The sequence below is a fragment of the Hippopotamus amphibius genome, chromosome 4 (assembly GCF_030028045.1).
Source record: "Hippopotamus amphibius kiboko isolate mHipAmp2 chromosome 4, mHipAmp2.hap2, whole genome shotgun sequence".
Classification (NCBI taxonomy): Eukaryota; Metazoa; Chordata; class Mammalia; order Artiodactyla; family Hippopotamidae; genus Hippopotamus; species Hippopotamus amphibius.
Window position 1 is genome coordinate 23,322,536 of NC_080189.1, and position 121,896 is coordinate 23,444,431.

Below are 121,896 nucleotides of genomic sequence, written 5' to 3' on the forward strand. Positions count from 1 at the left end.
AAATGTCAGGCTAGAAGGAATGTCCGGGGTTATCTGTCTGCCTGCTTCATCAACTGTTTTTCTTTTTTCAATTAGTATGTCTTTATATTCTCATTCTTAAACAGTGAGCATAAAGCAGTCATAAATAGAATAAAAAAGGTAAAGTCCCATTGGCACATTGGTACAGCCACTTTGGAAGTTAACCTTACCTTGTCCAGTTGGGCATGTCCATATCCTGTGGCCCAGCAATCCCACTCCTAGGTATGTACCCAGAGAAACTCATGTGCTTGCATGAGAGATGTGTGCGAGGATACTCGTGGCAGCATTGTTGGCAGGAGTGCAAAACTGGCAACCACGCAAAGGCCACCCAAAATAGAATACCTCTGTAAATGGTGGTATAGTCCCAAGATTGCTTGGGATTTCCCTGGTGGTGCAGAGGTTAAGAATCTGCGTGCCAATGCAGGAGACATGGGTTTGATCCCTGGTCCAGGAAGATCTCACATGCCATGGATCAACTAAGCCCATGTGCCACAACTACTGAGCCCTTGTGCCACAACTACTGAGCCTGCCCTCTAGAGCCCACAAGCCACAACTCTTGAAGCCCTCATGCCTAGAGCCCGTGCTCCACAGCAAGAGAAGCCACCACAATAAGAAGCCCATGCACTGTAAAAAAGAGAAGCCCCCACTCATCACAACTAGAGAAAGCCCACGCGCAGCAACGAAGATCCAATGCAACCAAAAAAAATAAAAATATGACTGTACATCAGTGAAATGAATGAATGAATGCACTCATCAGCATGGGTGAACCTTACAACACTATTGAGTGATAAAAGCTAGTCTGAAAATACAGCATGATTCCAATTATAAAAAGTTCAAAAATAACCAAGTAATGTTTAAGCATACATACATATGTGCGAAACTAAAGAAAGTGAAGGGGAGAGGTTCCCACTGGGTGGAGGAAAGGAGTACAAAGGCATTGGGGGTGTACCCTTCATCAAATGAGGTGGAAAGTGCATTGGTGGTCATTTTGTAAATTTGTTCTTTAAGGAACTTCTGCTTCTGGGAAGATGGAGTAGGCAAACTTTTCCCTATCCTCCCACAACTATAAATAAAAGGCCTGGACATTAAGTAAAGAGAAACACACGAAGACTTTGAAAGGTGGAGGGAAGAAGCCCAGCCGGGTAAGGATATCAGGCCTCAAAGAAGGACGCGCTGGTGTGCTCCCTGGGTGTTCTGTTGCCTCCTGTATCCCAGAGGTGGGCCTGAAGGAGCCAGCAATAGAACTGTGAATATGCACAGACCAAAAAAGCCCCAGCAAACCCTGCTCTCCCTAGCCAAAAGACCAGGAAAGGGACAGCCTAGCAAGACAGAAAACATGCTAGATAATAACCTCTACTCCAGTGCAGTGCTGCAGAAAAAAACTGACACTCTCACAGTTTGCAGGGGGAGAATGTTCCAGGTTCTTTTGGCTACAAGAGACAGAGATTCTTTTGAGAGAGAGGAAAGGTGGGGTGCTGCTGAAGGAGGAACCCAGGAGAAAGCGGACAAGGCCAGAAACTGACGGAGCCCTCTTTTTTTTCTCCTAAATCTTGTGGCATCCCTGTGTCTTGGCCAGCCTGCTCTTTCGTGCCCCACCCCCAGCCCAGTGCCCCCCCCCCCCACCTTTGCACAGTCCCAGCTTGAACATGACGGCCACTGACTCTTCCGCTCCATGGCTGCTCCACATGACGGCGATTCTTGGGGCAGTCTTCGTGTCTCAGCTTCTGTCCCTGTCGCTAACTGCCTCAGTCCCTCAATTTTCCAATTTCCAATCTCCAACAAAGAAATCAGAGTGGCCCAGTTCACCTTTCTGAGGCAGCTGCTGGTCACAGGTTGCTGGGCAGCCTATGCACTGCCGTCCTTGCTTCAGTATCCGGCTCCGGCCCAATTAATTGTGGGCACCGATAGCAGAGTCTTATCCAAACTATGGCTCCTTAGAAAACTCTAATTCGGAAAGATACATGCACCCCAATGTTCATAGCAGCTCTATTCACAATAGCTGTGACATGGAAGCAACCTAAATATTCATCGACAGATGAATGGATAAAGAAGATGTGGTATATATATGTATGTATGTGTATATGTATATGCATATATATACATATATATGCAAATAATGCCATTTGCAGCACCATGGATGGACCTAGAGATTATCACACTAAGTGAAGTAAGTTAGAAAGAAAAAGACAAATATCATATGATATCACTTATATTTGGAATCTAAAATAGGACACAAATAAACTTATGTACAAAACAGAAAGAGACTCACAGACATAGAAAACAAACATATGGTTACCAAAGGGGAAGAGGGGGGAGGGATCAATTAGGAGTTTTGGGATAGCAGATACGAATTATTAGATGTAGAATGGATAAACAACAAGGTCCTACTGTACAGCACAGGGAACTATATTCAATATCCGGTAATAAACCATAATGAAAAATAACATGAAAAAGAACATACATATAAAACTGAATCACTTTGTTGTACGCAAGAAACTAACACAACTTTGTTAATCAACTACACTTCAATTAAAAAAAAAGAATGAAGTAAGTCTCCTGCAATGCCTGCGAGAGTAGGCGCCTTCCCAGACCCACATGGGGAGTATACTAAGTGTAGCGGTAAACAAGTAAACACATCAATTATAGTAGACTGTGGTTAGTGCCAACCAATGAGCCAAGGTCTAGGTGAACCGAGGCCTGAGAGTCAGGGAAAGCTTTGCAGAGGAAAGATCATCTGAAGGAGGAGCAGATGTTTTCTGGAGAAATATAGAAAGGGGGGCATTCCAGGCCGAGGAATGTATGGGCAGATGGAAGTTGTCGTCAAAGGTCATGGCCTGTTCAGAGCATGAAGACAAATGCAGGGAGACTGGAGCAGAAATGGGAGGGAGGCTGAGAAGATAGGCGGGATCAGACTGCAAATGACTCTGCATGTACCCTGAGCTAGGGAGCTGGGGCTTTATCTCATAGGCAGTGGGAGCCCGCCTATGTTTAAGCTGGGAGGTAACATGATCCATTGTTTTCTGAAATCGGGCTCCATGTTGCTCATAGGATCACCACTTCCTGCCATGGTTGGGCTCTGCTACAGTATCAGGGCTACTGCCCTGGGCTCTTTATCCCATGGGGGAATGGTCTTTCTTTTGGGGTAAGGGTCTTCTGTTCCCCCACTCCCAAACCCACCAGAAATATCTACACGTTTCCAATTGTGAATGGGGTTCTAGTAGACATCCAGGAATTTCATGGGATTTTGACCCAAGGGATGGGCACTCCATCTTTAGGAAGAGAGTAAGCTCAGTAGCACTGTAAAGGTTAGATTCGAGGAGAGCGTGGAAGAAGAGGGGTCAGTTAGGCAGCCGCTCCAATCCATAGGTAAGGAAGACCCGACCCAGGCTAGCGGGAGAGGGGGCGCAGCGTGAGAGACATTCTCCGGGTGGGATCCCTGGCACTTGATAACTGCTGGGGTGAGGGTGAGGCAGAGAGAAGAGGCATCTAACCTGGGCGAGTGGGAAGAGAGGGGTGCCAGAACACACACAGGGGACCCTGGAGAAGGAGCAGGCTTGGGAGGAAGATGTTGGATGAGGTTTTGAGCATGTTGTCCAGAGATTGCCAACAGGCAGTGAGAAATATGGACCCGGAGCTCAAGAGAAAAGTCTTCGCCTTCACACCCCCTCCCCACTTCAATCTATTCTACGTGTTCAGCAAAGATGTTAGGTCATCTCTTCCATCAACATAACCACGGTGGGTTTTGACGTCCTTCAGATCCTTCACTCAAGCTGATGACTGGGCCTGGAACTGTGGTCTCTGCCCAGGCGGGATTGTGATTCTGTACCTTATGTTTCAAAATCTGCCCCCACCTTTGAGTCTTTTCTGTTCAGTCAGCTCATAGCACTTCCTCTTATCCTTCCAAATTGCCCGAGTGCCTCTCCTTTCTGTGACCCTTTCCTTAGTAACAACAGTCCTGCAGCCTGAGTGAGGAGCCCGGAGGATGTCTCTCTCAGCCCTCGGGAGAAAGGAAAGGAAGGAGCAGGTGTAGAGGGCAGCAGTGGAGCAGCCGGGCTCTAATTTACTCTCTCTCTAAGCTGGTCTTGAGATCTGCGTGTAGGTTCCCTTGCCTCCCTTAAGCCCATGGTGGGGATATCTCTGATGCCTGGGCAGAAGTTCCACCTTGAAAAACTGTACTCTACACCTCTCCAACACACACACGCACACACACACACGCACACACACGCGCGCACACACACACACACCGGACGGGACCTGGAAGGAGGTTATAGCAGCTCTTAGGTCAGGTTCTCCAGTCAAGTTTGGGAGATGGAAATGAGTATGGCTCTCACCCCACTCAGTCTAACTATTGTCTCCACTTCTGTTGCTTCTACCTTTGGTGCCTCCCCGTGGCAGAGAGATACACCACCACCCAGCCACCTCCCTGTCCCCCCCCCCTTTCCATGCCTTCTCTAAGCTTCTTCCAGTCCTAGCAATCCATCCCTCACAACTGAGGTGTCTGGATGTCTTAGTCAGTTCAGGTTGCTATAACAAGATACCACAGACTGGGTGGCTTAAACAACATTCATTTTTCACAGTTGTGGAGGCTGGGAAGTCCAAGATCAAGGCACTGGCAGATTAGGTGTCCGGTAAGGGTCCTCTTCCTGATCACCTTCTTGCTGTGTCCTCACATGATGGGGAGAGAACGCTCTGGTCTCTTTCTCTTCTTATAAGGGCACTAACCCATCAGGGAGGCTTTACCCTTATGACCTCATCTAAATCTAGTTACCACCCAAAGGTCCCACCTCCAAATACCATCACATGGGGGGCTACGTCTGCAACATGGATTTGGGGTGGACACAAACACTCAGCTCCTAGTACTCAGGCTCTCAGGTTGAGCGTGGGAGAACAGCAGGGTTGCAAATGCTTGTACTCTAATATTTTCGACCCTGTCACATTCTACTTCAGAATTTTATCTCTGCCCGTGTTCCTAAAACCATATGATCGGCCTTCCTTTGATTTGTCATCACTAGAGTGGAAACTCCTTGAACACAGGTCATATGTCTAAATTAAATACATTTTAAGAGCCTCCTGGTACACTGTCATCCCTCTGTGGGAATCCCGATACCTAAGTGGGTGGAAATCTGGGTCATGGCCTTGCTTGTCTTGTGAGGCAGGGGTGCTCTGCAGCGAGGAGATGGAGGCTCACAGCAGCTCTCCCACTCACCATATGTGGTGGGCAAGCCACTTGCTCTCCTCTAAGAAGTTAGAATAAAGAACACCGGTCCTGCCTTTTTTTTTTTTTTTACAGGATTCCTGTGAAAATTAAATATGGAAACACTTGTAAAAGCCCTCTGTAAAGTGCGGAAAATCCTATACAACGTGAGATGTTGTGATTATTACCTGGGGCACTGGAAAGGCCAGAGTTCTGCAGATAGATAAAGGGGCTTCTAAATAGATACGATTGTATTGCCACCCTGTGTGCCAGCTCCCAACTCTGTCCAGGATGTCTGTTTGCCTATTTTCTCAGCTTGCTAGTGATCCAAAGCTGTAGCAGCTTGACTAGTGTTTGGCTGGAGCGTAAGAGAGACAGAGACAGAGCGATGGGGAGAATGAGGGACGGAAGCAGAGATAAATGGGCGGACCTCACCTGGCTTCAGGGCTGGGGTTTTCCAGGGTGGAAAAGTCCAGAGGACTTTCTAACCCTTCTTCATTCAACAACGAGTGACTGTCAGGGTTTGGGTCTGAGTTCACAGAGAGAGAGAGAGCTCATAGTGAACTTTGAGATACTCAAATGGGAGCAGTCCTGAGGTCACCTGACCTACCTGCAGACTCTGGAATATGGGAGATGTGGAACCTCCCTTCTCTCTCCTCCTTCCCTGTACGCCAGCCACATTAAACTATCAGGAGCTCATCTAATATGCTGTGCTCTTTAGCTTTTCACACCGCTGTCTCCCTCTTGCCCCTCCCCACTTTTAAATATATATATTTTTAGTTTTTTAAATTAATTTTTATTGGAGTATAGTTGATTTAAAATACTGTGTTAGTTTCTGCTGTACAGCAAAGGGAATCAGTTATACATGTACATTTATCCACTCTTTTTTAGATTCTTTTCCCATATAGGTCATTACAAACTATTGAGTAGAGTTCCCTGTGCTATACAGTAGGTCCCCATTAGTTACCTATTTTATTTACAGTAGTGTGTATATGTCAATCCCAATCTTCAATTTATCCCTCCCCCCTCCTGCCCTTTAATTGTGCTTCTTCTTCCCTGAATACCTCTTCCCATGCCCCAAATCCTGCCTTGACCTGGCTCGCTTATCTGTTCTTAGGTTTCTGTTAAAGGGTCGTCTCCTTCAGGAAGCCCTCCCTGAATTCCTCACTTTGGGATAGGTGTCCAGACTAAGCATCCCCTATACGTAGCGGGTATGAACTGTTCAACAACAACGGGGGTACCAGTTATGTTACTTAAAACACATTCTTGACATTAACTAGAACCACCTCAAGCCCACCTCAAGCCTACCTAGATTGGAGAGAAGTTCGATACCAATTGTTCCAGAGATGTAGTCTACTCCCTTGGATCATCAGTCAACCCTGGAGTACATAGAAGGGGTCCCCCTGGCTCCCCATCCTCCAGTAGGAAGAGGCCCTGGTTGGCTCTGCTGCTTCAGGCCCCGTTCCCAACCACCTCTCTTGTCATTGCTGTCCCGTGGATCCTGCAGCCTTTTGGCCCAGCTCCCTGCTCAGCGCTTAAGGTTTTCCCCCATGGAGGCTGGCTCCACAGCATCTCCACCCCTCCCCTAGGCTCCAAGAGCTCTCCCAACCCAGTTCTTCTTCCCAGACCTTGAGACTCTCCTGGGGGCTGGCTGCTGGCCCCTTCCTATCCCCTGAACCTCCCACCCCTTCCTTAGATAATAAAATCTAACTTCACTGATAAGCGATTACACAAATGACCCTCACCACACCCTGTTATCACCTTCTGGACGTAAAGATTTCTCAGGAATCTGGACTTCCTAGGTGGTGCAGTGGTTAAGAATCTGCCTGCCAATGCAGGGGACACAGGTTCGATCCCTGCCCTGTGATATCCACAGCAGTAAGCAAGATCCCACATGCGCCGCAGAGCATCACAGCTATTAAGCCTGCACTCTAGAGCCCGTGAGCCACAACTATTGAGCACATGTGCCACAACTACTGAAGCCCACTCACCTAGAACCTGTGCTCTGCAACAAGAGAAGCCCCTGCAATGAGGAGCCCGCACACCACAATGAAGAGTAGCTCACCACAACTAGAGAAAGCCTGTGTGCAGCAACAAAGACCCAACACAGCCAATAAATAAATAAATAAATAAGTAAATTTATTAAAAAAAAAAAAAGATTTCTCAGGAATCTGAATGGAGGCTGCTTACCATCCTGAAAAGGGGAAAATGTCTTCCATTCCCTCCTAGGGCATCCACAGCAGCAAAAGCTGATTCTTAATAGATTGCTCTGCTTCATATGTTGCACATTTACATCTCATCCTAACCAAAAAAAGAAAAGAAAGAAAAAAAGAGAAAAGAAGGTTCACCTGTACTGTAATTATGTATGTTTCAGTCTCCCGAATAAATAGCTTTAGAACTGTCTTGAGGACAGATACCCTATACTACAAATCTTTGTATTCCCAAGATGAGTGCTTTAAAAATGTTGGATGAATAGACAAACTGCCTGTGGAATTCAGAACTCAGTACAATATTGTACGTACCAGCCATGTTACAGCACTTAAATACCAAGGCCTGCTTGGCATTCTCTTTTACCAACGGAGAACTCCTGCTTTTCAGAGCGTGATAGCAGCTTGTCTTCTTGACTGGGGACAAGTTTGTATGAGGCAGGATGCCTGTATTGGAATTTTCTATCATATGTGGCCAAGTCTTTGCCAACTTGTGAACATCCGTTCCATGGTCAGTCAATAGACTTGACCTTCCTGATTCCAGGCAGTTAAGAGCCAAGATGTTAATAATTTAGCAAATACAGACCTGAGAACATTTTCACCAGAGGAAAGCATTGAAAGACCATTCACGTGCTTGGGCAGGTTTTTTGTTTGTTCATTTGTTTGTGTAAGTTGAGGGGGTGGGGGCAGGGATTGTTTTGTTTTTGTTGTGTTGTGTTTTGTTTTGGGCTTGCTCCATCAAAACCTTGGCTTCAGGGTGTTCATAAAACTGACCAAATAATAGGCACCTGAATCAGCACTGCCCCAGAAACCACAGCGCCGTGGGATGAAATGTTTCCACCTGTGCTGAAAATGAACATTGGCCCAAATGACCACGGCAAGTAGGCTTATTCCATTCCAGAAGGCATGCAGCCAAAGGAGGGCCCCTTGGCACACTCTTCTTAGCACTTGTGATTTGAGATCTCCTTCCCTTTCCCTAGAAACAGAGAAGGACTCGGAAAGACACTAAGTTATCTCAATAACAGACAAATTGTTATCCCTCAGTGAGAGAAATTTAATTCCAGTGATCTGTGTGTGGGAGCTCAAGGGATACCAATCAAAACCCAGCGGGGGTTGAGAGGGAGGTATCTAATAACCAACAAACATTTATTTCTCCAAAACAAGTCGTACCAAACACGTTGATAGATTCTTTGCTTTTTTCTCTGACTTAATTACTGATCTGGTAGATGGCTGGAATGCAGAGGGAAGCAAACCCTATAATCAGACTATTGGAACTACTCCCCTCTCGATGCTAAAGCAGCCACGCTCAGGTTAGACGTGAGGTTGTCCCACCAGGATGACTTGGACGGGGGAGAGGAGGAGCACCAGCAGGGGCTAGTGGAGGCCTCCCCACGGGAGGGGCAACGTGGGAAACCAGTGCACAGTGGGGACACTGTGTATCCGCCACACACAGAATCCAATGGGGAGGGCACAGAGCAGAACAGGGAAATGGGAAGAGGATGGGAAGTAATATTGGTAGATTGAATGCCTCTCTGCTGCAGGAATCCCCAAGGGCTTCCCCAGATGGCAAAGAAGTCTGGGAGAAAAATTCTCCACATAAACCTGGGCAATGGGGGACATCCCTGGTGGTCCAGTGGTTAAGAAACTGCCTTCCAATGCAGGGGACTCGGGATCCCTGGTCGGGAAACTAAGATCCCCCATGCAGCTAAGCCTGCACGCTGCAACTACTGATCCCTCGAGCCACAACTAGAGAGAAGCCCGCACACTGCAACGAAAAGCCCGTGCACCTCAATGAAAGATCCCATGCAACTAAGACCTGACGCAGCTGAAAATAAACAAATATTAAAAAAGAAAGAAAGAGTGTTAAGAGGCAATGAAAATGGAAAATGTGAGTTGTCACTCACAGCAGGATACAGTAGAAAGAGCACTGGACAATAGTCACAGATTCACTAAAAAAGAAAACAAACAGACGTGGACAATGGCCACCTGAGATAGAACTGGAGAAAGGGGTCTGGGGAAATAAAAAAGGAAGTAAAAGACTCTGTCTAAGCATCAATTAACAAATCATTATTGAGCACTTGATTATATGCACCAGTGACTCTGCTGGGCGCCAGGAATGTATTGTAAGAGGAATGCATTATATTGTAAGAGTACTAGAAGCTCCATGTGAGAGAGATGGGCATCAGTTAATTAATTCCACAAAGACAGTCATGAACTTTGAGATTCCACAAACATTCTAGTCTCCTGGTCCTGGCCGGGGCCTTGCCTTGGTCGCACCAGCTGTATTCTCCAGCTACGGCCAAAGACAGATTCAGCTCAAATACAACATTCTGTAGATCTCAGAGGACATCTCCTCCCTTCCCTCAGTGTCCCAGAGAGGCAAACTGTTAATGAACAAAGTTAAGTGCATTTGGGATGGAAGGGGGTGTCATTTATTTAAATATTATTGCCAGTGGCTGTCCAATTTCTGAAAATCAAGAATCTTACAAAGTTTTGCCCAGGAGTTCCACTTTATTTGAAATACAACCTAAGAAATTCTTAAAAATTAATTGTATGCACTAGCATGCAGTGTTAATTACAACAACAAAAAGGGATACAAGTACCCATGAACCTATCAACAAACACATCCTTAGGACAGAATACTTTGCAACAGCTGAAAGCAATAGGAGCAGGTACTCATGATCTAGTAAGTGAAAAAAAAGTTGATACAAACTCATATATACAAGGTACTTCAACTATGTAAAAATACGTGAACATAGAAACAAAAAGATGCCAAATATTGAGGAGGTTTGCTCTGGGAAGTGAGATTACGGATGACTTGCTGTTTTTTCACATGTTCTAAGCGTTCCTCACTGGGAAGGAATCACTTTTAAAATCAGAAAAGGGCTATCACACATGCAAAAAGAATCATTTCAGGCCTAGAAGCAGCTGTGACTGAGTTTTGAATTCTAAGTTTTTCTTCCATTTTCCGGCTGGCTCCCTCTTCTCTTTGTTTGCATTTGAGGAACTAAGGGCCTGCAAGGTAGGGGTGGGCTCTTGCTTCAGTAAGTTTTGAGGGGCCTCCTGGCACCCCTCGAAAATACCCAATCCCCAAGCCTTGGCTGCCCTCACAGGGAGGAGAGCAGGTGACTCCACACACCACAAGGGCGGGGCAGGTAGCTCTGCAACTGGTGGGGGAGGGGTGAAGGGGAGGGCAGTGAGGTGGGGCAATGAAGTGTCTGGAGTGGGAGAAGCAGAGGCAGCTCTGGGGACTTTGCCTGGCACCTTCCCTGCGCTAAAGACAGGCATTCCCAACAGCTACTGACTGTGCTTCTTTTCCTCCCTTTCAAGGTGGGGAAGGAATATTTGCGAATTTGGGGTAACCTAGAAATCAGGAATGGAACAAGGGAAATATTAAGGATGATAGATAAATCCTGGCTGAGTCTGGGCTGGATGAAGTATTGTATCCAACTGGTAACCACTGGTAACCGGGTAACCAGCCTCGTTAATAGGAAGAGGCCAGGCGGGTGGTTCTGAGAACTTTAGAGTATTTGAGAAGCTCCCGGGTAAGGGATGCAGGAGGTTTATCCCCTGTTTATGCACTGGTGGAAAATCCTGGGCGAGGAGACAGTTCAAACAATGTAGCACATACTGGGATCCTTCCACAGTGCAAGAGTGTTTCCTGTCTTTCATCAGTGCCAGCGAATACCAGAAAGTTTCCTTTTCAGGAGTTCAAAATTCAAGCAGCCCAGGGACAACAGGGCTGCAAACAAAGGCACAGCCAACAACTGAGGGGAGGAGGAGGAAGGTGAGGACTGAGGCCTCCTGGGGAAACTAGGATAATCTATTTAGAGGTGGGAGGAAAAGGAAACTGGCCTCAGGGGACCAGAAAGTCAACCCCTGACTTCAAGGGAGGCAGAGCCACATTCTCCATGTCACTTACACTTCAAGGAGATGCAAATAATCAAGGAAAGGAACAAAGATCTCTTAGGGGCTGGAGTGGAAAGGCCTGAGGGGGAAACTCTGGACACCCTGCATGTCCTCTCGTTCTCCCTTGTCATCCTTTTTCAAATGATCTCTCTACGTAGATAAATCGGGTTTATTTTCCCAGAAGGGACCACAAGAAGACACAAGTTGTCTTCATTTTGTGTCACTGAGTCTCTGATTCACTCAACAAATATTCTTGTGACCGTCTTCTTACATCAGTAATTCCCAAACATTTTGAATTAGCAGGCCACTTGAGGAAAGGCAAAATAGCCCTTATTAAAGCGTGATTTATCTCAGTGCTTGCCAGACTTTTTCACGTCATGGTAAACTGTAATATTTATATGACATGAAGGGTAAGTTGATTGTGTAAGGCTGGAAGCTGTCAGTAGGCGCCAGCTGCTCCAGGGCTATGGGGGTTCCTCGCCTCCACACACCTCCACACACCTGTAACCCACATCTCAGCACGCTATTGGGACCTCCAATCTGACACTTGGAGCCTAGACACTAAAAAAGAAAAAAAAAATCCCTAGAATTAATAAATGGAAGGCATCTCTGTCAGCAACACAACAATGACCTAGACTATATGTCTTAAGCATTGTGAGCACATTTTAAATTTATGCCCAAAGCAAAACAGGACATTTTAATATGATGCTGAAGTCTCTGTCTGCTTACTATGCCTGGACTTTACTGGGAGAGCCCCAGTGGTCCCTAGATGTCTAGATAACCTGGGGGGAGTAGGAGGGCTCATTATCATTACCGTAATATAGCAATATCCTTTCCAACCACCACAGGTTCTGAACCAAATGAGAACAAGGCTTAGGAATGAGAAAAGCTGAGATGAAAACATAGCTTTATTTCTGGTAAAGCTGGACTGGAAAAATGTGGCTGGTACTTACATCCAAACAGGCTTCCTATTTTGTTTCACCCAGATTTAAATTTACCCACACAGTCTTCAGCGAAGCAGCTGGATTACTGCAGGGCAAACACCCCTATCCTTCCTGCCAAGACTGACTGCTTACCCCATGGAGTGCGGGAGGTCTTGAGAATTCAAGTTATTTTTCCAGTACCATTCCCTCCCAGAGAAGCCAGCAGCGGTTTCTATTTAATGGGGCAAGGTAGGAATGCAGGGTGATGAAAACAGCCTAAAAAGCTTTTGAGGGTTTATAAACCCTTTACCCTCAAGTAAATGCAGAGTTTGACTTGGCTTCCTGGAAAACAGAGCTTGAGGCAAAGCCTAAGGGTTAACATTTCAGTGGAGAGGTTACAAGCCCAGAGAAGCAAGAGTGAGGGAAAGAGGTGAGGCCAGGAAGGAGGGGAAGTTGTGCATTATCAAGCTGGCTACTGCCTCACAAGAAAATTCACAGAACTGCTCACTCCCTCACTTGGGATGTCTCCAGGGATTGGAAGAGTCAGCCGGGGAGAAAGAAACAAAGCCAGCAACTGCCAGCCCCTCCCAGTCTTCTCTCCCTATTCGGTCAGAGTTTACCCCCTGGGTGATAACTCCCCATGTCTGGGTCGTGTGAGCCCCTCTGAGTAGCTGCTGGGAAGCCAGAGGTTCCTGGAGGCCAGCTGGGTTGGACTTGGATGCCGTGCCCTGCCTCCCTCGGGGCGGGTGAGGTCACACCTGACAGGACAGCACAAGGACAGCAGCTGTGACTGCAGGGCCACAGAATGAAGCCAGCACCTCTCTAGCTGGGAGGCAGGGCAAGCCGAGGCAAGAAGAGACTGAAGAAAAGCTGGGGCGTAGCCAATCTAGGAAGGTGTAGACACTGGGTCCAGACAGTAACTCAGGGAAAAACTGTCTTTGATTCTGAATTTGCTCAGGCCCCTGATGATCTGGGCAGTCAGATGTCTTCTGACTGCAACTTTGGCAAACACTTGTTGAAAAAAAGGATGTGCTCTCTGCTCATGATGATATGATGCAACTGTCTGCAAAAGCCCAGAGGCCTTGTGAATTTGAGCTGGGCCTGCAACCACACAGACGCCTGGACCGCTGGTTCAGCTGCTGACCTGGCAGCCAAAAACACTGAAGCAGCGTCAGTTTTAACTTATCTATTGCAAGCTATATGTGGTTTTATTATATATATGTAATTCACATACTTTAAAATTAATTCTTTTAAAGTATACAGCTCAGCGGTTTTAGATCATTCACAAAATTGTGCAACCAGCAGCACAGTTAATTTTAGAACATTATCATTCCCCCAAAAAGAAATCCCATACCCATTAGCAGTCACTTTCCACTGCCCATTGCCCCCAGGAAATCACTAATTGACTTTCTCTGTGAATTTGCCTATCCTGTAGGTTTCATATGAATGGAATCATACAATATGTGGCCTGTTGTGACTGGCTTCTTTCATTCAGCCTGTTTTCAATGCTCATCCATGTCATGGAATGTATCAGAACTCCAGTCCTTTTTATGGCTGATTCATAGTCCATTGTATGGATATATCACATTTATTTTTCCACTCATCAGTGAATGGACATTTAGGTTGTTTACACTTGTTGGCTACTGTGAATAACGCTGCTGTGAACGTGCATATACAAATTTTTTGTGTTTTAATTTCTCTTGGGTACATACCTAAAAAGGGAATTGCTGGGTTATATATTAACTACATGTTTAACTTTTTGAGGAACTGCCAGACTGTTTTCCAAGGGGTTGCACCATTTTACTTTCCCACCGGCAATCTCTGAGGCTTCTAATTTCTACATATCCTCACCAACACTTATTGCCTGTCTTTTTTATTATAGCCATCCACGTGAGTGAGAAGTGATACCTCACCATGATTTTGATTTGCATTTCCCTAATGACAAGTAATGTTGAGCATCTTTTCATGTGCTGAGGGGCCATGGAGAAATTTCTGTTCGAATCCTTTTCCCATTTTTTGCTGCACACGTGAAACGAACACAACATTGTTAATCAACTATACTCCACTATAAAGTAAGAAGTTAAACAAACCCTTTTCCCATTTTTTAATTGGGTTATTTGTCTATGTATTGTTAAATTATAAGAATCTTTATGTATTCTGGATAGTGTTTATGTTAGATACATGTTTGCAAACACTTTCTCCACTCTCTGGGTTGTCCTTTTGCTTTCTTTACATGTCCTTTGAAGTACAAAACTTTTAAATTAAAACAATATGTTGACGCATATATTTTTATTACTTTATGTATGCATATATCAATGTGTACTATTTAAAACTGTTATAATTCACATAACATTATAGTCACTTCAGATGCACAACATAGTGACTCGATATACGTATATATTTCGAAATGTTCACTTTAACCAAGAAGAATGTGACTGAATCAAAGCTACCATGGTAGAGTTTGGTAATATCTGCCCCCTGCCCCCCCACTATTGCAAGCCCAATCAGCTGAGGGCACATTTCCTGGACCCTTTGCATGTGACCACTGGAGAAAGGCCACGGCTGCCAGAGCGCCCTGGGAAAAACCAAACTACCTCTCAAGACTTTGGGAGAAAGTCAGAGGAGGGAATTTTAGGAAGGAAAAGGAACCAGGAGTCCCATTTTCTCACTTTTTTATTTTTCTTTGCTCAACTAAGCAAATTCATACATCTCACTTTCCCCTAATACGACTTCATTTCTCCTCCTGCATAGCAAAAGAGACTTGGCTGGCATTGAGAGAAATAAGAAAAAAATTGGTTAAGTCTTTTCAGACTTAACCAAAATATTTGAAAGGTCCTGATTCAATGTAAAGTATCCTAAGTATAACCTTCCTGGTAGTAGGCAGTTTCCCCCTGCAGTCTATTGGAGGCAAGCAGATGAGTTCCCCAGGTGCCCTCTGATTGCTGGGATTGGAATTCAGAACCCCAGATTTTGAGGCCATCTGCCTCAGGCCCAGAGCCTTCCTCTTCCTTCCCAGAGAGCCAGATCGAGGCGCTGGGTGTGGAAGCCTTAACTTCACACATTCTGCCTTTTTGAAGTGCAAATGTCTGTTTTAGACACAGAAAATACAAAGAGAAATAAGATAATTCCTACTCACAGGGCAGTAGGGAAGCTGCTCCAGAAACAAGTAGCCACTCCAACCATGTGACATCCACAAAATAGAAGTGCTGGGTACACATGGGACCTGGCAAGCCTGCCTGTGACTCCAGTAGGTGGCCTCAGATGGGCAGCTGTGCCTGTCCTTGTAGGGGACCTGGGCCTGCCACAGCCCCACAAGCTGAAGGAAAGGCTAGGCCCACATTTGGTGAGACAAAATGGGGAGTTTGCCCTGGAGAGGCCAAAGTAGGACATTTAGTGAAAAGAAAAGTCGTGGCTCTTCAAGGAGAGGCAAGAACGGAGGATGGGAGAAGATGGGAGGGGAGGGAAGAAGATGTTTGCTCAACATTTGTTCCTACTGTGACTCGGAGCAACGAGGAAGAATAGGACTTTTTTTTTTTTATAATACCTTTATTGAGCTATAATTCACATATCATACAATCCACTCCGAGTGTACAATTCAATGCTTTTTAGTATATTCACAGAGTTGTGCAACCATCACCATAATTTTAGCACATTTTCATCACCTTGAAAAGACACCTACACCCCTTAGTAGTCACCCTGCCCCGCCATTCTTCCTATTCCCCCAGCCCTAGGCAACTACCAATCTATTTTCTGTCTCTATACATAGTTCTATTCTGGACATTTGATATAAAAGAAATCATACAATGTAGTCTTTTGTGACTGGCTTATTTCTCTTTGCATAATATTTTCAAGGCTCAACCAGGGCGAATCAGTATTTCATTTCTCTTCATTGCTGAATAATATCCCATTGTATGGTTATACCACATTTTATTTATCCATTCATCAGTTGATGGACATTTGGGTTGTTTCCACTTGGCATTATGAATAATGGTGCTTATAAACATTCCTCTACAAGTTTTTACATGGAAGAGTGGGACTTTTCAGTTAGTCCTTATCAATTAGTTATTAATTACCTCTTCTGTATATAGCACAGTGACAGGTGTAAGGGTGAAGTGAAGGATGTAGGAGGGCCAAGACCCAAAGAACTATAAATATTAATGTAATTCCCCAATAGTCCTCTGACTAAAGAGATATAAAATCAAAATACATTATGTGAATCTTCAATGGATTCTAGCTCAAAAAAAAAAAAAAAAAAGCCATCGAGGGGACAGTTAAGAACATCTGATTATCGACTGGCTCACTTTCTTTTATGTGATGATATGGTTATAAAGGAAAATGTCCTTATTTGTAGGGTATGCATGGTGAAGAAGTATGTGGAGTTGTAGCGGCATGGTGTCTGAAGGTTATTTTCAAAAAGTTTAGCAAAAAAAAAAAAAAAGGTACACACACGCACATGTCTACGTGCAAATAAAATAAATATGGCAAAATGTTAACAGTTGTTAAATCTGGATGGTGGGTATTTGGGTGGTCATTGTACTATTTTCTCAAATTTTCAGCCTTTTGAACATTTCCAAGATAAAAATCTAAAAAAATTACAAAGCAAAAAAATGAAAGCAAGGTAAGGAGATAAAAGTAAGGGGTGTATCTTTTAAAACAAGGTGGTCAGGGAAGGCCTTTTTGAAGACAGGACATTTGAATAAATGCAGGAAGAAGGGTGTTGGCTATGAGTACCCAGGGGAAGGGCATTCCAAGAAGAGGGAACAGCCAGCTCAGAGGCCCTGAAGTGGAAACAGGCTTGTGTGTCCCTGGATGCAAGCACTGAGAGAGGCTGAGGGGATGTAAGAGAGGCAGGAAATGAGGTTGAAAAGGTAGCCTAAATCCAGATAATACAGCATCACAGAATTAAGATTTTAGTGTAAGTTTAGGGATGACCTACTAAAGGACCATGAGTGGGGAGTTACTTGGGTCAAATTATATTTTAATCATCCCTCTGGCTCCCGGGTGGAGCATAGGCTGTGAGGTGAGGGTGGGGGTCATAGTGGGTGAGAGTGGAAGCAGAGGGACTTCCCTGGTGGCACAGTGGATAAGAATCTGCTTGTCAATACAGGGGACGCGGGTTCAATCCCTGGGCTGGGAGGATCCCATGTGCCACGGAGCAGCTGGGCCTCTGCACCACAACTGCTGAGCCTATGCTCTAGAGCGCGCGAGCCACAACTACTGAGCCAGAGTGCTGCAACTACTAGAGCCCATGCTCCACAGCAAGAGAAACCACTGCAATGAGAAGCCCATGCACCACAATGAGAAAGAGTAGCCCCAGCTCGCCACAACTAGAGAAAGCCAGTGCGTAGTAACAAAGACACAAAGCAGCCGATCAATAAATAAAAATAATTTAAAAAAAAAGGAAGCAGAGAGGTCGATACATAGGATTTATTGCAGAGAGTATTGTGTTGCAGATTAGGTGATGGCACAGGGAGAAGGGCTTAGTTTTGGCAAATGTGTCCCAGAAGGGGAGTTCTCACAGAGTTTGTTTATGGACTGGGCGTGGGAATGAGGGCAAAAAGCAGTCAAGGGAGACTCCAAGGACAGTCTGAGCATCTGGCCAAGTGGTGGTGCTATATACTGAGATGAGGAACTCTGGAGGGGAGGCACAGATTTTTCTTTTCAGAGGAACATTAGTTTGGTTTAGAATGGCCTAGACGTCTTTGTGGTCATGGAGGAGGTGAAACCGGGGTTGGGCCTTCAAAATAAGAAGTTCATCAGTGTCAACAAATTAAGATTTTCATGTGAGTTAACAAAGGGTGTGACACAGCAGATTTGAATCCGGAAGCTGCCATTTTCTGGCTCTGTGACCTTGGACAAATTACTTAACTTCTTTGAACCTGAGGTTCTTCACCTGTAAAATAGGTAAAACAACATCTGTCCCGTCAGGTTTCCGGCTTTAACACACCTTGGCACAGTGCCTGGCACAGAGTAAGTGCTCAACCTATAAGATTTCCTGCTACCCCGTAGAGACCATTAGGAAGAATTAACTTTGTGAGCATCCAAAGGACTGCTTTAAGCTGTTTACCTTTTGTTGCCTTTTCAGCTAGAGTTATCCTTTCTTCCTTTTAGCCATATGATATTTGAGCACTTACTGTGTACCACGTGCAGTTCTAGGCATTGGATGTACTGCAGTGAGTGAAAGAGACAAAACCCCTGCCTGCATAGAGCTTACGTTTTGGTGGATGGAGAAGACAAACACAGCTAAGTAATATATAGTATGTAATATATGAGATGGTGGTAAGTCCTAGGGAGAGAAGCAAAACAGGGAAGGGGAAGAGGAGGTGCTGGGGTGGAGCTGGGGCTGCAGTTTTAAATAGGGTGCCCAGAGAAGGCTCTACTGAGAAGCTGACATTTCTGCAATGATGTAAAGGAGAGAAGGGAAGAATGTTTTTAATCTAAGTGAAGAATGTTTCAGACTGAGAGTGGCAAGTGCAAAGGCCTTGGGGCAGGAGCATACTTGGTGTATCTGAGGAACAGCTAGAAGGCCAATGTGGCTAGAAAGCTGTGAGTGGGGGAAGAGGGTAGGGGCAGCTCCTATAGGACCTGGGAAGCCTGCAATGGTTTGGGCTTTAACATAGAGTGAAATGGGAGTCCTTGGAGGGTTTTGAACAGTGAGGATCTAATTTATGATTTAAAAGGATCACTGGTTTCTATCTGAGTGAATTCAGGGTTAAAGAGAGGAGACCTGTTGTGAAGCAATTGTACATAGCAGCGGTCCCCAACCTTTTTGGCACCAGGGACTGGTTTCATGGAAGAAAATTTTTCCACAACTGGCAAAATAAGAGTTCCAAATAGAGGTGCTAGCCCCGATGAATAATGTAGGTGTGAATAATTTCCAACCTCGCTCTCTCCTTGAGCCTTGGCATTAGGGTGTGTGTGTGTGTGTGTGTGTGTGTGTGTGTGTGTGTGTGTGTGTGTAAGGGGGACATGACAATATCTTATCCACGACTAGATCTTTAGAGATTGCAACATCTCTCCTCCTATTTGATCTAGGCAAGGGTAATGCTATCATCCCATTTCACAGATGAGTAAACTGGGACACAAAGATTAGGTTACTTGCCCAAGTTACATCAATAACAGGTAGCAGATCTGGGACTATAAGGGGGCACCTGTCTCCAAGCTCCACACTCTCATTGGTGGGGGGTGGGGGTTTAGTGCTTCACCAGGCGGCCTGCGGTCAGAGGGAGCAAGCAAAGAACCCCATGGGAACAATAGCAGTGCAGGAGATGCAGTCTTTCCATCTTTGCTGCTGCTGGCTGTTCCTGAGCCCCACTGACTATTTCTGTGGGGACAGATTGTAACACGGTTACATGGAGATGACCTGAAATGAGTTTTAAGCTTTTATTTCCTGGCAGCAAGGAAACTGCTGATATTACTGCCCACTTGAAGGGTCTGGACCTGTGATCTCAGATACCAAGAGCTCCGGATTTAAAATGAACCTAGTTCTCAACAGAAATGGTCAAACAGAATCAGGAGCCCTTACCTGGGGGGCTTTCACGTTTGGCAGGGACCGTGATAAATTCACTTTAGTCTTAGAGCCATTGGGTTAATCGAGACCGTCAGCGATAGAGACGCTTCTGGGCTGGGCTCTTCCACTCATTCCACCAAATGATGGGTTTCATCTTACTCCCTCTTAGCGTCTTGCTCAAAGCAATATGTTCTCTGCAAACTTGTTTTCTTGCCTCTGAAAAGCTGCTCCTGAGATCGGAGGCTCCACTGGTCAAGCTTGGCCCTGCCCTGGGGAGAGATAAACAGGCCCGAATACATTTCCCTGGTTGCAACACTGGCAAGTCAAGCAGGGCTGGACAGCAGTTGCCTCGCAGCGCCCCTGGTCGTCCCTGATAAGGAGGAACGTGGCTCATACCCCGGAATGCCGCGCATGCGCACATGTAAACAGACGCTCCCAGGCCCCGGTGTTGTTTGAGAGTAAATTATTGACATTCTGAATGGCTGAAACATTGCGGGGGAAGGTGAGCACAAACTTCCTCTGCTCAGGAGGAGCTCCAGGTCCATAAGCCCAAAATAAGTCACACCAAGGTTGTCATTTGGCACCGCTATGGAGCTACATTTTGAACCTACCTGGTCAAGGGCAGGTTCAGAGTCTTATGAAACTCTGGAAAGAGGAAAGAAGGCGGACGGAGTCAGAATAGGAGAGGTGGATTTATGAAGGCGCAGATGGCAAAATGCCCAGAGAGGAAGGTGTCTGGTAAAAATGTGAACATACCTTCACCACAAAGATTGACCCTAAAATGTCTTCCAAAAATACCCCAGATGGGAATTCCCTGGTGGTCCAGTGGTTAGGACTCTGCACTTCCACTGCAGGGGGCACAGATTTGATCACTGATTGGGAAACTAAGATCCCGCATGCCCTGTGGCATGGCCCCCCAAAATTAAAAAGTGAATAAAATTAAATTAAAAATACCAAAAATAAAGGTGAATGCTCTTCTTAAATGACATGCAGTGTATAAGGAGTGGGCAAATGGGGGATTAGTATTAATAATACCACCAGGAATATCATCACATCTTATAATCAACACTTCACATTGCCTTTATGCAAAGCCATTTATAGTTTACAAGGGGCTTTCACATCTATCTTTTCCATTTATTCCATCAACCCACTCAGGTGGGTAGGGCATTATGAGCCACATTTTATAGATGAGAAAACTGAGGCTCAGAGAGGATATAAGCAATTAACTGAGGCATAAATAAGAGCTGGGAGGTGCAGGTTTGTCCTAAGGAACCCAGAGCTAAGATACTTACTATCTTAGTAAGTAAAAGGAAGGGTGAGTCCTTTTCAGTGACTGCTCAGAGGCTAAATCGCCATTGCATGCTTAAGTAGAGCAGCCCAACCTTCTCCAGTGTGGTCCAGAACAAGTCTCTCTAACTAAACACTCCTCTGATGATTTTTGCTTAGTACTTAGATCACAGCAGCATAACATCTGTGAAGATTAAAGCGTCAGGGAAAATTTCTAGATCCACCCTAGGTCCTTCTTTTCTCAAGGGTCCCATCCTTGAGTAGCTCTTTCTGTTCTGGAAAAAATACCTTCCGTTCCTCTAATCTTGCTACCTTGCTCTCAGGTGGGGAGGAAATGTCCTTATATGCATAGGACATTATGGAAGTACAGGACCCACCTAGAGATGTCAGGCAGGTGTTTTGAAAGTGCCGATGCCTATTGGAAACTTCCAGCAGTGGTTCTCAAACTTTGGCCTGCATCAGAATTATCTGGGGAGCTTGTTAAAGACTTGAGTGTCCGAGGCCCACCCCAGACCTTCTGAATCAGAATCTCCAGGGGTGGGGCCTGGACATTTGTGAGCTTAACAAGCTTCCCAAGTGAGTCTGAAGTACAACCAAAGCTTGGGAATCACAGAGTCACTAAGGTGAAGGTGGTGGGGAGCCGTGCTGGGAGCGGGGGAGCAACAACAGGAGCCTGGAGAGCCTAGAGGAGACAGAGTCACAGTCATGAACAATTCCCTGCTCTGTCCTTATCTCCCTTTAACAAAGTGGTCAAATAGAGGGGATTAGAAATCTCTTTACTCAGAAACGTGCTCCTTCTGATAGAACTGCTACGTGCTGTAGGAAAGAGCAATGCACTCCTTTAGAAGCTGTTAAAATAGCCAGTATTTTTCAGAAAGAATAGAGGTTATCAGGGGCTGCGGAGAGTGAGAAATGAGTAAGAAATTATTGTTTAATGGGTACTGAATTTCTGTTTGGGATGATGAAAAAGTTCTGGAAATGGATAGTAGTGATGGTTGCAGAACATTGTGAATGTATTTAATACCACCGAACTGTACACCTTAAAATGGTTAAAAATGGCAAATTTTGTGTTATGTATACTTAACACACACACACACACACACACACACACACACTAGCTGGTCTTTTGAGGGATGGAATGATAGGAGCAAACAACGTTCAATTTAAGCCAATTGCTGCTGCCCCAGGTTCATGTGTGCGGGCATGTGTGTGTGTGCTTGTGTATAGGAGGTTACATAAGAGGACCCAACTCACAGCAGTTTGACAAAATACAAGTGTATTCATGGGAACGAGGGAATAGATAATTTTGAAAATAGGTGGCAGTGAAAATGTGATATAAATAAACACAGGAGCTGCCTAGAACACTTTTTCCTGCCCCCTTTGCCTGATTGACTCCTGGGTTCCATATCACTGCTTTTGGAGTGCCTTGTAGAGCAGTGTCTCTCAAACTTTACTGCACAAAGGAATCACCTGGGGATCTTGTTAAACTGCAAAATCTAATTCAGTAGTTCTGAGGTGAAGCTCTAGTGTGCATTTTTAACAAGTTCCCTGGTGATACTGACACTCTACATCTGGACCACATTGGGAAGGCTGTGTAAATTTAAAGTCTTTCTTAGTTCACCATATCCTCACATCCAGTAGGGCGATTATCACACAGTAGGTGCTTGATAAATATTTACTGAATGAATGATGACGTCTATAGGGTTGATATAGGAGTTTGGAAGGCAGAACAAACTTTGTCCTGAACAACAGCATATTTGGGGTGTTTCTGCTTCTTTCACTCATTTATTTTGTGAAATCACCTCATACTGTGTAGAATAAGGATGTTAGTACTGAATTATTTCCGGCTTAGCCACCTTGCTGCCTCAATTCTAATCTTTGAAAAGGTGGACCCTATACACATGGAAGATAATAAACCCTGATTTGCAAGCTCTGGGGAAGCCTTGCTATAGTCTATAATCGATGCAAACACATTCTCTCCATTCGAGGAGAGAGCAGAGTGCAGGGAACCTGCTGGTGTAGGAATTTCTAGATTTTGGTGCCTGTCTGGGTTAATCGCCACCTTGGCTTCCTCAAACCAAATAAACAGACTTTTAAACAGTGTATGTGGGAAGGAGGTTCATTACCCTAAAACACATGAATATAATAATACTGCAATTATTTAACCATTATCGTTTATGATGATGATAACGACACTGGCAGTTGAGCGATTAAGTGTGTGGGGGAGTTGGGGGAGGGGGCAGAGACCTGGGCGGGCAGGAGAAAGAGGAACTACAACTCCCAGAATCCCTCGAGAAACCTCACGCCGCGGCGGCGGCCCATCCCTTTCGCCAGCTGGGCCCGCCCCCTCCGATGACGTCACAGAGGTGACGTCACGGCGCCCAGAGCGAGGCTGGGGTAGAAAGGCCGACTGAGCTGGAGTCGTCCGCTTGTCGTGGAGGCTGCTAGGGAGCCGGCGAGAGGGTGAGCGGGCGAGCGAGCTACAGCAGGCAGGAGGGAGCGTCGTGCGGCGCAGAGGAGCGCCGGGTCCGGGCCGCGGAGACCCACAGCCGGAGAGGGGCAGCCCGAGCCGGGCGCCGCGGGGTCCCCACCCCCACTCGGCCGGACAGTGCCCGGTGTTCCCCCGTGCGGGGGGCGGCGGCGGCGGCTGACGGGACCGGACAGGACCGCGGGGGTGTTGCCAGCTCCACCGAGGAGCCGGCGCGGCCGCGGGCTCCTCAGAGCCGGGGCCTGGGGCCCGTGACAGACGGGCCGCGGAAGGGAGAGAGGCGGCGGCGGCGCAGGCGACGGGGAGGCAGCGGCGACACCATGTCATCTCCTAGTCCGGGAAAGAGGCGGATGGACACGGACGTGGTCAAGCTGTATCCTTCGCGGAGGGGGAATTCGGGCTGTACGTGGGAGGCGATGTGGGGGTGCTCGGGGCACCGCGTGAAACCTAAGCACGGGCCCAGGGGCACTCCAGGCCACTGTCCGAGGCTCCCTCCCTCCTCTCCCTCCCTCCGTGCCTACGGAGGCTCCTTGGCACCTCCCTGGAGCCGAGAGCCTTCTCAGCTCCCCCTTTATCTGCAGCACCCCGAAATGTGCGTTGTTCCACGCTCTTTCCGCACCCCCAGTACCCGTGACTTTTCTCCACGACGTTTGGACTCCCAAGTGGGCTTTTTTTTTTTTTTTTTTTCAGGACCAGCCACTGCTCTTCACCGAGCCCACCACCTTTTTCCCGTTTGCTCGCTCTGGATTTAGGGACTCGAGATAGAAATTCCCAAGAGCGAAGCCTTTCTCGTTTTCTTGAGATGCCTCCATTCCCTCCACTCACAATGCTTCTTGAACTGGGGTAACTCAAGTGACCTCCTTTATCCCTAATTCCTTTCTATATTAGGAAGAGAGTCGTCTGCTCATTGCCCCCTCTTGTAATAAAGAGCTCTGAGTGTTTTAAACCAGAGACCCCTATTAAGCTTTCTGGTCCTGAAAAGAACCCCACTGTTTTTCTTCCTACCGACAAAGCCTATCCCACCCATAGTTGTGTGTGGTGAGGACCCCCAGTTCCTCCAGCAAGCCACCCTCCATGTTGTGGCTATGACAGCTGAGGGGGAAGGAGAGAAAGAGGATCTCCTTGACCAAATAGCCCTTGTACTAGCCACTTAAGCAAACTGTATGAGAATAAGGTTCTTTGGGAGTAATTGCCCCGATCTTGCCAAGTGACACCCTTAATTTTTCTCCTCCCCCTTTCCCCAACTTTATGTGCTTTGAAGGTAGCAGTGGGAAAGCTATAACTGATAAGAGCCCTTCAGGCAGTGGTTTTGGTTGGAGTCCAGACTGATTATTTCATGACCAGCTAGAGAAATTCGCGAAGGTTCCTGTGACAAATCGAGACATTTTTTGAGGGGTAATTTAGAGAGTGGGGGGAGAGAGGAAATGAGCCCAGTGTTCTGAACAACTAATCCCTGGGGAGAGGGGGAACCGGGGGTTGGGGAGTGGTAGTGTGTGAAACGCAGTTAAAAAGTCCTGTCTCCTGCTTCAGTTTCTCCCTCACCCCCATCCCCCCACCATTTCCCCCTGTTGCAAGGTTTTGTTTATATAACTCAAGTTGTTTGGCTAGATTCTTCAGGTGAATTCCTTCTTTATTCCTTTTGTTGTTACTGTTTTTGATTGGATGTTTTACCTGTTTGTAGAGATCAGTGATTATTGTTAAAATACTCACTTATGGAATTCGCTGAAGTTTTTAAAAAGTAGTTTTTACATTTGGTTTGGAAGTGGGGGATGGGAGGGAAGTTGCCTGGGCAAGTGATTCCCCCCCTCCCCCATAATCGTCTCAGGAATAAGGTGTTTTTCTCCTCACTCAAGAAAACTTGATTAGAAATTAGGAACAGTAGATAAACTTCTAAGTTTTAGATTTGAAGTTTAGAATTTTGGGGAGGTGGGAGTGGGGATTAGAGGAGCAAGTAATAAAATATGTATTATGTACCAAATATATGTCTAGGCACAAGTGAAATTGACTCGTTATGAGCTGTTTGTGGCCGTGATTGAATTTTGTAAATGTGTGAATGATACCAGTAATGTTGGCTTTTCATAAGGTGGCAGGAAAACTTGTAACTATGGCTGTGTGTACATTTTACACAAAGCAGTATCGGGTTTTATTTTTGTTTAGAAACTAGGAAATGACATGGTGGCAGAATCTGAGTTATTTTTATCTTGACTTGAGACTGTCACACCTAATGCAAATTTCTACCTAATGTTTAATTGGGATGGGGGTGGGAGAGAGAATTCCAGCTGTCTTTGATCAATGTCAGATTCTCAAATTATATACTTACATATTTTTTAGAAGACTGAGGATAAAGGGTGAGGCCTAACTTGACCTGATGCCTTTTCCATACAGTGCCTTTTGTTCATTTAGTAGTTGTGGCATCTAGAATGATTACCGTATTTAGGAGTCAGGGTGTTGGGGGGGGGGCGTGGAGAGGGAGAGGAAAACAGACAAAGAACAGCAGGGTGTCTTTCTTTTTTTTCTTTCCCTAAGTGGCTTATTTCATAGCTTATTTTTAGTGAAAGATGAAGAAAGGCATAGATGCATTGGCCTTCTGTTCTTTCCCCACCTTCCTCCTTCCTGACAAAAGAAAGCAGAGGCGCTTTAAAATCGTAGACGTCTGAGATAGGAGGACAACAGTCTCAGGATTTAAAAGCCAGAGGTTATCTTTGTTTCGTGTTTATTTTCTGGGCTAAGTTAAATTTTTTATATTTCCTTTTGTGTGTGCATGTGTGCTGTGGGGGTGAGAAATTTTGTGGCCTCCTTTCTCTGTTGAATTCACATTAGTAGGCCCAAACGGAGATAACAATTTTTGAGCAAGGTACATTTACCACAAAATTTAAGCAACACACTACTGAAATGAATACAATTGTGTGAAAGGGCCGAAGGTTGAAAATGAAAGATGGTGTAGAGGAAGTAGGAAAGATCTGAAGGAATGTACTTGCTTTTTGCCCCTCAGTGCCCCTTGATTTCTTTGGTGTAGAGGCAGATAGCTGGTTTCATTGCAATCTCCTGTTTCAGCCCATTTTTGGATGTCTCCTGAGTGTAATTATGCCACCACGATTTACAGCCTGGCAGGGAACCTGTATAGTAGGAAAGTAGTGATGTGGGGGGTAGGGAGAGAAGAGGATGTGTAACTAATTGGCCACTGCCTTCCACCACCTCCTTAGGTTCTTTTGGAGACACCGTATCTGGTTGTTGTTCGGAGTCGGTGATATTTCTTTTGTGACGGGTTGGTAGGAGGAGAGCTGACTTCCAAGTTATGGAGGGAGTGAGTGTTTTGCACGATGCACTTAATAATCTGCTGGGCGATTATGTTCTGAAACTCTGACTCATTCATTGTTTCTCTTCTGATCCTTTGCTGAGGGTTGTGCAAACCTCTCCAGGAGCCTAGAAACTGATGTACATGACTTGGGCCCTGTAGGAATGTGTCCCCATCAAAAAACTTGCAGTGAGCCCGAATCCTGTGGAGTGGTGGTTGAATAGTGTTGCCATTTGCTTGCAAAGTGAGGTGGATTGGTGATAACTGTGCTGTTCCCAGACTGGCAAGCTTTGAGGTTTCCATCTCGAACCCGGGTGATTATTTAGATTGTCTGAGAACTGGGACTCTGGTGACCTTAAAGCGTGATTTGCCCTAAAGGAATATCGGTTTAAGTTCTCCTGGGTGGAGGAAAAAACAGCTCAGATTACACGGGTTTCCTTGTTGGTGGGGGTTACTCGTCTCACCCTGTTGCACAGCCTGGTGATCCTTTTATCTGTGAACCAGTGGCCCCAGCTGAAGGCTGGAGCTGCTTGTTTTGGAAAAGCGTTTGCAGGCAAAAGGCCGCAGGCACAGCTCCTCACCGCTCATTGGCTGCTCTGTTACTACCCGGAAAAGGAGGAGGGGCGGAGCTACCAAACAGCTGATGGAGTGTGTGACCAGAGTGTGTTTATATACAAAAGAAGTAGGGGCTGGGGAGGGCTTGTGAGTGGTGTTTCAGGAGTAAGTGTATTTTCAAGGGGTAAAAAGAGGAGAGGAAAACCTGACCTGTTTAGAGTACAAGAAATGTTCAAGGTTAAATCAGAAAAGTGGATCTGTTAATAATGGGGACTTGGCATACACTGTATTTGTTACCAGTGTGAGATTTTGGAACTTATTTTTATAATACCAAGAATTTTCAGAGTCCTTTTTTCAGCGGGGGTGTGGTAACTTAAAACCGGATAGCTACCAATTTAAATGTATTTAACTGACTCCTGCAGGGTTTCAAAAGTATGGTAGAAAGATAAGCTTCCCCTACAGAAGCTTTAAGGGTAATGGTCAGAAAAGGGCAGTGTCTTATACTAAATTCATTAACAGCGTTAGTGAATCTTACAGAATACTGGTTGTCTGCCTTAGGGTTTCAGAAGCTTTCAGTAACAAGTGCATCCCCTCAGACGTTTCCATACCCTCTTTGTGCCTGGCTTGGGGCTAGATGCTGGGAGTTTAGTAGTGAAAAATTTGGTGTGTGCTTAGGAAACTAGTTAAACAATTTTTGAAAAAATCAAAGTACGTACTATGGTACTGTGTTTATAGCAGGTGAGCACTGTATGTATCGCCTTGTTTTTTTGAATAACTTGTATATACTTTCAGAATTGACTTCAAGGAATAGAAAGTTTAAAGTGAATTTTATGTGATGGGCTGTATGGGGATCTGTACTTCTGTTATTTAAAAAATCCATGTTAAAAACTGAAACAAAAGCAAACATTAAAAAGTGTAGCCATTTGTCTTTGACTTTAGCTTTGGTATTTTGCTGTTAATCAGTAGTTATTCTGTCCTTAAGTTATTAGTCTTTGTTGCTCTTTAATTTGTGCTCAAAATGTAGACAATTCTGTTATCTTTTAACTAGCTCCAGTGTCAATTGGGAACCTGTGGTTTGCCTTTTCTTTCCTGTGGTCTCTGTTTTAGTGAGATGATGAGATGGAAGGTGGAACAGTTTTATGGTCTTCAAGCTAAAGGTTAAAGCTTTGGTAACTCCCAGTGTTCTAATTTGTCTTCTCTGCCTAGATTTTGGTGACAAATATAACATACTGGTGCTTATTTTGGTTAGGCAGGAACCTACATGAGTAAGCATTCACAGCTTCAGAACATCGGATTCCTGCAGTGCAGTTCTAGTAAATTACACACAAGCCTAAAAATTCAGCTTTTAGGGGAAAACAATCTTTGTAGATGTGACCCATAAAAATCCCTTACTGTGTGTGTGTGTGTTAGAAGCACCTGGATTTGTTGGTTTTCTAGTATTGTGCAATTTCTCCAACACCTTGACCTGCATGTTATATCTATATATTATATGTGTACATAATTATATATATAATTTAGTATCTTATTTCAGTCTTACCAGATTTGATGGTCCCAAGAATCATTGGATTTTAGGCATGCAATTCAGACCTGCAGAAGTGCTTACAGTGTAATAGCTTTTTTAACTGTAGACTTATAGTGTACATTTTAATAAAATATTTTAATGAAAAACTTAATTGGATTATACAAGTAGTAAGATAATTGAAGAAAATATAGGTTACAAAAAGGGAAAGAAAACAGTCATCAATAATCCTATCCTTTTAAATGGTGGTTCGCAACTTTAGTGTGATCTTAATTACCTGGAGGGTTTGTTAAAAGGGGTTGTTGGGTCCCACCCCTGGAATTGTCTAATTCAGCAGGTATAGAGTGGGGCCTAAGAATGTGCATTTCTGACAAGTTCCCAGATGATGCTGATGCTGTTTGTCCAGGGACCACAGCTTAAGAACCATTGTCCTCAAATGTTAACATTATGCAGGATATATTATTGTCAACCTGTTGATCATATTGTATGTGCCTTGTTTTTGCTTAGTATTTTTGCAACTATTTTTCCCATTTAAAATATCAGATATAATACATAGCTCATGTAATATGCCATTCCATGCCTGTGCCATTGATTTAATTCTTTGCCATTTTTCTGTGGTAAATAAGATTGAAATTAAGATCTTATGCATGAGGCTCTTCTTGCATTTTGGGATTACTTCTGTTTTCCAGAAATGGGATTCTAGATCAAAGAAGGTAAATGTTTGAATTAAACTATTTAATTAAGAATCTTGGGGCCCCACACTCTGGGGGTTCTCACTTTGTTCTGTTGTGTTTTAGTTGGTGTCATTTCAACATTGAAGCAGTCAGCCTGGCATAGTGATGAAAGATGAGTTCTGACCTCTGTTTAAACTTTCATTTTTTGTGTGATAATAGTGGTTCTTAAGTTAGGGATTCTTCTGTACTTCTCAAAGTGCTTACTGTGAGTTGGTAGGTTAAACATAATACATTTATGAGCAGATAGATCTGACTGGCAAGAGCTATAGAATTAGTTTTGGTGACTTGATTTTGGTTTTTCTTTGGTTTTTGTCTTGTTTTTTTGCTTTTGCCTTTTATTGAGGTATAATGGACATAAAATAACTGTCCATATTTAAAGTGGTAAATTTGGTAAGTTTTGACATAAGTATCACCCATGAAGCCTATCACCACAATCAAGATAGTGAACATATTCATTTTCTCTAAGTTTCTCTTGCCCCTAGGTAGTCTTTCCCTCCCTGCCTAATTGATCTGATTTTTGTCACTGTAGATTATTTTGCATTTTCTAGAATTTCATATAAATGGAATCATACAGTGTACTCTTTGTGTGTGAATTCTTTCATCATATTTTTAGATTCACCCATGTTGTACCATGTAGTTATAGTTCTTTTCTTTTTTACTGCTGAGTATTATTTCATCATACGGCTGTACCACAGTTTATGCATTTACCTCTGTGGACATTTGGGTTATTTTCCATTTGTGGCTGTTATAAATAAAGCTGCTATGGACATATGCTTTCTTTTCCTTTGGGTAAATATATAGGAGTGGAATAGCTGGATCATGTGATAGGTGTAGGTTTAACTTTTTAACTGGATCATGTGATAGGTTTAGGTTTAACTTTTTAACAGGTAGCTTGAATTTAACTTTCACTGATGATGGTCTCTATTTCATACACAATTAGGTTGTGACATTGAATTCCTGTTTCAATTCTGTGTTTTAAAGGAATCCCATTAAATAATATGATGCTAAGCACCAATTTCTAACCTAACTTTGTCAAAGCTAGTTTTGTGGATGCTCTGCCCTTTCCCCTATTCAAAATTAGTGGATTAAATTTTCATTGTGAAATATTTTTGTTTTGTGGCCCTTCGAAATTGTACGTCAAGAATTATGGTCACTTTTATTTTTGCATTTGCTAGTAAGACTAATACTTTTGTGAAAAGGTAAGCACACTTTTTGTTGATGGTACCCTTTTCTTGCTTTTTGTCAAGTATTAATAAGAATTTTTTGAACATTAGTTTTACTTAGCACCTCCATTTGCATTTACAGCAGTTTACAAATATTTACATAGGGCTCTGTTAAGGTCTGAATAGTATCTTCAATTCTCATGTGGACTAAACTCAGGTAAAAGGAACCAACAGCAACTCAGTGGCAGAACTGGAAACAAATACTAAGAGGGCATCTCTTAATATGTTTTCCTGGAATCTTTTTTTAAAGTTAATATTTAACAAAATGGTGAGGCTTTTTGTTTTGCTTTTTTACTTTTTGACATCCTGTGTAAGTTATTTGATAAGTTAATTATTAGACATTGCCATAATGAAAAATTAAGACACTGTTTTGTAATAGTTGTTACTATCATATTCTTATAAATTACAAACATTTGAATTTATGTATAGGAGTCTACATGCATATTGCTTAAAAAGTTAACATCTTATTACTGACAGCTGGAATTTTTAGCTTGGGTAACAAGAAAATAGACAACCTGTTTCATGTTGTAGTCAATGACAGTTTATTTGGTGTGTAGACTTTGGTTCAGTCCTCAAACACGAGGATGGTGCTCTGAGCATGTATACTGGAGTGTATTATTTCCAGATTGCCACAGTGTAATTTAAGCGCAATGTGAAAATCTTTGAAAACACAGAGAAGTCACTGTGTACTTTTGAGAGGCTGTTGTTACCTTAGTGATTCTCAGGTGGGGTATGAGAAGAATTGTTATACTTTTATGGGGGTGCTAAGGTTATTATAGTTTCTTCTCTGTACTTCATCAGATGCTTGGGAGAGGTGGCTGGTTGTTTGCAGACTGGTGCTCATGGTGGCACCTGCCCATTCCTGGCAGAACCCAAATCCTCAAGAGCCAGGTGGTAGAAAGCCCCACGGGGCAGTTACCTGCACGTGAAGGATGGAGGATCCTTTCCGCCTTCCCCTGATTTTTAGGTGTCTAGGGCATTGGGTAGATAGTTTGAATAGGTGCTACTGATCTTTTGACCTGGCTCTGCAGAGAAGTCAGGGAGGAGTAGGAAATCCATGTGGAGTGGAGAGACTTGGCTGGACTTTGTCATCATCATGAGGACAGGCATGGCTGGTGGGTCTGTCTTTGGGCTCACAAAAGGTACCTGGGCTGTAGCACTTGGAGGAACCATATTTAAGGATTATTTAATTGATAGGGAATGGAATCTTTACGTCTTTTGTTCAACTTCGTAGTTTCTAACTTTTAAACCACTTTTAAGGAGGCGTTATGTATCAAAGTAAGAAATATTCCCTACATGTGAAATTGTTATTAATGTTGTAAATTATGCATTTTCTTTTTAGTATTAGGCAAAATGTTTCTTTTTTTCATGTATTATGTTTTTATCATGCACACTTTTCAAGGTTTCTTGGATTATAAAACCTTAGTTGATGTAATATAAATAGAAAATTAGATACAGTGTGTGCCTGGTTCATGTTACTTCAGAAGCAATTGGGTTACTACTCAGTTTAGTGAATATAGTTGTTTTGTTCAAATGATCCAGGATAACTTTTGGTCATCTGAATATTACTTTTTAATCAGTTGACTTTCTATTGTGTAGACAGTTTGGAAAGGTTGATTAATTCAAAAATTTGCGTAAACATTTCCATTATAGTGTCTTTCTGTAGAACGTTGATTTAATTAGAATTGTGTTCATAAGACATCACCAGGTGTAATATAGTTAGGTATATTGTTTTATGGTTTTATAGATTGCTGAATGTTTAATACCCTTTTGCTGATCTGTTTAAATCTGTATATAAATTAGTAAGTCTCCTTGGCAACAAAGCTTGAAACTAGATCAGACTTTTTGTTTCACTCCAAAGGAAAGAAACTGGGTTGGCTTTTTTTCATTAACAAATGCTCACCTTCAAGGTCCCACAATTGGGAATTGGTACTTGGTCAGATCACTAATCCAAACTAAGGCTCCTACAATGAGATCATCTCACGATGATTTCTTGGACATTTTGCATCTTTATTACAAATTATATTTACATTGAAATGGGTGAACACAGGGGGGAAATGCATTTTAAATGCGTGTGGCATTTTCTGACAAGAGTTTTAACTGTTTATCTTAATTTGGTGGCTGATCTTAATGTTGCTTTAGAGTATATTTAAGTAAGTAAATTAAAATGTAGAACATAATATTTGATCACAGAATTACTGATTTTGACAATACAATTTTGATGTTACTGGCATCTGTTGATTTTACCAACGAATTCACTCATTTTAACAGAGCCACCATCTTGATGATAATAAGAAAAAAAAAAACTTCTGCATTTTACCTTTCTATTCACTTGTATCCTTAGAGATTAAAAAAAACAACAAAAAATACTTTTAAGACAGGTTTGTTTTATGAGTGGAAGAGGGAGAGAATGTAGACCTTTGAGTGTGTTCTTTAGTCTCATTATCTGGATTGCTGCCCATTTCTCCTGATAGTAAAGAAGGGCCACTCTTGAATGCTGTCTTTGATTATCAGATGACATATATTGAGTCATTCACCTTCCTGGGAATAACTTGCTTTGCTTTTTCTACTGGCTGTTGGGTTAGAATAGTTATTACATACCAGATTCTATCTGTCTGTGAGTAATTAATGTGGCTTTTCCTTTGAGATTTAGCTAAGAGTTTTATAACATGTCAACAGTGATATATCAGGAAGACTATTGGTGGCTCATAAAGACTAATTTGTTTTCATATATCTCAGTCTATATGTCTGTTTTCTATTAGTGTGTGCCTAGCTTATATTTTTCTAATTTTGAGAAATCAAACAGTTAAAAATTACTGGCAGGAAAGTACACAAAAAAACCTTTGGAGAGAGGTATTTCCTTAATTAAAAGGTAGTAGTGAAGTCAGGTTCTTTTTTCTAGAAGTTTGAAAATCAGAGTATACTTGGCCTATATCACTTTGTGCAGTTTGGCAATTATTGATCAAACTTGAACTTACTTATGCTAAAAATGTAGTTTACAACTTTGATATCCATTCTCTGAATATAGAAATAGGCTGTGCCTTAAATTTGCCTTAACTCTGTTCAGTGAAGCAAGACATGATGGAACTTGGCACCTGAATCTTGCGTTCTTAAATTTTAAAGATCCTCATCTCTCATTGCCTCTGAAGAATTTGGTTTTTCTAAGCTGGATTTATACAATCTGGCCAGTGTTTCTGAGATTCAGGAGCTGCTAACTGACTGTATTTAAGTCCTCAAGGTGGGAAGACTAGAGGTCTCTCTCACCCAGCATCCTACTGTTCCGTTCAGGCAAGGTAAATGGGAGTAGTCCCCTGTCCCATGGGAGCTTGTTCCTGGGGTTAAGTTTTAGCCCCTTTGCACCTTTTTCTTTTCTTTTCTTCCCTTTTCTTTTCTCTTCTTTTCTTTTTTGCCACGCTGAGCAGCATGCAGGACCTTAGTTGCCCAACCGGGGATCTGACTGGTGCCCCTCTGCCGTGGAAATGTGGAGTCCTAACCATTGGACCGCCAGGAAACTCCCTGCTTTGCATCTTGTAATTCAAAGAATGTCTAACGAAATAACCACATCTACTTGTGCTTATTCTCCATTTTGGGGGCGTGATCTGCTATATATGCTCAAGCCTTTGAATTGGATTATCTTAGTTGACAGAGATACATGTCTTATCTTTCTATTTGCTTAATGAGAAATATTTAGAAATCCTGTTTTTTATAGAATCAAAAATTAGTGTATGATTTATGCTTTTAAATTGGGGCTTATTACTCATTTGAAAGAATTGGGTAAAACATAATGATTTTAGTCTATCAGTTCTGACTGTTCTATTCCTTAAATGTCATTCTTATAGTGTTTTGTCAGCTCTGATGAAGTTCTGATGACATTTTATTATTTGAAGTTAAATTTTAGTAGGTATTACACTTTAATAGATTTTTAGCATGTTTTTCTACTTGGAGAAAACCTGAAATGCAGATAATAGCATTACAAAGCAATGGTTGCTTTTTGAATATAAGGGCTCCTTGAGTTGAAATTAATAATTATATTCTTTTTAGGCAATATCATTTGTGGCCTTAAGTAACAGTTTGAGAAATACTAATGCTTGCCTGTATTGCTTCAGATTAGGAGAGTAAACTCTGGTAACTTTGTTTTTATTATTGATAGAAAAAAATAGAAGCCAAATTTGAAATAAGGAGTCTGTTTTTCATCTGTGACTTACAAAATCAGTTTTGCTACTTAGTAGCCACATTTGTTATGTGAAAAATAGAATTAAAGCAGTATAGCCTAATGCCTCAGTTAATCCTATTTATGAATGTGTCATAAAGAAAAAATAAAAATGACTTTAATAGGTTTTAGTATAAATGTTCTGTTATCTATTTACAACAGTAGATTAGATGGCGTTGTATTTGGTATTCATGAGATGTCTGAATTGTATATGCCCTGTTAATAATTTTAAAATAAAGTAAGCCTTGTAAAAGTTCCTGATTTATGGAAACTTTTATCAGGATAGAATGGCAGCATGCTGTTCCTTTCAAAATTTTATGTATTTAATTACCTAAATTATATTTGTGTTTTAGAAGGTAAACTTAGGGAATGTGAGTATAATTGAGTAAAAGAATATGCCCAGAACCAGAATAAGATCCCATCAGAGTTTGAAACAGTTTGGTATTTAAGCATCTAAATACTTTTTACCTATGTCCTTTTTTTTTTTCTAGATCGTATTTTAAATTTTGACACAGAGATGTTTCTGTTGTAATGCCACAAAATGCATTACTAAAATATCTTGCATTCTGCAAAATCATGAAGTGGAAATAATAGTGCTTATAGATAACTTTATGTCTTTTAATATGCTCCAGATATTTAAAATATATCTTTTGAAGAAAACTTAGTAGCCTACATTTTTATTGATACTTAAACTGAGTGTCTCTAGTGGATCAGTTTTGCTTTGTGTTACGGTAATTTAAATTATTCGTCTCAAGACAGCCAAACATGTACTTTAGATGCTTAGTTTCTTAAAAGTTGGGATGATTTTTATAACAGAAGGCTTGGGATGTAAGCTGCCCTTCTTACTTTTTACTGTTTTTGCCTTAGTGTTTTGGTAGCTTTTTACTTTTTTTAGATAAACTTTTAATTTTAGATTTGCAGAGCGGTTGCAAAGATGATACAGAGAGTTCTTGTACCCCACCCAGTTCTGGTCACCCCTGTTATTTATACTACTGAGACACGTGCTTCAAAACTAAGAAACCAACGTTGGTATGTTACTGTAAACTAAACTCCAGGCTTTATTCAGGTTTCACCAGTTTTTCCATGAATGTGCTTTTTTCTCTTCCAGGCTTCCGTGTAGGATCCAACACATTAGTTAGTGGTCCTGTCTCCTTAGCCTTTTCTAGTCTGTGACAGTGTCTCACTCTTTCCTTGTTTTGTGTGACCTTGACAGTTTTAGCTACTGGTTGGGTATTTTTTGAAATGTTCAATTTCAGTGTATCTGATTTTTCTCCCCTCATGATTAGACTTCATAATAATGAGGTATTAAAATTTAGCTAAACACATTGTGGGTTTTGGAAAGAAGACTGCGGAGGGGAAGTTCCTTTCTTATCACAAGTGGGGTGTGTGGGGGGTACCTATGTCCTCATGACGTCACTGGTGATGTTAACTTCGATCCACTTGCCTTAGGTGGCACTTGCCAAGTTTTTCCACTGTGAAGTTACTATTTTTCCCTTTTGTATTCTCCTTTGTAAGCTAGTCACTAAGTGTAGTTGACACTCAAGGGGGCCAGAGGAGTTAGGCTCCACCTTCTGGAGGGAGTAATTGTTTTTTTACTTTTGATCATAATGTAATAGTGCATTAATCTTAGTTATTGGCGGGTGTTGTATGGAACTTACACTTGATTTTGAATGAAGTGCAAATTGGTACTGCCTTTTTTAAAATAAAATGGGATGTAAATATATGAGGTTGTGGTCTAGGAGCACACAGATTTGATGGGTTTGTTTATTTGGCAATTTGCATGGCAAATTTAACTTTCAACATTTGGCTGCTTTTAGATCTACAATAACGTGAAAATGAAGATAAACTTAGGATGAGTTGCAAAAATGTTAGGTAAAAACCTTATAACTCAAGGATTTCTGTCATCTTGAAGAGTTTTAGATCGGAAAGAAAACTTGGGCTTGGAGTAGTGATAAAATGCCATTATATTCTGTATATCTTCTTGTTATTAGCTAGTTATATAGTTAACTTATAAGAGAGAGGAGTATATTATTAGTTGTGAATTCTAGCAAAGGGTCATTATTTTGGCCCGTAGAAACATTTTATTCGATCTTAAAGGAGTGTATTTTTCACCATTTTGATATCTGGTTGTTTTTTGTTTGTTTTTTGCAGTTCTATTTGTAGTTTCAGTGAAAACCTTGACATGATTGTAGTTGGTGGTTTTAATCAAAAATTCAATTACTATGGGAAGATTAACTGTATAGAACTTCACTTTTTCTTCAGAATTTTCTGAGCAATTGAAGCTTACTCCTTTAAATGAGAAAACTTGTTTAGTTTGAGTTTTTGGTCTATTTTTATTTGGGCTGATTTTTTTTTTCTGCTGTTTTCTTCTTCTCCCTAACACTAACTGATTTTCATATGATGACAGTCTTAAAGTATATACAATACATTGTTTTCTTGAGCAGAGTATATTTATAGTTGCGGTTATTTGGTAAGTGACCTCTGAAAAAGTAGTAGTGAAATATTAAAATTTGGCCAAACCCATTTGGTTTCTAGGCTAAAAAGTTAAGTATTTATCTCTCAGGGATTCCTTGAAAATAGTAAGGAAGAAAGGTAGAAATTGATTGTTAATGGCAAGTGTCTTACTAGTGGTAGTAAATTCTTTAAGACTGTAGAGAACAGTTCAGAATTTATGAATAGTTCAGTATTTATCAACTCATGGGGACACCTGGGTTTTTGTGTATTAAGCCAGAAGTGTTTGTAACCAGCAGTTGTTTGGTTTAGTAACCCTGGTGGTGCATTTTTAGACCTTTGACCTTAAATAATGGGAGCACCTGGATGTCATGTTGGCGCAAAGAGTCAATAGTGTGGCACTTAGTGCCATCTTACTGGCCCGATGACTCTGAGCAGATATTCAGCTGGTTCTTTTCTACCCCTGTTTCATTCATTTGTTCACTTTCTTCACTTTCTTAAGTTTGAGTGCCCTGGAAGGCTTTTTTTTGTTTGTTTTTAAATTAAGACTTTAAGAGCAGTTTTAGGTTCACAGCAAAATTGAAGGGAAGGTACAAAGATTTCCTATATCCTCTTGCCCCACTCAAGAACAACCTGCCCCATTATAAATAACCCCCACCAGAGTATGGTGTTTGTTGCAGTTGATGAACTTACACTGACATTATCACCCAGAGTCCACAGTTTATGTTAAGGTGCACTCTCAGTGTTGTACATCTGTGGGTTTGGACATGTGTATAATCACGTGTCCATCATTATCATATCATACAGAGTATTTTCACTGCCCTGAAAATTCTCTGTGCTCTAGTCTGCCTATTCATTCCTCCTTACCCCACCCCCTGGGGTCATAGAGTTAAGTTAAATGAATTTTAATAAATGAATTTTGATAAATAATATACCACAGGTTTCCACCAAGTCCTCGGATCAGTTTTAGACTAAACTTTGTTTCTGTATAGAAACAATATGGAAGCTTCACAGGAGAGAGGCAAATCTTCCTCAGATGATGACTTCAGTTATTTTTTGTGCAGATGCTATTTGCCATTTCATGTACATTGTTCGTTTTTCCACATGTAATGTGTATTTGTGTTCTGAAGTTGTCCTAAATGCTAATATTTTAGTTTAAAAAGAACTCTGAAAATGGCATTTAGTAAAGATTCTTTGATTGCTGGTTTTATTTAAGATCAAAGGAAATTATTAAGATTGGGGATTGGGGAAAGAAACAGCTGAAACTCTTGTTACTTCACTTGTAAGATAGAATACCTTAAACTCATCAGATCATTTAGTTTATTAGTACTCTATTTTGTACTTTGTAAAGTGTCTCAAGTTCCCCCTTACAAATTAGTGGTTCTAAAGGTGACTTTTACTAGCTTAATATTTGATACTATGAATTTGTTCAGGATTTCATTGAGGACCTTACTTTATTTTCTGTATATTTTTACCTTTTACTCACACTCTGTGAGGAAAGAGATGATTTTATTTGAGAAATGCTTTAACAGCTCACACCTGCTATAAAAATTATATGTGGCCTATTTTTAGTTACTCAGAATAATGGGGGAAATACTTTGTAATAGCCGGATATATATATATATATATTTTTGGAATATAATTGCTTTACACTCTTGTACCAGTTTTTGAGGTACACCAAAGTCAGTCAGCTATATTTATAAACATATCCCCATATTCCCTCCCTCCCTCGACTGCCCCCCACCCTCCCCGTTCCGGCCCTCTAAGGCATCATCCATCCTCGAGTTGATCTCCCTTTGTTATACAGCAACTTCCCACTGGCTGTTTTACCGTTGGTAGTATATATATGTCTATGCTACTCTCTCCCTTCGTCCCAGCTTCCCCTTCACCCCAGCTTCCCCTTCACCCCCCGCCCCCCCCCCCCCCACCCCGGGTCCTCCAGTCCATTCTCTGCATCTGCATCCTTATTCTTGTCGTGTCACTGAGTTCATCAGTACCATTTTTAGATTCCGTATATATGAGTTAGCATACAATATTTGTTTTTCTCTTTCTGGCTTACTTCACTCTGTATGACAGACTCTAGGTCTATCCACCTCATTACGTATAGCTCCATCTCATTCCTTTTTATAGCTGAGTAATATTCCATTGTATATATATGCCACATCTTTATCCATTCATTTGTTGATGGGCATTTAGATTGCTTCCATGTCCTGGCTGTTGTAAATAGTGCTGCAGTAAACATTATGGTACATGTTCCTCTTTTGGATTCTGGTTTTCTCTGGGTATATGCCCAGTATTGGGATTACTGGATCATATGGTAGTTCTGTTTTTAGTTTTTTAAGGAACTTCCAGACTGTTTTCCATAGTGGCTGTATCAACGTACATTCCCACCAACAGTGCAGGAGAGTTCCCTTTTCTCCACATCCTCTCCAACATTTGTTGTTTCTAGATTTTTTTGATAATGGCCATTCTGACTGGTGTGAGGTGATACCTCATTGTGGCTTTGACTTGCATTTCTCTGATGATTAGTGATGTTGAGTATCTTTTCATGTGTTTCTTGGCCATCTGTTTGTCTGTAATAGCCAGATAGTTTTGAAAAAAATTGTTTTAATTGAAGTGTGGTTGATTTACAATGTTGTGTTAGTTTCTGGTATACAGCAAAGTGATTCAGTTACATATATATGTGTGTGTATATGTATGTGTTTTCTTTTTATATGTATATAGGTATATTTTTCAGATTCTATTCCATTATTTTTTTAAAATTATTTAATGGCTCCATTGGGTCTTCATTGTTGCACACGGGCTTTCTCTAGTTGATGCAAGTGGGGGCTACCTTTCATTGTGGTGCACGGGCTCCTCATTGTAGTGGCTTCTCTTGTTACGGAGCGCAGGCTCTAGGCACGTGGGCTTCAATAGTTGTGGCACTCAGGCTCAATAGTTGTGGCTCACGGGCTCTAGAGCACAAGCTCAATAGTTGTGGCTCACGGGCTCTAGAGCACAAGCTCAATAGTTGTGGCGCACGGGCTTAGTTGCTCCGTGGCATGTGGCATCTTCCCAGAGCACTGCTTGCACCCGTGTCCCCTGCATTGGCAGGCGGATTCTTAACCACTGGGCCACCTAGGAAGTCCATCTATTCCATTATGTTTTGTTAACAGGATATTGACTATAGTTCCATGTGCTACACAGTAGGACCTTGTTGTTTATCCATTCTATACATAATAGTTTGTATCTGCTAATCCCAAATTCCTAATTTATCCTTCCGCCACCCCCTTTCCCCTTTGGTAAGCTTGTTTTCTATGTCTGTGAGTCTGTTTCTGTTTTGTAAATAAGTTCATTTGTGTCACATTTTAGATTCCACATATAGGTGATATCATGTATTTGTTTTTCTGACTTACTGCACTTAGTATGATAATCTCTAGGTCCATTCATGTTGTTGCAAATGGCATTGTTTCATTCTTTTTTATAGCTGAGTAGTATTCCATTGTATATATGTGCCACATCATCTTTATGCATTCATCTGTCAGTGGATGTTTAGGTTGCTTCCATGTCTTTGTAATAGTGAGATATTTAAAATCTCATTTTATAGATGCAAATCTTGAGGTTTAGTGATATATTTAAACTGTATATACACACGAGTATACTTTTTTCTTTCTCTGTGTGTGCACAGGCTCTTAAGGAAGAACAGATTTTTGCTGCTTAGGTTTTTGGTTAAGTTCTTCAATCATTTGAACCCTCTAACAAAGATCCCGAGGGTACTTTCAGGGAAATGATGGGCCAAAGTTTGTTTCATAGTTACATTAATTAATTTTTTTGCCTTTTTTAAAATTCTGTAGTGACATTTGTGCTAATGGTGCAAGGCCAAAACCAACAGTGGATAAAACTGTCGAAGCCTCAGGACTTCCGTGGCTGTCCAGTAGTTAAGACTCCATGCTTCCACTGCAGGGAGCAAGGAACTAAGATCCCGCATGCCTCATGGCCAAAAAAAACCAAAAAACACAAAACTACTGAAGCCTTAGCACACTAAAACCATATTCTTCACCACCACACATCTACAGTTTTTAATAAAGGCAGTTTCAGTTGAACGTGCTCTTGATGAGGAGTAATGACAATAAATTCTGACCCTCAAGTACATGTCTCTTTACTCTTCTGTGTGTTGAAATGGGGAGCACCTTTCCTGCATATTGAAAGTATGGTGGTGGGTCCTAGAAAAAGCACTTAGGTAATTTGTCAACCAAACGAGCTGCTTTTTTTTTTTTTTAATTTAATTTTTTTTTTTAATTTTTTCCCCAAGAACTTTTCTTGAGATATAATTGACATACAATAAACTGCATGAATTTAAAGTGTACAATTTGATTTTTTTTTTCTTGTTAGACTGGCAATCCCAGTCTCCCAGTTCATCCCGGCCCCCCCCTTGGTGTCCATGTTTGTTCTTCTGTGTCTCTAATTCTGCATTGCAAAGTGGTTGATCTGTACCATTTTCTATATTCTGCATGTATGCGTTAATATATGATATTTGTTTTTCTCTTTCTGACTTACTTCACTCTGTATGACAGTTTCTAGGTCCATCCATGTCTCTACAAATGTCCCAATTTTGTTTCTTTTTACAGCTGAGTAATATTCCATTGTATATATGTACCACATCTTCTTTATCCATTCATCTGTTGAGATTGCTTCCGTGATCTGGCTATTGTAAATAGTGCTGCAATGAACATTGGGGTGCATGTGTTTTTTTAAATTATAGTTTTCTCTGGGTATATGCCCAGTTTTTTTTTGTTTTTTTGTTTTTGTTTGTTTTTGTTTTTTAAAGGAATGCCATTTGAACTTGAAAGTATGGCTGACTGACAAACTTTGGCTATTCAGACTTGGATGTTTGGCAAACATTTTCTCCAAAAGGAACAAAGTGAGCCCAATTTCAGTAGATACTTTCTCATAAGAAAGTTCTGTGGGATCATCAGTTTTATAAGTGAAAAGAGAGCTAAGACCAAAAAGTTTGAGACCTACTACTCTGACAAATGTGTGTCAGTAGAGAAGTTGTCATGTTGTTATAAAGTCTAAGATGTGCTTTATTTGTACATAGCATAGTGTTGGCAAAATAATAGGTTCTTTAATAACATATTTGAATCCGATTGAATTAAATTATACAGTAAACCACGTAAATACACATTTAGCCAAGAAGGAAATTGGTGTGTGAAGGTGGCAAGTGTTTTTATGTTAGTAAAGAATGTTAGGTTTACACTATATTTCATAGATTCTAAGGCATTTTTTTTTCCTTAACATCTTTGAAACTGGGATGTCTTAGAATTGGTCATGAGTCATTTTGATTGTCAGCTTTTTTCTTTCTTGATGTGTCATAGATGTGATGAAGTAAGGTAGCTTCTTGTGTGGAGTTGAGGAAGAAACACATTGGATAGCAGTTTACTTCTTGGGTTACAGGATATATTGCATTAAGTGTTGTTTTTATGAGGCACTGAGTTGACTATGGGCAGTTGACAATGGGCCCATTGTCAGAATATTCCATTCATAAAGCAGTTATCTTTATTCCAAGCTAGAAGCCTGTACTAATCCTGGAATTCAGGCTTTTATAATAAAATGTAAAACATTATATAAATTTTGGTTTTTTTATGTGTAAAGCTTTTTGTTTTTCTATTTAATTATGTTGTTGATGAACCATAATGGTGAGTATTGAGTTATTCCCCTTTCTGTTGTAAAGTAGGCTTTGGAAGGTTTTACTGTGTAGCTCTTAGAAGATGAGTGAAGAAGACTAGCAGAATTAATTTTTTTTAAATTTCCTTTTAATTAACGATTTTTTAAAAATCTATTAATACTTTACTGAAGCTTGAGGAATTCACAAGTTTGCTTTTGGTGTCTCTTATTCTGAATCTGAACACTGTTAATATTTATTCTGCATAGTTTTATGAGGACCTGGGAGATACAGATGCTCATTTTTTCTTTAGAGCTTTTTCTGTTCTCTTGAATAGGTCTAGTAAAAGATAAGTTACTGGGTTCTATTATTAACCTTGTGCCTCTGTTTAATTCTACTAAAAAAAATTTGAATAGGACTGTAACATGAAGATATAAAAATACTGTACAAATAAATAACAAAGGCATCCTTAAAAATAACTTCAAAAAGAGGGCAGGAGCTTGGAAAAGTAAGGAGTTAAGTCTATTAGAGAAGGCTTCTGGAGGAAGCCGAATGTCATAGAGACAGGAGGTAAATAAGCAAAAAGGCACCTGTGGGGATGGCAGGTGGCTTAGGTTGATGAAAGGATCACAGGTTGTAAATTAGTCACTGTAAGTATGTATGTATTAGAGTGCAGTGTGTGTGACCAAGATCATGCGGGTTGCTGTAAGGTGAATAGGCTGAGGTGTTTTTGCCTTTTATCATCTTACAGACACTTTGGAGCTGGTAGGGCCACACCTGATATTTGCTGGAGGTATGATCTCTCACGTTTAGTCAACCAAAGAAGGACTCTTGGTAAAAAGAATTTACTCATAGGTTGTTGAAATCTGATCGTGGATTGGCAGGATTTTAATGGTGTTAGTAGAAGGGAATGCATGGATTTTATGGCACGTTATATAAGAATGATCAGTATTTTGAAATGCATATATTTTTTCAGATATGTGCTACTTTTGAAAAATAATATAGTGGAAAGACCATTAGGCTTTGTGACGTATTTGGATTTGTAGCTGCGTTTTGTTTCCTTGTCCAAAAATGAAGAAAATATCGCATTATAGGATTGCTTGAAGGATTATTTGAAATAGTGTATGTGAATGCATTTATTATGTATTTGCTTAGTGAATAACTCAGGAATTGTAGTTGGCTGCTAGTAAAAGATCTGAAATAGTGTATTTGTAACATGGAGTTAGCAGGTAAGCAAATAAGGGCAAGATTGATGTTGTCAGGGACCCAGAATGTTTCATGCAGGAAGAGGAAGAAAGGGGTGAGTAAGGCAAAGGGGTAAGAACTAGCTAAGACAGTCTTTCCCCACCCCCTGACATTTTTTTTTAAAATACAATTTATTTATTTATTTGGCTGCATCATGTGGCATGTTGGATCTTAGTTCCCCAACCAGGGATCAAACCCATGCCCCCTGCAGTGGAAGCGTGGAATCTTAACCACTGGACAGCCAGCTTTTCTGAGTGTCCTTTCCTACAAATTGCATTTATATCCCATGCAAGAAATGTCAGCTGACCAACCTTAGCTGCAAGAGAGGCTGGGAAACATTTTTGACTACCCTTAATAAAATCAGAATTTTATCATTTTATTTAGTAAGAAAAAAGAGGAGAATAGGTATTGGGTTGGGAGAACCAGCAGTGTCTGCCACAGTGAATGCTGTTTTTTGGGGGGTTCTCTGTTTTGTTTTTTTCCCTTTCATACGTATTTGAGAGTGTTATCATTTAGGCCTGGTTTCCCATGCCTTGAATTTTGGTTCACAGAAATTGATCTCTTAACCTTTATTCCATGTCTTCTATGTTCTGCATTGCTAGGGGACTGGACTTGTATGATAAATTATTTACTTGGGCATTAAGGGAGAAGAAAAACCATTAACTTGGCACTTTTCCTTTGTAATTTAGCTGGTATCTTCAAATTTTAACTCAGAAGACCTAACTTGGGAGTTAGGTTATTACTGGAGGTTTCAGCATGTTAGTATGAAAGAAGACTGCCTGAAAGGTTCTTGCTCCTGGCTCTGCTCCGCTGTGCTGTGAAACCTTGTGCCTTTTACTTCTTTCTGGGGTATCTGTTTCCTCACCTATCAAATAAGGAATTGGCTTAGACATTCTAAGTCTTTGCAACTTGAATATTTTGATTTTATCTGAAGGCATTTTGCATGTAACTCTTACTGTGTGTGTGTATGTGTTTGTAAATACAGTAAAAGACCTTCACAGCCTTCTAGGGAACAGAGTATTGAAAATAGCTTTATAGCATACATTTAAAATCTTGTTTTGAATCTTACTATTTTTACAAATAGATATGGGTAGTAAAAATAAGTTTTTACAGTTTATTACTTTCTTGGTATGAATTTTTACTTAGGCCTTTCAGAAGAATGAAGTAGAAAACCTTGACATCTTCATTTCTGACTTTGAAATATGGTAGTAAAGTGTTGCTTCATGTTTAGAAACCTGCATTAATGTTAAGTTTGAGTAGGAAAAGCCTTATCAAATGTTCTTTCAATTCTAGAAACAGATCCCTGGAATTAGTTGAAGTATAATGAAAGTGTAATTATTCAAACTCTATTCAGTGTTAACCTATTACCTGTTTACCTGAGAATTCACGTGCTTTGTTTACCATGTTTAGGTCAAACTTTGACCAACTCTTGTGAATGAAGCAGTTGTTACTATTATTATAGATAATGAAATTGAGGCAAGGTGTTATGGTCCTTGACTGGTAATGAGGAGCAGCCAAGTTAAGAATGCCTCTGATTTTGTCCTGTGGGATGAGTTTATCTGTGCACTGTATATTTCAGGAGAGGGAAGCTGGTGGTTCCCTCATGTCTTGTTTCAGTTTTGTTTTTCATGTAGAGTATATTTTGAGAGGCAGTATGGTCTAGTAGATGGGAGAAAGACCGTGTTAGAATTCCTTGAAACAATCCATGTAATTTCAAGCCAGTAAATTTCTCTTTCATCTTTTTCCCCTGATCCCTGATGTTGCGAACAAGGTTTGAGAATGCTTCAGTGTTTTAGAACCAGTCCTATCTAATGTAAATCACCTTAGATATTTATAATTGATAATTAGGATGTTTTCACTGATAGATAATAACAAACTATTAAATTATAGACCCTTTTACCAAATTTTGGTTTATTAGTTGGAAATGTTGTGATTGAGAAAATTGGTTATCAGTTTTATGATTTTTCTAAATTACTACATCTAATCAAATAGTCTAAGCTTGTCCAGGCTGCCTTAAATTATAATTAATAATACAGCAGAACCAATTCTAGTTTGGCAGTAATATTTACTGGTTAAAATATACTGGTACGCCTTTAATTTGGCCACATTGTAGATCTTTTTCTTTCACCTGCCACATTTTTATGAGTAAAAATACAAAAGCAGGTAAAACTTCATTTTATTCTAGAAGTTAGTTGATAAGGGTAATTCAGATACAGTTGCATGATGTTGGCACTATTAAGGTTTTGCACAACAGGTATTGACTGGAAAAATTTCTCTATAGTTTACTATGAAAAATCTGATACATAAAAGTGGGAGACATGTAAATAAATAACTGTATACCTTCCCACTATGTAGACTCAATAATAAACATTTTGCCATATTTTCTTTATCATATATATTTTTGGTTGAACCATTTGTAACTTGTGAAGATAATGGCACTTCAGCCTAAATACTTTAATATACATCTTCAGAGAGTCAGGACTTTTCCTGTATAACCATAATACCATTATCACATCAAAGAATATTAATAATTACATTTGTCATGTAATTTCCATAGAGGAGGTATTCAAGTGATGAGGTTATTTATCCTTTTTCAGAGTAAGAAAGCATATATTCTTACTCTTTAAATAATTTAACACAGTATTAAAAAGACAAAGTGCCAAAAGATTGCTTTAAAACCAGTGCTATCCTAGTGAGGAAAATACGTTTCACACATTCTAGTAATTTATAAGTTCAGCTTTTAATTTAGAGTTTAAATTAGCTATATAGCTGCACATCTTTTTAAAATTTAGCAGTTTACATAGCATGAACTTGAAGTGTACCCATATTCATTGAATTGATTTTTTAAGGCAAAGTGACCAAATGGAGCCTAGAGTAGCATTCATTGTACATGTATTTATTTTTTTACACAAATTGCAAAGGTAGGATACATTTTAATAAAATTTCAGCTCTGTGTGATTTTGGAATAGATTCTTTGGATTAACCTGAAATTGAGTAGAAGGAACTCTTCTGATTTGAATCTATATTAAAATCTTTTAAAAGTAGATTAATCCATTTTTCTGCCCTCAGAAAATATGGAATGGCAAGTACAATTGGACCCTCAAGATTAAAGACCAGAGGCAGTGAGGCAGTGATCCTAATAGAAAAATAAGTGACTGCCACAGAGGCTGTTGAATTGATTGAGACTCTGTACCTAGGGCTTAACACAGTGTCTGATATGTAAGCATTCAAATGTTAGCTTTAAAGAAAAAATGTGGAATACATATTGATTTGGAGCTATAGACACCAGAACATTTACAAGATTACTGTTTTTTTCTTTTGATGTATTCTAGTTATTTGCTCATTTAAGTATGTTTTTAAAATGATGAAATTTTTTGAGCACCACAACAAATATGAGGAATAAGATAATGATAGTAAAAGAGGATGCATTTACCCTGTTTTATCAGGTTTTAACATTTTTCCTTATTTGCCTCAAAAATATTTTTTTAATTATTAAAAAAAAAAGAAATAAAGCTGGAAGTTACATTGAATCCCCCTGCGAAATCCTCCCAGATTCCACTTCCCTCTCTTATGAAATGTAGGTAGCTACTTTCTTGAATTATCTTTCCAGTCATTTTAAAAGACTTTCTTGTATGTGTACATATCCATAAATATATACCTTTGTCTTGCATGTTTAAATAAATGATATCATACATTTTAGTTCAGTATAACTTTTGAGATTTGCTGTTGGTAGAAGTAGATGTACTGCATTTCTAACTCATTTTTCCCCCATTATAATGTTTTTTTGCTAATGATCATTCTCATTGTTGATACGCTCACCGCTGTTGTTGCGGTGGTCAGGGGGATGGTCGGGAGATGGTCGGGTGGTCTCCATTTGTAACTCTTTCTGTTTTGTTTTGTTTCATTTTTTTTAAAGATTTATTTTATTTATTTTTGGCTGTGTTGGGTCTTCATTGCTGCACACAGGCTTTCTCTTGTTGTGGCAAGTGGGGGCTACTCTTCGTTGAGGTGCACAGGTTTCTCATTGCTTGGGCTTCAGTAGTTGTGGTGTATGGGTTCAGTAGTTGTGGCGCATGGATTTAGTTGCTTCGCGGCATGGGGGATCTTCCTGGCCCAGGGATGGAACTCATGTCCCCTGCCTTGGCAGGCGGAGTCTTAACCACTGCGTCACCAGGGAAGCCCTGTAACTCATTTTAACTCGCTTGTAAAAGTTACATGCATGTACCCTATTTTACTTATCCATTTTGTTAATTTATATTTAGGTTGTTTACTATTTTTCACCGTTATATATAGTGCTGTAAAGAACATTTGTGAATGTCTTTTCGAGCACATATGTGTTTCTCTAGGGCAGTATTTTCAGGCTTTTTAGTTCATTAGACAATAAGAAATGTACTTTACAATGAGATGCAGGACTTATATATTATATGTATATACAGAAACTTTACTTTTATAATAATAATATTTACTCTGAAAAAATGTTTAGCCACACACCCTTGAGATAGCTCTCTAAAAAATTGCTAATCAGGCCTTATGTTTGGCAAATAATGGCCCAGTGTATATAACCTGAAGCAGAATTGGTGGTCTTAATGGTGCATGTCTTCATCTTTGCTGGAGATGAAAAAAATTACTCTTCGAAGTGGTTATATGAGACTTTACATTTCAGCCGCATGTGAGACTTCCTGTTTATTCGTATCCACACCAACACTTGTCTACTTTCTAATGTTCTAGTGTTTCTAATGTTAATCTAATAATGGATGTGAAATGGTATCCCAGCGATTTCTCGGACTGTTTCTAGTCAAATATTTTGGGTGTCTTTTCTCTGTCAGACCCTTTGCAAAGCAGTGAAGATGCTATCAAGACAAGTGAGACATGGCTTCTCTGTTCTAGGCGAGAGTGGTGAACTTTGTCAACCTATGAGTAACAGAGGGACACAGGGGAGGGAGCAATTTGGAGCCCACTTGGGTACTTCTGTTGCGAGAGGTGAAGCTTGACCTTGGTCTTGAAAGATGAGTAGGCATTTTCGGACAGCACATAAGAGTTGAAGGACATACTAGGTGGAGAAGAGGGAACTAGACAAAGGCATAGAGCTGTGAAACCACATCATTCAAAGAATTTACTGAGGATTAATGACTGTCCATAGAGTCCCAGGATTGGGAGGCCAAGGGAGAGGCAGAGGAGAATCTGCAGACGTGTGGGCAGGCTGAAGGAGTTGAGAACTGCAGGCATCCACAGTCATTGGTGAATGCTTTAAACAACAGGGTATTAACAAGAGATGTTTTTAAGTCTAGAAATGAATTTTTGTATTTCAGAAGTTAATCTAGTTTTTGTTTTAATTTCAGACTCATTAGCTTGTCTCGTATTTATTATTGCCCTTTTGAAACAGATGATAGAAATTGATATTTTTTTCTTCAAACTAGAGTTGGTCATTTGCTTTCCAAACTAGAAATAATTGAAGCCTAGCACATGATGCATTTGCTCTCATCCATGCTCCTTTGTTTTAAGTGGGATAGCTGATGGTCTTCACAGTATTTTCTTTCTGTCATCACATAGGTATAGGTTTGCACAGAGTTGGTAATTTTAAGAATTTATGGTTTTGGACATTATCTTTTGTGAAGATATTTTCAGCCTTCATCTCTCATGCTACAAAATAGCAAATATGAGTATAGTTGAAAGAACTTCTTTAGAAAGCTCGAATGCTTTTTGCCGCGCGCGCGTGCATGTGTGTGCGCGTGTATATGATCTGAGAGGTCTTTTTGGGGTCCTTGCCGCTTTTGGCATTCCTCGGCTGCCAGTTCTTTTTCACAGGAGCGTTTGTCTTGCCTTAAGGCACGAAAGTTGAGGCCAGCCAGCACCTAATTTAAATAGAAGCAATTTTTGAGACTAGGTTGGAGAGAGTTACAGTGTTTTGAAATCCTCTGCTCCTTGAAAGAATAAATGTTAAAACATCTAGCACAGAACAGTCAGCACTCGTAATAAATCTCACACTTGTGTTAGTTTTAAGGTTAGTGTTCAGAAGTATGTTCACTGAAATGCTGAGACAACACTGAGTACTGCCTAGATGTTATTTTTAATTTAGGAAAATCATATACAAGTAGATTCCTAAAGGAACTTTTCTAAACCTTAAAGTTCAACATCTTAGTTGTCTTTCCTAGCTACTTGATACACTAAAAATACCCACTTCCCTCCATGAGATCGCAAAAAGAGCTTTTTATTATTAGTTTAGGACTTAATCCAGGGAGAGCTCTGAGAGGACTATGCTTGGGATTAAAAGAACTAGACAGAAGTTTGTGTTGTCCAGTTATCCTGCCTGTGTCCTTTCCTCTCAGAACCCCCCACAGTGTTGATTCTTTCAACCTCATCATCTCCTGTCACCCATCCAGCCTCCAGCACGCACACACACCACACACGCACACGCGCGCACACACACACACAGTTTAACAGGAGTAGGGGATGTGAGGGGCTGTCCTCAGGGTAGGGGCTGGGTCTGTTGTATTTACTTACTGCCTTCAGCAAATGTAATACATGTTAACACCTTGGCAGCAGAAGTAGGCTGGATCAGTAGGATACAAGGTGACTGCTCTAAAATAAACAAAATGAAACAGCATAATCTTGAATTTGTGGGCAACATGTGAGACTGAACAAATGAGACTTTTGCAGGTGGTTTGGCCATTAACTGTGAGCATGCTAGGAGTATGTCAGGCAAGTGAACAGGATGTTCTCTGTGTGTACTGTATAACCTTGAAGGCTTGCATCTATTTCCATTTCCCCAGGAATGAAATCTAAAACAGAAAAGCTACTTTCCCTTAGCTTTCAAAACAAAAGTGAGGTTTATAATCTGAACTAGACTGTTGCATAGTGCTGGAGAGGATGGCTCTGGTCCTGGGTTTGATTTTTGGTGAGGCTTTCTCTTTTTAAAAAAATCCTGTTAGAACTTGAGCGTAGATAAATGGTTTGAAAAAGTGAGAGGAAAGCCCAGGACATTGTTCACCATGCATATTCTATAGCAAACGGCTGAGAAACTTAAACCAACTCTATTGAGGTCTGTATAAGCTGAGCATGTTGATTTCTGTGGTAGATAAAGCCAGTGCTGTATCTGAAGACTATTTTCCTATTTTTCTTAGATCCCTTTGGAACTGGATATATTTAATGGCAGAGGATTTCCGTATTAAGCCAGTTATAGTGCCCATCGAAACTTTGTTTAGAGTATGAGAGTTCTGGACTAAATAAATGTGATTATCTGCCTATAAAAGAGTGCTAAAGTCATTTGAAGAAAAATGAACAGGTTGCAGGAACATGAGCCATTTGAAAATGTAAGGTGTATCTGAGAAAACCTTCTGAGAGTCAGAGTGGTCTGTGGATTTCTTCTGTCTTGTCATTAATGGTTGACCTTGGTGTGAAAGACACATTTTAGCTCGATGAACTTACATGGCTGGTAAAGGACAAAGAATTTTTAAATTATAGATTGGCTTTACAGTGCCTATGATCTGTTTCTGTATCTTGAGCTAATGATTGAAAGAAAAATCTGTGAAACTCAGTATTTTTATGGCTTTTGAGTTGGGGGTGGAGCTTAAAAGTGACTGCATGTTGGGGGCAAGCGGAGTTCTTTTGAAAGACAGGCAGACTGGGGTCATGGGCCACTTAGCCTGTTTGCTTCCACTTTGGCCACAGGTGCAGGCAGGCTGTTTTACACAGAATTAAAGTTCTGCTTCTAAACATGCCTTTCCAGTGTTTCTTCCTGGCTTTCTGAAAGCCATATGTGAGGGGAAAGAGTCTTGTTCTGTTTAAAGGTTAAGGGCATTGCCTGACTGAAAGCACCAATAGTATTACTTAATATTTATTTCAAGGTTTGAGGCAAGAGATGAAGAAAACTTCCCAACATTTAACAAAATGGAACCAAGCCACCATTTTGGGGGGAGCAGGGGGAATGTTTTTTCTACTGCTGCTTTAAAGCTATAAAAGTTAATTTCATATCCTCAGGGAAAGATGTTGCTTCCCTTAAAGAACTGTTCTAGGAGGGTTGGAAGTTGACTTGTCATTTGGTCTATAACTTAAACTGATAAAAAGGGTTTTTTTTGAGTGTTTACTATGTGCTAGGTGTTGTGCTTTTGGCATTTTAGATGTCTTGCTTAATCCTCAAAATAACCCCAAGAAGTAGATCCTGTTGTCGTTTTTCCTGTTTCACAGATGAGAAACCTGCGGTTTAGGTTCCAGTCTCATGCCAGGTAAGTTGCAGGCTGGGTAGGAAACTCAGGCTCTCTGACTCTGAGCCACTAAACTCTAACTATAGTACTGGTATTTCCCCAGACCACGTGGCGAGGGTGGTCTTATTTCCTGGAGGGAGTGAACTCAGAGAAGATATGTAATTTACTGTCATAAGGCTGGCGTTGAAATGAGAATTCAAACCTGGGTCACTTTGAAGTGAACACCCACGTTCTTTCCACTGAGTGTATCGTATTACCTCTTAGAGTACATTACTGTAATATCTGATTTACTAAGATCTTTTTTATTTCTTGTGTTGGCTGCCCTAGGTTTATAGAGGGAGTTGTTTAAAAAGTTCATTTGTGAGGTGGTGGTTTGGAACTCAAAATACATTGTCTGCTGTACTTGGTTATGGTTCTAAGGCCAGAGCCCCTTGGGATAATCGATACGCTTCACCTTACGCCCGTGATACCAACCTGGGTTTTAAGACCTGCCTTGAGTTCCAAAGAAGTAAGAGAAGCAGATATGTGTTCCTGGTTGTTTCCAGATTCTGTTTGTCCCTTTACAGATGTCATTTCCCTTGGTGTAGATAACCTATAAGTATGGGGTTAAGGGTATGTATGGAGCCTCTGAGGTCAGACCTGGTTCTGATTGTGGCTGTACTAGGTTTTCCCACCCTCTCTACTAGGTGACCTGAGATGAGGCTTTTAACTTTTCTAAAGCTGAGATGGATAGGTACCATCATTGTAGGGCTACAATGAGACAAAGCATTAGGTGCTCAGCATAGTGTCTGGAAATGATGGCAGTGGTGATGGAGATGGTGGTGATTTATTCTGCTTTGTGGGCCATCTCTTCTGTTGTTAAAGGTTTTTGTAGTGGTGAATGCTTTCTGGAGTAGACTGGTGTAACATTCTGAATTGGCTGTAAGGTAAAGTTTGAGATTCCGTTTATTTTGTAGTCATGTGAATCAGTAAATTGCCTTGTAATTTAAATACTATATAGTATTCTCAAATTATATGTTGTGAATTTTTGTATACTTTAAAACCTTTAACTGGAGATACATTGGTTTATGAAAGGCTTTGATGTTAACTTTCATGAGCCTTTTAAGTTTTTGTTGCATTTAAACATAAAAAGTTAAAAACTTTTTGTTTTTCAAATGGAGAAACTGAGGTAGAAAGTAGGGATGGGCTTTTTTCCAAGGGCTATTAACTAAAGCAGGGACGGGCCAAATAGGAAATATTCTGTAAAAAGCCAAATAATAAATATGTTAGGCTTCGTGGGCCATACAGTCTTTTTTGCAGCTCTGTTCAACTCTGCTATTGCAGCACAGAAGCCACCATCAACAATTCATAAATGGATGGGCTTGGCATGAGTAAATATAACAGTAAAGTTGTATTTATAATGATGGGCCATAGTTTGTGGACCCCTGGACTAAAGAAACATACTCAGTTCTATCCCATCGTAAAGCCCTGCCTTGGCCCTACATCTCTCTCTGTAGGTTGATGTAGATTTATTAAAGGTTGATTTTCCCATGGGCTTTATCCTCATTCTTCTTTTCATGTTACACTTCCTTTACCATAAAATGATTCATAGACATACACACACACACACACACACACATACACACACACACACACCCTCAGTTGAATTGTTTCCCAAACTCTAAATTAGTATAGCTGCTTGCTTTCCAACTTCTCTCCAAGAATATCCCAACAAGCCTCTTAACATGTGTGATACTGATTTTAGTACTATATCCTTCAAAATCAGGCTGTAGGCTTTTTATGTGTATTCACTCATCGGTTACCCAAGTGGGAAATGTGAATGTTCCTTTAACTCCTCCTTCATCCTCTTTATTCTGCCCCCTTGAAATCTTCACTCTCTCCCCTTCTCTCCATCCCTACCACCACTGCTTTATTCAGGCGCTCATTATATACCTGGACTGTTGCATGTCATCTCACAACTTCTGGGCTCCCTATGTCTAGCCTCTGTCTCCTTCCAGTCTGCCTTTCATTTTGCTGCTAGAGTGATCCTGTTTTTAGTACATCTGATCATGCCACTTCCTGCTTAAAACCCCTCAGTTGTTCTTCAGTCCCTGTGGTTTAAAGCCTAACCTTGGTATAAAAGTCATTTCAATAGAGAGGTATTGCCTTCTGACTGTGACAGTCCGAGATGTGGTGCTGCATCCACCCTGCAGTCTTTCTTAGAGGACAGTTGCTAACTGTTCTACATAGTTCCTTTCTCTTCTTCTGGTTAACTTTGGTTTATTCTTTAGTATTCACCTCAGGCTTTGCATCTTCCTCAAACACCCCATCTCCATATTTGCCTTAGATGCTTTTCCTGCCTTCTATGTAGTTTGATAGCACCCCTTATTTTCCTCTCAGATGAGCAGTTACCACTTTATAATCAGTTTGTGCTTGTGGCTCCAATTCCCATCTCTTTCAAACTGCTCCTTGGAGGACAGTTCCAAAATCTTTTATACCTTTGTTCCCAGCTCCTTGTACATCTGGGCTTGGACATTTTGAAGAATGGTAAATATTCATTAATAAAAAGGTGGGGACACATGTCTATTTTTCTTTCCTTTTTGGGGCGTTCTTAGTTTTACTTTTCCAGGGGAACTAAAAGCCTAAGGAAAGTGGCAAAAGGAAAAGATCCTTGGGCTAGGGTCTGTGGTACAAAGAATGCTCAGTGGACAGGCCTGGGGCTTAGAACTGTTCCCTTGTGTGCTCTTCATGGCCTGGCAGCTCACTCCCTAGAGCAGTGGTGCTTGGAGGAGTGTATGCATGTCTGATAAATTCCCTACCCCCCAGTATTCCCACCCAATTATCAGTAGGACAGGGGATGTTAATATCGTGGTGATTCTTCTACATGTATATTTCTTCTTCGCATTTCCAGTCATTTCTCCCACCTGACATTTTCTCCCTGCTCCTTCCATTTCAGAGTTTTTCATGATGATTCTTCTTATGTCTTATTTCCCTTCTCCTGAGAGAGGGGCTCTAGATGCAGTGAAATTCAAATGATGATTACGTTAGCATCTCAGTGTACAACTCTGGATGCATTTGTACTTTCTAATAGAAATATTGGTGTAAGTGAGGATTAACATTCCAGAATAAAATAGTGTACTTCAGATATGAGTTAAATTGGCTTTTATTTGTGAGACATTACATTCTGAGTTTTAAGTAATGAACTTAAGAAATTTTGAAACAAAACTTAAGCCTGATAGCTAAGGGCTTACCTGCTGTGGTGAAGTGAACATCATCCTGTACCCTTTGCTGTATCCCCTCTCCTTTAGTACCCGAATTTCTTAGCTTTGCAGATGGTGACCTAGGAGCTTTATAAAGGCAGCCTTTCTTGGGAAGAGCTCCAGGTTGGTCCCTGGAAGGTGGGTTGGAAAATGGGGAGGAGGTGCACATTTGTATTACTCTGCAGTCAAATCAGAAAGGTTCAAACAATTATTTAGAGTACACTTTGCTGGTTTTGAGATTTAGTCTATGCACATAGTTAGCTGGAGCCTCTAAAGAAGAAACCTCTTTATTCCTAAGTGACTGCTTAGTAATCTACATAACAAATGAGCCATTTTGCTTGAGAGATGTGAAATAGGCGTCTATAAGTGAATAGGTTTTGAAACTAAAGTTGTTAAGACAAAGTTCATCTTTTCACAGTAGGGTTTCTCCAGAAAACCCTCTTTACTCTATTGAAATGCAGCTAGTTTGAACTAGGAAAGCATGTTCTGATAATAGGCCCATGCAATTAGCCTCTACCGTAACAGAGTGAATGCTGGGATTTTTTGTGTATTATCATCATCAGTTGGTGTTCGTCCCAGGGGAAGCGCATAACAGCTAGAGAACCTTGATTGAGAGGTGCAAACAAAGGTTTCTGTCTTATTCATAGGCGTGCTTTAGTTCTTGAAACTAAATAAACGTTAGGCTCTTAAATCTTATACTTTTTTGGTAACCATCTGTCAGTGGTAAGGTTAAGAAATGGTGCTTCAGAACTGTCATTATTCTGAATTCAAGAAAATGTTGGCACTTCACTTAGTGCCATATTCGTACGAGACCTTGTGTGGAAATGACGCAGTGGTGTGCTGGTGAATGCTGAACAACCAGCCTTGGGAGGATAAAGCCCTGATTTGTAGCATTTACTGATTTTTGAGGTATAAATACTCCACCATGCCTGTTTTCAGAGTACAGATGTGAAGTCACTGAACTTGAGGTTGGGAAGAAACGCATAGAATCAGCCGGCTTCAGCATGCTGCCGAATCCACTAAATGCTTAAAATTTTACAGCCTGAATTTTTAATACTTGTCTCATTCCTGAGTTTACTTTTCTCCTTTATTTTCTGAAAACTAGCCTTATGGGTGTATAACTTACATACAATAAAATTGGCAATTTCAAGTGTACAATTTGATGAGTTTTGACAAATATGTATATCCCACCACAATCTTGATACTTGTTACCTCTCCTACATGTAGTTGCCAGATAGACTTTTCCAAAATCTTGCTTTGCATCCACCACCCACCTATGCATAAAACCACCACTGGCCATATGCTATTCACAGGATAAAGTACAAAACTCCGCGGTCTGGTGCTCAACCGTCTTGCCTCTTGTTGGCCTCTCTGGCCTTGTTTACTACGGCTTGGCTACACGAATCTCTTATTAAAAAAAAAAAAACAACTGTTCAGCTGGTTCCTGGCACAGTTCCTGCATCTGTCCCTCTGCTCATATCTGTACCCTGCTTGCAACACTACTGTAACCTCACGTTGCGTCTTGCCTTTCCGTAAATCTGGCTCACACCCATTTTCTTCTTATACAATCAAGTCTTTAGTGATTACTCCCTCATCTGACCTATTGTACCACTGTTTGGCACTTAACTTTGCAACTTATATTGACATCCCAGGTTTTTTATCAAGTAATTTGGTCTTCCCTAGCAAAGTTGTAAGCTACAATAGGGTAGAAAATGTACAGCTCAGTTTTTAGCACGTGGCTTTGCTTTAAAAAAAAAATGACAATAAATGGTTCTTGATGACAGTAAGTCTTTCAGTGGCTCATACAAATCAGTTACCAACTCAGTGACGCTGTTGTGGAGAATAGTACTGTACTATATCATAGATCTCTTAGGGGATGAAAGTTGGGTTTGTAACAGAGTATAAATTTATAAATGGGCAGTAAAATCTCTCAAAACCAGTGTTAGTCACTAAAATGCACATCAGAGCTTTTTTCTCTGCCTTGAACTTTTATCCAAAGGTGGTTAGCATCGTGGACTTTGAACTCTTGGCAAGATTTAAACATTTAAAGTAGGTCCCAAAAGAAAATTCTTTGTTCCTTTCAACCAGCTTTATTTCACTTTTTGGAGTCCTAGTAAGAAGTCAGTAGGGTGTATCTCATTGATTTCCTTCCTGTCCCAGGAAGCCATATTATGGTATTCTGAAAGGACTTTTGTGTCTTTTTCAGTAACTTTACTACAAGCAAATTGTTTTTCTTTCTTTTACTTTCTCTGTTAAAAAAAAAAAATTGCAGATGTGCTTTGTTGAAATCTGACATTGAAAGATAACCTAATAAATATTTAGGACAAGTATAAGTGCCTTTCTCTATTTCACGGAATACCTTGCAGGTTTCTTTTCTTCCATCCTTTATTTTTACTTTTTTTAAATTAAATTAACTTATTTTAGCTGTGTTGGGTCTTCGTTGCTGTGCGTGGACTTTCTCTAGTTGCAGAGAGCAGGGGCTACTCTTCGTTGAGGTGGCTTCTCTTACTGTGGAGCACAGGCTGTAGGTGTGTGGGCTCAGTAGTTGTGGTGCACGGGCTTAGTTGCTCCGAGGCATGTGGGATCTTCCCGGACCAGGGATCGAACCCATGTCCCATGCATTGGCAGGCGGATTCTTAGCCACTATGCCACCAGGGAAGTCCCTCTTCCATCCTTTAAGTAATGGATTTACTCAGGTTACTTATCTTTTGGTAGTTGACATGCCTTTCTTGGGTGATTTCATTATCGCCCACATACAAGTGTCTGCAAATTTTAAAAATTCCATATCTCTTGAGTTCCAGTCTTGGATAGCCAGATGCTGACTGGACATCTCCAATTACTTGCCCTTCAGAGACTACAGATTCAGCATGGCCTAAGTGGGACATCTTCTGTAAGCCTTATGCCCTCTCTTACTGTTGTTGCTCTCTTGCTGAACGGTATCACCATCCCCGAATAACTGAAGCCTAAAACCTTGGAATCATCCTTGGCATGTCCCTCTTTCCTCACCTTCTCTATCAGTCAGATCCATCTCAGATATTTTCCTTAAATCCTTTTCCTTAACTCTGTTTGAAGTCAGGCTAACCTCATGCTTTGTTTGGAGGGGGACTTCCACCCCCCACCCCAAGTCTTCAGTTGGTAAACTACGAGCAGATCCACTTCCCTGGCTTCAGATTAACCAAGCTCATGAGTCTGAAATTGGAAAGCTAGTATATAAGTTTCAGTGTGTTCTCTCCTAGACATAGCCAGGAGCCTATACCATAATTAGAAGGTTATCTGAGAAGGAATCATAACAAAAGTGATGCGATGAATCAAGTGTTTAATGGCTTGTCAAGATCAGGGAGATCCCTTGTGACCACAAAACTCATCTGTGAGCAAAGGCTCCTCCTCTCCTGCCCAGTTGCTTCAATGGCTCCTGACAACCTTTCTCTTTTTTAATTCTTCTTCAGTGCTTGCAGTGCAGACCCTTGCTGTCGTATACCTTGTTTCTTTACATCCATGAATACATTCTTTCTGGCTCTGCTTGAATCTTGTTATGCAGCAAACCAACCTTTTTTTTAGGTTGCTTGCACCCCTCTCTCATTAGTCATTATGTGTTGATCTTGAGTTGAACTTTGAGGGCCTTCTTATTACTTGTGTTTGGAGAAAACTTCATAGTAGCTACCAAGAGCAAAAGGCTAACCTCCCCTTGGGTTCAGCTGGCATCATTACCTCCTGAAAACACCCTTTCCCTTCCCCACCCTTCTGGGTTTGAAGCATCCTCTGTGTGCCCTCTTAGCACCTCTGGGTAACCCTTATCATAACACTCTTTTATTTCACTGTTTGGTAGTTGGTTGCCTATTTCCCCACGAGAACTTGAGCTGTCTGAGGGCAGATGCAACTGTCTAGCGTGGTGCCTGGCACCCATTTACATTATTCACTTTAACCAGTGTTTGTTGAGCACCCACCACATGCCAGGCAAAGAATAAGTCAGATAAGATTCCCTGCCATCTTGGAACTTAGATTTTTCTGGAGGTGAGGAAGGATGGAAACAGATAGTCGGCTGAAGTACGAATAATTGGAGGTCTGTTGGGGTAGGTACTTCAGGTGATGAGAAGGATCACTGAGGAAGTGGCATTTAAGACACACCATAAAGGATAAGAAGAAGCAAGCTATCTGTAGAAACAGGGAAGTCGGGGCTAGCCAGAAGTAGCCATTGCAAAGGCCCTGAGGAGGGCAAGAGCTTGAGTTTCAGGAAATGAGAGACCAGTGTAGCTAGAAAGGCAGGAAGAATGGGGCATGAATGTACTGTGTCAGTCATGTTGTGGGCTTGGATGAGTGAAATAAGACAACTATTGATACAGTGATTCACATAGGTTAAGATTTGTTTGGAACGAGTACTTGATTATTTGTTAAAACTTGTGATTCTAAGTCTTCTTTTTGCATATTCCTTTTTTGGAAAGTTAATTTTCACAAATAATGATTGAAAGAGAACTGAGAATTTCAGTCTTATGTGAAACACAGCTTACAGTTGGCCAAATACTCGTAGGAAGTTCCTCTCTGTGCCTAAATTTCTATCCCTAGGGAACCTATAGTACAGCCAGATCAGTCTTCTATATCCTGTTGAGAATTTTCACTTAGTCTTACTGACCATCATTATTTTCTGCTGGTTGATCTACTATTTCACAACTCTTGAGATAAATACTATTAATTTAATGTGATATCCTCACCTGAAGACCAATTCAGGATAAGCATAGCTGAGTCATTTAAATTTGTATGAGTACATTTTTTTGTCCTCATGAATTCTGAATTATGTTGATGTAATTTTAAAATACTATTTAAAAAACTATATTTTAAAAAACTATATGTTTAAAAAAACTATTGTTTGGATTTTCTGTAGGTGCAAGACTTCTCTCCTTCCCTTCTCATCCATTTTGTGCCTTTTTCTGCCCAGGTTGCTGCAGTATTAATGGGCTTAATGGGAAGCAGAATCCTGAGTAGATAGACAATGAGTAGTAGCTCTACCACTCACCAACAGTCTTACTTTGGAAGGCATCACAGACTGGACATATCTTTATAGTGGAAAAAGTACCTGCATGATAGGCATTGAGAGGATTAAATAAAATAACATGTATGACACTAACATCTCTTGGTAGAGGCTTGGTAAGTGTTTGGCACCTGTTAATCTTCAGCTATCCTGTGTGTAAATATAATTATCTCCACTTTTGTATGGGGCGGTGGGGGCGGGGCGGGGTGGTGGTGTTGGTGGTAGTGGAAAGCAAGCCTTAGAGAACTTTAACTTGCTGTAGGCTGGTGCTTCTCAGACTTTTATGTGCATGTGAATTAATGGGTAATCTTTTTTAAATGCAGATTCCTGTTCAGTTAGTCTGGAATGGGGCCAAGTTTCTGCATTTCTAACAGGTTTGCCGCCTTGAGTAGCTAGGCCCTAGGCTACTTACCTAGAAAGTGGTGGAGCTGGGCCTGAAACCCGGGTTTGCTCTACTCCAAAGCCTTCCACCATCCAAAGAACCTCCCTAACTCTCACCAGTGGAACAAGAGTTTTATTGAAGGACTTTTAAGTTGGTTAAAAATTTCTTAGACTAATGAGAATCTGAAGTTGTATTTTATCCATTAGTTCAGCATTTACTTAGAATGTTTAATGTGCTGTATTCCCTTTTTAAAGAAGTGTAGGGCTAGATAAAAAATGGGATATTAATTTATGCTGTCTATTGGACAGTTATTTGGTGTCTTATCACCTTACACTTAAATGTCCCATATCACTCTTAGCCCACCCCCAATCTGCTCCTCATCCTGCCTTGCCTTTTGTTTTTGTTAGAACAGTGTCATCTACCTCATCTATCAGGTTGGAAACAACAGATGTTCTTATTCCTCTCTCTCTTCACATATAACTAGTCATGAAGTTCTTTCAGTTCTTAGAAATCTCATTGAAATGTGTCTTCCTCTCCAGCCTTCTGCTCCCTGTCAGCTTTTACCTGTACTTGCTCATTAGATCCCAACTGGCCTTCCTCCCATCACCGTCTCCCAGACGGCTTTGCAGTCTCGCTGGAGTTAGTCTTCCTAAGTCAGTACAAGTCTGAGCATGCTACACCCCTCTCCAAAAGCCCTGGTCTGTATAGACAGTGTTGGATGGCTAAGAGCAGAGACTTGAACTAGGCTGTTTCATCCCTAGCTCTACAACTTACTGCCTGTGTGAGCCCGAGCGGGTTACTTAGCTTGTCTTTGTAATGATAACTTGTCTCCCTGAGCTGTTGTAAGGGTTATAAATTAGTACAAAAGGCTTAGAATGGTGCTCAGTGCATTATAAGTGCTGAAAGGGCTAGCTGTTGTTAACATTTGGGACTAAAGGGGAAGTAGCAATTTTTAAAATTGGGAAGGGGTTGTACCAGCGTAAAAGTTGGGCTGAACGCTATCTTTGGAATAAATTATAGGTTAATAATCCCCTCATTAGCAATTGCTAACATCACTCCATTAAGGACGTAGGCATATTAAAGGTAAAAAGTCATTATGTACTTAACTCTTCTCAAGATTTTTGTTTATTTATTTATTGGCTGCATTGGGTCCTCGTTGCTGCTCAGAGGCTTTCTCTAGTTGAGAGAGAGCAGGGGCTACTCTTCGTTGCAGTGTGCAGGCTTCTCATTGCGGTGGCTTCTCTTGTTGCAGAGCATGGGCTCTAGGTGCTCAGGCTTCAGTAGTTGAGGAGTGTGGGCTCATTGGTTGTGGCTCATGGGCTCAAGAGCGCTTGCTCAGTAGTTGTGGCGCAAGGATTTAGTTGCTCCGAGGCATGTGGGATCTTCCCGGACAAGGCATTGAACCTGTGTCCCCTGCATTGGCAGGCAGATTCTTAACCACTGTGCTCCCAGGGAAGCCCTCTTCTTAAGACTGAAGAGCTGTAATTTCAGCTTTGTAGGTTAGTAACTAAGGTAGATTAGACTAATAGATATACCTTGTTAAATCTGAGATTACGGTTTTCAGGAGTATTAAGGATAATAGCAAATACTGAGCCTTTCCTTAATCCTATGATAGATTTACTGTTACTCTCTTTATACATTGAGGAAAACCAAGGTGAGTATGAGGAAAACATACTCATATGACAGACAGGACCAGGTCTGTAAGTGACCTGACCAAGACCCATGTAGCATCTTGAGATACAAACTAATGAGCCACTGTCCAGCCACTAGAATCCCAGACTTATTGTGAAATCTTTATTCCTGGAAAAGAGCCATCTTCTTTTGGGAAAGTGGAACTCTGCAACCAGGTGATTTGGTGAAACTGAGTGGCATAGGTTGGTAGAACTTCTCTGTCATCCTCTCAGTCTCTAGCATGGGCCTCTGCAGTCCTGGATTTTACTGTCTAAATAATGCCGATGTTGGGTATTCTCTATTTCTTTTAAAGTGACGTTAGTGGTTTTAACAGAAAAATTCTGAATTACTCTTGGGCAGATGCAGTCAGGTATTGATCCCAGTCTGGCTTCCTTCTGTCAGCTGGGATATTCGTGAGTCACCTTCCTTGGCTGTCCAGCCAGCATAGGCTTGGGGAATGCATGCGAACTGATCAAGCTGAAGAGCAGGGCAGGTAAGTGGGTGAAAACATTCAGATACAAATATTCATCTTGATGGGTTTAAACATCAAGAGACAGTTCTGTCAGAGTTGTGGGACAAATAATGATAAATACATTGGCTTCTTGTCTGCTTCATTTTTTAAGGCAGTGATTATTTCCTTGGGAAAAAATACTGAAAAGAAAAAATCTTGATAGTAGTGTATAGCTTAGCAGTGAATAATATTTACATGGCCATTACTACAAGATCTCTCATTTTAAATAGTCAAGGGTAAACTCTGGCTTTTAGTAAGTTGGGGACTATGGTATTTCTTTAAATGTTAAATATCTGTTGAAGGATTCAAATCTGTCCTTCTTTTGTGAGAATTCATTATTTTGCATGCTGTAACAGCAAAAGTAGTTTGGTCTAAGGAGAGCTATTTAAAATGTCAGATTTACCCAAGAGATAAGAAATTAACTTCACATCCTACTTGGGGCATAAGTTTAGATGTATAAATGATTTAAGTATTTAGAGAAGTGGGTTAGATACTTCTCCTGTCATTTAATTGAGTGATGCCATATCAGACTAAACTTTCCTTGTTTTCAGCTTTTTCTGTCCAGGTTCTGAAGTTAACCTATTCAATGAGTTAAGTGAGATTTAATTGGCTAGCCTTGTCTTTGCAGTAGTTAATGAGAGGTGCTTCATATCCTAGTGAGCTTTTGTTCATGGATCTTGGAGGGCCACCTTCACATTTGGGTGTTGTATTAGAGAGGCAAGAAGGAAGGTTAGCAGGGTGGATCCTTTTCCCTTGGTGACCCAGCCAGGGCCGCAGTTGAGTTGGTGAGAAAGATCACTGGGCAATTTGAAGTGCAGATGGCAATTGGGATAGTATTTAAAGATTAACTTTGTTTCACTTTAAAAGCTGTAATGCCAGTACTGGTGAGAGTATGAGGAAAACAGGTTGGCTCATATGACAATGGTTAGAAAGTGACTGTATGCAACCTTTCTTTTTTTTTTTTATAAATTTATTTATTTTACTGGCTGTGTTGGGTCTTTTTTCCTGTGCGCGGGGTTTCTTTTAGTTGTGGTTAGTGGGGGCTACTCTTCGTTGTGGTGCGCGGGCTCCTCATTGCCATGGCTTCTCTTGTTGTGGAGCATGGGCTCTAGGCGCGTGGGCTTCAGTAGTTGCAGCACATGCACTCAATAGTTGTGGCTCACGGGCTTAGTTGCTCCGTGGCATGTGGGATCTTCCTGGAGCGGGGATTGAACCCATGTCCCCTGCATTGGCAGGCAGATTCTCAACCACTGTGCTACCTAGGAGGCTCCTGTATGCAACCTTTTTGAAAGACATTTAAGTACTATCAAAAGGACAGCAAGATACATGTACTGAGATGTTCATTGTAACATTGTAATAGCAAAACACTGACAACAACCTACCTGTTCACTAATGGATGCTTAGTTTTTTAACTTTTGGTACATAGATATTGCATAGGCATTTTTTTAAAAGGGAATTTAGATCTATATGTACTAATAAAGATGTCCTCCATATATAATCTGAAGAAAAGTGTTTACAGAAGAGTGTACACCTGTGTGTCTGGGTGTTCATGATGATGTTAATATGTGTATATATAAACATTAATATAAACCACAATATCTGGGCAGTGAGATTAGAGAGTTAAAGGAATGGGGAGGCTGCTTTATGCTCCCACTCACATTTTATTTGTTTATTTATTTATTTATTTGGTTGCACTGGCTCTTTAATTGTGGCATGTGGGCTCCTTAGTTGTGGCATGTGACCTTTTAGTTGTGGCATGCATGTGGAATTTAGTTCCCTGACCAGGGATCAAACCTGGGCCCCCTGCATTGGGAGCAGGGAGTCTTAACCACTGCACCACCAGGGAAGTCCTCCCACTCACATTTTAAAAGATAATTTTTTAAAAGCCTAAAACTCAGTGCTTCACCAGATGAGGTTATTTAGTTGTACTGTAAGGTGTTCTCAGAACTGCACTCTGCACCAGCAAACTGTTTGTCTCACTTAGTGGCACCTGAGCCTATCAATCCTACTTGCCCCATGGTCCAAACACAGGAGAGGGAAACCTAATAGTTTTGTCACCTTCTCAATGCCAAATTTTCTTACTATATATACACCCACTGTTGTGTATGTCTGGGTTTATTTTCTCTTGTATTGCTAAATAACTGATTTTTCCCCCACACTGTTTAATTATTCAGGAAGCACTCCTAGTGAGAACCTTGATTTTTAAATTTCCTAACTCACAACAGTACAGCCTTTATTCTCTTTATTGTTTGTGTATATTTAAATCTCAAACTTCTGTTTACTTTAAATTATTAGGCTAGCTTCCATATCACTTATCACTCCCAGGTCTGTTAATTGTACCTGACAACCCATTTCTTACTATGTATTAATCATTTCTGTTGATCTCGATAGCAAGTGTACTAGCATGACAAGAAAGCTTCCTTTCTCAGCTCTGTCACCTGTTACTTGTATGATGCTTAAAATAGCTGCAACCTCCCTTGTATCACATTGCACACCTAGTTCACAGTCCACTTTCACCTCACATCTCTTGACTTTCCAGGGTTTTCTACTTACTCAATCACATTGGGGTTATTTTCTTATGGTAGGGTGTTCCTTTAAAAGCAGTTTTGTTTTCTATTTAAGGATTTTATTTCTTTTGCTTATTTTCCGTATGGACTTTTTTTTTTTTTAAAGCAACATTCCAATTTCTGTTAATTTTTTATCCCGGTTTTTTCATCCTAATTATTTATAAAGGTAATAAATGAAGGCAGCTTATAATAGCTACTTGAACATATCAAAAAGGATATTTGCTAACTACCCATTGATATAGTTTTTAAGCAGAATTTCAATCAAGAATGGTATTTTCTATATCACTTTAGATTACTTTTAATCCTCTTTTTTTACACTGTTTACCCAAGCCTTTATAAATTTCCAACAGATAATTGCTATTACCTCTCCTAAGTCCTCCAGATGGGTAATAGAGACTGGGCTCAATTGAATAAAGGCATATTCATTTATTGTGGAATATGGAGTTCTCTGCATAGTGGATTGCACTTTAATTTAGCATCCTATCCAGTGTGTTCATCTGTAGTTCTGCTTTTTTCAGTATAAAATCTTAACAATGATCTTGAGCCTGCTATTTATTCCTTTGTACATGTATTGCTTTAAAAAGCCTGTGCTGCTCACTTCCCCCTTATAACTTTTATGAAGTCAGGGTTGTTGTTAACATTCGACATCTACTCTGTCTAATGAACCTGGAGTAATAAAGGGAACAGCTGGCATTGGTCATTCATGTTCCAGGAAAGAACTAGGGAATGAGGAGGCACGAGACCAGGGCTTGTAGAGCAATGATTTATAAAGGCAGGCCAATTGTTACCTTTCCCCCTTTCTTCTGGGTTTACAGGCATTTATATTTGAATTTTAAAGAGCTTACTTTAAGAAAATTTTCCTTGAGATTATTGAAGTCATAAAATTATGATGTGGAATCATTGGTCTCTAGAGATGCAAACTTGTAATTAGCCAGTGCAGAGAAGGAAAGGAAGAAGAGCCATGGCCTGGGTTGCAGACATGGGTCTTTCCACCATTAGTTCCATGACTTCCAGGTGTGTTGACTGTTTTTTGTTTGTTTTTTTTTTTTTAAAGAGGATGACCATATATCTAAGATCTTCTGATTTCCGTGATCCATTATTTTTCACTCTTCCGTAATCTTCATCTACTGAATGGGTACCACTGCTTGGTATTTATTAATTTTTATACATCACCTTGTAGTTGTAATATACTGTATGTCACTGCTTACTGTGAATGATTCACATATGCCTTGATCAGAGTATCTGTGGGTAGGGATTATCAAACACTTACTTAGCTTAATTCTGTTTTTATTGAGTGGCATTGTAGTCTGCATGTCAGGTGTTAAGGTAAGAGCTGGTTTGCTTTGTTTAAATGAATAAAGGAAGTAAAGTTCTCAAGGATTTTCTGAGAGAAGAGCACTGGAAACATGGCTGCAAATGCACTGCATAGATATTCCATAAAGCAGTGTTAACTTCTCACTGAGAAGCTCTTCATGAGGCACTTTGCCCTGCACTGTGGATGGCATGGTGAAGTAGCATACAGCCCAGAATGGGAGGTAGAATGTGTTTTAAATAGATGTTTCCATTAGGATTTTGCAGATGGCCACCTGATTGTTTTCATGTTTCTTTATCAAATCTGGGAAAATTATATGTTCCCTGTGACTTCGAAGTTTTCAGGTGCTATTGTCATCCGTAAGGTTGTGATTCGTTGTTTTTCTTCTCCAGACTGCTGTGATTAGGTAGTCTGCCTTTGGAATGACAGGATTCTTTCTCTTTGCTTCTCTGGCATGTGGACTGTGGTTTCACCTACCTCCATACTGAAGACAGGAAAACTGGAGGTTGTAATTAAATACTGATATCTTTTAATGTGTCCTGCCTTCTAAAATGTTTCCCCCCAAATTTTTTTCTAGGTCATTGGCTTGGATTTTCATTTTGGACTTGATGTCTCTGGGGTATCCTATATCTTGAGAATCTTGCAAGCCTTTATTTTTTCTCTGCAGTTCAAAGTTGTGTTCCAAGTTTGCAGATTTAAACTGGACATTCTTTAGCAGTGAGTGTCCCTTTTCCACAGAAGTAGAGTGTAGTTAAATATATACAGTCTTCTGATTAAAGAAAAAAAGGAAGAAGAAATAAGTATTGGAAATTAAATAAGAAGAAATAACGTCATTAAAATTTTGAAGTGTACACAAAATTAAAGATTAGTTTAATGAATCCCCATTACCTAAATCAAAGTTTTACAATTATCAGTATTTTTTCCCCACATCTGTTTCTCTTCTTTATGAAATATTTTAGGGCAAATCCCAGACATTGTTGTCATGTGACACCTACATATATCAGTTGGCCCCTCTTAAAAATATCAACATTTTCTTAAATAACCATAATGACATTATCACACTTAAAAAAATAAGTAATTTTGGGGGAATGTGATTTTAACATACTGTGAATCAAGCTGTAACAAACCAAGTTATGAAAAAATAAGCTTTTCATTAACCTTTTATGAGTTATTTAAGAGTAATGTACTCTCACTTAATTTATGTACACGGGTTTGTACATTTTTAGTTAAAAATAAACAATGCGTTGTTGCCATAAAACAGCAAAGCATCAAAGTTTGTATTTTAAAGAGCTGTTTCTATTTTACCAATAGCCTTCTCCGTATTTTGAGGTGCTTAATTGGAATTTGAACTTTCTAGAAAATGTAAACCTTATTTCTGTTTTGACTGTTTTCTTGATCTCAAGATGGCATCATTCTTTTTCCATATTTCCCTTTGCTTTTCTCTCTCTCTCTCTCACTTCTGCAACTGGGTCATCTCTGACTGAGTTTTTAAGTCTGCTGTATAAAGCATTTTGTTGGGGTTGGAGTGGGGCTTAGGTTTCTTACGTATCTTTCTGATACACTTCCTTTTTATAAAACCTATTTGAAAAAATTATTTTCCATACTTTATGACTCTTAATTCTTCTTTTGAGTTTTTTACTTTTATTTGGGAATGTGGTAGCAGAGTGATGCATCTAGGGAAGAGCTAAGTTGTAACGATTTTCCCATTAAAAAAAATAACATTTACTTAGATCTTGCCAGTGTTTACTTTCGTTTCTGACATGGAAGCTTTAAATGAAAGCATAAACTTGAGAAGAAAAAAACACACAAAAACTCCAAAGGCTGGTATGATTTAAGTCTGCTGGGTGGTAATGAACATGCTTGCTGTTTAACTTCCTTTTTGCACTATCTTTGTAAAATTTAAGAAATACGTGTATGCTACTTCTTACCTCTTAGATAATGAGTCTTAAGTGTTCAGTATATCATAGTAAGTTGTCATATTTTTTTGCTTTACTTACTTCTGAACAATACATAGTTATTTTGAAGAGGCTATTTTTAAATAAGTGATACCTCCCTCACTCCAAAGTTGTTTGGCTTAGTTGTAAACCTGCAAATATACAGCTAAAAAGTATGTATTTTATTTATTGGAGAATGCCTTGCTAAGAATTATTTACCTTTTTTTTAAATAAAATTTCATGAACTTTGGTTATCTGATTTTTGTAACCTACCAAAAATACATTTTAAGGAATGGTAGCCCAGTGGCAGCTCTCAAACCTAGCTAAAGAAGGAATAGAAACTAGAAGAACCTGCCAGTCCCTTCAGCCTAACAGTATGGGAAATGTCTATTTCAGGAAATAAGTATATTCCTTATGGTTCCTAAGGGTGTTGTATTTTGTAGTAGTGTATAGCAACTATTATTCATAAAGATGACTTAACATCAAGAAAGGCTTAAGAATATAGAAGGAAACTTAATTTTTTTAGATATTGTAAAAAAAAAAAAAATGTTGCTTAAGTAAATTTTAGTCCTGTGGAAATTAATTTAGAGTTTTGTATATTTATCTTACATTAAAAAGAAATTGAATTCCTGGTTGTGTCTGATGCTGGGCCAGGTAGGTACCTTTGTAGATAGATCATTTCATCTTCAACAATTCTATACATGAGCTAGTAACCCCTCCCCAAAGTAAAGAAGCCCCATCTTTTTTATTTTTATTTTTAAAATTTAAAAAATTTTTTTAATAAATTTATTTATTTATTGGCTGCATTGGGTCTTAAGTGCTGCACATGGGCTTTCTCTAGTTGTGGTGAGCGGGGGTGGGGGGGGGCTACTCTTCATTGTGGTACGCAGGCTCCTCACTGTGGTGGCTTCTCTTGTTGTGGATCACAGGCTCAATAGTTGTGGCTCATGGGCTCCAGAGGGCAGGCTCAGTAGTTGTGGCACATGGGCTTAGTTGCTCCAAGGCATGTGGGATCTTCCCGCAGCAGGGATTGAACCCTTGTCCCCTGCATTGGCAGGCGGATTCTTATCCACTGCGCCACCAGGGAAGTACGTGCCACCAGGGAAGTACCCCCCTCCACCACCACCACACACACACCTGTTTTAGAGATTAAGAAACACACTCCAAGTTAAGCAGTTTACAAGGTGACTCCTAAATTGCGAGTTTACCACACTGCTTATAGTATATTGCCTCTTGGTTTGTCCATTTATACTTCAGATTTAGTGTGTTCAAAACTGAACTTAGCATCTTCCATAAAAAAAAAAAATGTGTTCCTTCTGTCCTGTGTTCCACTTTGCCATTAATAGTATCACCTCATCTCTCAAGGCTAAATCTATACTGAGATCTCAGACTGGTAGCCTCAGGCTACGCCTGTCTTGCAGCTTCATTCTTGTGTTCATTTTATACATGTTGATTGGGTGCCTACTATGTGCCAGGTACTCTTCTAAGGCTCTAGGAAATGGCAGCGAACAAAACAGACAATCTCTACCCTTATGGAGCTTGCATTGTAGTAGTAGCAGACAGGCAGTAAACTAAATGAAGTGAAGTATGTAGTATATTAGTTGGGAATGCAGCAGGATGTGTCATAGATAGGGTGGTCCTAGAAGGCTTCACTGGGGGAGAGGCACTGGAGCACGTGCTTTGTTTACGTTTAGAAATTAGGAGGTTGGCAAATCAAGTTTTTAGGTTTCTCATGAAAATGAGACATTCTGGCAGTGTTGGGAGATTTCTACTGGCTGTGCCATGTCTAGTTAGTTGCAATGCCTGTGAGAATCTCCATTTAAATCTCTCCCCTTGTTCCCACGCTGTTACCTTAGTTGAGGCATTGAACATTTCTTTTCTCCTCTTCTGTTCTGTTTGTCGTTCCTTCAGCCAGTCCCATATACACCACAGCTTGGTTATCTTCATAAAGGACAATTATGTGCACCGTGCATAGAAATACCAACTGTCTCTCTGTCACAATGTAAAATCCATGCTTGGGGGCCCTTTGTAATTTGGTCTTGGTCTACTTTCTAATACTTCCCATGGTCCACTCATCAAAATATAAATGCAGTGATCCCCATTTTCTGGGCCTATCCTGTGCTTCTCTGTCTTTGCTTTTAGTGCCTTCCCTCCATCTCTACATAATTATATGCTGTTCTTATGGCCTGTGTAAATCCTTGCCTTTCCATAGCAAACCATCTCTCTCTCTCTACCTGCAGCCTCTTCTGCTGTAAACTCTAATAGCACTTTATGCAAACTCTTTTTTTGCATTTACTTCTTAATGTACAGATCTCATGTTCTTTTGCTAAAGTTTAAGCTTCTTGAAGGCAGGTTCTGTTTCAGAGTAGTTTTTGTTTGCCATATGGTGCTAGTGGGGGAGGTGTGTAGAATATTTAGTAAACCAACTTTCAATAGAAATAAAGCCTGTGATCTTTTTTTTTAAAATAAATTTATTTATTTATTTATTGGCTGTGTTGGGTCTTCGTTGCTGCACACAGGCTTTCTCTAGCTGCAGTGAGTGGAGGCTACTCTTCATTGTGGTACGTGGGCTCCTCATTGCTGTGGCTTCTCTTGCTGTGGAGCACGGGCTCTAAATGTGTGGGCTTCAGCAGTTGCAGCACACGGACTCAATAGTTGTGGCGCACGGGCTTAGTTGCTCCGTGGCATGTGGGCTCTTCCTGGAGCAGGGATCGAACCCGTGTCCCCTGCATGGGAAGGCGGATTCTTAACCACTGAGCCACCAGGGAAACCCCAAAGCCTGTGATCTTGCATCAGTTTAATAGATGATAACGTTATATTCTCCATAGCTCAGCTTAGTAGATTCCTATTAAGTCATGTGGAAAGCATAAATATTTTGGGACAGGGTGGGGATACAAGGAATAAAACTGCTAAGCTTAAGAGATAAGACACAAGTATATTGTTTTGGTAATTGCTCTTGACGTTGTATTATTGCCTCCCAGACTGAGATAAATGAATAAAAATATACCCTCATCCTTTATATGGTGTATTCCCTTCTTACTACCTTTCATTTTTTCCCCCATACTTATTTTCTCAGTAGCTTTTATTTCTGCTATTTTTATTATTTCTCCTTTGAGTAGAAGTCTCCCTTCTTCCTAGTACAAAGAGCACAAACATTTAAAAACTTAAAAAAAATTTTTTAAACTTTCATCTCAACCAGGAGCTTTTGCTATTGTACATGACATTTTTTTTTTTTTTTTTTCTTAAAATTTAAACAAAGGCTCATCTGTAATTATTTTCCCCAGAGGCTATTTGTCATGGATATGCTCATCTTCCTTCATTGTAGATAGATTTTTCTTAGACATCCTTTTGAATCCACTTAAATTTGATTCTTCTAGAATTTGATTTACCATCTTGGCAGAGTATTCTTCTCTTTCAGTACAAAGTCTTTGTTTTCTTAAATACTGGATCACTTGCTATTTTTTTTTCTTCCTCATATTAAGTATTGGACCTCAGGAAAATGTTGGATCATTTCATAAACTCTTAAGAGAGCTACAGTAGCTAAATTCTTCTTAATTGTCATACTTGTTAAATGCTAAAGTTCTGATAACCAACTACCTTAATTTTTCAGAACTTTTAATATGGAAAATTTCAAACTAGAGAGAACAATATAATGAACCCCCATGTACCCATCACTCAGATTCAATAATTGTTGACTCAAGGCCAATGTCCTTTTGTCTGTACCTCTCTCTCCTAACTCTACCCACACTAGGTTATTTTGAAGTAAATCCTAGACATACATTTTAATTAGTAAGTATTTCAGTTTATATCTCTAAAGGAGAAGGATTCTTTATAAACATAACCCCTAAAGTATTATTTTTGTGATATTTTGCACATTACTGGATTAGCAGACATAAGATATTTTTATCAAGAAAACTAGGTAGTGAAGGTTGCTCAGTTTCTTCAACTTTCATAATGTGGTTAATCTCTAGGAGAGTTGGAAGTGGACTGGTCTGAACATGTAGATAGAAAGCCACACAAATGGCTTTTACCTTCTGCACAGAAGCAGCCCTTTCTTCACTCTAGTCCCTTACTGCCATGGATATGGCTCAGGGAGGACACCTTCTTTTATCTTATAAACTCATTATCAGCGAATTTAAGAAATAATGATGTCTGAATCCTTGACCTGCTACAGGCTTAGCCCTTAGCTCCCTTTCTGGAAAATCCCAGAAGTATATAAAAGTCACTTCTAAAATCCCGATAGACACGTTTTGCCAAGAATGTCAGTTATCTCTTGACAGTTTGGCATTAACTTTTAAATATTAGATTGTGTAATCATAATGTCATTCAGGGAAAATAAGGTGGTGGGTGGCTGGCATTTTAAAAGTGAAATGAACTTGGGTTCCTGGGAATGTTAATCATTATTCTACTGAAAATGCTGATATTCCTTAATAGCGAAATGCTAAGTAAGTAAAAAGCAGTATTTTACGAATAACTTGGAGGTGAGAAAAATGTGATTTTTATGGGTTTACTTAATATATTTTTATCAGAATAGTATCTGAACGATATTTTATATTTTCAAGCTTTGAAAGTGAGAAAGCAATGAAGAAACCTTCTAGTGAGTTTCCCGCCAGGCTGCTAGCCTGACCAGCACATTTCAGAAATAGATCATTATTTTTGTCATTGTAACCTACCTTCTCATTTGCCTTTCTTGCCCTTGACTTTGCAGTAGAGAGCAGGAAGAAACTCCTGGCCTCTACCATAAATACACATGATAACAGTAGTCAAGTAATTTTATATATTTTGTGGGTAGGTCATTCATTCGTGGTGATGGAATGGCTTATTTTTAATGTAGTGTTTTTATTTCAACTAAACTTAAATTCCTTTTTTCCATCTGATTTAGTGTCCGTACCATTCCAAGGCAGCATAAATTTAGCACAGCTTCTTCATTTTACCAACTTGGTAGAAGTTTTTAAAGGTTTCATTCAGTTTACTTTTAGCTGTTCATATGAAATGGACTATAAGAACTCTTTAATTTACAGTATAAAGTGTAATTAAAGAGAGACCCAGTGTATCTGGAATGTGGGTTATACCAGGGATCATGGGAAAGAGGAGGTTTGGAGCATTAATTTCTAATCTCATTTTAACATGACCTTTCCCAAAGAAGAATCTTCTTTGGAAAGTAGCTAAAAGCATGGACTAAATCCCAAACAGATCACAAAATGGAAGAAACCCAGACTTATTGCATCCACATAAAGGATAGACAAGCTAGCTTCAATTTTCTGGATGGGACATTCATGTGGATAACTTATAATTTTAAATGATTAATTGAGAGTAATTGCTGTGGATCAGTGTCACTCATAGCAAATTAGGTCTGATTGATAGGGAATGCTGCTTCTACTTATTTTTATATTGTAAAATTAGTTTGACGTCTTTTGTTAAACTCATTTAATCCTCTACCTTACTCCATTATTATCTTTACAAGTTTAGTTTAATGTGTGGGATATCTTTATATGTAGTACTACAGTATATTCATTCTAACTACTTCTGAATACCCAGAGTTAAGCAGAAACATATACATAAGAGGAGCTCTGGGCGGGGAGAAGGCACTAGTAAACACTAATAGGCACTAGTAGCAGCCTGTTGTAGAAATGGCTTATAATTCTTTTTCCTATTGATAAATACTTAAATTATTTTCATTTTAAAAATTTAAATAAAAATATTTGTACATGTGTCAGTCTTATATTTAGTAAACTTTTTTGATTAAATCGTAATACATATGCAGAAAGTGCACAAATCATTTTTGTAGCTCACTGATGGATGGAACTGTAAATAAAAGTGTAATCGGCACTCGAGAAGTCCCCCTCAAACCCCTTTCCAGTGACCAGTCCCCACTAGAGGGGGACCTCTATCCTAATTCCTAACACCTTGATTCATTTAGCCTGTTTGAAATGTGTGTGAATGAAATCATATCGTATGTGCTCTTTGGAATCTGGTTGCTTTCACTCACTGTAGTATCTGTGAGACTTATCCATTTACATGTAGCAGTTCATTTTTTATTGCTGTGTAATATTCTGCTGGGTGACTGTGCCATAATTTATCCTTTTTATTGTTGATGAACTTTTGGGTTGTAACCTAACTTTCGGATTATGATATCCAAAAGATACTACAAATAGTGCTATATGAACATTCTTAAATATGTGTTTTGGTGAACATAGCTATTCCTGTCTACTGGGAGTCATGCTGATGGGTGTAGCGCATACATGTGTGCACCTTTACCATGCCAACAGTTTTCCACAGCAGCTGAAACCATATCACACTCCCACCAGCAGTGTCTGTTTTTTATTTTTTTTAAAAATAACTTCAACGAAGTGAAATTTGAGTAGTAGAATAAATTCGTATTAAGTTGTAGAGTATAGTGCTGAATTTTGTCCTCAGGAATACTTATTTATACTCCACTGAACACTGGGTTTTATCTAGCTCTTTCATCTTTATCAATTAATAGTGGAAAATACCTCATTTTTAAGCTACTTTAATGAGTTGGACTTTTTATAGCTCAATTTCAATTTTCTTAACTTGGCTGCTCTGGCATTTTCTTTTTGGTTTGTCCTTTGTCCCAGCTTTATTTTTCATAATAAGGAAGTTTTAGGTGTGTGTGTGTGTGTGTGTGTGTGTGTGTGCGCGCGCGCGCGTGCTTGCATCTGCTAATTTTTCCCTCTGTGGTTTCTGGCTTTGGTGTCATTCTTAAGAAAGCCTTTTCATCCCCAAGATTTTTTTTTTTTTTTGAGAACTTAATTATTTGTATTTAATTTTGCTTATTGTAACTAGGTTTGACTTTTACTAACACAAGGGAGCTTTTTGTTGTTTTTGTTTTAAAACAATTTAAACATGTACTTTAATTTATTACATTAGCATTAGCTGTGGAATATTTTGTAAGGGGGTGTCAGAGTGTGACTGGCCAGGAAGAATTTAGTACACCAAACCATGCATGCGTGTGTCATTCGACCATGAGAAATGAAGCCAATTTTCCAATGTGGATACTATATGAATCTTTTCAGTGTGCATATTATTAAAGTGTAGTTAGTTTTCGTTTAGAAAAGAATGAGATCAAATAAACTAAATTATCTTATTTAATGTCTCTAGTGGATACTGTTCATTGCGTTTGAGCAAGGACTTTGCCAAAAATACACCTGGCCTCTGTTCTGTGGCCTACAGGACAGATGATTGGCGAGCCAAAATAGTTAATTCCAAGCCTTTAAAAATAACATTTTTCTCTATTTAAGAGGTGATTTAAAATTTATTTGGCTTTTTTTCTTTTGTATAATATAGTACACATAATTAAAATGTAATTTGTACTGCTGATCGAGAAAGATGAGACCAGTCCGTCATATCTGGTTGTTGTTGTTGTTGACTTTGTTTTTTTGTGTGGTTTTTTTTTTTTTTTTTTTTTTTTTTTTACTATTACAGTGGGATTTGAGAGCTCTCCAAAGCCCCTACCACCTAAAATTTTTATCAGTAGAGTCATTATTAGGTTAGACCACAAAGCAGAGACAAAACAGAAGGCGAGTAGCCCTCTCTTCTACTGATGTAGGTTGGTTTGGTTTCAGTAAATGAATCTTCATACCTTAAAGGGGTGAGTGTCAGGACATGTAAATTTTTGAGGAAGAGAACACAGAAGTGTTAATGCTCTGTGATTAGAGTCCCAAGCACATAAGAACCTAGAGACCAGACTTCCCTGGTGGCGCAGTGGTTAAGAATCCACCTGCCAATGCAGGGAACACGGGTTCGAGCCCTGCTCTGGGAAGATTCCACATGCGGCGGAGCAGCTAAGCCTGTGCACCACAACTGTTGAACCTGTGCTCTAGAGCCCATGAGCTGCAACTGTTGAAGCCCACATGCCTAGAGCCCGTGCTCTGCAACAAGAGAAACCACTACAATGAGGAGCCCACGTACCACAATGAAGAGTAGCCACCATTCACAGCAACTAGAGAAAGCCATGTACGGCAACGAAGACTCAACGTAGCCAATAAATTAAATAAAATAAATTTGCTTTAAAAAAAAAAAGAACCTAGTTTCCAGTCTAAGGGGGATGGAAAAGAGGGAGGAAAAGAGAGGGTGGAAATAAATACTACAGATAAGAGTTAAAAGAAGAAAATATATATTTTTACTGGTCTTTTGCATTTGGCAGTGCAACTTATAGCAAGGTTATATCACTAGTTATTTTGATTATTCTCTAAGCCAGGGAGAAAATTATGTGGACTTCCTTAGTAAACCTGTAATTTTAGGAGCACAGCATTTCTAGTTCAGGAGAATCAGTGTTTTGCTGAGTGCTTAAATTTGACCAAAGGGAATACTGAATTTATGTTGAAGGGTCATTGGGGATAGGTTGGGGCAGAGAGAGTACAGAGGGGAGAAAAGCTAAAATTAAACGCCTATTTTTCATTTACTTATATATACAATGCGGTCTTATACATTTTACATACTTAACCCATTTAATCTTCACAGAGGTCTATAAAGTGGTGTTTTCCTGACTTGCAAAGGAGAACAAAAGGCTCAAGGAGTGAGTTTACATTATTTTGTCTAGATTGAAACCCAGTATATGGCAGTTCTGGGATTTGAACACCAGGCTCTCTGAATCTAAAGCTCATTCATATTCTTTTCACAAGAGTATATATTGCCTTTTAAATTACAAGAATTATTGTTGATATTTTATATTTTATTGCTTTCATGTAAAATGTTGGTAACACTCTAAATGGCATATCTTGGCGATGCCATCCTTGGTCCTTCTGGGTACTACAAAGCCTGTGTAATTTCCTTTACCTTCCACCTTAGCATTGAGAGTAAGCATGAGGTTACGATCCTAGGAGGACTCAATGAATTTGTAGTGAAGTTTTATGGACCACAAGGAAGTAAGTATGTGTGTTGGTATGTGTTTTTCTATTACAATCTTTTACTCTGTTCCTTCATAGACAACGAGAATATCAAGGTAGATGGGATATGTGTAGTTTTTGAAAAGTAAATTTAACTGAATTCTAGAACCAATGAGGAAGTCTTGCTCTTATCATAATTACTTTATATGCTTTTCTCTTTTATCTCTGTGTGACAGTATATATTGAACATGAATTGTGAATTCCAGGTTTTGTGGAAATGTTTTTTGTTGTTTTTTGGGGAGTAGGGTAGGCATGGGATAGATTGAGATAGTAGGCTGTTTCTTACCAAATAATGAACAGTGTTTAATACTTCAAAGAATCAGGTAAATTTGGGGGAGAAAATGAATCTTTGCTAACTCTAGGTTTTTTAAAGAAAAGTATTATAATTGAACAGAGTACCTAACTAGTTATAAGAGTTCCCTGAATCTTGAAGGAATTAATTTGCAAGGTTGTCAAAAGAGGTTACGATTTGATGTTTAACTTACATTCAGATTTATTTTCTAATTTGATGACACAATCCTAATGTTTAATGTTTTTACTTTTATTTCAGCACCGTATGAAGGCGGAGTATGGAAAGTTAGAGTGGATCTCCCTGATAAATACCCTTTCAAATCTCCATCTATAGGTATGTAAGTACCCAATTTGTCTCTGTAGAGAATTTTGAAATGGGGGGAAAATCCTACATTTTATGGAGATTATTAATTCCAGAAATATTTACTTAACTGAATTTTTTCCTTTTTTTGGCTTAGGTTAATTAGTAATTTGGGGCAAGGGGGAGGAACTTCCATGGTGTGATAGAAGATGTTTAAATATACCCTTTGCATGCTTGTTAATGACTATAACTCTAGCTTTTTCTGTCTTTCATGGTCAGATTAAACAATTTTAAGACCCACTGTCCATTCAGGCTATTAACAATAAAATAATAACCATCTTAAATCTCATTTTAAATGCCAGATTGTTGGAATTCATATTATATAGTGCCTATTCTAATTGTCATTTAAAAATCCTCCCTTTATCCTACTTTGCTTTTGTTCACTCCAGCTCTGGTTACCCTTTCCCATTCTCTCCATTCCCAATCTTGTTAGTCCTCTAAACAGCTAAAGAAAGTAGAGTAGAAACCTCAGTGGGGTTGTATAAAGGGTATCTTTTACACATCTTCATTTTCTGCCCTAATTGGTGATATTAACCTATCACCCCTGTTAAGGCATTTAGTGATAATTTAGGTATTTTAGCATCAGATGCTATAGAGCTATATTTGATTGAAGGTTTATACCTTTAAGTATTTTAAGACTGTAGAATGGTAGTCACTTAGCTAACTTAAGCCAACCTTTAAAAATTTCATTCTGTAGATGATTTTAAAATGTTATAAAATACTGACCAATTTTAAGAAGGATGAAGAAAATAAAATTGCAATGTATTAGAGTGTTCTGTGTCACACTGAACTGCATGTTCAGAATTGTTAGAGTTTAAACGTCTTGCTGCTGCTTGTGGGCTTGTCTTCAGAGCTAATGCCGGAACTGTTGGGAGTTTAGACTCCTCACTGTTCCCCCATCCCAAAAGGGGTTTTTTAAAGAGGTGGACCAAAGACATTCTGAGCTATATGTTTTGATTCTAGCCCCCCATATTTCTGTCTAGGATAAATAATGCGGAAACATTACAGTAGTCAGACTAATTCCCACTCAAATGCAGTGGCCTGTCCCACTGACATCTAGCTAGTTTATAGGTTTTAGAGTTTTATGCTATAAAAATACTACAGAACATCTATAATCCCTTCTTAGTCTGGGAATTCTTAAGAATAAATTGATGATTTCCTCTTAAGGGCTCTTAGTTGAGTTTTTCAACTCAGTACTTGAGAAGATACTTTATGGATAATTGAGTTGGAAATCTCCCCATTGCTGTAAGGGCCTCCAAGTTTTAGAGTTATCAGATGGCGATACAGGAAGGGTGCTGTGGGGTGCTGAATCTAAGACTGAAAATTGGCTTGCTAAATCTAGTTTTGTCACCCTAGATTCCTAGTCAGAAAGGAAACAATATAGCTTGTTGAAACTAACAGTGAATGTGTAGGAATACAATTACATATCCTGTGGAAGTGTAGTTATTTCTCAGATCTTGTGTTAACATATGTTTCCAGGTAATACAGTTATTTCATTATAACTTTCAAAGTGAAAATATCTAAACTTCAGACATTGTTTATTAACTAATGACACAACAGAAGCCTCTGTACTTTCTTAAATCAATGATGTAACATCAGATTGGTTAGGACAAATGACTAGGCTGATTTACCTTCTTTATAATTTTTCCTTTGCCTTTTCTGTGTGCTTTTAGAACTCGGTAATACCTACAAATGTGTGGCATCTTCTTTTAGGGAAGTATATCTAGTTTAAGTTTGTACAAGCTGTCCTTGTTTCCTCCAAAGGAAGATTGCATAAGAGAGTTTTAGTCAGTTGTGTGGGGTGACCCATTTTCAGATCGTCAACAGTATAATTACTGTTGGAATGTGCTTTAAACATTTTGAGAGGTAGTGGCTCATGTAGAACAGGCAAGGATTCCTTTCTGAATTGTATAGATAGCTGCAAAATTATACAGAAGGGCAAAGAGATAAGATAAATCCAACTTCACTGTCCTTTTAAACCCTGCCTCTATAGTATCTAGGCATGCATACCCTTCTTTCTGAGCCAGATTTTGAGATGTGCAAGTTTAGATTAAGTGTTTTAATGTTTAGCTCTTGGGATTTTAACATATATGTGTATATATACTTTTTGTTTACTATTACTATGTATATTTTTTTAATTGTATAAATGCAGCATATCCATAGTAAGAATGTAAGGAGGTCCAGGTGAGCAAAAGTAAACTTAAAATGTCGTATCCTGTCCCTCAATGGATATCATTACTAAAAATTATTATTTAAAGTGCATAAAATGTACTTTAAAACATTTTTCTATGCATATTTGCATGTATATGCATTGTAACCTGACAGGCTTATCTTTGGGATATATTCCAAATACAGTTTTAGATAGTTTTCAGTAGTTACATGATTGCATGAGGTGTAACTAAAAATGTCCTTGTAAAAAATTTTACATCTTTAAATAAGTGTCCCCCCCCCCCCCCGCAAATAGCAGTAACTCAACTCCTGTTTGAAAAGAGAAGGAATATAAACAAACTCCTGGGGAAGTTTTGAGCTTACTCTTACAATGCCATCATTGTTCCAGACATCTTAAGCTCATCTTTTTTGAATTTTACATTCTCTCTGAATATCATGAGTGATGGCAAATCTTGATGCTTTGAAGCTGGATATAAATTTTTGAAATAGCTAAGGGTCATTTAGTTCTAGAGAATAAGATGAATTGAAAAATGAAGTAACATCAGTGAAAGTCTAAAATGATTTATGCAATTGACTTAAGTTTCAGGATTATGATTTTCTTTTAAACTGGCCCTGTGGGCTCTTTCAAAAGGAAATTATAAAACTCCTTTAATCAATGGTAACATCATTGAAATATTTGGATCATTTTCCAGAGAGACTGCCTTGATCTAAATCATATTTGAATCTTTAAGTTCTGATTTATTTGAAAGTACAGACTTTTATCTTTTTCATTCAGAAACATTCCTAGAATGCTAGCAGTACTGCTGGGTGTGTCACTGTGTAGTAAGAAGAATGTGATTGGTCAGTGCACTGGTTATCAGGAAAGAATGGTTCTGGCCTTGGTTCTCCTTGACTATGAGAATGATACTTATCTGAACTGTTGTTTCCTCTTCTAGAAAATGAGATAATGGAATTAAATGAACTCTGCATGTTTGATATTGACCAGTATATTAAATAGAATACATGATATATGGCATTCTACCAGATACTTAGGTATAAGGCTTTCACTAGCTGGAAGGAAAAAAATCAATATATATAAGATACTGCATTTGTTTTAGTGACAGCATTTCTTTGCTTTTTAGGAGAAGTGTGAGTCATCACCTTAATTGAGGAAGAGAAAGTATATGAAGCAGATAGGTTTTTATCAGTATTGTGTTTCATGTATTGAGAATAAGTCTACAAAACCTCAGAAGTGAAAGTGAACATAAGGAGTTTATACTCCTTCAAAACCCCGAGTAATGCCCAGTCCATGAAGACTGAGTTCTAGGCAAAGAAGTTGCTACAGAGATCGCCATGTTCCATACTCCTCCAGATTCACAGTTTTCAGTCGTTACACATATGCTCACCTAGTAAGAAAAGGCTTTTACCCACCAAAGAAAAGACTTGCGGTTGCTGTGGGGGAGGAAATAAAGATGAGTGATCTCATATATACAGAGGTCATATAGAGCAATTTTTTATAAAAATTAAAAATAAGCAATAAGCATAAGATAAAAAATGGTTTTGTCTGATCCAACGAATGCAGATTAAAAAATGAGAGGATATGTGATTTGTCAAGTTGGCATATTAAACATTGTTGGCAAAGGTGTTTATGATGTAGCCAACCTAGCATTATATGTTGATAAAATTTTGTATCCTTTGAGTGATTTTACTAGATATAAGGAAATATTCAGAGCTGTACACTAAGATTAACGTACAGGAAAATGTACATTGCAATGTTATTTTTAAAACTTAAAAGTTGGAAGCAACCTAAATCACCCAGTTGATAATAAAGTAAATTATGGTACATTTTAATGGACAAAATGTTTCACAACCATTACTCATATTTTAACACCGTCTTTAAAGAAACACGGGAGGGAATTCCCTGGCTGTCCAGTGGTTAGGACTTGGCGCTCTCACTTCCAGGGGCCTGGGTTCCAGGGGCCTGGTTGAGGAACTAAGATCCTGCAAGTCACATGTGGCACGGCCAAAAATAAATGAGTAAATAAGTAAGTAAATAATAGGAAAATGTATAACATTATATAGTGTAACTATAATTTTTTCCATGCACATTCCAAGTATGAATGCCAGATATTGGCTATTGTTATCCATGGCTGTTAAGGGAATTAAAACCATTTTTTCTGTAATTCCCAAATATTCTACAGTTAAGTTCCCTTTTTTTTATAAAAGTAAATATTTAAAAACATATGGCAAGTGCACGTCTTTTGAATGTCCTGTTTACGTCTTTGTCCGAGTCTATGCTTTTCCTGTCTTTTGTTGTAGAAAGCCACCAAGCAATCCTTGGCCAGAATTCTCACCTGGTAGCTTGCTAAGGGCCTGCTGGCCCCCATGTGTCCTACCACTTTTCTTTCTTTTTTCCCTTCAATTTTAATTATTTGTGTGTATAAGTGTACATACTGTTTCCTTTGTTTCTCTGCTTATAGTTTAGTCCTTCTTGGAGTATCTTTACACCTTTAAGTATAACTATTCTCCACTCCGTTTCTTCCTTCCCCTCTTCCTTTCTCCTGGCCAGTTACTTTGAGCAATTCTTATCTGCTTCTTTTTTCAGTCTGACTCTTCTACCTGTGTTCCCCTTTCTTCCATTTCTCTCTTCATATGAACCAAAAAGGCCCCTGTTCATAGCTAATAATAACAGTAATACTTTTGATAAAACTAATCCAAGGGGGGGAAATTATGTCTTCTAATAAAAATACAACATAAAATATTAGATTTAAGGCTTCCAACCTCTGAAGGTCTTGAAAACATCTTGAAAAGTTCCTTTCAAGATCTACAGTACTCGCCATCAGACCTACCTATTTTACTTTAACACTAGCATTCAAGAGAAAATTTTAAAGTTGTCATTTAATCTTATTTTTAAATGATTACTGGCTAGTACATTAATAGGCACACATTCTACTAATTTCAGATAGAACTATGGAGTATTTTAGAATCTTTTGTAAATAACTTTAAGAGCAGTCTGAGAACTCTGTCACCGTTTATACTTCTTTTAAATAGAAAACTCTTTTGTAAGAGCCAGCTAACAAGTCTAGAAACTAACTTTTGAAATACTACCTGTGTGTATCTCCATATTAACAGTGAGGAGGACTGTCTCTAAGGAGCAAGCTGTATGCACTGTGTGTCTGGACTGTAATTTGATGATACCAAAGCTGACTGTAAGAGGAATGGTTGGTTGAGAACAAGATTCTGGAGAGACCACTTAATGGTTTGCTGAATGTTGATAGAATGGCCAGGGAAGAAAAAACAAGCTCATTCTGCAATGTAATTGATGCCAATAGCATATGGCAAGAGCTAGCCAAATCCATTTGAGTAGAGACAAAATGAAAGAGTCTTGGACAAGAACAAGAATTAGAATGCTATTTTGAGCTATACCAATGGCCTTTACAATTAAGTCAGACTATCATCTAAATAGAATGGTTTTAGGTCATTCTGTTCCAAAGGAAACTAGACTAGATAACCTGTCAGAGTTACCTAAATTTCCCAATAAGTTATCTGAATTTCCCAGTAAACCTAAATTTTCCAATCTGCCACCAGTTCTATTTTTTTTAAAGAACTTTTATTGAGATACAGTTAACATACAACAAACTGCATATAGTTAGAGTGTACAATTGGGTATCCCAGTCTCCCAGTTCATCCCCCCACCAAACCTCCCCGCTTTCCCCACTTGGTGACCATGTGTTTGTTCTCTACATATGTTGTGTCTCTATTTCTGCCTTGCAAACTGGTTGAGTTGTACCATTTTTTTATAGTCCACATATATGTGTTAATATACGATATTTGTTTTTCTCTTTCTGACTCACTTCACTCTGTATGACAGTCTCTAGGTCCATCCATGTCTCTACAAATTCCCAGTTTCATTGCTTTCTACAGCTGAGTAATATTCCATTGTATATATGTATCACATCTTCTTTATCTATTCATCTGTTGATGGACATTTAGGTTGCTTCCATGTCCTGGCTGTTGTAAATAGTGCTGCAGTGAACATTGGAGTGCATGTGTCTTTTTGAATGATGGTGTTCTCTGGGTATATGCCCAGCAGTGGGATTGCTGGGTCATATGGTAGTTCTATGTTTAGTTTTGCAAGGAACCTCCATACTGTTCTCCATAGTGGCTGTATCAGTTTCCATTCCCACCAACAGTGCAAGAGCATTCCCTTTTCTCCATACCCTCTCCAGCATTTACTGTTTGTAGATTTTCTGATGATGCCCATTCTAACTGGTGCCACCAGTTCTTAATTAAAAGATACTCTGATAATCAGTGCACCATACTCTTTTTACTTGTGCCAGTGATTTCACCTTTTTTCATTGACAAATTAGCAGGCTCTTCTGGCATAATACATTTTTTATTTCACTATGGCCAGAAATAACCTCACAGTATTTTTGGAATGGAGTTTTATAGCACGTTGTGTCTAACTATAGAGCTTAGAATATTTACCATTTTACTTTGAATCTTCCTAGTTGGAAACATTGTACAATTACTCTCTCAGAACTACTGTGAGTAACTTAAGTGAGCCCTGTTTAGTCAGGAGTGGTCCAGGATTTGGAGAAGAGAGGAGTGTGTCTTTCATGAGAGGTTTGGGGTCATTTAACAATGACTACTTGAACCACTATGTTTCTACAAATAGAATGAATTCTTAGACTAAGGAAGTAAAATTCCATTAAGTTCACCTATATACTTTTCTACTTTTTATAACCTTGGCTTTGAATTTAGTTCCTGTTTCAAACAGTTACATAATTGCTACTGTGTAGTGATCTATATCTTTTGAATTCCAGTAGAGAGAAACAAGGTTCTAGTAGAAAAGTTTCCTAAAACAGTTTTTTTAAAGATAATGCTATGAGAATGTAAGCCATTGTTAAAAGCTCTCTTTTTTACTGGAGTTCTGAAAAAGATTTTTCAGGATAGATTTTTGTAAAGATTATGTGTGGCAGCTGAGGCAGAACCAACTTTCTCATAAAATAGATATATCTTACATCATTTCTTCTAATCAGCTCTACAAATCTATCAGATACCAACTGTGTGCAGGGCATTATTCTAGATGCTAGGGATACAAAAGTGAACAGATTGTCCTCTTGACCCGCAAATCCTTTGGGGGGTGGGGGTGGGAAATAAAGCAAAATTTAAAATGTCTGATAACTTTATGCAGAGAATTGATGTGATAGAATTGACATGATAGCTGTCTTAGATTAGGTATTCAGGAAGGGCTTCTCTGACAAAGTAAATTTAAGCTGAGGTTTAAATGAAAGGGGGAAAAAAAAGCCAGGCCTGATCCTCCAGGGTCAGGGATGAGAGCATTTTAGGCAGAAGAAATTTTGAAGACAAAGACCCCAAGGCAGGAGCTTAGCATGCTCAGGGAAGAGAGATGAGGCTGGGAGCCTGGATAGAGAGTGAGATATGAGGAGTCCAAGTGGTAGGCTGGGTGAGGCCCTGTGGGGCTTTGTAGGCCAGGTTAAACGGTTGTTATACTCTTAATGTAATGGAAAAAAATTATTGCAATGTTTTAAACAGGTTCAGTGATCACTCTGCTGTTGTGAGAAAAGAGAAGAGATACTGGTGGTTTGGATCAAGGTGTCAAGATTGAAAAACTCTTGTGTATTGGGTTGGCCAAAAAGCTCGTTCAGTTTTAAGTAAAAATAAGACATTTTTCATTTTTACCAAGAATTGTATTGAACAATTATTCACTAACTGAATGAACTGTTGGGCCAACCCAATAGATCCACATTACTTTGAAGAAATCTGTCTATATTGAGGAAAGCATACAAAGGAGGCTGGTATCTAGAGTAAGATAAAAGGAAGGCTTTACTTTTTATTTCTTGAATAGGAGATTTGGAAGGATGTTTATATGCTCATTGTAGGGAGTTGTCTAGAAGAGAGGGAAAGCTTGGTGATGTTGGAGGTCACGAGGAGAGTTAAAGGAGCAATGCCTTTGACACTGTAGGAAGGGACAAGATCAGAACACAAGATCAGAAGACTAGTACTTGAGAAGACCATGGACATTTGAGCAAGCTGTTGAGGCAGGAGAAATTACCATGGGCGGGGTGGTGGGGGGGTGGATTTTGTTGGGGAAAATGAGGGATCCTGCCAATTGGCACCCATTTTCCCTAAGAAAATGGGCAGGGCTATTAAGTGAAAGTGAGAAATGGAGGGGCAAAGGGAACGGGAGATTTGCAGAATAATGGTAAAATGTCCAAGTCATTGGGGAATGGGTAGCAAGCTACTAGAGAAAGGAGAGAGGAAAATTGTAGGGGATGTTGAATCCACAAAAGCTTACAGAGCACACTTTTTAAAATTGGTATATTTGTTTACTTACCTCTCTCCTCCTTGCCAACCCAATAGATATAAACTCCAGGAAGGCAGTTCCTGGGTCTGTTTTTACTAAAAATCCGTTTCCCCAACTCAGGGCTTCATCCATTGCCTGTTCTGCAGAAGAATATTTGTTGAGTGAGTGAATAAATGAGTGAATGCCCATTTAGTGGCATCCTCAAGTCCAAGAATAGAGAATTGTGAATGATTGGTTTCCTCCAGTTGTAGGTGGGCATTTTGGAGGGGAGAGGGCAGGGGATTTGCAGAGGATTGCTAGAGAGTGATGATGGAGAAAGCTCTTAAACCTAGTAAGGAGAAGGGGTGAAAATAAGAGGGTGGTAGGTAGGAAGAAAGAGGGAGGGTCAATGGATTAGAGTTCACAGGTGAAAGAATTGTTCCTGGGGTGGGAAGCTCTTTGACAGGGAAAGGAGACTGGTGGGAGAGGGGATGTTCTGAATTTGTGATTTTGGAAGTGAAGCTGTTTGTAGGGATGACAAACTTAAAGGCATGTCCTGGGAGTGTGAGTAAGATCGAACTGAGGAAAGATCATTGAGGAGAAGCTTAGAGAACTGGGAGGCCAGGGTGTGAGGAGGGTGGTCTGTGCAGGTAATAACATCACTAAAAATGATAGGAGTTGTTGGGGGAGAGACTTGGGGACTAAGTGAAGTTCTCAATGATGGAAGAAATCAGTAGTCAAATTGGCCCTCTCAGTGAAAAACCTGGTGTTAGCAGTTTGTAATATCTAAATTCATTCAGCTTCACCTTACTGTATAGCCAGAGTAAAAATAATAGTCGCCTTTCATTTCCTTTCCCCAGGCCATCTCTAAGGGGTATCCTTGCTTTTGCACATGCTTGCTTCTGTGAGAAGATCTGTCCATTTCCTTCTTGAAGCTGGCTTATGTCAGTTTTAATTCTGCCTTTGGCAATTCATTATTATATAATCTTTCTATTTGCTGTATAAAAATTCCACCTAACTTGCTGTTTAGGTTAGTTCCTACCTTAACTGTAGTAGATGATCTCTAGCTTTTGAACTGGTTGGGTATTCTGACATCTTCTGGGCATAAAATTCATTTTCCCTTTAGGATTGGTGGTATGATGAAAACATATATTCTTAGCTTCATTTTTCTTTAAACTGAAATTCTTCTAAAAACAAATGAGTAATATCTTAGTTCCCTTGAAAAAGCTTGTTCACACAGTTGAAGATTTGTTCATATTCTTGGTGTTGGTGAAAACCATATTGCTAAAAGGAACTTTGGAGGTTATATCATCCTGTTCCCTTATTTGAAGGATGGTAAAAATGAAACTCAGAAGGGCAGAGATATGTTACTATGAACTAGTTGCAGAGTCTACCTTCTAGCTTCCAGTCCAGTGTTTTTTCCCTATGCCAAATGCAATCAGAACAATCTTTTTAATAGTAAATATTAGAGTAACTGTATTTTCAATTTCCAGTGTGATAGGGTTATTAAAAAAAAACACACACACAAAACCCTAATATCCTATAATCAAAATACCTTCTAATGCTCTTGACAGTTCCTAAAGGATCAAGAGGTGGATATGTAGGGGCAGATATTTTCATTTTAGAATGAGAAAAGTGAGACGAAATTACTTGCCTGAGCTCATCAGGTAATAGTAATATCATTGAGTGCTTACTGTGTGCCAGTGACTGGTCAGATGCTGTGGCATGTATTCATTCAGTCTTGGTGACAGTCCTGTGATGTGTGGATACCATTATGTAACCCAGCTTTATGAAGAAGGAGTCAGAAAGGCAAAGAGATTCAGTCGGTCTAAGCGGAACTTAGGCAGTCTGACTGGAGCCTGATCTTTTAACCATGACTTTATGTAGTAAGAGTGTCAGAGACCTGAAATAAGGTCTCAAAATTTCAAGTCCACTGTGTTCTGTCCACACTCTGCTGCCTCTTACCATGAAAATAAATCCTGCCTGATTCAGACGGTGTGGTTATATGAACGACTAGGAGAGTGAAAGATAAACTGTGGAGACAAGAAAGAGATTACACTCTTCCAAAAGTGGAACTGCAGGAGAGTAGATTTAAGGCTGAAGGTTTTGGTAAACTGCTAGGTTGGTAGAAGAGTTATGCTGTTGAAGGATAACACTTCACCTTTTCTTAGTTATAAATGAACTTTTCTTATCCATCCAGCCCATTCCTCAGATTCTATATTATCAGAGAGAAAGGAAGAAACAGAAAAGAGGACCCCTTGTTGAGTTTAGATCTCCTGAACACACACAGGATCAGTTCAGAAGTTCCCATGACACAGGGCAATGAGAGTGAGCTCCTTGCTTGGTTCCTCACCCAAGAAGAGACCGGTCCAGGTCCATCTCTCCTGAGTAGGAAAGGCTCAGCTCTCGGAAGAGACCTCTGCCCGGGTGTAGGCTGCCATGGGCTGGGCCTGGCTGTTTGAGGTAAGATGAAAATCTGTCTGAGGGTGTGCTAATGCACAAAGTTGGCAGTATAGCTGTCACCAGTGAAGCTGGCAGCATCCCCACCCATTTTTTAGCTGGAACACCCGAACTCTGATCACCTCCTGCATGGTAGGAATGGAGAGCCAAGTTATTGCCCTTAAAAAATTTATTGTCTGAGATACTACTAGGGGAGATAGGATTTAATCTTTAATAAATATATTTTAAATAGTTATCTCTACTTTAAAAATAGAGAATTAATCAGTTTCATTCTGAATGGTCTACTTTATGTGGGTATTTGTCCTAAAGATAGAATATCAGAGTAATTTAATATATTCCTTTACTGTTTTCTCAGGAATTCATAAGCTTATAATTAAATTGTATCAGCCACAGCTGCCTAAACCATCTGCAGTCCGGGTTCATTTCATCCCTGGGATAAAGCTCTCTCTTTTTTGCCTTTTGTGCTTTTCACCCATTTACCTTAGGGTGGATTTACCTTGTTTCTTGAGTCACCTTGTTTGAACTCTCGTTTCTTCAAGATTATTCTGGATGAAGTTTCTGGATAGGTGACTGGCCCTAGATATTTCATTCTATCCACAAATGTGATCACTAAAAATATCCCCACAAATAAAGGGAACAAAGATGGAAAGTGTAATTAATTTTTGCCTCTTATTTACATATTGACCTCAATATCAGTTATTCAAAAGTGTGTACAGCTTTGAACCAATCCCCTCCTGGGACTGGACACAGAAACAGTCTGAAATAAAAAAGTTTTCAGCATGACTCAGCACAGCATTATTTATTTTCTCTGCTTATTAGCTTAGGGGTCAAGAGGTTTGTTATTCTGGAGCTGTTGAGTATTGGAGTGGAACAAGCCAAGAGCATGGCATATTTCTCTATTTTAATAATTTGTGCTTTTATTTTCTAAGATATGTAGTTTTGCATCACCTAAGCATGGTTTGGATTCCTCCTCCAGAATTAGAAATCTCCTATTTCCCTTCTGATAAAAGATAGAGGACAGAGGTGGATAGAGGACAGAGGTGGTAAGGTTTTTAGCTAAACATTTGTACCTATTGTCCCCTTTTCTATACGTGCTTGAGCCATGCCAGAGAATAATTGTCCAAAGAATTTAAAGAAAGGCATTCTGAATTTTATCTGATCAAATCACTGTTATGTATCCTTAGAAAACGTTTGGTAGTGAATAAAATCTTAAATCATGTGGATTAAAAGTGACTTGCTGCTTCCACTTATCATGTTTCCATAAAAGCAGTTTTCAAAATATGTTCTCTTAAAATATCTTCAAAATAGTTGCTGGTCGAATGGAAACAAGTGTTGGGAAAATTCTCTTGTTGCAGACAAATTCATTAGCGTGGTGATAGCATTGCCAAAAGGAAGGAAAACATGCCAGGGCAAACACGCTCAATCCTGAGAACGTTCCTTCTCTGAATTCCTAGCCTGTTCTTTCTCAGTCTCCTCCCCTCCTTGTGCAGGAGTTCCATTGTTGCCATCATTATCCAGAATATAAATAGCTTTGCCAGAAATGCTGCCCACAGCTTGTCCAAGAACAAATGTAAAGGAGATGTATCTATGTATATCTGTATCTATCTATGTTTATACCTGCCCCTTTATCTCACACACACACACACACACACACACACACACACACACACACACACACACACACACACACACACACACACACACACACACACACACACACCCCTTTCCATTTATTTGCGTTGGGTATTTTTCTAACAGTAGAAAAAGCCTGATATAGGAAGAGATGATTGTAGTGTGGAAATTCTTTTTTGGTAGAATTGGTCTGGCTGTGCTTGTTCCTCAATGACAAGGTTATAAATTGCATTTCTGCCTACTTTGGAATAGTCAGCGAATTTTGTGTCTCTTTGTGTATTTTAGCATGTTAGTAGCTTTGTATTATATTCTCTAGAATACCTCTGTACCTAAAAATGTGCCTCACAGTATTAATTTCCTTTGTGGACTTAACCATTGGCCATTTCCCCTTAAATCCTCTGTTTTCAGGGGTCTGGCTGTTGTTATTAAATCCTAGATTTTAGAGCTGATGGTCCTTTTACAAACAGAATAAGAGTGGAGGTTTTGGAGATCATGTAGTCTAGCTATTTCTCTTTGCAGGTAAAGAAACAGGCCTGCAGAAGTATAGTGACCTGATCAAGGCCTGCAGTTAATAGCAGAGTTGGGACTAGAAGCCAAGTCCCTAGTAGTACTTTTCTCTTTCCAGTCCGATTCTGCTCTCACCTCAGAGCTCAGATGGGGTTTTATATTTAGCAGGGGCACTGGGGACTGGGCTTCAACCCATTTGTTACTAAAGAATATGTTTACTAAGTGCTTTTTGGCCCTCTTTCTTATGTAGTCTTGGACTCAACCAAGCCATAATCTAGATTTAATTGAAAACAGTGTGGAAACTATATTGATTCCAAATGTAATCTCCAGGCCTCGTACAAGGAGGGAGGCAGGCACCTTAATCTTTCAGAGACAGTGTTGATAAACATTTAAAGCTTTTTTTGCCTTAGCTGTTTCCTTGACTTATACCTTTGAGGCTCCCTGTGACATCAAATTATTGAAGCTTCATTCTTTTCTTTTTTTAATTTTTTTATTGAAGAATAGTTGATTCAGTGTTGTGTTAATTTCTGCTATACAGCAAAGTGATTCAGTTATACAGTATATATTTTTTAATATTCTTTTCTATTATAATTTATCATAGGATATTGAACATAGTTTTCTGTGCTATGCAGTAGGACCTTGTTGTTTATCCATCCTATATATAAAAACTTCCGTCTGCTAACCCCAACCTCCCACTCCATCCCTCCCTCAACCCCTCCCCCAACCCCCAGTCTGTTTTCTGTGTCCACGATTCTATTTCTGCTTCATAGATGGGTTCATTTGTGTTGTATGTATTTTAGATTCCACATGTAAATGTCATATGGTATTGTCTTTCCCTTTCTGACTTCACTTAGTATGATAATCTCTGGTTGCATCCATGTTGCTGCAAATGGCATTATTTTGTTCTTTTTTATGGCTGATATTCCACTGTATATATATATACCACATCTTTTTTATCCATTCATCTGTTGATGGACATTTAGGTTGTTGCCATGTCTTGACTATTGTGAATAGTGCTGCTATGAACATAGGGGTACATGTATCTTTTTGAATTATAGTTTCATCTGGGTATAAACCCAGGAGTGGGATTGCTGGATCATATGGTGATTTTATTTTTAGTTTTCTCATGCTTCATTCCTTCTAGCCCATTTCCATTGCTGCGATCCTACTTCTGATACAGGGGTAGAGGTGATGTAAAAACAGAGAAAATATCCCCACCACTAAGAACTAAGTACTGTTAACATTTGTACATATTTGTTTCCAGTTTTTTAATCTGTGTGCACACTTTTTAAAAAAACAGTAAATAATATACAAGCATATTATCTCTTTTTAGTATGTGTGCTGCCAAAGCAAGCACTATCTCTTTTTTAAAGGAATATAGTTTCACAGATAAATTCATCTTTAATCACCATTCCCCATTCTGGTCCTTAATTCCCACCATGACCTTGGCCCTGCACCCTCACTAAATAATTACTCTTGTAAATTTGGTATATGTTGGTCCAATACAGTTTTCTGTACTTGTTACCACAGAGAATGTGTAGTATTGCTTTGTTTCAGTTTATCTAAATGGTATCATGCTGTGAATATATCATTCTGCAACTTTTTTGTTTCCCCTCAGCTTTGACTCTATCCTAATTGATACATACTGACCTAGTTCACTACCTTGGCTGTATAGGACTCCCAGTATAAGTTGTACTGCAGTCTCTCTAGTCCCTTGTTGATAGGGTTGAACTTGGTTCTTGGCTTTTATAAACACTGCTGCAACAGATATCCTCATGGGTCTTCTTGGACACATGTATTGGTGTTTTTCTAAGGTTCAATGGAATTTTTATCCTGCTTTTTCTTCTCTTAATATTAAGGCATGAACATTTCCATTGGCTTGGTATAGTCTCATAAACACATACCTTGTAAATCTAGACTTTGAACCATCTTTAATGAAAAATTAATACGAAATAGTAATTGCACACAAATCTTTTTGCATCAGAGTAATTTAAACATTGCATGGGCTCTCTTGACAGTAGTAGATAAAACATTAAGCTATTTCAACACAAAAGATTAAAAAACAAAAATTGGAAGCATGATTAGTACTTGGAGTGGCTAGAGCAAATGAGGATTGGAATGCCTAGAATTTCATAGATTTTCAAAGATGACCTCTGTCACACCTCATCCTTGAGAATCCTCCTTTGATGCCACTTGTCTGCATCTTTCCTGACATCTTCCTCTCCTCATACATGCTTCCCCTGTCACTTCTTTGGGCACATTGCAGTTATTTATTCATGTCTCTTGTCCCATTGTTCCAGTGACCTCAAGAGTAGTGTACTGTCTTTATTTGGTTTTGTATCCTAAATAAGCACAGTGCCTGACACATAGATGTTGACCAAATATATTCTGAATGAATGAGAGAGCACATGTGAGGTGGGGGGTGGGGGTGAGGGAGGGTGGGGTTGGGACATAGCGATGGTCACTTTAGTAAGGAACTTCAATTTATTGAAAGTAGGGAACGGAATAAGGAAGTCTTAAAAGGAAGTGAGGCGATAAGGATGAGAAAATGACAGCTTTGACAGTGGATGTCTGCTTTAGAAGACTGTCATTTGCTTGTATACAAACTGATTAAATCACTGGTTTTGAGTTAGAAGGTAATTTCTTTTGGGAATTTAAATATCAATATATTTGTTTAAAAGTCTATACATACTTCCTTTTCTAGGAATAAATCAAAAAACTTGAATCCCTGACAGATATAGCCATCTTACAGAATGTTTTTAAACACCTTGCCTAATTTCTTGGTTGCCCCAATTTTAATCAAAACTGGGTTTCCTGGAATGAGTAGACTAAAGTTAAAGGAAATCTTTTGGTCACTGTTCTTACAAAATCCTTTGTGGTTTGGAAGCGGTACTCCTTTAGCATTTCAACAGCTTCATTCATGTTCCGCACACAGTGTAGCACAATGATACCAGTAACTGAGCTTCAGAAGGAGAAGTTCAAATGCAGAACCTCCACATTTAGAGACTGAACAGTAAAACTTCGGGGAGGAAGTCAGCGTAGCGTTCTTAACTTTTTATCATGGCACTAGTTATAAACCGTTTAGTACTATGAATTTTCTTGGCAAGTACCTTCATAGCTCAGAAAATGATTTCCTTTAATGATTATTTTGTATTAGAAGCTGCATTGCTTTCAGAGTTTGCTCTTTTGATTCCCAGGACTGTGCTGTGTTTTAAGTAATTGACACTGTCAGTGTCAGGAGAACAGTCAGTAACCAGAGATCTAAGATTGAAAGTACTGAGTTATCCTAATACCGAAATTGTTTCCCACAGTGAAATACTTGAATTGTCCTCTGGAGACTTTTTGCTGCTAATTAACATCTCTTTTTACAGGATTCATGAATAAAATTTTCCATCCCAACATTGATGAAGCGTAAGTAACTGTTCAAAAATGTTTAAATCTCAGCAGTAACTTCTCTTGATTAGAGTTCATCTCTTATTATAAAAAAGCCTCAATTGTCTGTTTGGATTTTATCAATAGATAGAACTGTAAGAATGGTCGCTTACACTAGAGAATCCAGGAGTACGATATTCTAAACCACTTAGAGTCTGTTATTGGACTACTGGGTTTTTTCTTTTGTCATGAATGGGTCCTTCATTTCCCTTGATATCCAGCTAACATTGGTAATATTCCACATCTCCGTTCTCTTTATAGAGACACAGTCCAGAGATCTGTCTTCAGTGTACAGATTATATTATTTTTAGCCCTTAAAGTATTTCTCTGTTCTTGAGAGTAAAGCAGCTAATGAATCTTAATTATCCCTTTCTTTCCTTCTGATATTTTATTGGTGATATTTAAAATGTGATATCAGTGCCTCCTATTTTGTACTTCCAGTGCTATTTAGAATACACTATTTGGGTTTGTCTGATTTTTTCCTTATCATTAGGTTCAGAGTATGCTCTTAAGGCCAGAAAACCAAAAAGTGAGATTGTGCCTTCCTCAGGGTATCTATCCTGTTGAGGCACACGGGTCTGTCTTCCCTGATTACCAGTGTTAACTCTCATCACCTGGTTAAGGTGTTGTCTGGTTTCTCCATTGTATTGTTACTAGTTTTCCCTTTTCAATTTGTATGGAGACACTTAAGGCTTTGTATATATTCTGCGCCACATCATGTTTTCCCCATTGGGATTCTTTGGGTTTTTTTTTTTTAATGATCTATTAAAAATATTTTTCCTGATGATAAAATTAGTTGCCATATATATGCAACTAACTTTCTAATTTTTAAAAAAATGCCATTCTTTCCATCTGTTTCAGGTCAGGAACTGTGTGCCTAGATGTAATTAATCAAACTTGGACAGCTCTCTATGGTGAGTTTGGCCATGGAATATTTTTTAGAGATATTGAGACACTGCCTAAAAAAATGTTTGGATTTTCTTCTCTGGTTTAAGATGTTTTGTTGGGAATGGGAAGGGATTTTGAAGGCCTGGTGGGAAAGTTTAATAAGTGAAAAAAATATTTTCTCATGTGTACAGACTTTGGTTTAGCTGGGGAAGTTTGAAATAATCTTGTAAGTTTCTGAAATTAAGGTATAGTGATATACAGACAAATACATATGCAGACACATTTGGTGTTATTCTGAAGCACATTGTGTACATGTTTGTCTTTAATGCCTTTTAGTTTTGGAAAGATTCTTAGGAATGTCCCTTTGAAATGAGTTGTTGTATTAAGAGGTTTGGGGATTCATCATCTAAGATCAAAACTTTGTTATGAGGCAAAGAATAACTTATCCTTACCTTCAGTGCTGAAATTGAATGTGATCTCTTACAATGAATTAGCACATAAATTGAGATCACAGAGAGAGATAAGGAATATCAGGCCTTGTATCTTGGTTGGGGAGCTAAAAATATTTCTAAATATGTTTAAAGTTAATTAGGGATACAACAAATCAATGTGTTGGTTCTCCCCACATGTCCAAGTCCTCCAGCTTCACAGACTCTCCCTGTTCTCATGCCCCCACCTCATGAAGCTTCCTGGTAGTCCAGCTGGAAGTAATCTCTGGACATGTCTAAATTTTATAACTTTTTTTGTGGGCTGCTTTTACTTTCTACCTTGTGTTTGTTGTTTGTGCCTACATTTTCTGTGCCTACTGGATTATTTCCTGCCCTAAGGGCTGTCAGGGTACCCGTGTGGTTGTGTTTAAGTCCTGATATTCCTAGCACAGTGCCTCACACCAGTCTGTAAGAATGAGTGGTACAGGCAACAGGCACTTGGTGAGAGGTGCAGAGAGGGAAAGATCACGCCAGGCTGGGGTTAACTAGAGATGGCCTCCCCTTGTTGCAGAGTTGTGAGACCTTTTAGTTGTCTTAAGTTATGTAAGACTCCTTATTCCAGTTGCCACCTGTAAGTCACCTTGTACTAGGATCGTGATGAGAATCACAGAGGTTAGGTCACCGGCAGCAGCACACAGTCAGTGCTTTTTTTTCCTTCTCCTGATTCTTTCGGGAATTATTTCCTCTGCCTGGAATTATCCTCCCTGATTTTGGCACCTTTTCTCATCTCAAACATGCTTTCTTAGAGAAGCCTCCTTTCCTGGCCACTTCTTCTAAAATAACGCCCCTCCATAGCACAGCACCTTCTTTTAAAAACCTTAAAATTTGTTTTCTGTTTATCTTGTCCTATCAGATTGTAAGCTCCACAAGAGCAGGGACTGTGTGTGTGTGTGTTGTGTATGTGTGTATACACATGTACAGATGCTTAAAGCAGTACCTGGTGTACAATATGGCTTCAAATATTTGTTGAATTAATAAGTGAATTAATCATACCCAGTACTGTTTAACGTGAGAGTTTTAGGGGAAATGGCAGCTTATAAGGAGATGAGGCAACAAGAAAGAACATATACTCTGAGGTTGATTAAATGGATTCCTTTTAAGATGGTTTTTTGGTAGACATGTCTCATGGCAGACTGCCTGGAATATCTGATGTAATGAAGTATTTTCTTAAACTGCATTCACATTTTAGAAATGTATATAACTAAATACTGCAAGCTGGTTCCAATTACAATAAAGTAAATTGGACTTTAGTTTAGCTAATTATTTTACTATTGACCAGAAAAGCTTTGTGGAAGAGGTTTGCTCATTCTCAAGTACCTCACATCTCAGAACAGATTTTTTTAAATAACAGTTTTATTGAATTATAACTCACATAAAATACACTCATTTAAAGCATGTAATTTGATAGTTTTTAGTATATTCACAGTTATTTACAACCATTACCACATTTTTATCATAGAATATTTTCATCACCTCAAAAGGAAACCCTGTACCCTTTAGCTGTCATCCCCTCATCTCCCAGCCCCCTCCCCATCCCTAGGCAACAACTAACCTACTTGTTGTTTGTATAGATTTGCCTATTCTGGACATTTCTTATAAATGGAATTATACCATGTGATGTTTTGTGACTGGCTTTTTTACTTCGTATAATGTTTTCAAGATTCATCTATGTTGTAGCATGTATCAGTTACTTCATTCCATTTTATGGCCAAATAATATTCTGCTGTACAGATACCACTTTTATTTGCCAGATGATAGACATTTAGGTTGTTTATGCTTTTTAGCTATTATGAATAATGCCTCTATAAATATTTGTGTATAAGTTTCTATGTGGACATATGTTTTCATTTCTCTTGGGTATGTATCTAGGGGTAGAATTGCTCTGTGATATGGTAACTTTGTTTAACCATTTGAGGAACTATTTTCCAAGGTGGTACCATGTTACATTCCTGCCAGCAGGTGTATGAGGTTCAGAATAGACTTTCAAGCAAAAAGGCCAACATGACTGAGGTTTCATCATATCTACAAAATGTTAGAATATGTTCTTGTATTACCTAGCAAGGCATTTAGTAAGTAACAAGAATTAAGCCACATTGATCAAAGTGAATTTTGATTTCCATATTACATGTGTATGAGTTACCATTAAGTGTCCCATAATACAAGAACATGAACACACTAACAGGTAAGTGCAGGAAACCAGGAAAAAAATGTTTTCAGAGTGTAGTCAAAATTATACTCAGCATGGGAGAATTGTTTTGACATTGCTCTCAAATCCAAATTATTCCTCAAGAAAATTCAAGGTTTTTTTCATGGAAAGATTTAGGAGCAGGTAAATACAATTTATATGAAAGTACTGGTAGAAAGCATTGGTTCAGATGACCTTGAAGTTTCTTTTAGACTTATCTGATCTTGAGATCTAAGCTGAATTTTTATTACAAGCTGCTAAACCCTCTGGCATTGAAGGTTAGTTTCATAATTGGTAAATTTTGAATCACTCAATTTCCTGCTGTGATTCTTGAATTTTAGTTCAAAGGACAAAAAAAAAATCTAATTTTATATGAAACGACTAATAGGAGAAAGTTGGCAAGTTAACACAGATATTCAACTGAAAAGCAAAAGGTTTAGCTTGGTAACCAAAGCTTGTTTCAACACCTCTACTATATAATATGATAAGGAGCAGGGAGTTACTTGTGAAATTTCCTGCAATTAACTTTGCCCCAGGGCATATGCTGTGCAATAGATATACATATTTTTATTATAACAGCAATTCCAAGATGAAGTTTCAGATTTATACTTATCATAAGCTGATGATAAACAATGTTTATGTTTGTAGCAAATTTATTCCTTTGTTCCTACACCACCACCACCCCTCAACCCCACAGTAGAAAATTGATTTCTGGCAGCCCATTTGACTCGTTGCCTCTGTTCTCCTGTTTTCCTTTGCCAAGTGTACATGCAGCTTGTTCATTCAGAAGCTCAAAATTGGTATAATTGTAGTTTAATCACCCAGTAATTTTAAATTTTATATTTAACCTTGCAAGAGAGCATAGTATAGTGGGTAATATGGTTAATTTTGTAAAGATGCTTGTCATCAATATGAAGGTATCTATTGAATTTGAAGTTACTACTGTTACTCTTTGTGACATTAAAAGGAAAGTAGCAGATGCCATCACAAATAGATTCATTTTGGCTTCCTGTATGATAGCATCTTTTTTTTTTTTTTTTTTAACGCATCCTTTCCTGCTCTTCCAGACAGCAATGATAAAAGCTCTGGAAAACTTAAAATTCAGCCATGGGGATCTAGATTTCAGTTTCAAAAACTACTGTAATTTTAAGACTGATGAAAGGAGAGTTCATTAAACCATAGGTAGCTTTCTAAGCTCCCCTTCTGTTTTTCAGTTTTCCTTTTTACTTCAAAATATACTTTATCCATAGTTGTGTTTTCAGCCCGCACTCCTGGAAGCTCAGGTACCTTCACTTAAGTACAGCTTCAGTTTCCCTCCCGCCCTTCTGGGCCATGCATACTTGACCCTCACAAATGTGTTTCTGTCTCCAACTTTCGTTTTACTCATTTCTCGACTGACTTGGTAAATTACTTATTTGTGGATTAAGTTGTGGACGAGTAACGTGAAAGACAATTTTCTTGTAAAATTGGGCAGTTTATAATTTTATTCTCACGTTTAGGGTTGCTAGCCAGTTGACTGGATACTCCTCTTAAATTGCTGGTGAGAAAAATCAACATTTGGGAAATTATTTCCCCTAGAGTCATTTGGGGAGTCAGTAGTAGACAAATGAAGTTGACTACAACAAAAGGAATACTTCAGGGACTTAGAGATTAGAATTAGACAGGACAAACAATGCTGCTTTTACTAGGCATTTAGGAAATTTTTATTTATTTTTTAAAATTTATTAATTATTTTTGGCTGTGTTGGGTCTTCGTTGCTGCACATGGGCTTTCTCTAGTTGTGGCAAACAGGCTACTCTTTGTTGTGGTATGCGGGTTTCTCTTGTTGCAAAGCACAGGCCCTAGAGCACACAGGCTTCAGTAGTTGGCACATGGGCTCGGTGGTTGTGGCTCGCAGGCTCTAGAGCACAGGCTCAGCAGTTGTGGCACATGGGCTTAGTTGCTCCGTGGCATGTGGGATCTTCCCAGACAAGGGATCGAATCCATGTTCCCTGCATTGGCAGGCGGATTCTTAACCACTACGCCACCAGGGAAGTCCTCAGAAAAATTTTAAATCATAAATTTACTTAGTAGTACTATGCTATAACCTAATGATTTTAAGCTGCTAAATGCATTTAAGCCTTTCCATGTTAGAAATACATTGTTATTACATACCTCTTTTCAGTCAGGTAGCCTGTGAATATATCCAAACAATTGAAACTTTGGCTGAGGATAACTGTATCTTAAAATAATGCTTTATGCTGCATCAGTGTTTGCTAGCTATGTTTCTAGACATTTTAGTGTAGTTGCAGAGATAAGAGGTATATTTATCTGTCTGCATGGATGATTGATTGGCCAACAACTGCTGTTTGAACAGGCTTGAAAATTCAGTATTGATCCATCCATGTTGGAATCACAAACATCATCCTGCTTTTGGAACAGCTGGATGTCATTATGAGTCTCCTAGACAGAGGCCAGGTAGAGCGGTTTCTTTCTAGCACTATGGGAGAAATGTCAGCTGTAGTAGATAAAGAAGAAATATGCTGAGTTTTGGATTTGATGGTTTCCACAGTGCTAGCTCCATGATCCAGCTCCTTGTCTGCTTGTAGATATTTAGATTTGGTGTTGGCATGTGACCCAAGAGTTTAATTAGCTATACACAGAAAAAAATGGGTTGAACAGTTTAGCGGAAATTCATTAAAAACACCACGTTCACATTCACTGATGGTCAGCTAGAACCATGGAGTGTGGTCCAGGCTTTGCGGATCATGGGACATGAGCCAGGCTATGGTCCTGAAAGATAGCCACAGCCATGTTCTTCTTCCTTTGGGGCTACAGCTTCGGGGCTCAGTTGTGATTTTAGGGATTTGTTTTCTCTTCATTTGCTTGTGATCACTCTGTCTAGGTAAAGTCTTTCCCCACACGTGGCCACTTATCTTTTAATTGCATGAAGTTATCTTGTTCTTTTCTGATATTAAAGACAAACTAAATTATTGCCTAGTAATTTAAAACTTTAATAATGAGTTTTAGTATGACTGTAAGGATACCCAACTAGCTAATTATACATTAACTCCCCTCATTTCTGGAAGGGTAATAACAAATCCTATTACCATGTTTTAGCTTGCAATCTTTTAAGGAAAGCAGGGTCATACCAGGTTTAAACTAGGATGAATGACCTCTAAAGAACACCTAAGTAAGGTGGGAATTGTTTTGAGATTGACATGGCAACAAGGGGAATGTTTTTTGATGAACAAAAGTCTGTTTTCTTCATTCTGATCTATGTAATAGCATTCATTTCCTTCTGCTGATCTCTACAATTTAAATACATTGTGGGGAGGGAGTTGCAATTAGGCAGTGAATGCAAGATGATTCTCTAAGACGATGGAATGCTTTAAAAAATTCCTTGTTATAAAACTACCTCTGGTTGGTGACCTGGTGATCTGGCGCTTAGCAGGGTGTATCTGGTATTCCTCCAGGTTTTAATTAGTACCCTATGCCTTTGACATTGCTCTTTCCCACAGGATTACCTGTTTTTACTTTGGAATACTTAAAAAAGTGTAATGCTAGCAGTAGTGAGATTAGGTACATCTTTCATGAATATTGCAAAAATTCATGTGTTTACTAATTCTTATTAATTCCTACTGATTGCTCTCTCTCTTTTAAAAGAGGTGTGAGGAGGGAAGAGTTTTGTTTTTTGCATGCATGACCCTCTTCATAAAACTTTATTCTATCTTTAAAAGATCCCCGTGGACTAACATGAGAACACATGTAAATCTAATGAGTTCAGACCCTTTGTATATTTTATCCACACAGAAGGCCCCCTCAGTTAAGTGATTGGATACATTCTTGAATATATCATCTAGGATATTTGTTTGCTGTATATATTATTCCATTAAAGTATGTTAGCATTCAGTAAACTAAATACAGTGTGTCAAGCCTTGTGGCCAGCTGGTTCTGTGTCACAGTACCACAGCCAAGTCTTTGTGGTGGTCTGCTTCAGCCTACCACATGTGTACCCTCAAACAGCTATAGAAATAGGCTTTCCTCGTTGAAGTTAGGTTCATGTGAGTTAGAGAATATTTAATCTCAAGGCCATTTCTTTTTTCAAGTCCCCCTCCCTATCTGAGGGCATTCCTCCTCATTGGCTTTATTAAGGTTTTCCTTTAGGGGATGTCTCACCTTTTAGGGCCCGCTGCTTACTCAGTCTTTCATGCATAAGGACTGCTTGGTTATATGCAGTGCTGATCCTCCAGCTGAAGAGACATAGGTTTCTGGCTTCTTCTCCTTCTGGGGGGTATAATTTCACTGGTTTTAGTATTCAGACTGTAGGCAGAAGAAAATTAAAGTAAAAAACTCAAATTTATCATTAATAGTGTAACTTCTTAAGAGCTGACAAGAGTAGAAAAGTAAAGATCTATTAATTAACCCAAAATTCGTAAATAACCTGAGGAAATCTGGAAATTTTATTTCCCTTTTCAATCGTATAAACTTTGACAACATGTATGATAGTGTGTTTTTATACATATAGTTAGATACCACCCTCCAAAAAAAACAAACAAAAAACTTTGAGTGAATGAAATGGAATTTTATGATTGGTTTTATTTTGAACATATAACTATAAATTCATGACTTGATGAGCAATATGATGAATTAATTATAGTTCCTTATGAGCAAAGTCAATCAGTGGGATTTTGAAAGGTCAGCTGATGATTTTCTATAGCAAATCAAAGATAACATGGTTTTAATTCCCAGGTGATCTCAACCTTTTTAGCCGTTATCTTCAACTGTAATGGCCAAAAGCCATGGAAAGAGGAGGTCACAGAGTCATTGGTTCTGGGCCACTAGCATCTACTCCTTGTGGGTTTCGCCCATTTTTTTCTCTAATTGTGAGCAGGGCTTATCCTTTCTTCCTTTCCTTTTAGCCCTGCTCCCTATTGAATTACAAAGCAGTTAAATACCCTAGGCTAATTCAGTGATTCTCAGCTTGGGAAGCCAGGGGTCCTTCTCCAGGAGGGAGAGGGTCAGTAAAATGTAAGTACTTCTGGAGTACCGAGTTTTGTAGGAAAACGAGAGGAACTTGCTCTTGATGGGAAATGACCTGAGTGATTATTTAAAGGAAATGTTCTCTGATTCCAAAGGCAAGAGTTTGGAGCCTGGAAGGCCATCCGGAGATGGTTGTCCTAACCTAGGTCTAGAAAGATATATTGGGCTTGATGTAGTTACATGCCAGGGGAAGCAGAAGAGGAACAAGAGGCATTTCACTAGGATAAATAGTGAGTCTGGGAATAAAGGAGGAAGGCCTAACCAAGGTCCTTCCAGAAGTTTGGAGCAGTCAGTCTAGGTATTAGGAGAAATGAATAGGTTTTCAGGGAAATAATTTTAGGTATGTTTAAGACCAGAAATGTAAAGGACTGATTAGAAGGATTTGATAGTTGTCAGCAAAGACTTACTTCTTTAAAATTGTGAGATGATGATCAGCAAGCTAAGTGACACCCCCCAGGTGCCACAACAGTTCCGAGGCTGCCCAGAAGGGTCCAAAAGTGGGTGGTGGCCCAATTCCTGGAAATCTCCGCCTCTTCCCCAAATAGCTGGAATACTCCTCCCACTCATTAGCCTATGAAATTACCCACCCCTATAAAAACTGACAACCCCGTACCTTGGGGCTGCTCTAGCTTTCTGAGGTGGCCCACACTCTGTCTGTGGAGTATGTTTCTCTCTAAATAAATCCACTTCTTACCTTTAAAAAAAAATTGTGAGATGATGAGCTTCCCTGGAGTAAGTGTATAAAATACACTCTTTGAATTAATACAAAGACCAAAGAATTCACATTGCCGTGCAAGTGGCTGATGTCTTTCCAAGCAAATTTTTCTATATGTTATTTGTTTGGCTTTAAAAAGAAGGAACCCAGGGCCTCGGGCATCTGGGGGACAAGGAGTAGGGTGAGAAAAGGGGGCACTGGAGAAGGAAGGAGGGCTCTGATGGTTGGTGTTGCCTGGCTGTGACTTTGCTGTACAGTGGTGGTGTTTTCTGAGTCACAGCATTTTGGGTGTTAAATCTGAAAAACAAATGACGATTATGCAAGTTCAGGTCTCTGAGAAGACTGTCTGCTTGGTAATTGTGGTTCCTGGTGTGGCTGACCACGTCAAGCTTTGGCGTCCACAAGGTTTTAACCTGAAGATAGCAGCATGCTTTACAAAAGTTTCCATTTTAATGTTCAAAGGAAATAGAGGAAGAAGAAATAACTTATGGTCACTGATTCATAAACAGCCAAGAATAAAACATGAGATGTGATTCATCCCCTCTTGTGTGTCTTCTCCTTTGAGCCATGTGCCCATCTTTTTGTGAGTCAGCTGAAATAGGGTGGCTTTCCTTTAAGAATTGGTACATTTTTGTGTGTGACTCATTTTAATTATTAATATGTATTCCTTGAGGGATACAGGTAGCTGAAATTTCTTTTGAGAAGATGGCATATTTGTATTAATATTTTAGTCTGGTCCTTTGGTGCAGTTTGAAGCCCATTTTATAGTCATTTTTAGAAATGCGTACTACTTCTTGTAAGGAACTGCAGTATTATACTTCTCTTTTTGCAGATGAAGAAATTGAGATGCAGAGAGGAAGAGACCTGCTTTCCTACCTATAGTTTGGAATACCTCCACCTGGAGGAAGTGATGGTGACAGCAGTGTGCAGAAAAAGAACAATGAAAGGGTCAGGGAGGGCTACTAAATTAGAGCCTCTTCAGCAGCTTAGCTGCCAAGACCTAAACATTTTCTTGAGCTAAAAAACCCAGAAGCACATAGCTCTTCTCATTTGGTCTCTGGGGAGAGGGATATATAGGGTAGGTAGTGCATTTCTGTGCACATATCACACACATGCAGATGCCAGCCAGTCCTAAATCGGAATCCCTGGGGTAGGTATGAGGCCTCGGCATGCATATTTTGAAAAAAATCCATGGGTAATCCTAATGAATAGCCAGGACTTGGACAGGCAGAAGAACCATTGCTCTAGACACAGTGGGGTAAATGCTGCTTGTGATGAGAGATCAGTATGATTTGAGTATTTTTAAAAATTAAGTATGATATAAATCATTAGTGTATGTGCCTAAGCTGAACTGTGAGTGTTGTGATGTTGTTAACATTAATACATAAGATCGGGTTGAAGAATCCGTCCTGGTGGACTGCATTTTGGTAAGTGCCGATTTAGTCCGAGGCAAAAATAAGAGCTGTTTGCTCATCATAAACCATACTCCTCAGGGCTCTTGGGGCTTTCTTTAAAAATTAAGGCATCCAGTAATGGAGCCAGCTGACCGTAATCTCTAGATTGGGTGATCCATGTCTGGCTCTCTCCCTTTCAAAAAGTGAAAGGTCAGTGTTTTTTTTAAGACTTTCGAACTGATAGATGTTTTTTATTATTAACAATTCTAGGGGAAAAAATTTTATTATGATGGATTTTTCCAAAGATGAGTATCTTTATTTCATTCTTGGTTTATGGTCTGTATCTCTTCTGCTGGAATATTTATCTTGAAAAAAGATTTTGTGCACATTTGCATATTTGAGAGATGTTTCTTTGGGGAGGACCCTCTCGGTGGTAGTCACTCTGTTGGCTACTTTCAGGAATACTTCACTGCTTTAAAATGGCTGTGGCCACAACATCCTGGCCTTCAAAAGCTGTCATCTTCATCCAGAACTGGGCTGTGTACTTTTCCTTCTCTGCTCTTCTGTTTTAGAGGCATGACTCAGCACATCTGTAAAATGGATCAAAGTATGTTACTGTAGGAAGACAGTAGACACAGGAAGGAAAAACCAATAATTGAGGGTTCTTTTATTTGTTTGGAACATATACATAGGCAAAGTCACTTACTGGTAGCTTGAAAAACTTAAAAGTAGCGGGGAAGGGTATAAAATCTTTTCCTGGGACACATGAAACACCCAGTTATGAGACATGTCTGCAACATTTCTCAAGTCCTGAAGTGCTTCTGAACTTAAAACCTGCATTTTTTTTTTTTCATGTTTTTTTGTTTGATAGGAACATTCAGCTGTTAATCATTTGGGGGCAGCACCTATAGTGCTGATGTAGCAACAGAGGCCCCCAGTTTACTATGTGCAGGTAATCTGTGATGGCCACGGCCTACTTCCTGTGGTTGGGCTACTTGAAGCACATTGCCTCTGAAATACCTGACAGTTCAGCCAAGAAACTCCTGAACATTCTCTGCTTAGAGGCCATCCTGTTGGCCTTGAACATGCGAGAAAGAACTTTGGGGAGGGGGTGGCCATCTCTGAGGGTATACAGTTTTGATGCAGAGATGTGGGGAAGCTTGTGCCGTCATGGTTGAGACAGTGTTCCTTTTATCCACTAATAGAAGCAGCATAGTGCATAAGCCCAGGTTTGAAACCCAGCCCCTTGGACAAGTTACCTAACCTCTCTGTGCCTCATTTTCCCCGTATGCAAAATGAAGATAGTAATGGTACCTACCTCATTAGCTGTAGTGAAATTAAGAGTATATATGTAAAGTGTTTCCAGGGCCTGGCTTGTAGTAAGGGCTGTGTAAGTGTAAACTCTTGCTGCTATTACTCTTACTGTTACTATTATTAGTGTTACTCTAACTCTTCTCTGCTCTGAGATCATGTTCAATTTGTAAAACTTGGGGTCACACCCCTTGTTTTTTCCTCTTAATTTGCTTAACTTTTAGCATTTTCTACCATTGCCTTGATAACCCACCCACTTAAGGCGAAAGAGGAAAAGAACATTTTTTGAGACTTTTCATGTTTTATTAAATGTTTCAAACATATACAAAAGTAGATAGGACATTTATACACAAATGCTATTTTTAAAGGTAAAAAAAAGTAAAGTGCCATTCGAATTGTGAAAAGTAGAAATTATAAGCCTGTTGCTTTGACATAACCTTTAAAATGTTCTTATGCATCACACTGTGTACACCGTTGTAATTCTAGAGAACATAATATTCTACAGACTTTCTCTACTCAGCATTAGAACGTAAGCATTTTTCTCTGTCCCTTAGCCTTTACAAATAGTTTTCAATGATTTTGTACCATGAATAATTATTGGTTTGTTAAATATGTTGCTTCCTTTAAAAAGAAAAATGTAAGTAAAACAGCAGTGCAAATTCTGCAGCAGATAGTTGGGGTTGTCTTGGAAGATCATTTTTGTTTTGTTTTTTTGATTAAAGATGTCAGCATTTGTTTCCTGGTACGTGGGAATTTTACTGTAATGTGGTTCTTTAGAAAGTTAGCCTTATCAGTAATGCCAAATCGCTAACTAGGGGTTGAAGGTTTACCTGCTCTGTGTCAGTGTCTGGTACATGAGAATAGGACTGTGTTGGCTGTCATGGGACTCTCCATACATCACTCTCTAGACCTGAGTTATCCAATATGGGATCTGCTAACCACATGTAGTTATTTAAATTAAGTAGAAGTAAATAAAATGAAAGATTTCATCCTCATAGTCAAACCAGCTATATTTCATGTGCTCAGTAGCCGCATGTGGCTAGTGGCTACCATATTGGTAGCAGATACAGAACATTATCATCATTGCAGAAAGTTCTATTGAATAGTGCAGCCAGCTCTAGGTTCTTTTTTGACTGCTCAGTTTTTTAACCTTATAGTGACATGAATAATCTGCTTCTTGTAGGATTTTCTAGAGCAGAGGTCAGCAAATGTTGGCTGCCTGATTTTGTATATAAAGCTTTATTGGAACACAGCCACACCCATTTGTTTACCTATTATCTATGGCTGCTTTTGTGCTACAGTGGCAGGGCTGAGTGCTGAGTAGCTGTGGCAGACCAAATGTGGCCCCCCAAGGCTAAATTAGTATTTACTCTGGCCCTTTACGAAAAGGTTTGCTGACCCCTTTTATCTAGACCAGGGTTTCTCAACCTCAGCACTATTGACATTTTGGTCCCAGAGAATTCTTTGCTGTGAAGGGCTGTCCTGTGCACTGTATTGCAGGATGTTTAGCAGCATTCCTGTCCTTGCCCACCAGATGCTAGTGGCACCCCTCCCCCTCCCCCCACCCAGCCGTGGCAACCCAGAATTTCTCTACACACTGCCAAGTGGCCACTGGGGAGCAAAATCACCTGTCGCTGAGAGTCACCAATCTAAAGTGACACGGCTTGACAAAACGTTCACTTATATACTGCATGAGAGTGCTCACTCTGAAACAAAATCCATTAAAAGAGCAAGATAGAGGGGGTGGGGGACGCGAGGAGGGGGGAGTCAAGGAAGGGAGGGAATATGGGAATATGTGTATAAAATCAGATGATTGAACTTGGTGTACCCCCCCCAAAAAAATAATAAATAAATAAATAAAATTTAAAAAAGCAGGATAAATTGAAGAGTAGTTTTATGCTACTATATTTTAGCATTCCCTCTTGAAACAGAAATGTTTTTTATAAAACATTATAAGTAAGTAGAGTGGGCAGAGAGATGGAAGCGCTAAGGTTCCACAGTTCACTCTCTGCTAACTGAGCAGCAGATAGAATGGAAGTTAGAGCATCTCTGAAGTTATGTGGATGTGCAGTTTATTTTACAGCTTTTCAAGGCCTACTTCCTTTATGAAACACTAGGTAACTCCAGGTTTTTTGTTGTTTTTGCTGCGTATGTAGATGTCATCTGTGTATACCAAGCACCTTGTGCTGAATCTGGCAAGAAGGGAGTTAATTTTATTAAAATGATTATTAATAAAAGCAGTAAATTAGTACTTATCTGTCTTCTGATTGTTTATGATGTTAAGTTCCTACCCTCATTACCCAGAATAATTGAAAAACTGGTTATATTTACCTCCATTAGAAGTAAGGAGAATTGAATTAAATGTGAAGGCCTGTAAAACTGTGTTTAAAATCTGGTGCTTGAATACTTTTCAGAGTGGGGATTGTCAAAGCTGTAGAATATGGCGATGTTAAGAAATTAACTGCTCACTTTGTAAGCATGGAGAGTGCTATACAGTATTGGGGTACAAGTTTTAATAAACCATGTAGTATTTCTAAATTCTCAGTTTACAGAGTGGAGAGAATTAGAATTGGGACAATTGCCTGTCAAAGAGAATATCCAGTGTACCTTTATCTGGTTCCTCAAATTAAATGTAAAAGTTGCTGTTGAAAGAAATATGTAATATACAAGTCACATATAATGGACCACTGTTTTATGAAAAAATATCCATATAGTTAAATATGTTGGAAGGTAAGAAGTTTTGACTATTGAATTCAAGTGAATTTTAGGTGGACTTGCTTGTTCCATGCATGACATATTTCTTGTTTGTTTTTCAGATCTTACCAATATATTTGAGTCCTTCCTCCCCCAGTTGTTGGCCTATCCCAACCCCATAGATCCTCTCAATGGTGACGCTGCAGCTATGTACCTCCATCGACCGGAAGAATACAAGCAGAAAATTAAAGGTAAAGCAGATAGCTTAGCCTGGAGACAGAAGAACTTAAGTCTGTTAGGTTTTGATCATTAAAAGCCCTTCTTAGTTACTTGTAATTTTTCTCAGGCCTAAAAAGAGACAGCTATGGGCTGGAGCAGAGCTCACTAGCCTCTGTAGGTTCAAGGGTCAGAGACACCTTTAGAAAGCTGGAGGTTTCAAAAAAGAAAAGATGAGGACGTGGGAGCCTTACTAGTTGGGTGGTTGTAGACGTAGCCCTGCCAGAAATGCCTGTGATACCCCTATGTGAAAGGACCTTTGCCTGCATTTGCTTCCTCTTGTCTTGTAAAATTAGAAAACTGGACTTGAGAGTAAAGTATTAATTGAAGGGCATAATCTCACATTGCTGGCCCTTCAGGACAGCAGTCAACTTTGGGAGTTGGGAAATAATTACCAAATTCATCATTAGACTTTGTTTTATTATATCATTTTACCTGTTGAATAAAAATTACCCAGCTGGCTTCTTTTCTTGGTCCCACACTGATTTGTTTGCATTTTGGGAAGTTTACATCTAATGCACATTTCTCTTCTACTGCAGATACCTGGCCCCAGTGCCCTGGTGCTATGGATTTTTCTATTAAAACTTAAAATGTGCTATTAAAGTTTAGAAATGTGCAAATGGTAGTAGCACTAGTTAATTCATCCTTTAAGATTTAGAATCCTGTTTTCCCATTCTTAGTTTACATGCTAATGGGACACAAATTTCATTAAAATGAAAATGTGGTTGTGAAAGAGCAGCTAAAGCGACATACAGGGTTACCGGCATTCATCACATTGTCCTTTTACCTCTGTGTATGTTTGAGAACTTTCATAGTGAAAGTCTAGATACATAAAGTTCTACCGGAAAGGAGAGGATTTCAAAGTCCATGAAAATAGACCTGTTCTTCTTAACAAATGACAGGCATTGGTATTTACCCATTTTTTAGCTTGACTTGTTCATCTGCATAGCAGCTCAGAATATGAGCTTCTGCAAAGTGTACGGCCTCTCTGAGTACATTTGCAGGAGATGGCAGCAGAAATAATTTATGAGAGCCCAGAATGCATAGGCCTTCACTCTTCAATATGAAAGTACGAGACTGATGGGAGCATCTGGGGCTATTTGTGAAATGGTAGTTTTCTTTGTCTTCTCATTCTCCCCTGGTCTCTTAGGGTATTGTTTGGTACTTTTTGTTGAGATAAAGTAAAAATAAATCTATTCTAATTAACTTACTTAGGTCTCAGGTGCTTTGCAAATTAATATCTAATTTATGCAGCCAGAATATTGATCTACCCAAAGAAACATATATTTCAAGAAAACATGTATTTCATTTTCAACCAGATAAAATTCTGTTATGAGACTGTATTATTTTGACATAAGAATCACTTAGCAGTGTCTGCAGCCCACAGATATCTCTGTACAGAGCATATATCTATAGTTCTTGTATTCATTATGCCTCTCTATTTAACACTATTCCTGTTTTAGTACATTTCTGCTGTAGTCCCAATTATGAAAGGAACCTAACCTATGTTTTTATCTTCAAACAGCAAGCTCTAGCTTAGGGGGCTCTAAATTTCCGGAACATTAGTGTTGGCTGTCACTTTGTCTTCCTTAGTAATCTGAGAGGGTCATGACTATCAGACCTGAGCTCACCCCAGCTTCCTACTGTACCTTTATATATATCCCCCCTAATCTTTTCTCTGTTGCCTCCTGTAGGAAATAAGAGATCGTATCTTATTTCTCAGACCCAGTACCCCCACAAGCATGATCTTCTTCTCCAGTTTATCCCCTTCCTCCTAGCACTGTTGATCTTCCTCCTCCTGGTTCCCCACCATGCCAGACCATCAGAGGTATCCCCATGTCAGAAGCCTTTATCTGCTCCTTTGGACTCCTTTAGGAGTCCTGCTGTTTATTTCCCTTAATTTTCAAACTTCTTGCTTCCTTGCCTTAAACTCCTGGGGTCTAGTTTGTGTCCCCTCCTCCACTGAATCTGTGACCTCCTCTCTTCTTAATTATTTGGGTTTTTTTCTCATGACTCATTTTCCCCTCTGCAGCTTTGGTATTTTACCCCTTATCTTTCTGAAGACTTTTCTTGTTCCATTCCTGATCATTCTCATAAGATTTCGGTCCCTCTCTTCCTCCCCTACCCATTAGGGAGCTAATTCACCCCTTACAGCTTTAGATAATCCCTTCCAGGTAGATGATTTCCACGCCTGACATCACAGGTCAGTGTATGTAACCTTTCTCACCGGGAACATGATTCATATTTAGTTGCTGCTGTTTTATCTTATAAATATTGGACTGTCCGTAGGATGGGTCACCATTGGAGCTGGCTAAAGATATATCACTTCACTGCTCGAAAACCTTCCCTGAGTGTTATCTTAGCCTGCCATTCAGGGCTCTCTGTTACTGTGTGTGATCTACATCTTTGCCTTTATTCCTCTAAATGTATCAGTATGTGACATACAAATTGGATGAGTTTCAGATACCCAACTGTAAAGTCAGGGAGACTTTTCACCATACAGAAAAACACAGTAACTTAACTATGTACCCACTTTCCAACTTTAGCAAAACCTGTACATATTTTGCCTTATTTGCTTCAGATTTTTTTTAAATAAATTTGCTCATTTATTTATTTATTTATTGGCTGTGTTGGGTCTTCATTGCTGCATGGAGGCTTTCTCTAGTTGCGGTGAGCAGGGGCTACTCTTTGTTGCATTGTGCAGGCTTTTCATTTCAGTGGCTTCTCTTGTTGCGGAGCACAGGCTCTAGGAGCACCGGCTTCAGTAGTTGTGACATGCGGGCTCAATAGTTGTGGCTTGTGGGCTCTAGAGCGCTGGCTCAGTAGTTGTGGCACACAGGCTTAGTTGCTCTGGGGCATGTGGGATCTCCCCCGACCAGGGTTCAAACCCGTGTCCCCTGTATTGGCAGGTGGATTCTTAATCACTGTGCCACCAGGGAAGTCCCACTTGAGATTTTTTAAAAGAAAGAAAACAAATGTAGTTCTCTCTTAATTAACATCCCAGCCACTTCCTTCCCCCCTGTGCTTTTGGCAAGGCTGTCTATGCCTTTCCCTTGGAGTGGCATCTCCTTTGCTGCAGCTGCCAGAGCTGCTTCAAGGATCAGTGCAGATACTGACTTCCTGGCTCTCAGGAGCCACAGTCCCTTCCTCCTGCTTCCCACTGATGACACTTAACCCCCAACTGCTCTTATCTTTATCTGTGTTCCCTGCTCATTAGTAACCTTGCTTTTCATTTTTCTGTCTCCTGAAAGGCCTTGTCCCAGTAAGCACTTAATACACATTGGTCTCCTTGAATGTATTGAAGAAGGCTGATAGAGTCAAATAACAGTGTCCAAGAGCAATGTCAAAGTGCAGCAACTTCTTTCTACAAAGGAAGAAACAAAGTAGCCAACCCATTAGAGAGTAAAAATAAAATTCCTAAGACTTTACTAAACATTTCTCTCACTCTAAAAATAATTAAGACAAGTTCCTACCTAACCAGGGACTTTTGAAATCTCATTATCTCAGCATAAAATTTTGCTGTAACGAATCTGTAGGGGTGTAAGTCAGAAGCCTGCAAACTTTTTCTGTAAAGGCCCAGATTTGGCCACATATGGTCTCTGTCACATACTCTTCTTTTTCTTTTTTCTCACCCCCCCCCCCCCACTTTTTTTTTTATTTTAACAACCCTTTGAAAATATAAAAAATATTCTTAGCTGGCCCTGCACTGAATCATTCAGACTTGGCCCATTTACCTTCTCTTCTAATCCCTGCAACTCCATAGAAGGAAAAACAAAGCATAAGGACATGAGGATGTGTTTTTCTGGATAGGATTCTGTCCTATCTTTTCATATTGTGTGTAGGCTATTTACTTGAAAACCATCTGCACCTAGAGCTTTTAGGAAAAAGTGTTTAATTGTTTATTCAGCAGTTCTTAATATTTTTTTTTCAGCTAGCAAATTCCGTGTAGGCTATAGCATCATAAATCTTCAGGTAAATAAATTAACAGGTGGTAAAGTCACTCAGGCTAGCTGTATCTCCAGATAGCAGCTCATTCCTGAGCAGATTGAGAGACTGTTTTCACCAGCTACTTCAAAAACCTGACAGGCAGGATCCATTTAGAGTAAAATCTATTTCTAAAATAATAGATTTGGACTGACTGTAATTACATAACTGCAAATCTAAAAATGATGGGGGATTTCCTTATAAATTACTATGGAATCATAACTAGTCCTATTCTATCTGGGGGGCTGAATAGTTTTATTAACATAGAAAGTAAGGGGCTTCCTAGGTGGCGCAGTGGTTAAGAATCCGTGTGCCAGTGCAGGGGACACGGGTTGGATCCCTGCTCCAGGAAGATCCCACATGCTGCGGAGCACCTAAGCCTGTGCGCCACAACTGTTGAGCCTGTGCTTTAGAGCCCGTGAGCCACAACTGTTGAGCCCATGTGCTGCAACTACTGAAGCCCACGCGCCTAGAGCTCCTGCTCCGCGACAAGAGAAGCCATGGCAATGAGGAGCCTACGCACCACAACGAAGAATAGCCCCCACTCACCGCAACTAAAGAAAGCCCGTGCACAGCAGAAAAGACCCAACACAGCCAATAAAATAAATAAGTTAATTAATTAATTAATTAATTAATTAAAAAAAACATAGAAAGTAAGAAGAAAGTGTGAGGTTTGCATTTCCCTGGTCCATCAAGTTTGGAGGAGTGCAGCCATCTCAGTACACAACAAGGAGAGGGTGCGAGCGCCCTGGCTGGAGACTGGGGCCTGGTTAACTCCAGACATCGTCCTCCTGGATGTTTGCTGGCTGTCCTGAGCCTTGCAGGCAAGGCCCGGGGTGGGTTGCTGCCTTGTACGCATCCACCTGGGAAGTAATGGCCCAAGGGAGATCTAGGATGATGGTGCAGTGTATCTGTTCCCCTGCAAATCAGGTTGTTCAGCTTTGCGTCTCTCACTAAGGGGCAAAATGCATAAACTCCAAAGACACCTCCCTGTGTGATTTCCCCCTTAGCTTTAGTGACTGTAATAACTGTCATCTTTGTCATTGTCTGTTCCTCGTGCCCCTACCACATAGGGAAGGCTTGAACCTCCTTGGGACTTGCCAGCTTTGGGGCCGCTGAAGCACTTGCCTGCCTACTCACTACCCTTGTGTTTTCTTTATGCCCACCCCCTGTGCAGAGTACATCCAGAAATATGCAACGGAGGAGGCACTGAAAGAGCAGGAAGAGGGCACCGGAGACAGCTCATCGGAGAGTTCTATGTCTGACTTTTCGGAAGATGAGGCCCAGGATATGGAGTTGTAGTAGAAAAAGCACCTGCTTTTCAGAAAGACTATTATTTCCTAACCATGAGAAGCAGACTATAATATTCATATTTAAACAAAGCAATTTTTTTTATTACTAAACAAGGTTTTTATGAATAATAGCATTGATATATATATATTATATATCACCCTTTAGATCTTGATTTCTTGGTCATTTCTCAACCTGAGGTGCATAGCATATTCCCACATTCCATTTTGGTAGCAATATGCAGTCCGAATGCATGCATTCATAAGTCCATTTGGCCAAGTCAGCCTGTGTGCTACTGAACTGTCAAAAGAAATAGCCGCTCTGATAGATAGACATGAGTAAAAATAACAGGAAAAAGTTGCTTCTTTTATTGATGGTTCCAAAGAAAAACCAAACCAACCAGCTCTTGGATGTGAAGATAGAATAGTGCTTTTTCAAAATGGAAAGGAAAAAATTGGGGAGGAAAAGCCTGCTGTAGGAGCATTTAGAGCCAGCCACGTCCGAATCAGAGCTGCTCCTTCCTGCACATCCTAGGTGGCCCCGTTTCTGTGGAGTAACAGTATAAAACAGGGAGCTAATTGGAGTATTGAAACTTAAGACCATTTTTTTGACTTGGATTTTAAGTACATTTTTATATGTAGATTCCTGCCCTTCTCACTACCAAGGCCCTGCAGCCACAAGTGTTTTGCTTTGGAGAACCTTTTGGAAATGTTTTCTGAATCTGATTCTTTTTCTTGGGGGTAGAACTTACAATCCAGACCTTTTTTGAGGGGACAGGACAGGAGGAGAAAAGTGACTGGGAAGATGTTTCCTCTCATCCAACACGTGCAGTCACATTCTCATCCTATTGTTGGCCACTGTGAGACTGCTACCCTGGACTAAGAGCTTTAAATTTGAGGGTGGTTGTGGATTGGGGGGGAGGGGTTTTTTCTGTTGTTGGTTTTTGGTTTGTTTTTTTGGTGTGTGTGTGTGTGTGTGTGCGCGCGCTCGTGCGCATGTATTGTGCTTAGGTTGCAAATTTAATCTTCACCTACCAAGAGATGGCCTCCTTGGACAGCCGCTCAGTGGACCATTAGACTCGGGAAGAAGACCCTTCTGGTGGCTGTGACTCCTGGGTACTCTCATTCGTGTTTTGATTTTGTATTCCTTTCTGCTGCTGCTCTTGGCAGCAGCCTGGTCATCGTCTGCTTGTGGGAGTGGGAAATGGGTATTTTAGACCCAACACACATTCTAAATTTAAAATGAGTAATAATTGGAACAAATAAAGATTCTTGTACCCAAAGTGACTACGTGGGAAAAACAAACAGCTTTTTTTTTTTCTTTTTTTTCAGAGACTGAATAGGAGGAAAGGATTCAGAAATATGTAGAAAAGGTTTTGAAGGAAGAGAATTTTCTCTCCTGTATGTGTTAAGAGGAAATCAGACAGTTTAAATACCTGCTAATGACATGTTTCCTCAGCTAACCATATGTCCAGGCTGCTGGCAGAGTTTCAGATCTGAGTGTTGCCTGCTGAATTTGGAGAACTTCAGACAGTAGCTCTGTGAGGGGTTTTTTTTGGGGGGGGGGGGGGGGGTTGCCACAACCAGTAGGACAATAGCAGAATCAGCCAATCCTAAAATTTTCTAAAGATGATTTTTGAATGTCTCACTGGGATAATTTAATCTTTCTTTCAGTGTGTTTTTAGTTTATAAGTGCTATATTCCACAAGATTTGAGTCAGTGAGGTTGGAAGATACCCTATCTTTTTTATTCAAAAAGCACAATCAGTCTTTTCTTTGAAAATCTATATAAAGTACAACTTGCTTTTAGCATGATTATTTTCCTAAATAAAAAGCAAAGAATTTACTTATTTTATGTTAATTACGGGCATGAAGCAAAAGGTTTTCTTTAAAAAAAAGTGCAGTTATGTAGGGCTGTGGTTAGTGAACCGTACTGAGTTATCTATCTAGCATTTGTGGCTTGTTGGAAGGGTAGTATTAACTATTTAACATGTAATGGTGTACTTTAACTCTTACCTAGCATGTTGTCTTCTCATTACTTTGGGGGAGGGAGGGTCTCTGCTGGCACTGTCTGACTTGCTTACCTGCTGAATAAGCAGTTTGCTTGTGCTATAACCGTTATTTGTAGGTGCAACTTAGGGTAGGCTTAAAGTGCTGGGTGGTGATTTGAGTTCAAACAATAAAAAACTGTATTTTTCCAATATTGTATAAACAATAGTGTTCTAATTATCTTTCAAAAAAAAAGTCCAGATAATAATTGCTTTTAATCTTGTCAAAAAACAAAACCAAAAAAAAAAAAAAAAAAATAGTAGAACCAAGTTTAGAGAAGGTGTGTGAGCAGTGCCACAGTGCCACAGCTCTGCTCCCCAACTAAATCCATGTTTCTCTAACAAAAAGACATCAGCTTGCCTGCGATTGAGAACTCCAGCACTAGGAATCTGGTGATGCAGAATTTCCAAATGAAGATTTGTTGGAGGTTGCAGGGGTTAAGAAGCAGATCTGAGTGTGGCTGCAGTGTGTATGCACGTGTGTGTGTGTGTGCCCATCCAAGTCTGTGTGATGAAGGTGTAATTAGGCTTCTCTGTTAGCACTGGAAGCTCCTGGAATTGCTGCCCAGATCACGCTGTACCCTCTCATTCTGTGCAAGTCTGTTGTTTCTGGGCACTAACCTTGATCCCATGCATGTTTTTTGGCTCTGTGTGGAGCTTTTCCTCTCCACTGGGAAATTGACTTTTGATTACTTGAACAGAATCTCTTCTACACTAACTTTTTGTCCTTTCCCTGTGCCTGGGAGAGGTAGGAGTAGGAGAGGAAGCTGGAAGAGGGTCTGGCTGTGACTCTGAGGACTCTGGGGCCCCCACTAATAGATGGTAGAGTGAGTCTAGAGCAGGGGGAGATATGACACCAAAAGCTTTAACACGTTGTCCCAGCATAACACTCAGAGAAGCATCCAGAGCCCCTCAGAAAGGCTGCACATTATTTCTTTCAAAGGTGGTGGTGGTAGGTCAGAGCTGCTTCTGGCAGTTTCCCTTCCCTTCTTTAGTACCCATCGTTTTTGAAATCCTACCTTGTGGTTTTACCAGCGCAAGCCATTCTTTGCCCCTGTTCAAATGACTGAGCTCCAGCTCTCGCCAAACACCAACAAGCAAGGTGGCTGCACCACAGCAGCATGTAATCCTCTGCCTTCCAGCCACCCCAGCACCAGGGCCTTGTGGGTTGCGATTTATGGTAGCCAACCTAGACACTGGCATTTTTGCTCTTTTGTCAATCGCATTGCCATCCTTGAGGTTACTGTGCAGTTTCAACCAGCGTTTTATACTAGTGAGATAATTATCAGAAGTTGCCATATCTCTCTCCAGTACCTAATGCTTTTCTTCCACTCCAAAAGCTGTTCTAATTGCCAACTGGCTGATCTAAGCTCCAGAAGAGTGTCTCCCCTCGAAGGAATTTTTTCCCTCACAAGGCTCCCTGAAGCCCTAGTTGGCCTTAGCCTGACACTTGCTTTTTATTAGGCCTCCTATTGGGATGGCTGAGAATCACGAAAGACAGATCCTCTGCTAGCCTCCGTGGTGAAGCTGTCAGACACCAACTTTCTGGAAACTAGTATTTGATTTTAAATGGCATGTGACCCTTCGGTGTTCTAGGGACTCGATTAGAAAAGTGAAAGCCATTAACAGAAGTTAGTAAGAATTGTATTCATCTCACCAACTGCCTGACTGGCTTCACAGCCTTGTTGACTGAAATCAAATCATTTCTGATTGGGCTCAAAGACCTGCATTTCTTTGGACTTCTGAATCCATGTTCACATATTCTCTGGCCACTGAACACCTCGGCGATTCCACTAGGGACTGAATGGAGTGGAGGCCCCCTGAGGAAGGGGAGTAAGCCCTCAGGTGTGCAGGTTCTCCACTCACCTGAGGAAGGGCCAGGACTCTTAATTCAGCAAATATTCGTCTTGGCCTGTGGGCTTGGGAAGAAATGGCCGTTATTTACTGATTGTATCTGGTACCTATTGTGTGATACTTGAAGAGATAAAAGGGACTTACCAGCCCTTAATTGAAATCTAAGCTTTTTATCACTCATTTTTTCTTTGCCCCCTCTCCTCCCCTCCACCTTTTTCCTTGCATTGTGATGATCTAGTGGGCACTTCTGTCAACAGGACAAATGCCTCCTCTGACTATAACCTCTTAATAGTTGTGTATAATGAAAACTGTAAACTTTTTTAAATAAAATGTGTATATACCTTGGCGAATGGCTGGACCTTGATCAATAAGATAACAGCCCCCATGACTACTAAGCCTGATTTTTAAAAACACCCTCCCTGTTCATCTGGCTCCTCTGAGCAGCAGTTGTTGGCTTGCCTTTTTTTTTTTTTTTTTTAATTGAGACTCTCTTACAAGGCAGGTGACTGGGTTAGTTTGGGAAGGGAGTGTCGTGTGTAGGCAGTAGTAACTGAGAGGGCCTGCCAACAGAGCCCTACCCCCATACCTGAAGTGGCAGCTGACTGCTGGCTATAAACAGGGCTGGCTCTGAGCCTTCTCTACCAGAGCCTTGAAAAGCCATCTGTTCTGGAAGTTCTCTAGCCCAGAGGACCCCGCCTACCCCCATGTGGATCAGTAGGTATGGCTCCTGTGTTGCTGTTCAGTCCAAACCTTCAGACCCTGTTAACGACTGCTGAGCAAAGGGTACCTGCTTGGCCTGGAGTTCACAGACAGTACAGCTTCCTGCTGGAGCTGATCTGCCTCAACAGGGAAGGGAGAAGCAGTGGGTGTTGCATCAGAAGCGGATCACTGGATTAGCCCAACATTGCAATTCCTTTCTAAAGCGTATGTCCACGTTGGCCACCAGGTGGCGATGTTGCATCATTAGTCTTATTTACTTGTGCTGGATTTAGAAGACCCTTTGGACAAAGGGAAAAGTTGTCCTTTGGGCACATGTCCTCATTCCCCCAACTCTCTTTCACAGTTTTCTTCTCCTTATTCATTTCCCCGACACTCCTTTTTTCCCCTCACTGCATCCCAATGTATTCAGCTGTAGGCACGACTTTGTATCCATCGGAGGAGGCGGGTAAGGCCACCTAGGAACACTGCTCTGGTGCCAATAGACATCTCAAGCGCCCCTGGCTGCCTCCAGTGCTCAAAAACAAAACATTCAACAGAAGGCTTTGGTTTTGGTTCTCACTAACTCCTCAGCCAGGGTCATAGTGGACCAAAGGACGGGACCAGTGCCGTGAGTCCTGGTTCCGTCTCTTCTGTTAATCAGCTGTGCGGCCTTGAGCTCTGTGGGCCTCCGGTTCATCTGTCACACAAGGTCCCTAAACTAGTAGTTTCTGACTGACACTTAGTAACTCAGAACTCCATCCAGGCTCTGAAATGAAACCATATCATAGGAGTTGGTATCCTGAGAGAGGATATATCAACCTGAAAAACACCAAGGTTTCAAGACCAGAGGTTAGAGTTTTTGGACCCAAAGACCTTTGGGAGTTTAAAGCACCCATTTTCCAGCTAAAAGAATTAGATCTATGGGTCATGTGAACAGTCATCCTATTGCTCTCATGGAGGCAGCTGCTTTTAAAAACCCCATGAGGAGTCTCAGGGCACCCAGTGGGGCTTGGATCCCCCACCCACCTGTAATCTCTCCCTACATCACTCTTACCTCTCAGCCTCAGTCCAGCTGCTTCCTGAGTGGCAGGTGGCTCTCCGCTGCCTGCCTGAGGCACTGCCCCTTTCCTGAGAAACAGGGATGCAGGGTTTCCGAAGCATGTTGTCCTGGAACACAAAGTTGTGGGCTCAGAGCCCCAGAACTTTTACTCATTTTAAACTCTTTATCTCCGAAGGCTGCTCTCTACCCCAGGGAATAAATTTCTGTGACAGTGGGCCCTGGTGTTTTCTGCTCCCTACCTAGAATCAGGGCAAAGAGGATTCATCTGGCTCTCACGATCCTTGGACATGCAGAAGCCTGGGAGCCCCCTGACATATTGAACAGCCTTGCTTATGAGGAGCCCACAGGCTTCTCAGGGACTCAGATGCCCAAATGAGCCTGAGACAGTCTCCCTTGGGCCAGTCCTCTCCAGTGCCTCATATTGTAGAGTTTGTGCACCCAGAACTTCTCAGAACTGCAGAGTTACCCTTACGAGGGATTTAATATTAGAAAGTAAAAGACACAGGAGCGTTTCCCCTCTCACTTTGTGTGTGTGTGTGGAGGGGGGGGGGGTTGTAGAAGCATATATGTCTATAATAAAGGATGTTTAAGTTTGAAGAAGGGCCGGGGCACTTCTGTGGACCTGGGCTCCTCAGAGCTTTGGGGGGCTCAAACTTGGCTTCTGGTGTCAAATGACTGGAGTGGCAGGAAG

The 121,896-nt window shown here is 39.9% G+C and overlaps 1 protein-coding gene across 1 annotated transcript; it reads left to right on the forward strand.

Moving 5' to 3' along the window:
• Positions 1–23,428: 23,428 nt before the first annotated feature.
• Positions 23,429–119,791, forward strand: UBE2H (ubiquitin conjugating enzyme E2 H). The gene is made up of 7 exons (XM_057730598.1): positions 23,429–23,909; positions 78,061–78,137; positions 78,709–78,783; positions 95,239–95,278; positions 96,161–96,213; positions 110,119–110,247; positions 115,434–119,791. The coding sequence occupies exons 1-7, from the start codon at positions 23,857–23,859 to the stop codon at positions 115,556–115,558; spliced, it is 552 nt and encodes a 183-aa protein (XP_057586581.1). The 5' UTR covers positions 23,429–23,856; the 3' UTR covers positions 115,559–119,791.
• The last annotated feature ends 2,105 nt before the right edge of the window (positions 119,792–121,896 follow it).

Excerpts from the sequence above, each read along its gene's own strand:
- UBE2H (XM_057730598.1), top strand. The coding sequence starts at position 23,857 with ATGTCATCTCCTAGTCCGGGAAAGAGGCGGATGGACACGGACGTGGTC. Across the intron at positions 78,138-78,708 it reads GTTTTATGGACCACAAGGAA|CACCGTATGAAGGCGGAGTA; the intron begins GTAAGTATGTGT and ends CTTTTATTTCAG. Across the intron at positions 78,784-95,238 it reads TTTCAAATCTCCATCTATAG|GATTCATGAATAAAATTTTC; the intron begins GTATGTAAGTAC and ends CTCTTTTTACAG.